The sequence below is a fragment of the Carettochelys insculpta genome, chromosome 4, assembly GCF_033958435.1.
Source record: "Carettochelys insculpta isolate YL-2023 chromosome 4, ASM3395843v1, whole genome shotgun sequence".
Lineage (NCBI taxonomy): Eukaryota > Metazoa > Chordata > Testudines > Carettochelyidae > Carettochelys > Carettochelys insculpta.
This window is the reverse complement of record NC_134140.1, coordinates 18,300,127-18,444,305: the sequence shown is the minus strand read 5'-3', so window position 1 is coordinate 18,444,305 and position 144,179 is coordinate 18,300,127. Positions and strand designations below refer to the sequence as shown.

Below are 144,179 nucleotides of genomic sequence, written 5' to 3'. Positions count from 1 at the left end.
GGTCCGCCGTCTAGCCCTCCGCGGGGCCGGTCGTTCCTCGGCCGAGGGGCTGCCCTGGAGCGATGGTCCCGGAGGGCTCTCCGGGACAACTGAGGCCTTGCCGGCGCTCTCTTCCGGTCCTTCTGATGGGGCAGGTGCAGGACACAGGAGAGGAGTGGGGAAAGAAGAATGGAGACAGGCGTTAGTGTGGGCCCCGAGCCGTGGCCTTTGTCCCCCCTGCCCTGTGCTGCAGGTTCCCCATCCCCGTCCCCGGGAGATGCTGCTGTGATGGATGGGGTTCAGGAGTCCCCCTGCCCTGCACCCCGTCCCCTGGTGGGAGCGACTCTCACTTCACCCCGCAGGGTCTGACAGCAGGAGAGGTTTCTTAGGCCACAGATGGCCACTTTTCTGGCAGGAGTGACAGCACCAGCTGTCGGAAGAGACAGTCCTTCCAACCCGTCGTAGGGAGAAGACCCCAAGGGGGGCCCCTCTGGGATGCAGCTTTCCCCCTCCTCAGGCTGGCTGCCTACCAGCTCTCCCTTCCCCTAGCCTCTACCTGTGGCCCCCGCCCTCGCCCCCCAATTCCAAGCCAGCTCGGCTCCTCCCTCCTCTTTGTTCAGGGCAGAGGTGTCACCTGCCAGCTGTAGCGCCAGGATCCTCCTTTGGCCCTGGGAGCTCTTCGGCTCTTGTGGCTCATATGTAGCCTGAGTCTCCCTTTGGCACTCCCCCCACTCCATCACATGCTGCTGCTGCGGGGTGTCCCACCCACTCCGCCCGGGGGTCCCTCGAGGTTCCGCTCCCCCCTGGCCCGGGGATGGGGCATGGCACTGTCGTGCAGGGTGGTGGGGGGCAGGGGCTGATGGCTGCAGTGCTGTGAGGGCCATGGCCCTGGTGTCCTTGGGGCCATGGCCATGTGAGCGTGTAGGGGGCCCTGGACACATCTCTGTTACCCCCGCCCCTCAAGCCCAGGGGTGTCCACCAGAGAGGGGTACCTACCTGTGGGTCCGCTCCCACGGTCCGGAGATCCCCGGGGGGCGGAGGCCCTGCTGCTGCTCCAGGATGGCAGGAGGAGGATCTGCAGGCTGGATTCTGCGGAGGAGGAGCCCCCCTCCTCCTCCTTCTCCTCCTGCCGCGATGTCCCGGGGATGGCCTCTGGGGGGGGCCCCCGGGGTGCGGGGCTTACCTCCGGGGCGGACTCTGGCTGCAGGGCCTGCTGGGGCTCGTCAGCCGAGGTGTCAAGGGTGGCCGGAGGGGAGGAGGTGTGCCGGGGGCCCAGGATGTCCCTGAGCTCCCTGTAAAAGGGGCAAGTGACGGGGGCGGCCCCAGATCAGCTGGCCGCACCCCGGGCCCAGGCATAACCCTGCCGCAGCTCCTTCACCTTACTCCTCACATGATCAGGAGTGCGGGCAGGGTGACCCCGGGCAGCCAGGCCATCGGCCAGCCGAGCGAACGCATCCGCGTTCCGCCTCTTGCTCCCCATTACCTGGAGCACCTCCTCCTCGCTCCAGAGCCCCAGCAGGTCCCACAGCTCGGCCTCTGTCCAGGAGGGGCCCCACTGCCGCTTCCCAGCCTGGCTGACCCTCTGGCTGGGCTGGCTGCCCTGGCTCCCCTTGGGGGGGGTCCCCTGGGGGCGCTGCCGGCTAGCCATCGCCGCTGGGTGGGTGGCTGAGGGTGCAGCAGGCTGCCCGCGTGTGAGCCTGCACGTTGCCTCAGCTTCCTGCAGAGGTAGGGAGGGGGAGGGGACCTTTAAGGGGCTGCTCCACGCGGCCACCAGTGAGCTGAGGGGCTGGAGAGAGTGTCTCTCAACCCCCCAGCTGATGGCCGCCATGGAGGACCCAGCAATTTCGACATTGCGGGACGCGGATTGTCTACACTGTCCCTACTGCGACGTTGAACGTCGAAGTAGGGCGCTATTCCTATCCCCTCATGGGGTTAGCGACTTCAACGTCTCGCCGCCTAACATCGAAGTTAACTTCGAAATAGCGCCCGACGCGTGTAGCCGCGACGGGCGCTATTTCAAAGTTAGTGCCGCTACTTCGAAGTAGCGTGCACGTGTAGACACAGCTATTATGTCATGAAGTGGCTTATTTCATTTTACAGGAACAATTTTTGAATAGCTTGAACTGTTCCTAGCTGCCCCGTTCTGAGAACATAGGGAGTCTGTCAGTCTGGCATATCTGAAACTTAGTTTGCCAAAAACTCAGGGTCAGTCAATGGGGGATGGAGAAGACGGACAGGGAGGAAATACTCAACCATCTGTTTTCTTGTCCTCTTTTGAAAGGACATATTGACTTTCCCTCCCTTGATTCTTACATGCTGCCTCTACCTGCCCCCCCCACCCTCTAGCTTTCCCCTTCCTTGCTCAGAGGCATGCAGGAGCCTGAAAAACATTTTTGTTCACGCTAAAATTTCTTGCTCGCAACAAGCACTGACATGCATGCACTTGAATTAGACTGAACCAAGGAGGTCACTTGGTATAACTGGGATAGCAAGACCCTGAAACCTTTGATTAAAAAATAGAGACAAGTAGGCAAGCTCCACAAAGCAACAGAGCTGTCCGACTTGGGACCCTGTCAGAAACCACTGATATCCCCTTCTCAGCACCAGTTCTAGTGGCTTTCAGGAAAAATGCCAAAGTCGAGAGAAGGAAAAATAGTTAGGTCTGACCAAGCTGAGTTGCTATGCAAGGAGCTTCTGTGGAGAACACCAGCCTGAAACTAAATAGTCCCAGTCTGGCCAGCAAAAAAAAAAAAAAGTATGTTGGTAATGAACACTAGTTCATGTGTTTGGGAAGGCATTTTCTAATGTAGAGATGAAATCGTGGCCCCACTGAGGTGAACTACAAAGCTCCCATTGATGTCAGTAGGATTTCCTCCTAGAATGTTTTAACAAATGGTGACTAAATAAGCCTGTCTCAGCTTAAGCAGGAAGAGCCGCTAATCTCCTGCCAGTTGGCTTTCCCAGATTTCACCCAGAGCATGATTTGGCCCATAGATCACAATTAGGCCTCATCTATACTACTGCCCTGCCCTCCCCTGTCAATCTAAGATACACAGCTTAACTATACAAACCGCATAGCTGAAGCTACATACTTACCTCTGTGTTTTCTATTTGCAAAGGTTGGTAGCTGATGCTCTCCCATTGACTCCGCCTAATCATCTTGTCCGGGCCGAGTACCGGATTCCATGGGAAAGCACTCGGAGGTTGATTTATCGCATCTGAATAGATATGATAAATTGACCATTGGTCACAGCAATATCCACCCACTCAGGCCCTTAGTTTCAAATACAGTATGTTGCACTTGCAACAAGAAGTGTAAGATAGTATTTCTACAGTACCACCAGGTGGCAGTACTTCAAAACCTTACTGTTATTACTGAAACTACAACTAATAATGATTTACTACTTTGCCATATGAGAGGCAAAGGGACACAGTTCACTACAATGGCACATGTTGAAAATAAACATATTCATCAATCCAAAGTTAACACCACTTTATATTATTAAAAGTATAATCATTTTAAAAATGCCAGTTCACCTGTCAATTTTTAGGCTCTCACATACTATTCTGATGGTAGGAGAATAAATATATAGGTAGACTTTGCATTGTTCTTCTATTAGGCAAAGAAAATCATTTGTTATTTGCACATATGTTTATAGCCTATTTAATTTGCAGATTTTTCACATTGCAATGGTTGGATTTCAAAGGCTGAAGTGGGATGGTTTATTTAAGAAAACACTTGTTTCCACTGTAATTTTTAACTGTGGAAACATTTCTAGTCTCACTGTCCCTTTAAATCTAAGATGACATTGCCCCTTTAAAAGACAAACAGAGATGATGTACCATAAAAGATCAGAGGCATAAAAAGGTGTAAAAAATTTGCAGTGGTCATAGTCTAAGAATGCTGCCACTTTAAGAAAAAAACTGTAGTAAGACAGTTGGAGAAAGATGCAATTCAAAATCGATAGAAGGTCTAAAGTTGGCAGTCCAACCACAGTAACCATGGTGTGATCTGCTACTGAATAACAGCTGAGTCATCCCTGAATTCTTGAACTTCATGAGGGGCAAGAAACCTATAAGACCGTGGTTGGACTTTGTTTTCAGGAAACTGTATGAATGCTTTGTCTAAAGCAGCCAGTAAATGGTGAGCCCAAGGCTAGAGAGGAAGGTTGATCCAAAGATGACAACACTAACTAGGATTTGGCTCATTTTTATGTTCTCACACAGACCTTCTATATGACAATGTGCAGGTCAATGAGTGACTCTGTTTCAATTCCGCAATTGTAAAATGGGCATATGACTGTCTCACCTCACCATGGAAGGAGGGTTAATTGCATTAAAGAGTGCAAGGTTCTCAGATCATACAGTGATAGGATACACAGGACAGTCACAAAGGGATTCAACCCATCGGTCACAAGCAGGTCAAGTTTATTCATGACTGTGGGAAGGGTGAGCACAAGGCCCAGATGCATAGGTTATGTCCCCTTGAGGGCTTAAATGGTGCAAAATCTCTGGGGCTATACCTAATCGCAGGAATAATCGCCACCCTCTAATAGCTGCCCTCTGTCTGTCCGTGAGGTTGCCCCTCTGGCATATACAGCCATGAGTGGGGTGTAACAGAAGACAACCATGAGGATAAATGGTGGTAGCAGGGTTGACCCCACCTCTGTTGACCTATTCCCAGCACAGCCACTGAGGAATATGACTTCTCTACATTTACGTGGGTGCTTCTGGTCTCAAGGTGGTTACAGTCACTGGGGAACACCTTTTCTGCCAAACTCACCATTATCTCAGCAGAAAGTCCGAGAATACTCTGTGCAGAGATGTAACGAGAAGCAACATCTAACCTCGCCCCAGCACAGGGGTCAGCAACCTTTCCAAGACGGAGTACCACAATTTGACCTTTGGACCTCTATGTACCATCTGTGTCATTGATTCTTTTCTAAAGTCACTAATAGTCCTGATTACAGCAGCTTCATTAATAAATAAATAAAAATGCAGAGCTTTACCATTTAGGCAGTGGTTGGCAGCATTAGCTGGTCTTTTGTTAATCCATAGGCAGCATGGCTTTGAGCAAGCTCCCGGCTGCATGGGGGAAGGAGGGGCGGGGCTGAGCTCCTGCCTGGCACGCTGATGAAAATCAGCTACTGGGCCGTTCTTGGCACCTGTACCAGGTGTTGCTGACCCCCTGCCCTAGCAGCTTGTTCTGGGTTTATAAATAGCAGCAGTATGATCAATTGCCTGGCAATCTGTGCAACAGCCTCCACTAAAGACCATGGATACCAACCCTTGCCATGTAAGAGGGACATAATAGTGGCCGTGGTGTAATGGGAATGTGGTCAGGAGATAAAGACCTGTCATCTATAACACTTCTGTGAGTATGACCCTCACAGCAGTCTGTGCGTCACGTGTCAGCCAGTCAAGAGAAAGAAAAGGCTCTGATCTCAGATCTGCTGGAAGAAAATGACTTCATGCTTCAAGAGCCATAAAGAAAGGGTCTTCACATGATGCTAGCTAAAAAGAATCAATATTAGAGCTAGTGTCTCAGTTTGTCAAAGTGGACAGTTGTGCCTCTAATTATTGAGCTGCAGGAAATCCATCTCTGGGCCACATCTGGCTTGGGAGAATTTAAAGCCTCAATAACCTAGATGAGTGGCTATAAAGATGGAGTTCTGTATGAAGAATTGGCAGCACTCTATAATGTTATGCAAAATCAAGTGTTTAAGGGGAAGGAAAAAAAAAGACCTGAAATTCAATATTGTCTTATTGGAGCAGTGCCCATTCTGTAGCTGCTTGCCTCAACTTTTAAAGTTAATATCCACATGTGCCTGGGATGAATCTGTTTCGTTTTGCATGACAGTCTCCTACTACAGAGACACCGATCACGTTTCTGATATTTTTGCCCAGATTTTATCCTCTCTCTTTGCTAGAAGAATCTGCCCCATCAGTACAAACTGACAGTCCTCCTGCACAGCATCAGAGATTTCAGGGCTCGAGTTGCTGAACAGCAATGGGCAAGTTACTGTTCCTTTCCTCCTTCCTCTCCTCCCCACCCCACCCTCCATCCCCCAAAATATCAGCTAAACACAGTCATGAAATCCTCCCGAGCAAAGAGGTTGAACATGAACGTTAGCAAGTGGTAGAAATACTCACACTTGCACAGCAATTGCCCTGGGGATTGTTTGTGGGCTGCATGGGTTTCTTTAGGAAAGTTCTAAATCTCCAGCAAAATGTTGGCATTTGTGCAGTTTTGCTCTTGCTAGCCCTTTCTAAAAGGATGCAAAAATCGATTCACCCTGTCACTGTGTGGCTGGTAGTTCAGATCCAAAATATTGTCTGTTTTATAGCTGCTCCATTCCACTGGAGATACCCTTGGGATACTAAATCTCTGACCTCCTGCCAGCCCTCCTACACAACAGGGAGGGGAATGCAATAACAGAGACAACTGCAGTGGAGTGTTCATCTGCTTAGGGGGCTGGCTCTCTTAGAGAATGACCCCTCTTTAACCTCCTTGTGTGCCTGCCTCTGGAAGCAATCTCGGCGGTTCCAGCTGGGTTGCATGAACTAAAGGGGGAGCTTCTCCTCTAGGAGTACTTAACCTGGATAAACACATCCCTGTTGTTATCTAAGCAGAATCTGCTGTATGTGTTCCCCAGGGACACAGAGGCTACGTCTACACGTGCACGCTACATCGAAGTAGCTAATTTCAAAGTAGAGACATCGAAATAGGCTATTTCGATTAATAGCGTCTACACGTCCTCCAGGGCCAGCAACGTCGATGTTCAACTTCGACATTGCGCAGCCCAACATCGAAATAGGCGCAGCGAGGGAACGTCTACACGCCAAAGTAGCACACATCGAAATAGGGATGCCAGGCACAGCTGCAGACAGGGTCACAGGGCGGACTAGCACTTCCGGGGCAACAGCTAGCCGCTCCCTTAAAGGGCCCCTCCCAGACACACACAGCCTGCACAGCACATGGTCTGAGGAGCCATAGGCACACAGACCCCGGGCGACGCACGCATGGACCCCCAGCAGCAGCAGCAGCCAGAGGTCCACCCAGCCCTCCCGACAGGAGCAGGGCTTGCCCGGCTCCGTGCCATGCGGGAGGCAGCTGAGCACCTCCTTGGTACACCGGAGGAGGAGATGCCCCCAGGGCAGCAGGGCTCAACCCCTAACCCTGCAGCACCCCGCCCCCCACCCCGCCTCACACGCTGGCAGCTGTGGAGCTACCCCACCAGCACCGACTGGTGGGAGCGGCTGGTGCTTGGGGAGTGGGACGACGACCGCTGGCTCAGGAACTTCAGGATGAGCCGGCAGACATTTCTGGAGCTGTGCCAGTGGCTCACCCCCACACTCAGGCACCAGGACACCGCCATGCGGCGTGCCCTCACAGTGCAGAAACGGGTCGGCATCGCTGTCTGGAAGCTGGCCACTCCCGACAGCTACCGCTCCGTGGGGCAGCAGTTTGGTGTCGGCAAGGCCACCGTCGGGGCTGTCTTCATGGAAGTAAGAGAACCCACGGGGGGAGGGCAGGGCAGGGGGGGGGAGGGCAGGGCAGGGCAGGGCAGGGGAGGAGGAGGGGAGGGGAGGCCAGGGCGGGGGAGGGCCACGCACACCCTGCTCACCCCTCATTGGTGCTGTCCCATGTGCTTTCTCTGCAGGTTGTGCGTGCCATCAACGCCATGCTCCTGCACAGGCTCGTGAGGCTGGGGGACCCACATGCCACCATCGCGGCCTTTGCCACCCTGGGCTTCCCCAACTGCTTCGGGGCTCTGGATGGGACTCACATCACCATCCGCGCCCCGCATCACAGTGGAGGACGCTACATGAATCGAAAGGGCTACCATTCTGTCGTCCTCCAGGCCTTGGTGGACAGCCGGGGACGTTTCCAGGACATTTATGTGGGCTGGCCTGGCAGCACCCACGACGCCCAGGTTTTCCGGAACTCGGGCCTGTGCCACCGGCTGGAGGCGGGGACCTACATCCCCCAGCGGGAGATCCCTCTGGGGGACACCACCATGCCCTTCTGCGTCATCGCAGATGCGGCGTACCCCCTCCGGCCGTGGCTCATGCACCCCTACATGGGCCATCTCTCCGCTAGCCAGGAGCGCTTCAACGAGCGCCTGAACCGTGCGCGCCAGGTGGTGGAGCGCTCATTTGGCCGCCTCAAGGGACGCTGGAGATGTCTCCTGACCCGCCTGGATGCGGGCCCCAACAACATCCCCCAGATTGTGGGTGCCTGCTGCGCCCTGCATAATTTGGTGGAGAGCAAGGGGGACACCTTTTTCCAGGGCTGGGCTGCGGAGGCTGGCAGGGCAGACGTCCAGCCACCTGCTGCCCCCAGTCGGCAGGTGGACCTCGAGGGGACCCGGGTCCGGGAGGCCCTGCGGGCCCACTTTGATGAAGAGGCCGCAGGGTGAACTCTGCCCAGGCCCCCTACTGCCCGCCCCTTCCTCCACCACACTCCTGCCCCAACGCCTACACCATGGAGCACCCCACCGCACCCCCCTCCCACTTTTCCTGGACTAATGACAGCATGCACTGGTGGCTGAACTTAAACGTCTTTTTGTTTCAGAACCTTTTTTTTTTAAACTGTAAATATTTGAACCAAAAACAAACTATGTACAAACATGTTGAAAAAAACTAATATGTACAAAAATAAAACAATACAAAGAAACCAGTGTCCTCAATAATAAAAAGAAAACCAGGGAGAATAAAGGGGAGAACTATTTACATGGGGGGGACGGGGCAAACGGGGGGCAACAAATAATAACTGTAAACTATGTACAAGGGGGGGGCCACGTCCCGGGCCCCTCGCCCCTATAGCCTGGCACTGGGCGTTGGCAGCCGGGAGCCCCGCCGCGGTCACAGCCCTGTCTGGGGCTGGGTGGGGGCAGGCCGGACTGGAAGGTAGGACGCCCGGCGAGGCTCAGGTGGCTCCAGGGGTCCCTCGGCGCTCCGGCCCTCGGCGGTGGGTGGCGGGGCGACGGCGGACGGGACGGCGATGGGCGGAGCAGCTGGTGGTGGGGCTGGTGGAGCAGGCAGGGCGGGCGATGCGGCGGCCGGCGCGGCATGGGGGGCCAAGTAGTCCACCAGGCGGTTAAAAGTGTCCATGTAGGCCCCCCATGCCTCCTGGCGCCAGGCCAGCGCCCGCTCCTGCAACTGCAGGTGCTGCTCCGCGACCTCCAGCTGCCGACGGTGGATGGCCAGCAGCTGGGGGTCCGTCGCCATCGGCAGGTGGTAGTGCGGGGTCCCCCGTCTAGCCCGCCACGGGGCCAGTCGGTCCTCAGCCGAGGGGCTGACCTGGAGCGATGGTCCTGGAGGGCTGTCCGGGACGACTGAGGCCTCGCCGGCGCTCTCTTCCGGTCCTTCTGATGGGGCAGGTGCGGGACACAGGAGAGGAGGGGGGGGAAGAAGAATGGAGACAGGCGTTGGTGTGGGCCCCGAGCCGTGGCCTTTGTCCCCCCAGCCCTGTGCTGCAGGTTCCCCATCTCCGTCCCCGGGAGATGCTGCTGTGATGGATGGGGTTCAGGGGTCCCCCTGCCCTGCACCCCGTCCCCTGGTGGGAGCGACTCTCACTTCACCCCGCAGGGTCTGACAGCAGGAGAGATTTCTTAGGCCACAGATGCCCAGTTTCTCCCAGGAGTGACAGCACCAGCTGTCGGAAGAGACAGTCCTTCCAACCCGTCGTAGGGAGAAGACCCCAAGGGGTGCCCCTCTGGGATGCAGCTTTCCCCCTCCTCAGGCTGGCTGCCTTCCAGCTCTCCCTTCCCCTAGCCTCTACCTGTGGCCCCTGCCCTCACCCCCCAATTCCAAGCCAGCTCGGCTCCTCCCTCCTCTTTGTTCAGGGCAGAGGTGTCACCTGCCAGCTGTAGCCCCAGGATCCTCCTTTGCCCCTGGGAGCTATTCGGCTCTTGTTGCTCATATGTAGCCTGAGTCTCCCTTTTGCACTCCCCCCACTCCATCACATGCTGCTGCTGCTGCTGTGGGGTGTCCCACCCCCTCCTCCCGGGGGCCCCTCGAGTTTCCGCTCCCCCCTGCCCCGGGGATGGGGCATGGCACTGTCATGCGGGGTGAGGGGGGGGCAGGGGCTGATGCAGTGCTGTGAGGGCCATGGCCATGTGAGGGGCCCTGGACACATATCTATTACCCCCGCCCCTCAAGCCCAGGGGTGTCCACCAGAGGGGGGTACCTACCTGTTGGTCCACTCCCACGGTCTGGAGATCCCCGGGGGGCGGAGGCCCTGCTGCTGCTCCGGGATGGCAGGAGGAAGATCTGCAGCCCGGATTCTGCAGAGGAGGAGCCCCCCCCCACCCTTCTCCTCCTGCTGCGATGTCCCAGGAGTGGCCTCCGGGGGGGGCCCCCGGGGTGCGGGGCTTGCCTCTGGGGCGGACTCCGGCTGCAGGGCCTGCTGGGGCTCGTCGGCCGAGGTGTCAAGGGTGGCCGGAGGGGAGGAGGTGTGCCGGGGGCCCAGGATGTCCCTGAGCTCCCTGTAAAAGGGGCAAGTGACGGGGGCGGCCCCAGATCGCTGGCCGCATCCCGGGCCCGGGAGTAACCCTGCCGCAGCTCCTTCACCTTACTCCTGACGTGGTCAGGAGTGCGGGCAGGGTGACCCCGGGCAGCCAGGCCGTCGGCCAGCCGAGTGAACGCATCCGCGTTCCACCTCTTGCTCCCCATTACCTGGAGCACCTCCTCCTCGCTCCAGAGCCCCAGCAGGTCCCGCAGCTCGGCCTCCGTCCAGGAGGGGCCCCGCTGCCACTTCCCAGCCTGGCTGCCAGCCCTGTCTCCCCTTGGGGGGGTCCCCTGGGGGCGCTGGGGGGCTGCCGGGCAGCCATCGCAGCTGGGTGGGGGGCTGAGGTAGGTGCAGGCTGGCCGCGTGTGCAGGCTGCTGCCTGCACGATCCCTCAGCTTCCTGCACAGGAAGGGAGGGGGAGGGGACCTTTAAGGGGCCGCTCCATGCGGCCACCAGTGAGCTGAGGGGCTGGAGAGAGCGTCTCTCAACCCCCCAGCTGATGGCCGCCATGGAGGACCCGGCAATTTTGACATTGCGGGACGTGCAATGACTACACGGTCCCTACTTCGACGTTGAACGTCGAAGTAGGGCGCTATTCCTATCCCCTCATGAGGTTAGCGACTTCGACATCTCGCCGCCTAACGTCGAAGTTAACTTCGAAATAGCGCCCGATGCGTGTAGCCGCGACAGGTGCTATTTCGAAGTTAGTGCCGTTACTTCGAAGTAGCGTGCACGTGTAGACGCGGCTAGAGTGGGATTCTGCACTAGTGGAGAAGTTCCAAAGATGAATGTCCCCTTCCTACCCCTTATCTGTCTGCCGGGATATCCGTGCAGCCCTGGGTCACAAAGAAGAGTGAGCCAGGAACTTTACTAAACAGCATATGATTTGAAGCAGGCCCAAAGGTGAAATCTGAAGACAGCCCTCGAGAAGCATTTACCAAAAAATCTAGCTTTGGAAATGTCGAACACAAGCTCAGACACATAAAACTTTTTGTCTTTTCCAACATTTTCAGCACTCACTTAAAATGAAGGTCTCCAAGTACTTTGTAAAGAGGATGTGAAGAATAAAATTGTGTTTCATCTGGACTTTTCTGGCAACCCCATTCATAAATTAGTATACAATTCTTTCAGCATTGATGTCGATTTGTTGCCAGAAGTATTGCAAGAACAAGAACTCAAAATAAAAAATGATTCAAGTGCAAAAGATAATTTTGAAAACTCAGGCTTGGAGGAATTTTGGATAAAATATTTCCCAATATACTTGGAAGTTGGAGAAGCTGTGCTATGTATTATTCTTCCATTTTCGTCTACGTGCCTCTGTGAAAAAAAGCTTTTCAAGTCTGGTTACCTTAAAAACTAAACAAAGAAATCGACTGGATGTCGAAAATTATGTCTGTTGTGCACTTTCATCTTTCAAACCCAGGATTTCCCAACTTGTGAAGAAAATGCAGCATCATCCTTTACATTAAATTAATTTTGTTTCTGCTGTTCTTGATCTTAAATTACATTTTTATTAAATTTTGGGCCAAGAAAAACTTTGTGCTTATTTTAATTTTAAAAAAATTTATATCAAGATTTTGTGTTTATTTTAAATTACAAATTGAATTTTTTGTTCAAAGGGGGTTGGATGAGGGTAAAGAAGAAGTGAGGGGGGGCTGAGGGTTTCTCAAAAAACAAAAGGGTGGCGTGATGCCGAAGAGTTTGGGAACCACTGCTCTATACAGGCACAGAGCAATGCAGAGAGGACAAGGGAGGGGAACCAGGGACAGTGATGCTACCAGTTGTGCTATATTGCTGAGGCTGGAGGAGTAGATGACTATTCAGCCCTACAGACTGGGACTTCCTCACTGCAGCTGGGCAAAGGGTTGGGAACCAGCCGCACTGGCATTTATAAACTTCTACTTCATGTCCAATCAATCCCTCTAGCCAGCAGAATGGAGGGGAACTTGTGGAGCTGTTGGATTTTTTTCGTTATTTTGTCCTGGCCTCAGCACAGAAGAGGAGCACACGTGCCTCTGGTTCCAAGAGGTTGAAAGTCAGAAAGAACTACTGTTTACTTCGGTTTGCCATAGCGTCTGCAGTCCACGGGCCAGCCCAAACTAGCAGTACAATACAAATGCTACTCCCAGCTGTGCATGGACATTCTCACCTGTGTAGGGTGTTCCCGGCTCCTCTAGAAGTATTAGTGTTTGCCTGCCAAATAACTCTTGGATTGGACTATGCCTCCTTTGGGATCACAGAGAGTTTTGTCATCACTGTCAGCGTGAAAAGGTTGAAGCTCAGCAGCGAGAGGAATAAAACAAACCCAAGTTAAGTCCTTGCATGGGTTTCTCTTGCCAAGAACATTGTGATTAAAAATGGAACAGGCACCATAAGAAGAAAGATTCAAAATATTGGGACTTTTCAGCTTGGAAAAAAAGGAGACGGTGGGCTGGTGACAGACATCTAGAAAATCATGACGGGTGTGAAAAAAGTTGCGACAAAGTGAGGTGTGTGGGGATTTCATCTCCCTGGTTCACTGGCATGTATTTCCTGATGCCCTGTAGTTCCCTGAAACTTCCCTAAGTTGCACTAGGCAGCAGTAGAACAGATTGGTAATACGAGCTCACGGGTGACACTTTTGTTCCCTGGGAAATGGGACAAAAGGGAGTAGGTGGAGCTTCCCCCATTTGAATTGGAATGGGGAGCTGGAAGGCAGTTAGCCTGGGCTGGAGGAGAGGAACAAAAGCAGACGGCCAAGGCTCTTCTTTGAGGGCTCCCCTTGGGCCTCCTCTCCCCAGGATGGATTGGACTGTGTTTCTGGCTGCTGTACAGACACCTCTGTAGTACGCTGTGTCTGTCGACTAATAAACCTCCTGTTCTACCTGCTGACTGAGAGTCACTTCAGGCTGTGGATAGGGTGCAGTGCTCGGGGCCCCCAAACCCCATCACAAAAGTGAATAAAGAAAAGTTAATTATTTGTTCCCATAACATAAGAACTAAGAGGTCACCAAATGAAATTAATGGGTAGAAGGTTCAAAACTAAAAAAGGAAGATTTTCTTCATGCAGCACGTGGTAGCCCTGTGGAACTTCTTGGCAGAAGATGTTGTGAAGACCAGGACTTTAACAGGGTTAAAAAAAAACTAGATACATTCATAGAGGTTATGTGCATTAATGGCTATTATTAGGTAGGAATGGTGTCCCTAGCCTCTGTCAGAGGCTGGAAATGGATGACAGGAGAGGGATCAATGACTAGTTATTCTGTTCACTCCCTCTGACATTGGCCACTGTTGGAAGACAGGATATTGGGCTAGATGGACCTTTAGTCTGACCCAGTATGGCCGTTCTTTTGTGGCAATTCCCATGTTGCTTAGGTTGAGGTTGGGCATGTTGCCTGTAAAATTATCAGAGAACATATTTAAGCCTGTAAAATTTATATTTGGAGGGATGGAGAAAAACCATGAGGGTTTCATTCAGATTATAAGATACACAATACATGAAACTATAATATCTTGCACTTCTGTAGTGTCTTCCATCAGAAATAAGAATTCATGACTTTCCATATACACCCACCCCCATCCCACCAGAGAAAATTGGATATTTCCATTTTACAGATGTGCAAAACTAGGATTCAGGGAGCTCCTGACACAGATTACATTGAGACTAGAATGCAGATTTTGACCCAACCCTGTGCTTATGATAGTCACTACAGTTTTGTTGTCTACAAAGAGATATGGCAGTCTTATGAAGACTCTGATCTTGGAGTAAATTTCCCTGGTAAGGAGGGTTGTTCTGAATGAATGAGATTGATTCTCTAGGGTTCAGAAAGACTATTGCCAGCTCTCTCACAGAACCTAGGTGGGAAACCAAAGGACAGGACTAAATAAAGTGAATTACAGGAATTGGCTCTAAAAAGTCAAATATAAAAACTTCGGATGGAGAGAGCTTTCACGGATGCTCAATATTCAGTCAGGGGAAGCTTCACAATGGGGGAGTTTTCAAAGGAAGCAAGACTGATCAGCTGTTAGAATTCTCAGTGGTCATCCAAGATTTTACGATATATATTATCCACTTGTATCATTTTTGCCAAAATCCACATTTATATGCATCCTTGCTAAGCCCATTGACATTTTTGCATCATATTTTTGTAAGTTTCTCTGCTGTGGGCTTATATTAATGTTCTGTTTCTGTTAAGCTCTGTGCTGAGCAACAGTCACTAGGGAGCTTGAACTAAAGCCAATAGAGAGATCACTCAGCTGCACACAGGATTCCTTCTGCTCCAATGCATTGCCCTACTGTAGTAATACATTTCATGCCTGTATACTAACAGAGAGGTAGCCCCGTCACTCTGTATTCTAACAAAACAAAACAACAGTAATGTAGCACTTTAAACACTAACAAAACGATTTATTCAGGAATGAGCTTTCATGGGACAGACCCACTTCATCAGATCAATAGCATTTTCAGTACAGACTGACATCTATAAAATACAGAGAGGTCCAAAAAAAATTGCAATAAAACCTGAGAAATCAAGTACATAGGACTGAAGGAGCGGGTTGGGGGATGTTAAGTGTCTTGCCTGAGATAATTACAAGCAGCAAAGGAAGGACACCAGTCCTTGTAAGTTGAATAGTAACAGAGAGGAAGCATTGAGTCTGTTCTGGTCTGGCTATGGTCTGAAGAAGTGGGTCTGTCCCACGGAAGCTCACCTAATAAACTATTTTGCTAGTCTTTAAAGTGCTACTTGGCTGCTTTTTGTTTCGACAGTCCTTGTAAGTGTGAATTAATTGTTGTCTTTGTTCATGCTAAGTGTTAGTGTGTCGAATTTGAATATGAAATCCAATTCACAAATTTCTCTAGGCAATCTGTTTTTAAAGTCTCTTTGTTGTAAGACGCAAATTCTCAGGTCATTCACAGAATGGCCCACTCCATTGAAATGTTCACCAGCTTATGTGCATTGAGATTCCTGATGTCTGCTCTGTGTCCGTTCATTCTTTGGTGAAGAGTTTGCCTGGTTTGTCCAATGTACATAGCAGAAGGGCGCTGCTGGCACATAAGGGCTTATATAATATTGGTCGAACTGCCCTTGATCTTGTAACTAACGTGGTTAGGTCCAGTGATGGTATCTCCAGAATAAATATGTGGACAAAGCTGGCAGCAGGATTTGTTGCAAGGAAAAGTTCTGGGATTAGTATTACTGTGGTGTAACCTGTGATTGCTAGTGAGAATCTTTCTTCAATTAGGAGGTTGTCTATGGGAGAGCACAGGTCTGTCACCTAGGGCCTTCTGGAGTGTAGCATCTTGATCTAGAATAAGATGTAGGTTTTTAATGATGCATTGCAGGGGTTTGACCTGGGGGTTATAGGTAATGACAAGTGGTATTCTGCCTGCGAGGGTATGTCTGCTCAGCAAAAAAAAACGCTAAGAACTGGGGATTGCATTGTGGAGCTAAAAATAGCAGCCCAGACATTTTTAATTAGCTGGACCCCAGGCCCCCCTTGCTAACAAAGTTTCAGAACCTGAACTCTAGTCTGAGAAGAACGATCTACACCAGAATTCCCTGTAAGCAGAGTGCTTGGGTGGCTGCCCAGGAGAGATTCAGGTGTTGTCCAGCTGGTTAGTACAGTTCCCACATCCAGCAGCATGTGTTTGTGTTGGAGGTGTACATCTGCACATGACTTGGTCCACGTGAAATTGATTCTGCCCATCCATGGCAAATCTTAGCGGGAGCATTAGTCTACACTGTTATTTTTAGTTCCCTAGCACAAGCACAATTCACTTGATCTGGGCACTGAGATGTGCCAGTGTGGGATTTTGGCATTTTCTTGCCATGTAGATGTACCGTTAACGGTAACTTTTGTCATCACCAGTACTGATATCTATGTTTTGTACATTTTTATTCTGCAAGTGCTGAGCAATAAGCAGCTCTTGAAAATCTGGAATTCTCATGTCAAGTTATACAAGAATTCCCCATTGTGGTAAAATACCAACTTTCTCTCTCCTGCTTCTTCTTACGTCTAGCATTACAGTAGCTGAGAGATGCCCACGCTCACACTGGGGACCCACTGTGCTAGGTTTTGTATGTTTGCATAGGAAGAAGGTCCTTGCCCCGAAGAGCTTACAGTGTACTTACACAGGATCAAGCAATATGTTACTATACCCATTTTAATGATGGTGACCTAAGGCAAAAGAAATTAAGTGACTCACCCAAGTCCAGATGGGAAGTCTGTAGCGGAGCCAGCTATGGCCTCCGCATCTTCTGACTTCCATCCAGTGACTACCCTTTCTTTCAGCAGATGTCTGGGACTGAGTAAATGTGCTTTGGGTGTGCAGTGTTGCACCTGTTCATTCCTTTACCTCTCTTATACTTTAAGAAAGGAGAATCGTCATGAGTGGGGCTTTTCATTATGTTTGTAGAACTTTTTCACAAAAAAACTGTTTTCTTATTGCCTGTGAACATTCCAGACAGTGTTGTCTGCATTAATCTTTAACTAGCCTACACACCAAATGGACTGATCAGACAGCTTTTAGAGGAAAGAGGACAGAAAATACAGCCATACGGGAGGAAAAGCATGTAGGCGTTTAGTTTACAAAGCAGTCAAGCAGACCCAGGGGCTATAAATCAAGATGAAGTTAACATGCCTTGGTTTAGCAGTCCCCAAGCACTATTTTAAAAGTACTTTATGATTTAAAGATAATAAAAGTAGTCCACTGGCTGGCATGACAGCAGAACGTTGCTGGAGGGGTTACTTATTAGATCCATTTTGCTAAAGACCCAGTGGTCCTATGAAGTGGGTCTCACCCACCAATGCTCATTGCCTAATAAATAATGTGTTAGTCTTTAAGGTGCTACAGAACTGCTTGTTTTTGGAGAAGCTACAGACTAACACAGCTCCCTTCTGAGCCCTAGTGGTTTGATTGCTGACATCTCTGGGCAAGCAAAGTTTTGGGTATAAGGGCACTTCAAATTGCCCACGACTACGTGGCTTGCCAGCACTTCAAAGTGCAGCACCTCATTGCTATTTCGTGCTCGGGCTGACTACCATGCCCCCTTTGGAGAAGGTGGCTAGTGTAGAGAAGCCACATGAGTAGCTGTGGATGCACTGCTTTGGCATTAACAGTGACCTTCAGAAACCAAGGGAAAGTGTCTTGTGGTATTTCTCAAGCATAAGGAGGACAGCACATCAGTCAGGGCTTACTCTGCCGAAATGGAACGATGGCCTCACTCAGTGCATGTCTATGCTCTCAATCCACAAGAAATAGATTTCTGCTGCCTATAAAAGGGAGTAAAACTTCAGATGCTTTATGTATTTTGGCCCATTGTGCTCCCTCTATTTTTTTCATCCTTTCAGTGACTCAGCAAAGTTTAATTAATAGTAGTTTTTTCACTCCTGTACAGTGCTAACAGGGCCTCCCGCCCCACTCCTCTTCCAAGTGGTCCCTCCGCTTAGCAGCTCTCCCCCATTAGTAGCCCTATGTGGCTTAGTCACCCCATCAGTAAGGCCGTTTAAGTTCAGGCTCAGCAACCTAGTCACAGTCTGGCCTCCATGGCCAAGTCACTCGCGTTCAGGTCTTACTCACTGGGCCACTTTCCCTGTGACCCCAAGCACCTTCTGGGCCTCTGCCTCGGGCCCTGCAGTCTGGCAGGAGTCAGGCTGGACCCTTCTCCACGTTCCCCTTAGCCTGCCCAGCACCACCCCCTCTAGGGTGCTACTTCCCACAGGGAACTGGCCCCACCCCTTCACTAGTCAGGACCCATTTGATTCAGCTTTGCTGGAGCAGCTCCTTATAAGCCAGGCTGCTCCAGCAAGCTGCCCTGTGATTGGCTGCCCCCAGGAACCCTTCACTCGTTGGCTGGTTGAGCTGCATTGGCTCCCTCCAGCCTGCCTTAACCCTTTCCTTGCAGTAGGGGTCAAGTGCCCACTACAAAAGCAGTCACCAACGCTGATGGTGCTGTTATTCTGCTGCTTAGTGGCATGGACAGGTGACTAGAGGCCAAATTCTAGGTGCAAATGGCAAAGCCATGGAGGTAGGAATGGAGAGGCGTTCCTGTGCAACTTTCCCCGAGTCATCCTGCTTGGGTAGTGCAGCTGTAGGTTGACTATCCTGGTATCGTCTGGCAAGAGGCCTTTTTCCCTGTTCTCTGGGACTGGAGCTGTGAGCATAGGTCTTCACCACACCATTACAAAGTAGTTACGTGCACTGCCAGCTAGAGCACCTACTATTTATCTCGAGGCAAGTGGGGGTCAGGACTATGACCACCTGCCAACTCTGCTAGCCATGTTCTCCGAGGGCATATAGCAGCAGGGGGCTTCCAGACCAAGTCACAGGCTTTTGCTTCAGGGAGAACTCACTCTAGTGGTTGGCTTGCTTCCAGGTTGTTGCACGGAGGAAAGGTTACTGTCCACACGCTAAGGCAGCTAGAACAGACCAGGAGGCCGAATTTTGTAGGTGATAAGAACATCTGAAATCATGGCTGGATTATCAGAGAGTCTTGCTCCCATTCAGACACTTCAGTGTTTGGATTCTCAAGTGCCCAGCACCTTGGCACAATAGGAGCTGCTGGGCTCTGCACACTCTTGAGAAAACCCAGCCTTTAGTTAGGTACCTCAGCCGGAGCTGAGCTCTTTTGAAAAGCTGGTCTTGGCTCTGGGTGCTGAGGTCTCAAAGACCTGGCCCCACATGTTCAGCGTCTTTCAAAATTCCATATTTAAAAAAAATGCTTCACTAAAAGCAGCTTTTAAATAAGTCCCTTCCAGTGTTTAATATTACACTAAAAATAATCCTACAATAACAACCTTAAATTCTGCCCTGTGAGTCACAGGACCTTGCAAAAGTGTAAGTAAGGGTGTTTTTAAGGCAGTTACAGTCATAACGGATGAGCATAGGCACGTTTTGTAGAAGGCAATGACATTGCATAAGTGAGGTGAGCTCAATTTCCTAGGTCATTACCTGGAACGTTGTACTGGGGGGGTTATTATAACAACACGCCTGGGTAATCGTTTGCCTGTTGTCCATTAGCTGTATCGTTTTCCCATACTCATGGTGGCCAATTTATGAGCTAGCTACTTTCTCCATAATACATTGCAGGTTTTTTGATTCCCCAGGAAGGCTGTCATCATGAATTCTTTGGTTCTCATACACTGTGCCTCAGTCTCTATTTTTACAACGTGGTCAATCACACTCCCACCTCTTCTGAGCTCTTTTTGAATCTCATCTATGAGCCTGTTCCTTTCTAGGTGTGCTACTAATGATTCTGCAACCATTCTGTCTATGGATCTAACTAAACATGCTGTGAGGACAAGAGAAGCGCATGCCTCAGGTCATGAGCACAACTTGCCTTAGGTACTTCACCTTTAGGCTATATAATTTAAGTATCACACTTCATTTGTGTCATTTTAAGCATTTCAGAGGTTATTTCGTCCTTGCCCAGTCCTTGCTTTTGTACCTTATCACTCCTTTGTGGAGTTCTCTCACACTAAAATTTTCATTCAAAATAATATTCCCACCCCCTGCTGCCCTTCATTGTCTCACACTTATTCTTAATGACTTCTCATTTCCTCCTCCTCTTAACTTCTATTCCCTGATCTTCATTGTTGCTGGCCTTTTTTATGCAGTAGCCAGAATTTTTGGGTTTTCTTTGTTGCAGCTTATGATTCCTAAGCTGTACAACTGGCAGGCTTGTGTGATGTGGCTCCTACGTGATTCCAGTCCTTTTCCTAGTATGTTTCTATTACCCCTGCTGTGTTGGTATCTATTTACTTTACCACCAGCTGTTCTCCAGCTCTCTGTGGTTGTCAATAGCCCTCTGTGCAACTTCCTTACTTTTAAAAATATTTCATTATATCCTCACTATTTAAAGGGGCTTTTTGTTGGTTTTTTGGGGGGGTTCCCCCCACTATCTTGTATGCCTTAGGGCAGGGGTGGAGAACTGGCTTGTGGTCAGGGGCCATTGACCCAGAGACAAAATAGTAGGGGGTTACAGAAGTGAGCATCGGGGCGGGGCGGGGAGAGAAAAAGGCTGTAAGAGGGTGGCGGCAGGAGTAGGCTGGGGGTGGGGGATGTGGGCAAGAGGGATTTGTAGGAGAAGCCTCCATCAGCTCTACTGAACCTGGCAGATAGATGATCCATCCTTTATTATTACTAAGTTATTCTTTTTTTCCTAGAATCACTCTCAACATGCATTTTTTTAGTTCCACGCTGTTATGACTATTCAGATCACTGCAGGCAATGAACAGGCATGTGACTACAGCACTTAATTTCTTCAGGTCCAGTGCCTCTTGTTTCCTTCCTGAATTATAAGCTTTTAAAGACAGAATTGTTTCAGATTGGTATCCATAGATTTATCTTTGATACTTAACTTTTTAACATGTACTTCAAGGTAGTTCAGGTTCTCTGTAATGAAGGTGCAGATAAATAGGGAAGGGTAAGGCTATTATGTCTATATATGCCATATCCCCAGATTTTATAGATTTATTTTTCAATTATTAGCCTAGTCTCACGTGACTATTATATCAGGCTTTGTTTTCACATCATCAATAATAATTCTTTAATTACTGACCTTTTGCTATGAGACTATGGTAATTCCACCCAAAAAGTCACTTTCTTTTACACCTTCAAGATTTTCTTCACGGAGGAAAGTTTGAAGGTATTACACTAATAGTTGCTAGCCTGCAAGTAGTTTACAGCAGCTGCAATTATGTGTCTCATTTTCTATTTCCTTTCTTGTTTGAGATGAATTTATTACTTTAATCAGTCTTTTTCTACAAATAGTAGGTCATCTCCTTTTATCCCAGTATCACTTGTTACTTCCTTACTATTAGGTTGTTGCTGGCTGTTCCTTTTCTCCATAACAGGTTTACCATAACCCCCATCCCCTCACTGCAAAATAATCATCATCATCCAGGGGGAGTGTCTCCTAGCAGCTTTTGTGTATGAGATGTTATTAGTAATTTTTAAATCTATAATTCTCTGCCTTGCCTTAGTGATCCAGCCACAGATTAAAGTGTGTTTTAGTCTTCATTTGTAACATTTTTGTTCTGTTCTTTTGTCCCAGGGAGCATATGAACATTTCACCTCCATAATTACTGCATTAGTTTTCCTACATTATTTGCTGTGACTAAATCTTTGGCACCCATAATCGGTGTTATTTTCTCACAGTAGAAGCATCTCATACCCCTGAAGTCACTCAATCTGGTAACATTCTTCCCTGAAATGTGTCCAGCACAGCTGTTAAGGGCTTACTAACACCTCCTCTTCTACTAATTAGTCTCTTTACCATTTTAACATCTCTTGCTCTCTTCATTTCTTCTGCTTTTTGAGCTGGCACACCACATACTACCAGTCTTGTTTCAGTGAGGAATTAAGGTAGCTAACAGCTTGTTTTTATTTTATTTTACCTAGCATCTTTGGCTGAAGAAGCTTCCCTATTTGTTCATTTTTACATTCTACTAGCAAGTCTCCACCAGGTCATTTTCTTAGTTCTTAATATCTCTCCAGCCTTTCTGTCCTCCAGTGTTGATATCCTTATTACCTTGCCTAGGGATTTGACTATGGTACAAATTTTCACCATTTCCCTTTCTTGACTTCCTATTTGCTTGTCCTTCTGCTAGTTCCAGAGAATCTACTCTTTCCTTTTTTCCCTGTGTATGTTCCATCCTCCTCAGTGCCTAGCCTGCTTTCAGTGTTACATGTTACTAATTCCATCCCCCTTTGCTCTCTCTGCTAGCCTACAACCCCTTCTTTCAATGAAACCATCTTCTCTTCCAGACTTCCCTTTTTATAATTATCACCCAACTTCTTCCTCAGCTGAGTTTGGTCCTCAACTAAGCCTGATGCCTCCAAATGGGTTAATTGACATCTCACACCCACATTAACTCTTTCAGAGCCAGGCTGGGTTTTAAACGCCATCACAGTTATATATTGAGTGTTGAAAGGATAAATAAACTCTTTTAAACGCTCTCTCTCCTCCGCCCTCCACTCCAACGATTTTGGTGGAAACTTTGATCTTGTGGTATAGCTGATGTTCCACAAATGCAAAGGACTAAAAGGACTTTGAAGGACTGGAAATCCATTTGCTGACATCATCAGCACAGCTACCACATTTTGTGCAGCAACATGCACTACATTTATGCAAATTATGTTGCATTAATCTGTATGTTTACATGGAATTTCTTTTTGACCATAAGCTTCAGCTTCTTGACAATATACCCTTCCTCAATCAATGGCAGGGCCATGGAGCTACACATGGTAGGATAGGGGGTTGTGGCTTGAGGGGGGGGCTTAGGGTTCTGACTTGGGGTGCTGGCACTGGGGTGGGGCTGGGGATGAGGGGTTTGGGATGCAGGAGAGGGCTCCAGCCTGGGGCCAAAGAGTTTGGAGTGCAGGAAGGGGCTCAGGGCAGGAAGTGGGAGTGGGGCTATGGGTAGGAGTTAGAGTGTGGGAGTGGGCGCAGGGTTGGGCAGGTGTTTGGCATGTGGGGTGCTTACCATTAGCAGCTCAAGTGTGGTGGTGCACTGGGGCTCAGGCAGGTCCCTGTGTTTCTGCCATGGCCCCACACCACTCCTGGAAGCGGCCTACAGGTCCCTGGCTGTAGCCCCCAGGTGGAGAGGTACAGGGGGAACAGCAGCACATGGGGTCACTTCCTCTCCCCACCCCCAGAGGGGGCAGAGATGTCCTGCAGCCAGTGACTTCCAGGAGTGGCGTGGGAGCATGGCACGCAGACAGCCTGCCGGCGCCCTCTGCCCTGTTGGACTTCTAGTAGCCCAGAGATCGGTTAGGTGGGCCTCGCTGAACCCAGGCTCCTGGGCGGCAGCCCCAGGCCCGCCAATGGGTAGGAGTGTGGGGGACCGAGGGGGTGGTTGCCCCAGGGCCTGGCATTTCAATGGGCCCTGCAGCTCCAGGCCTCTTTAAAGTGCCATGGCTGCACTGCTCCGTCACTTCCTGCAGTTCTGAGGGAGGGCGGCGCCGTGGTCTGAGCAGTGCTAAGGGCTGACTACCCTAGGCCCCATCCCCTCTGGGGGTGCAGAACGGGCCCCGCTCCCACCTGGCCCCAACGCCTGCGGTGGCTGTCGGCCCCACTATGCAGCCCCTACAGCCCCTTTGTTAATGCAGCCCTGGTCCTCCCTCCCTCTCTCGCGCTATTCCTCTGTCCCTGCTGAGCCTGCTCGTGTGGGCTGTCATTTCCTTGTCCTCAGGAGTGCGGTGAGGGGGACAGAGGACCCTGGGCTGGACCCTCTCTCTCTCTCCCCCTCGCGGCTTCTGTTCCTGCCAGCTGGAGTGTCTGTAAACAGGACGTCCCACCTTCCCCAAGCTGTGTGGCTCTGAGGGAGAGGCATAAGCCTGAGTGGGCCACGGCCCACCCACTTATCATCCAGGCCTACACACCCCAGCTTTGCTCCTAGGGCCTGCCCTGCTCAGCCAGTCTGGTGCTCCTGCCAGGGACCTGGTCAGGCGCTTTCCTGCTCTTTCCCCCCAGCACTCCTGCTGGGAGCGTATAAGCCCCAAACCCCTACTCCCTAGCTGGAGCCCTGGAGCATGCCAAGCACCCATGGCCCGATCTCCTCCCCAGCCGGAGTGCTGGGCAGGCAGAGCAGGCCAAGCCCCCACAGCCTGACCCTTTTCCCCCTTGATGGATCTGGGCAAGCTCCACTGCCCCATCCCTGCTCCCCAGAGGGAATGCCCGGCAGATTGGAGGACACCCCTAAGCCCACTCCCCCACTGCAGTGCTGGTGGGGATGCACCTTTCTCCACCCCTCAGGGTGCAAGAGGTGGGAAGAGGTGGCCCTGATGGCTCCTGCCCCTTCCTTACATCATGGCCCACCCACCCTCACTCAGGACGCACCCAAGTCCCAATCTGCCTATGTCGCTGCCCAGGGTAGAGTTCCAGGCAAGCCCTGGAGTCAGGCGTGGGGGAAGAGGAAACGGGCCCATGCACTCTGATGCTGCTGCATAGGACACAAAGAAACATTCCTCCCAGAGTTGTGCAGGTTCTCCAGGGCTGGCAGGAGCATGTAAGAATGGTCAGGCCATGGCCCAGCTAGCCCTGTATTCTCCATGGCTTAGGTGCTTGCACTAGCAGCTGAAGCAGAAGATGGAAAAAACCCTCCTGAGTTCAGTGAGAGAATAACCAACCACCGTGAGTCACCTCCAGTAGTTAACGAGTGGTTTAAGCTGTCAAGAAAGTCAACGTTCCCCTGCGAAGGTCAGCAGACGTGAGCCCAAGTGCTCACAGGGAGTAAGGAAGTGTTTTTGTGACAGTCACTTTTCAAAATGGAATCGCTCTTTACCTCGTCCAAAACAAACAGCAAGCTTAACATTCTGCATTGTCCTGGGCCGAGCAGAGCAATTATTGGCAAGAAATGTGCTCTCAGTGCATAAAGGTCCCATGATTATGTGCTTAGTGGTTTCTGTTGAGGGCTGGTGCGGTTAAACCATTCATGGAAATCTAAATCAAATAATTGTTTCAAAACACAATATATTTCTCTGTCTCAGAAGAAGGGGGACTGAGGTCTGTAGTGGGGGCACAGGTCTTACAGCTCTTATAAACAGGGATGCTGCTGTTTACTTCGAGTGCCCCTTCTCACTGATGTCCCTCTCATTTTATAATATATACTGAGTCACTCTAGAGCAGAGATTCAGAAGTACACAGAGCCACCTTTCCGTGCACTCAGCACCCACCGCCAGGACCAGATTTTCAAAAGACCTCAACTCCCATCTAGGCACTTAAATAAGAGCCATATACCAGAAATGTTCAGCGCTCAGCAGCCCCCCCTTGCAACATTTATGGCTGCTCCAGCCAGGGCTACACGAGAAACTTGACAGTATAGTACTGTTGATCAGGGTGTGATTTTTTTAACATAATTTCCACACCAGAAAAAGCCCCAATGTAACTGCAATGATGCCCTCAAGAAAGCCCTTTACCAGTATAGGTAATTTTGACCAGGGAATCCATAATAAACAATACTGACAAAAGCACTCTTAAGCTACATCTCCACTAGGAGGTGTGCTACAGTAGCACAAAACCCTTCGTAACATAGGCCAGGCCTCCTTTTAACACCTAAATAGGAGCTGAGCAGTTCTGAAAGTCTAGCCCTAACGTTAGGGGTGTACACTTTTGAAACTCAACAAGAGGTCCTGTGACATCTTATAGACTAACATAGTTTGGAGCATAAGCTTTTGTGGGCCCACGAAAGTTTATGCTCCAAAATATCTGTTAGTCTACAAGGTGCCACAGGACTTCTTGTTGATTCTGAAGATACAGACTAACTTGGCTACCTCTCCGATACTTTTGAAAATGTAGCCTTGAGACACCTGTAGAGACTGTGGCCTTCGGTGGACCAGGTTTACTGATCCTGGCTTTGTTTGGCCCTAAATGTTCAAAGATAAGAGTCAGTCACCAACAGGACAAAGGTGGTGGGAGATTAAGCAGGGGGCATAATGCCACCAGTATATCCCCTCTGCATACTTGAGGAATGGATTGTGCTTCTGCAAGGTACCGTGCTTCCATGTCTGTGCTAACAACTGACAAGTGGGCGTTAAGGACCTTATCCAAGACTCTTTGAAATCAAAAGCGTTAGCCCACCTGTGACATGGAACCCCACAGGGGCAGTTGGTCCCCCTTCCCCACCCATAGGCAGTAATGAGGATGAGGTCCAGGGTGTTTTGCCATTAGTCTCAATGAAGCAAGCTTTCCCCATATGTATTTAGGGACACAGGCACAGATAAATGGACAAGCAAGCTTAGCATGTAAGATATTGTTCAGAGGAAAGAACTGAGACTGGGAAGGAGAAGCTGGCAGAAACAGTGCAGTGAATTATTGATCTTCCATCTCTGGGCAGCCCAGGGAGATTTCGTTCCCTGTTACATTAATAGCTGCTCTTGGCTTTGAGAAATTGAAATGTTTAAAGAGGTTGTATCACTTGGAAGATTCGCTGTTTATAATTAAAGAGGAGGCTTTTATGTTCTCAGGACTAGTTTGCTGTGAGACCATCTCATTCGAGGTGGTTTTATTGTGTAACCAGACCCTGCCCGAGCACTTAGGGGTAGGCTAGGAAAATCATTTTTTGCTCCCCTCTCTCCTTCCTGATCTAAAATGGAACCAATCCTTGCCCATAGTGATCCCAGCATTCTCTAAGGGGGGCTTCAGGATCTGGAGACTCATTACTATGGTGCTAGATTGGGATACATCCCAGGCCTAGCCATCTCGTATATACAAACTGCACATAGAAGGGGAAGGTCTTTATGTCCCCAGCAACCTCCTGCTCCGGAAAGGGAGCCCAGCTGCTTATTCCTCTCAGCCCTAGAAATCACCTCACAATATCTCTTTCCAAAGATAACTTTACAAGGGCTTGAAACTCTGTATTTAAAAAGTGAAAGCTTGATATTCACAAATTAGGGACGATGCAGTAAGAGGCAAAGGCCATCTCTGCTGAAGTTAAAGAGAGCTGAATACAGTAATTATTGCTTGTGTTCATTATAGTACTGCCTTAAGGGCCCAGTAGTGATTGAGCTAGTTGCTGTAGAAACCTAAGAGGTACAGTTCATAATCTTTTTTGACAAACACCCAATTTAAGTATTGTGATCTAATGGAATAAAAAGTATTAGAGACAAATTTTGCTCTTACCTACTCTAGTGTAAATTGAGAGTAAGTCTGTGGAGGTAATGGAATCACTCTGGACTTGCAGCATATAATGAAGACTGGAATTTAACTCTTTGCCATCAAATACTGTATGAGGGATAAGAGAAGTGGTTCTCAACCTGTTCAATCTCAACAGGCTGAAACCACAGTGCACCCCGCAAACCTTCCACAGTCCCCTATGCCCAGCACCCCCTGCCTAGAGACCTCTCCACACAGCAGGACTGGGAGCAGAGCCCTGGGCATGGGGACAAGCAACAAGGACCAGGATTCCATTGGGCAAGGCCAGGCAGCCAGGACCCCTGAAGCTGAATTAGGAGAAACGTGCCCAGCACGGGCCAGCAAGCAGGACCTCAGGTGCAGAGTCTCTCCTAACTGGAACCCCACCGACCCCTAATTCTCAGCAAAGTGCCCCCATGGTCTCCTTGCTCAGATCCCCACTGCTCCCCAACCCCATAGGGACTCACCAGCATCCTGCTAGACAGAGCACTCCTTCAGGTTGCCAGATGCTGTCTCACCCTCACTCAGCCTCACCCCTTGCCAGACCACAGTGCCACATTTTGAATATTTTTAGCACACAGATGGTCTGGAGGTGTGTGCTAATGGGGCAGATTGCGAACTGCTGGACTAGGGGAAAGAGAAACTAGAAGCAAAAGCAAAGCTAACTGGATGGAGCGTACCCATAAACCTCTCTACTATGGTCAAATAATCTGAGTTAGTTATATGCATTGTTCCTTGCAATGGTCTGCTCTGCAGATATGGCTAAGGAATCCTTGCAGAAATACCTTATCCTTCAGGAGAATGATTCCAGGAAGGCAATATTTACCTTTGGATGACTCAGCTTGAATGAAGTCTCACATGTTTAAAAGAAATCTGAGGAAAGCTATCCCTCAAATTCCCCCAGAAGTATTTCACTTGCCTCCCATGTTCTGCAACAGATACTGACTGAGGTACCTTTGCAATCCACATACTCAGGGACTGATTCTCCAGAGCACGGCATCTTGTGAAGTCATGCATGTCTGTACAAGGCAATGCTAAATGTGCTGAAGTGGAGGCATATTACAACACGCTGCGATGGTGTAAAAGAGGACACAAGGTACAAGTCATCAGAGAATCTTATTCTAAGAATGCTTTGTCCACAACAGAGTGGAAGCATCATTAGCAACTACAGACCACCGCGGCATATTTGTGTCTTTTGATTTATACAACCGAAACAGAACTGCCGCCTGCCTAGGCTTTCACACAGTCTCCCCACCGCAGCATTTTCTACCCAGCTTCACTGCAGTCTCCTGGGAGAGCAGCCAAAACATGAGAGACAAGAGTTGTTTCAAAGCAGAAGTGCCAGTCTGTGCTATAAATAATGCACAGTAATCTTTTTTGTAGTGGCTAATTTTGTGTCTGAGTTGTAAATAGTGTTATCATTTTTCATTCCTGGCTTCTGTTGTGTTCTCCCCTCACCTCAATCCCCAGAGAATTAAAATGATGGGAACCGGAGGTTTCGAGAGCATTTTTCTCCCAATTCAGCCACTTGCAGAATGCAATCTACATAAATGTTTCTCTTCATGGAAATCTTTAGTATAAGGCAAAAGATTTATATGATGTGAAGAGAAACCAGAGATTATTGGCTTCATCCAATTTAATATCACTAACAATGTAAAGCCTTGTCTACACATGCATTTAAAGCACAAAAAAAACTTTTTCTGTGCAAAACCCAGGGGAGCATCTACACTTGCCAGTGGCTTTTTGCAGTGAAAAGTCAGAGTTTCAGTACAAGCTGGCAACCACCTCCACAAGAGATGCGCAGTTCTTACCGGTGATACTTTTGTGGTGATGTGCATGTGAAGACATGTTTTTCTTGTTTACACAGTACCTAGATGACGACTGAGTATAGGTAAACTGACATACACCCCTCCTCCTGTTAAACCCTGGGGAACTTTCAAACTCCTATTCCTGCTTTCTTGGCAAGTGTTATCTGGCTGCTCCATGGATCAAACAGTCCCCTCCCTGCAGCAGTGCTGGGCTGTTGGAGCTGATCAGTCTGTGAGGAAAAGGCACCCAGGATGCCCTGAAATCACCCACCTACAGACAGACAAGCACACGACCTACCCTCAAAATGGAGAAAGCTGCACTGTTGGGCTCGGTGCTCTCGGTGCACAGCTGTCATTGGTGATGGGTGTGCTACAAATGGGAATGTTATCTGGTGACTGTGGAAGTGAGTGAGAACACAAACCAGAGCTTTTCTTCTGCCAGTTCCCTATCATCAGTGAAACTGACAACACAAAAACTCTGCAAGTGTAGACATGGTCTCTGGTGCCTAAGGAACTTGGCATGGCAGGAGCTGGATGACAGCTTGTTGCAGCTGGTAGGTGGGACTTCATTCACAAAAAGAGTAATTAATCCCATCATTCAAGAAAAGATGAATTAAGCTCTTTTCCGGAATAGATATCTGGACAATAGGAGCCACTGCCCAAAGCACAGGACACTCCCCATGCTAGAGCAGAAGTTAAGAGGTCTCAGGTGTCTTCTCTGGGGTCTCAATGCAAATTGAGGAGGCTGAGTATTGTTTGGATGGAGCTGTGTGTGAGAGAGAGAGGGAACAGAAAGCAAAAACATCATAGACACACACAAGAGAAAACTGCAAGAAAGTCCCAGAGAGTCAGTCAGATATGAACTTTTGGTAAATCCCTGAGAAAAAGCCAAGAGGAAGATTTGAACAAAGAGCTAGCTGGAAAAAGAGGCATGAAACTGTGAACAAAGAAGTTGTCTCCTGTCACTTAATTTCGACTGTGTTCATGAAAGTAGGACTATGTAGATAAACATGAATGCACCAGAGAAATATCTGACTCTATCATCAATTTTCCCTCCTAAACCGATTAACTTCCAAATCCCCAAATCTTGGCCATATGTTTGGGTCAAAAAGGTAACAGTATGAATTCCATCAGAAATGAGTCTGTTGTGGTATGGCTATGGTCTGAAGAAGTGGGTGTGTCCCACAAAAGCTCATCACCTAATACATTACTTTGTTAGTCTTTAAAGTGCTACTTGACTGCTTTTTTGTTTTGATAGTATATAGACAAGCAAGGTTTTCTTTCTGTTACTGGACCAGCTTGATTACTAGAGTTCTGCAGACTTTAAAATAACAGTGATTGAAAACATACAGATGACATTCAGAAATAGCCAGTTATTCGTGCACAACTCTGCTAAGATTCAGGTTTACGCAGGTCTGCTCTTTAAAACAAACAGCAAAGGTGGGAGACTGGTAAAGCTAAGAGCCATGCCAGCACATTAATCTGTTTGCTTTACTAACAAAGGCAGAGGCCTGCTAAAATGATATGCTGGATGGACAAAAAGTGATTACTTCAGGAGTTGAGATGTGCTGTTGAACATTGCAGTTTCATGTGTAAAAGAGCCTGAGAGTGAAAGAAGTAAACAGCTTATGATAAAATCTAACTTGTGGTTCAGTGCATGAATATCAAGCATGCTCCTGGTTCTAAAGCAGAGAAGACACCGCTGTCTCTTTCAGTAAAACAGATACTGAAAGCCTGGCAGATAATAGGTCTAAAAATAAAATCTGACGCAAACTGTACTAAGCGAATTGTATTTATTCGTATGGAGACTGTTTTACGATCCCATGGCATGCTATCGCCTGTCTCCCACCTCATCCTGTTCTCTGACCTTGCCTTAAACATTTGCTTGAGCTCCAAGAATCAGCAGTGCCACCTGGTGAGATGTAACAACTGAGGGGTAGCCATGTTAGTCTGTAATGTCACAAATGCCAGGAAGTGGGGTTTGCCCATGAAAGCTCAGGACCTAATGTATTTGTTAGTCTATATGGTGCCATAGGGCTGCATGTTATTTCTGAAACCCTTTTTCTGTTGATTGTCCACTGAGGGTCACCGATGAGCAACACACACTCCTTTTTGCTCGTCCTCCTTGTGGTTTGAGGGAGAGCATCAACTCACCACCATCCCTTGCTGCAGTGGACATGGAAATAGCAGGATATCAACTGAACTCGAGCCTCCAATTTGCAAAAATGTTGACTGATGAATGGTGTTGGGGGCGCTGGTCTGGATTACCACGGAAAAGAATGACAAAAAGGGCGTGAACATGGTCAAAATGAGTCTATATACAATGCCTACTGATCTTTGAGGAATAATTTTTGGTGTCTATTGTAAGCAGACCTGAGCTCAGAAAGCCATAAAGGCACTGCTTGGTGTAAACTGTGTGTATTCCTGCTCCTTGATAATGTTTTCCAACCGCATTCCCTATACCACATTGTAACTTCTCCTTCTCCATTCTCCATTTAGCACATTCAGGCATTTAGCTTCCTTATTCAAGATGCTGTATGTGAAATTAAACAGTTTTTCAGGGCCCTTAACTCCACCCATAAGTTAACCCATAACTCCACTCTTTCACCAGTCATAGTCCACATCCTCCTAGAACTGCCTCCCAACATGAAATGCAGAATGAGTCCAACTTTGCAGGAGGAGTCCATATTTAAGACTTCACATGGCAGCAGCCTATTGAATGACAAATGAAGCAGTGCACTGTTAAATGCTGTTCCCCTTGGATGCGTTACTATTTTCAGATGCTTTCAAGGATGCAAACAGCTATTGTTGCACTGATAGTAAATATGAGATTGAAATCTTCCCAAATTTGCAGCAAAGTTCACTCTGTTGAGCTCCAGTGAGCAAGACCAAGCATGATTTTCATGCTGCAATTTCTGGTACATGCAAGAGTTTGCTGGAGATGCACTTTTTTCTAATGGTTGGGAGTACTGGGAAATTGTGGGCACACCATGGTAACGCAAGACAGAGTGGGTGAAAGATCTCCTGCCTGGAGCAGTAATTTTTATGTCAGATTCTGGAAAGGAGGGAAAATATCTATTCTTATTGTGCCCACACCAATTAATTTGTGATGTTCAGCAAAGTGAACCTAGGTAACCACAGCTGTCAGTGTGTTGCTTCTCTCTCCAGAGATTCTCCTCCTGGTTTTACAGAGAAAGGAAAAATGGTCTGGTGATTAGGATGCTAGCTGGACACCTGGTTCGTAATTCCTGATCTACCCATATCCATGTAAAACCTGGGCAACATACAATTGTCATTTGAAGGCATTTGAACAATATCACCAACGTTGCCTCAGGAGAATCCTAAATATCTCTTGGGAGGATAGGCACACGAACACTAGAGTCCTGGAAGAGTTGAACATGACCAGCATTGAAGCCCTTATCATTCATCAACAACTTTGTTGGCCTGGTCACGTGGTTCAAATGTCTGATCAGCGCCTTCCTAAACAGATTCTGTTTTCCAAGTTGGAGGAAGGATGGAGGAGCACTGGGCACCAGCAGAAGTAATATAAGGACATACTAAAGGCACACATGAAGCATAGAATCATAGAATGCTAGGACTGGAAGGGACCTTGAGCGATCATCAAGTCCAGCCCCTTGCCCTCACAGCACGACCAAGTACTGTCTAGACCATCCCATTTATCTAACCTGTTCTTAAATATCTCCAGAGATGGAGATTCCACAACCTCCCTAGACAATTTATTCCACTGTTTGACCATTCTGACAGTTAGGAAATTTTTCCTAATGTCCAACCTAAACCTCCTTTGCTGCGGTTTAAGCTCATTGCCTCTTGTTTTATCCTCAGAGGCCAAGAAGAGGAAGTTTTCTCCCTCCTCCTTGTGACACCCTTTTAGATACTTAAAAACCGCTATCATGTCCCCCCTTAATATTCTTTTTTCAAACTAAACAAGCCCAATTCTTTCAGCCTTTCTTCATAAGTCATGTTCTCTAGACCTTTGATCATTCTTGTTGCTCTTTTCTGGACCCTTTCCAATTTCTCCACATCTTTCTTGAACTGCGGTGCCCAGAACTGGACACAGTACTCCAACTGAGGCCTAACCAGCACAAAGTAGAGCGGAAGAATGACTTCTCGTGTCTTGTTCACAACACACCTGTTAATGTATCCCAGAATCATGTTTGGGTTTTTTTGCAACAAATTCACACTGTTGACTCATTTAACTTGTGGCCCACTATAACTCCTAGATCCTTTTCTGCCATACTCCTTCCTACACAGTCGCTTCCCATTCTGTATGTGTGACACTGATTGGTCCTTCCTAAGTGGAGCACTTTGCATTTGTCTTTATTAAACTTCATCCTGTGTACTTCAGACCATTTCTCCAATTTGTCCAGGTCATTTTGAATTTTGACCCTATCCTCCAAAGCAGTTGCAACCCCTCCTAGCTTGGTATCATCTTTAAACTTAATAAGCATACTGTCTATGCCAATATCTAAACCATTGATGAAGATATTGAACAGAACTGGTTTCAATGCAGACTGCTGCAGAATCCCACTTGTTATATCTTTCCAGCAGGACTGAGAACCATTAATACTCTCTGAGTATGGTTATCCAGCAAGTTTTGCATCCACCTTAAAGTAGCCCCATCTAAGTTGTATATTGATAAGACTATCATGTGAGACCGTATCAAATGCCTTACTAAAATCTAGGTATACCACATCCACTGCTTCTCCCTCATCCACAAGGCTCATTATCCTATCAAAGAAAGCTATCAGATTGGTTTGACATGATTTGTTCTTTGCAAACCCATGGTGGTTGTTCCCTTATCACCTTACCACCTTCCAAGTGTTTGCAGAGGATTTCCTTAATTACTTGTGCCATTATCTTTCCTGGCACAGAAGTTAACCTGACTGGTCTATAGTATCCTGCATTGTTCTTATTCCCCTTTGTATAGATGGACACTATATTTGCCTTTTCCAGTCTTCTGGAATCTCTCCTGTCTCCCATGATTTTCCAAATATGATAGCTAATGGCTCAGATACCTCCTTCATCAGCTCCTTGAGTATTCTAGGATGCATTTCATCAGCCCCTGGTGACTTGTAGACATGTAACTTTCCTAAGTGATATTTAACTTGTTCTTTTTTTATTTTATATTCTAAACCTACCCCATCCCACTAGCATTCACTATGTTGGGCATTCCTTCTTCAGACTTCTCAGTGAAGACTGAAACATAGAAGTCATTAAGCATCTCTCCCATTTCCAAGTTTCCCATTACTGTTTCTCCCTCCTCACTGATCAATGAGCCTACCCTATCCTTGGTCTTCCTCTTGCTTTTAATGTATTTATAAAAAGTCTTCTTGTTTCCCTTTATGCCCGTAGCTAATTTGAGCTCATTTTGTGCCTTTGCTTTTCTAATCTTGCCCCTGCATTCCTGTGTTGTTTGCCTATATTCATACTTCATAATTTATCCTAGTTTCCATTTTTTATATGATTCCTTTTTCATTTTGAGATCATTCAAGATCTCCTGGTTAAGCCAAGGTGGTCTTTCGCCATATTTTCTATCTTTCCTACACAGAGGAATAGCTTGCTTTTGGGCTCTTAATAATGTCCCTTTGAAAAACTGCCAACTCTCCTTCGTCGTTTTTCCCCTCAGTCTTACTTCCCATGGGACCCTACCTACCAGCTCTCTGAGTTTACCAAAATCCGCCTTCCTGAAATCCATTGTCTCTATTTTACTGTTCTCACTCCTACCCTTCCTTAAAATTGTGAACTCTATGATTTCATGATCACTTTCACCCAAGCTGCCTTCCACCTTCAGATTCTCAATCAGTTTCTCCCTATTTGTTAAAATTAAATCTAGGACAGCTTCCCCCGGTAAGTTTTTCAACCTTGTGAAATAAAAAGTTGTCTCCAGTGCAGTCCAAGAACTTATTGGATAGTCTGTGTGTCGGTATGTTAGTTTTCCAAAATATACCTGGAGAGTTGAAGTCCCCCATCACCACCAAATCCTGGGCTCTGGATGATTTTGTTAGCTGTTTAAAAAAAGTTTAATCCACCTCTTCCACGTGGGTAGGTGGCCTGTAGTAGACTCCTAGCAGGACATCACCCTTGTTTTTTACCCCTTTTAGCTTAATCCAGAGGCTCTTAACACGTTTCCTATGTCCATCTCTACCAAACTCCAAGTGTGTACATTTTTAATATACAAGGCAACACCTTCTCCCTTTTTCCCCTGTCTGTCCTTCCTGAGCAGTCTGTACCCTTCCATACCAACATTCCAATCATGTGTATTATCCCACCAAGTTTCTGTGACACCAACGTCATAGTTGTATTTACTTATTAGCACTTCCAGTTCTTCCTGCTTATTAGCCATATGTCTTGTATTTGTTTATAGGCATCTAAGATATTGATTTGATCTTGCCTCACAGTTTTGCCCTGACCCTCCTTTTTCTCTGCCATTATAGCCCGTGCTCCCTCCCATTTCTGACCCATCTCCCAGGTGTCCATCTTCTCTACTTACCTGTGGGCTTTGCTCCGCCTGCCCCATCGAATCTAGTTTAAAGCCCTCCTCACTAGGTTAGCCAGTCTGTGTCCAAATAGGGTCAGTATGAAAAAGTGCAGCATTGGTGTCAACACTTGGGAAACCTGGCCCAGGACCATCCCTAGTGGAGAGTGGTAATCCATAGGAGGTGGCTCAGTTTGAGATCCCATCGCAGTGCAGATGAGGAGAGGTGGAGAAGAAGAAAAGAGCAGCAAAAACTGCCCTGCACCCCTCCAACAGCTACCCACACCTGCCTTTTCTGTGATCTGCAGCTGCAGAATTGGGCTGATCAGCCAGCAACGGATTCACAAATAGGAGAGTGAGATGAAGACTCAAGTGACCACCACGAAGACCAAAGGCATCCTCTGAAGCTTAGGCAAGATGCTTAGGGGCTGATTTACAAATGTATTTAAATGCCTAAACATACTGTCTACTGGGATGTATAAAGGTGCATGAGCAACTCAGACACCTAACTCACTCTTTTAACTCACTTTTGCTGCAGGATAGATGTACCCTTTGCCTCCATTCCCTATTTGTAAGATGTGGGTAAAAAAACAGCTCTAGATGCAGTAAAGGTTGTGAGATGCTCAGATGTGGGGGTAATAGGGACCATAGACGTTTGTTCCATAAACTCTCTCTCCAATTCTTTAAAGCTCTCTCCTCCCAAGCTACATTTTTCTACCGTTCATAGTACCATTCTAAATGTTACTGCCAGCAAACTATTCCCCCGTTTTCATCTGAAGACCAGGCCTGGCTGGTTGCTTGCTGTGCTTACACTTTCTTCCACTCATTAACCATCAATAGATTTTTTTTCCAAATGTGATTCATTAGTGCGAAGCCTGCTCTTTCACTGGAAAATACTGAGATTCACACAGATAAAGAAGAAAATCATGTGGTTTCCCAAGCTGTCTTCCTCATCACTCACTGCAGAAAGGAGTCTGTCTCTCCAGATGACCAGTGCTTTTAACTTTCATTGGTGTCAAGGCTGGTATTCCCATTGAAATTAACGGCAAATTTGCCCCTAATTTCAATGGAGAATACAGACACACATAGAAAACTCCTATAGTTTTGACCTAATTCAGGGTTTGCAACGTGCAGCTTCAGAACCGCATTTTAAGGAATTCTTTGTGGCTACCAACACTATAATTGCAAAGTTAAAAAAAAAAAGGCTCCTGATTATTTTTTGATAAACAGTGAATGTCTAAAAGCCCAACAATGAACAACTCATAGCTAAATAGTAAACAATATGTGATCCAGAAAGGTTTAATAACTTCCCCTTTAATATGTGCAGAGCATTGTGGGATATGATAGCGTATTTGTGTTTTGATCATGTTGCTAATAAAGTCTTGATTTTGAAAAGGAAAAGGAAGCTTACAGCATTTTAAGAAAGAAAATTGAAATTGAATTAATTAAATTTCATTAATTAAAAAAGCAAACAATTCTGGGAGGTATTAACAGCAGAGTTATAAGTAATGCATGAGAAAATTCTTCTGCTCTACTCTGCACTGATTATGCCTCAACTGAACTATTGTATCCAGTTTTGGGCACCACATTTCAGGAAAGAAAGCCTAGAGAAGAGCAACAAAAATGATTAAAGGCCTAGAAAATGTGGCCTATGAGATTGAAAAAAATATGGTTTGTTTAGTCTGGACAAGAGAAGACAGACGGGACATGATAACATTTTTCATCTACATAAAGGTTGTTCCCAAGAGGGAGAAAATTTGTTCTCTTTAATCTCTGAGAATAGAAAAAGAAGCAATGGGCTTAAATTGCAGAAGTTCCTCAAAGACATAAAATGTCTCACAGTAATTTAAATTCAAACCAGAGCAGTGATGAGCAACCAAGGCTAGTGAGTGGGCTGCATGAGTGGCCCGCCTTCATTTCAGTGAGCTGCAACATTATGGTAACCAAGATGATCCCCGTGATACAATTCTTTTGCTAACTCTGCTTACATACCTAGAATTTGCCGGAAGTGCCGACTGAGCCGTAACACTGCTTTGGTTGAATGCAGAGGGTGCCTATGGCTCTCACAGTCAATGTTGTGTGCAGTCAGCATGCACCTCACTTCACACGTCCTTCCTTTACAGGCATGTCACTTTAGTAAAAGCGGTAAGAAAAAATCCTATGTGGACAGAAGCCAGTGGAATCAAGCAAGCCTGTGCTTGGATGTAACAGGGTCCCCTGCTGGTGTAGCACAAGGCCTTTGCCTGATCATCTCCAAGGCTCTGGGGCTAGGATCTGACTAGCTCTGACCACAGTGCTGTGAGTCCCTGGGTTAGACTTGTGGACAGTCTTCGGCCACTGGGTCTGGACCTTGCCCAGGTCTAAGTTCAGCTTGCACTCAGAGCTGTCCAGAGTCCTGCTGGCCTCCCACACAGTATAGAGATCTACCTGGGTTGAGCTCCTGAACGGAACTGCCAGGCCTAAGCTTAGCAGCTTATTTTATACCAGGCTGCTGGTCTTGACTGGCTGACGCAGAGACCTCCTACAAAGAGGATCTCTCTTCTGCTCCTCTTGCGGGGATGGGGTATGCCAAGGCCTCTGGCCTCCATCAGGGCCTAGTCCACCCCAACACAATGGGCAACAGTAAACAAAACATCTCAGGGGCCACACACGGAACCCTGACAGGCTTTATGTGGCCCCTGGGCTGCAGATTGCCCCGCACTGCACTAGAGTGAAAGACTTACATTTTCTACATAAGTTAACAACACTTATCCATAAGTACAAACACTTTTTTTCTTCATTAACAGACAGTACTTGTTTTTGCAGTGTTCCAAATCAATAAAAAGGCACATTAAGCACTGTAATCCAGCTCATCTTTTATTATTATAGACAAAGAGGCATACATATAACATAATGGCCACTAACCATCACAGCAGTGAACTTGCAATGAACTCTGTATGGGGAGCATCCACTCATTGTTCACCCTGCTTTGAGCTCATGGTGCGCTGCGTGTGTGAAATTCAAGTGCTATCGACAACTTTCTAAACGTGACACACAACATACCAAACAAACATGTTTGCTTATAGGACTTTCCAGACTCTTAAAGTCGTTGTGACAGTAGTGAGCATTCAAAATATTGACACAAAGCCATAAATACTATGTTCCCCTGACACCACCCCCAAAAGGTGAGGCAGTGCTAGAAAATCCATAGGTTCTATGGTGCATATAGGGTGAAATTAACCCCCTGTGCAAGATTAAGCACAAGGCCACTTAAGTCCAATTCCAAGTGGGAGTAAAATGACGCACTGACCGTGTGCCTCTCTTCGCACAGGGGTGGGTTTCACCCAATGTATTCTGCCTGTTGAAAAACAGGCGATCTATGACAGAGATATCAGAAGTTACTTGTGTGTCGGGGTGGAGTGCTTTAGAGCATAGTGTGCTGAGACTAGGAATAGTTTTGTACTTTATAACGTGGTCCTGCAGCCTTATTACACACAAAATTCCTCCTGACTTCATTGGAAGGGATCTGCACTGGAGGACTGCATAGGAGAGCTCAGTAAATACTGGCACCCAATGATGTGCACAGGTAGGATCTCTAGATTGCCACAAGGTAAGGTCTGGTTCACACCTGCAATGAAGAGCTTTTCTCTGGAGAACATGACGTCTTATTCTAAAGTCTCCATTCAGGTAAAACTTCTCGTGAAGTCACATTGTGAAATTCACCCCCTGCAGAAAGCCAGGTCAACCTTTATGTGCTTACATCCCACCTGAGCTGCACAGCTCAAGGAGGATTTAAATGATGCGCAGATCTACAGCTGTCTCTTCTCATGGGACTGAATGTCATCCAAACTGACTTAGGATTGTAGGATCAGGCCCAGGAAAGCCACAGCACTGAAGATCCTCCACCACTGACAGTGAGTTCAGAAGCTGTGAGTCATTTCTGCTTACTGGTTGCTGTAAACGACAGCTTCTGGACATGTTCCACAAGAAGGATGTTGGTGTTTGGTGGCAGGGTCTCTGATGAGTCAGGTATCACCCTGGAAATGATTTACAGAATGCCTCCTGCCAGCTGTCAGGACTTAGGCCCAGCGTGGTTTTATAATTACAGACCTGCATGTGTTGTTCATGTAAGGGCTCATCCTCCAGCCTTGCCAAAACGTTTAGCAGTTCAGACACCTCTTATAATTCCAGAGTAACCCCGAAATGGATCAGTCTTTCTTCCTCATCTCAGTTTGCATGTAATTTGTATGTAGGTCACCATGACAACACGTTTCAAAGCTAATTGTTTCATTAAGGAAAAGGGTAGGAGCCCCACCGTTCCAGAGCAGCCCAACAGTAACCTGTCAGTCACTTCTGGAAAGGTGCTATTGAATTCAATAGGAATTAAACAATAAGAATGAACTGATATTACTCTGAAAACTTGTATCATGTCTCACAGAGAACACTGCCCTTTCTACAGGACCTGTAAACCAGTCTATAGCATTCTGTTGTCAGGAGAGTATTTTCTATTAATTCTACAGGGTGCTTTTAGAACCCTAGAGAAAGTTTACTGTTTTCTATAGACCTTGCCACAGGAGGTTTGCCTGGCAAACAAAAGGAGGGTGAAAGAATTGAAAAGGAATCATATTTCACTTGGGAGGTTTTAAGGAGTAACATGGTCAGCTACTGCAAGCTGGTGTATGTCTCCTGAGAAGTCCTGAGTACACTCGTTTTCCACTGATTGCTGTGAGGAGCTGAAGATTTGTACAGTAAACTCTTTCATATCTGGCAGCCCCAGGACCGAGACGTTGCTGGATATGCAAATATTCCAGTTAAGAGAAAGCAGTTGGGAAGAGGCACAGGCAGGGGTCAGTGGCCCTCCCCCAGTAACATGATTCAACCCCCTCTCCCCCGCCACTCTAACACTGGCTTCTGCTCAACCACTGCCCCTATCTTGATGGTGGGGACAGCATGGAGTCACTTGAAGATGACGACGGAAGGCTCGCCACGCCTGTGAGGAGCCACTGTGGGTAGCAGACACGGGTTGGGAGAGCGGAAGAGCTGCTGGCTGCACACACAGGCAGCACAGAAGGACTCAGGGCAGGCGCTGAGTGGGCCAGTCCCAAGGGGTGGGGCATTGCTCGCAGGCTCTGTAACTCACAAACTCCAGCCATGACACAGCTACTCCATGCTCCCACCCAGTGGCTGCTGCCCAGAGCTACTCAGCTGTGAGTGTAGGTTATCTGAGTTATTCAAACACCAGATAAAAAAGAGTTTACTGTAGTAGGATCACCAGGCAGGAAACAGTCAACACCTCGCTGCAGTAGACCCTGGGCATGAAATTCATGCTCATTCAGAAGGCCTACTCGAAGGCTATGCATCATTTAAGTGACACTTAAGGCCCCTGAAATCCTATTTTGAACAATTAAGTGATGCATAGGCATTGTGTAGAAGAGCCTCTGCCAAAACCATCTGAAGGTCAGTTAGAAAGGTTCGATCCAGCACATGGTTTGCTGAATAAAGGACATTTCTTCAGAAAGTTTTGGTAGGTACATCCTGTTAAGCTGCCATGCAGCATTCATGTGATTACTAATATTGATGATTACTGTCCCCTTCTCTTCACCCAGTAAACTCCACCCCATCCCAAAAATATAAAACCAAAACCCAACATCAGCTCTGCTTTATGGCTCTGAAGAAGTTAGTGGCACAAGAGACAAATAACTGTGCATAACATACTAGATACTGATACAACTGATGTATTTATATGACTGATAAGTGCTTGACAAACACTGCAGAACGGTAAATGTTAACCCTTATGGTCTAGATAAATGACTTTTTATGGATAACTCTTTAGCTGAGCATCACTGCAGAATAAGCTGCTTTTGGATGCATCAGGCCATATTTTGACATTGGATACACCCATCATGAATCATCAGTAAAATCAATAGAAATACCTTGGAGACTCATCCCCATTTGGCATGAACTGGCATAGTTCTTGAGTGGCCCTATGCCAATCTACATCTACAGAACACCTGGCTGGAGTAGCCAATGGAAAAACTTGACATGAAATTTCAGAACAATGCAATCTCTTGTTACATAAATCCTACCTGTACTACTCTGGCACTGTTTCTTCTTTGACATTTCATCATGTGTGACAAGAGATACCACAATGATCAATGATATCAAAGCAAAAAAGATCTAAGTCAGCTGAATCTGTTCAGATAAAACATTGTTTTCCTTACAGTGTGACATATGCTTACAACCTGTACCAAATAAATCTGTCCGTAGTTTATTCAATAGCATTTTAAAAATGAATAATGTCCATTGGCTGCATCCCAGGGCTCATTTCAGTGCATTGCAGGAAAGCAATCACATAGGCCTCTCTTTTCTGCTCTCAGCAGGAGGGTTTCTGTCTGCAAAAGAACATTAAATCAGGGAATTTAATAGCTCACTTTAAAGGAATACATAATTGATTAGCTCTAATCCCTCAGCACTGCTGTAGTCAAGGTGCCTTGTGAAATGAGAAATCATGGTAATTATAGTTGGTTTATATGGAGACTTACCTGGCAAACGGGTACCTAATGAGCATGTCCAGAACTGAGGAGTACAGACTGAATTACACAGAAAATATTTGGTGTTTTCACTTTCACAGCTAAACTCAAAGGGTTAGACCATAGGAATTGATTGATGTTTTCTTTTGTAAATGTTGGGCAAAAGTCCACCGAGTTACACTCTTCATTGCATCCACTTAACCGGAGGACATTAGCTACTGAGGTACCTAGAGCTGTATAATTTAATAGAACCAGGTACTGTGCTAAGGATCCAATTCTGCTCTCAGTTACATGCATGTCTGGCCATGGGGAGGGGAGCTTGGCAGCTTCAGTCCCATTGGCCACACCAGTGGCAGCTTGGGGCTTTAGTAGAAGTGGGGTGGAAGTCCCAAGTCCCAGCAGATGCCTCCCATGGGGGCTGAAGCCCCAAGCCCAGAAGGTGCACCCTGGCTCTTGAAGGTCTGAAGATTGTCATATGCAGCTGGGAGTAAGTTTGGCCTTCCCTGAGCTGAGTAGATTTCATCCTTCCTTAGCACAAGGGAACGACCTCTCAAGGTCCCTTGCAACCTTAGAGTCTACGATTATGATGTGAAAAGTAAGTGCTGTTCTTACCCTTCTCCTCTATCTCCTTCCCCCTACGCAGGTCAGAGGCAGAACCAATTGCTGTAATTCTCTGACCTGTGTAACACAGGAAATCAGACTAGATGGTCATAATGATCCCCTCTGGCCTTAAAATCTGCTAATCTCTGCTTGTTCCCAATACATTTGCATAATGCAGTCCTATATGCTGAAATGAAATGAGTTAACAAAAGATGTTGTCAGTGTTATGCAATCAAGGCTGGTTGATACATCGAGTCTAAGTCTCATTTCAAAGGTAATACCTACCCGTGTGTCTAGATTGTATGCAGTCTTCTTTAAATCCTGCAGGGCCCTCTGCATGAATTCAAATGCATGGCAGTCCACACAGGGGCGACCTGGGGAAGGATGAAGTAGAAAGCATGTCACTGAAATGCCATGGAACTGATATCCTGGCAATTCCAAGGGAAAATACGATCTCATATCTGAGAAAATTGCACCTGGCAAAGTGAATGTGCCTGGGCTGCCTGCACACAAGGCCCAGCATGCATGAACAGGATGGGGTTGAGCCTAGGCAAAAGTATTCGCCTGTATGTGCAAATCCCCTGTTCACACATCATGCAAAAGTGCATGCATGGTTTTGCACGCCTACACGTTTTGAATCTAGGACCATACTATTGAAAAACCTGATCTTGGAAAGTAGTGAGTGCCTTCAACTCCTGTTCACATCCCTGGGGAGAAGGAGCTCAACCCCTTATAGGAAAGGAGTCATCTCCCTGCAGGACTCGACGCTATGGAGACATTTGTCATAAGTCCAAAAATAATATGGAACAGTTGTTTGTTCAGAAGAGCTCCTATGTGTTGTGGCAAGGGAAAATGCCCAATGTGGGTTTTCATCCTTTTACCTGATGCTCTGTTTTCGTTCAAACAGGAGTACAATGCGCCTTACCATCTGTCGAGCTGGTGCCCGTGGCTGTGTGTGCCTTCTGGTGGAAGGGGAAGCAGAATTAGGGGCTAACTGCTATTCTGGGGAATGAACCATGCTCTTGTGCAGACTGCGCACCCACAGAGCCAGCACTGGGCATAAGCAAACTGAGCAATTGCTTAGGGGTATGAGCAGCTCCAGGGAATACCCTGTTAATTATTAATGTGTGTTGGGTGGACCAAAAATATCCCTGCTTTGGCCACCAGGGGTTAGTATAACTGCCCTGAGGCAGACTCCAATCTGGGACCTCTGGAGCTTAAGGGAGGCGCCTCTACAGCTTGAGCTAAAGGCCAGGTGGCGCGCAGCTTAGGCTGTAGAGGACACTTAATTCTTTCTCTGTGAAGTGGTCTAGGCTTCACTACATGGGATGGCTAACTGCAACTAGGTGTGTGGGTTACACTAGCACAGGTACTGCCCATCCAATACCCATCTAGGTCTTGGTCGCCTGTGCTTCAACAGTGAATGACAAAAGCCTGCCCTCTGAGGGAAATGCATTGTATAAAATGGCAACCTCTGGATAAAGAGAAACAGGAAGTTTGCAAAATATGATAATAACAGAGAAAGGGGACCAGGTCCTGGCCCCTCTACAGCCCCTTTGTGCTGCTCTGACAATGCAAAGCTGTCAGAAAGCTGCCTTAGCCATACAGCTGATGAGAACCTTGGGGAGTGGGGGTCCCTGAGTGGTGTAAGGCTGGTGTAGCTGTCAGTCACGTGTGGCCTGCCAATGTAGGGGACAGATCAAAAGTAGGATGAGGAGAAGGATGTAGCCAAAGCACTTCTGTGCTGTGTCATTTCTCGGAGGCATGGCCATCCTTGGGGGCCATTGCCCACCAGGAGAAGTTCTGGCAGCTTGGAGACTTCTCTGACTTACACCAGAAGGCAAACAAGTGCCTTGGTTGTGTGGATGAGATGAGTAAGCCCATCTTACAATGTTACCCACTAATCCCTGCATCTGTAAAAGCTTGGAACTGGGGTGACTATGATAGCTGGAAACTGCCCATCCCCCACCCCCATCCTGGACCCAGGCAGACACTTTTATGACAACTTTGCAAGAGTGACTTAGTCCTTTTCTTTCTTCTCTCTTCTCATTAGGAGGGATATCACTGTGTCTGAAGCACCTCTGATTATTTAGTGTCTTCTGTAGTGTTCCAAAACTTCCATGATGGCCTTTCTTAAACCCACTGGGAATTTATAACCCTGACTATGGCAATACAAATATTTTTCTAAATTAACACATTTCATCGCCTGTGGTTTATAGTTGTATTTTCATTGATTAATGTGGATGATTGTGATGAGAATTAACTGTTCTCATTATAGTATCTCTGTACATATGTAGACATCAGTCTAGAGCAAGACTAAGATGAGACAGAAACCACCCTCAGTCTTTTAACTTTTCCTCCAAGATATTTTTCTAACCCTCCACTGTTGCTGTATGATACGAACTCAAATGTTAAACTCTTTCTCAATCCCTCCCGCAGAAAACAACTACTTGCGTTTGAAACTTGCTAGGCATGCAGGGCCATTCTGACTCATTGGCAAAATAAGCTGCATAGGGCATCATTGGGTCTTTATGTCCACCTACTCACCTCTTCCTATCCCTGCTCTCTTGCTCTGCTTCCTCCAGAGAGGATCTAGTTACATTAAAAGTGAAAACACCACCATAGCTCTTAGCAGAACATTGAACCTGTGAAAGAGCCATTCAAGTGGTACTGAAGCCATTAAAGAGGCATTTGCCAACCCCAGGTATACACTGTCAATATCTGAACTTACTGAGTCAATGGGACCTGAGTTTAAAATTTGCTTTAAAAACATTAGTGTGTTGCTGAAGAGTATAAAATCACTTCTCTTACAAAAACCCATAATTCCCACCTCCTCTCACCACCCTCCATCCTGCCACTGGGCCTAGGGACACCAGTTTAATAGTAAATCCTAAGAACATCCCTCCAGGCATGGACATTACTGCAGTAAGAATCATTCCCCTATACATTTCAAGCATGGTTTTAACAGCAAAGACACCTGTCTCTAGGGCTAGGTTGACAGGTGGAGAGGGGCTGGCTATGAGCCAACTTTCAAAGTAACTCAGACATGGAATGGCTTAAACAAATGGGTTTTTTAAAAAGGATTTGTGATGTAATCATTTGAACTTCTGAGCACCAAATGAGAACCAGAAAAAAGAGCTGCCTCCATCTTTTTATCCGTGAACATATCCTTAGCTTGGCATTGCAGCCGACTTTCTTAAACTGCTGCATGTCTTTCGTAAGAGTGTCTTGTGGTGACCTGGTGTGGTAAGAAGTCCTGTGGCACCTTCTAGACTAGCAAATATTTTGGAGCATAACCTTTCGTGGGCAAAGACCCGCTTCATCACATCTTTGCCCACGAAAGCTTATGCTCCAAAATATCTGTTAGTCTGTAAGGTGCCACAGGACTTCTTCTTGTTTTTGAAGATGCAGACTATCATGGCTACCTCTCTCGTATGATAAGGAAATCTGAAGTTATGGCCACTAAAACATTTACAACACCAGAACATGGTGGTGCAAAAACAAAAGTAGGAAATGCTCATCTCAGAGACACCTGTCTCTGTCTGCATAAGGAAGTTACACTGAAATCTGCAGTCAAAGACTGACTATGCCCCTTGCAAAAACATCACTGAGCAAGGCTGTAACTCATGGGCATCAGTTTGCAGAACCTCAGTATTTCTCATGGATGACTGGGAGGGAGACAGGTCTGATTCCCAAAGAATGCGTGCTAGGGTAAGGCTGAAATTCACCTGTGCAGAGGGTCAGCTCAAGGTTTACATACCATTTAATCCCCACAGTTACACCTGGAATGTGGAACATCAGCCTCGTGCGGCCCTTCTGCACACAGGTAAATTTCATCCGAAGCAAACAAACTAGTGCAGGGCTGTTTTAATTGTGTTTAATGATTTGTAGGATGCACTTAGGCATCTTGCAGTATAGCCAGACTGCTGACCTCTAAGTCACACAAGAGCACAGTACAATATTCTGAATCTGCTATTCAATCGTTGCTGAGGCGGGACCAGAGGGGCAGGGAGGGGGAGATCGAACAAGTTTGTGACTTAGCAGAATGAGAACATTCAAGATTCTATTATGATTCAATTAAAATGGATCCTATCCACATGGAAATTGTAAAGAGCCTTCCTTGTGTTACTGCCATCCTCTTAGTAAATGACCGGAAGTGAAATAATTACAGAGGTCTAATCTACTTTGTCACACGTGCAATTTATTCACTCTGCATTTTATGCAACTTGGGATGTGAAACTAGACGTCTGGCTCCCGTTTTCAAGCTCTGTTGCACCAGCACAAGGTTGTGTTATAAATACAACAGGGGGAAGTTTACAGCTAAAATAAAACAATTCCCACTGATATTTAAAAGAAAACTATTCTAAAACCATTGATGTTGTGTAATGTTTGCACAGTCCTTTGCAGATGTTGAGCCGAAGTACTAGGCACTGACTATTCACTTCTGATTACTCTTCATAATCAGCTAGGTCCTGCCCTTTGCTTCAAAACTGGACAGGGCATCCAGAGCCTCCCGCTCCAAATAGCATGGCAGGTTATAGCATGAGAAGATCTCGTAAGAGCAAGAGAAGTCAAGCAGGCAAGGCCAGTAAATTCACTAGCTCATGCACCACTTGCCCAAGAGGCTGTCGTCCGTCAGCTAAGGAGTGCCTGGTATTTGCCAGAGAACTCTTACATGTACAGCAGTCGGCAGCACACATTAGCAAGAAGCTACAAGGTGTTCCTGCTCATAGCAATAGCAAAGTGCACTCCATCTTCCACCTCCCTGGCCTGCCCTGCAGCATGCTGTCTTGGCAGGATTCCCACGCTGCAGGAACTATTTGCCAGCGTCCTTGTTCTCACTTGCAGCAGAAAAGGGGTGCAGATGCTTTCTTGCATTGAACTTACAAGGCCTCCCTTTCCTTTCCCCTCCATCCTTTTTTGACAAAACTTAATCGCAGGGCCCATACTAATTTTACACCTTCACCGTCACACCCCTCACATGGGGGTTCTTTAAGGGTCAGAACTCTCTCTAGGCCTATTCAACATCCACATCCTATCCAACATCCTATTCAACTGGTCAGAGCGCATGGACTTAGGTGCTAACAATACGCAGTTGACACATAGCTTAACAACTGTACATCCCATACTGCCAGTCCACTACTATCAAAATTGGGCAACATCAGCAGACAGCTATAGCACAGCTGTTTGGGGACAGAATTTAAGGGAATGGGCCAAACAAAGTGCCCTGAATAATTTCCAGCCACGATGCAGTATCTTTTGGTTAAAAGTACTTGTGCTGTCACGCTCCATATCTTTATGGAAATATGCTTATGAATATGACATAACTGGAATGTGCTTTATGCAAAATACTTCATGTAACATTTCTTTAGAAAAGCTATTATCTGCAGAGGATGTAAATGCTATTTATGTACATATATTGTTCCCCTCTTTGGAGTTAGAAATAGGAAGTATAAACCTGTTATACTAAACTAGACAAACTAAATGAGGCCATTAAGGGGACCTCAGAAATGTAATGGCTCATGGAAAAGGACAATGATCTATGAATGGGTTTGTCTGTCCTATGAACAAGCCAGTAGGAGGGGCTCAGAGTCCCCAGAAGGACATGTGTTTAGGTCACCCGGTGCTGGGACCCATCTTGGATATTGTACTTTTCTACTGAAGGTGAGAAAAGTTTCAACTGAACACAAAGGATTCCCTGCTTGGGGCAAAATCTATATAAAGGCAGGAAACGAGGACTGATGCCAGATGCCAAGACACCTCTGCTTAACTGCTGGAAACATCTAAGGCTGAATGTGGGTGGGGGGAGGTTCGGGGGAGGAACAGACCCATGCTAGGAGGCTTTCCAGCTTGTGACAAAAGATTATTAGAACTAACTTCTGTTAGGGTAAGAAACTGCATGTGTCAATTTTCTTAGAGCGTTAGGCTTACCTGGCATGTTTTGTTTTATTTTGCTTAGTAACTTACTTTGATCAGTCTGCTATCTCTTATGACCACTTATATCCTACTTTTTATACTTAATAAAATCATTTTTGTTTATTAATAAATCAAATGTAAGTAATTATTACAGTGGTTGGGGGGACAGCTGTGGATATATCTCTTTCGTTAATAAAGGAAATTAAGTATTTTATGAGCTTGTGCCGTATAAAGAGTATACAGAGCAAGACACATTAGCTGGAGGTCCGGTCCTTTTGGGGCCATGAACCTGGGTGTTGTGTTAAGTCTCTGACTGAGCCTCTCCCAGAGCTGAGCTGATCTCAGTGTCTGTATTACTCTGCTGTGGGCTGTGACACACAACTCTGTACCATTGCTGGAAGAGACTGGAGGGTCTGGGTCAGCAGCACAGAGTGGGTGGAGCACACCAGAGATCAGGTAATTGGGCTCAGTGGTATCACAGTACATCAAGTGACAGCCTTAAGGGTATCTCTGTGACTGAACCCCTGAGAATACTCACCAATAATTCCCTCACTGGCATTAAGTTCTCACACAGCAGCATCTATCACTCTCCCATTTATAGCTGTCCTGACAGACGATGATGTCCCTCCGTTTGATGCACCTTCCTCACCTCCCAGCTAGAGGGGGCAATGCTGTCTATCTGGGAAAATGTCACAAGCCTTCAGGAAACACCAGCCAGAACCTATGCAAGCAGTACATCTCCTCAGCAGCACTAGCAACAGCAGCACCTCAGACCTGTCCTCTACTCACTCCACTAGTCTCCTCCCAGTCCATATTAAGTCAAAGCCAAGGCCTCATTCTGAATCTTCAAACTGCTCAACAGCCTGGGCCAAGGCATCTAAAGCTCATGGTTGAGCAGCATGGCTGACAGAACTCTACCATGCAGGAAGAGATCATCTGGAGGAGCTGGAGCTTTCTCCAGGGCCGTCCCACAATGGGAACGAACTGCCCCAAGAAAAAAGAAAACCACCATAAAAAGTCACTACTTTCCATTCAACGTGCAAAGCACAACATCTTTCCCCTAGTTTCGCTAATATAAATACATAGCACACAGCACATATCATTTAATTAACCCCCCAACACACACATGTACACACACACAAACACTCGCAAACAATTTTCTCTCTGGTGAAAGTATGGATCACACATGACAGATAAAAGTCCAGTCAATTAATGCACAGCTGGAAGGTGCTCAGATACCACAGTGACGAGGGCAACAGAAGAGTCTGAACAGAATAAGAAAAAAACAGAATTTAACAATCTCTCTCTAAGAAAGACAAGAACAGAAAAGAAAGGGACATGACCTTCTAGTCCTGCATAGGTACCAAACAGCAGCTATTATCCCAGAAAAGTGAAATGCACTGACAAAATAGAGTTTTGAATTCAAAGCTTGGTGGCACAAGAATGGATAGAAATGGTGGTGGTAAAATCTAACATTGACATAACTGTGGGGACTAGTTTTATGTATGCAGTCACCTTCCACTCTTTTTCAACTCTGAGAGCTGCCTGATATTTGTATAATTTTAGGGGGTGGACATTCTGTGTTTATGTAGCACTTTAATTGCCAGAACACTTTACAATATACTGTTTTCACAAAACATCCTCACGTGACCTCTGTTACTATTATCCTCCTCTGCTTACTCTGGGAGAAACTGAACCAGTGACTGGCCCAAGGCCACAAAGGCAATCAGTGCTAACGTTAGGATTAGAATTTGGGAAATCCTGGCTCCTGGGTCTGTACTCAGACCGCTACCTCACATTTTAATATTTTGCTCCCAAATGCAGCAAGGCAATTCCAGAATTCCACATGCATTTCAGGGATCAACGTTGTGGATCAAATTCCTTTGTATAAATCCACCAGGGATACATCAAAGATGAAACCATCCGATACGTCTTGTTCCAACCAAATAACAGAAGACAAAAAACATGCCAGCAACACTCTAGCAGAACTAAGCAACAGTTTGCCTATAATAGTATCGAGACCTGTAAGGACTTCATATATATAGCCACACATATAAAGTATCTCGTTGCAGCCGTCTGGAAGCAAACAAAAATGATCTCAGAATACACAGGTGTAAAATAATGTTAGAGAAACATTTAGTATGACACTTGTTTTAAAACAAATGCTAATGAAATAATAACAATGCACAAATTTCATTTACTTTCCTGGTGCGTTACAAAGCAGTTTGCTTGCATTTCCGAGCATAATTCAGCAGGGCTGCCTACCCATGGAGTTTATGAAATGTGTGCATTCCCTGGATTACGTGAGCGATGTGAACAATGCAGAAGTCTGCTTCTGCGGCTGAGCCACCATAGCATGGCAGGGGTACATACTTTCTGCTGGAATGACACTCCCAGATTCTTGACTGGCCCCGACCAGCTTCACACTCAGTAGGCCAACCACTGACATTAACGGGATTGCCAGCCACAACGCTCTCCAGACAGAAGGAGATGCCATTACTATCATCAAGAATTAACACGTCCTTCCCAGCCTGAAACAAGAAGAAATAGCAAAGGTCAGTTGTTCGCTCCCAGCACGCTCAGCAGCTGTGAAATGACAGCCTTAGTACACATGCACACACGCACACCCCATTGCACACACAGGCCATGCTCTAGGAAAGGGAACTCACCCAAACTACTAAATTGCTAAGTGCCTGATCTTCCTCTGTCTTTTCTGACAGACCCTTGGAAATGGCAGTAGCCAGCAGCTAAGGGAACTGCTCTAGCCATACTGAGCATGCGCCCCCTACATTCCCCTATTCACTGATTAGGGTCGTTGCCATAGAGATTCACTATAGCAACATCTCAGAAGAGCTGCCAAGGACAGGGAAAGATTTAAAGGGGCAGCGACAGGACGCATGGTAGCAGCTTTGTTTGTTAATTGCCTCTGTTCTTGGACGGTCACTTACTTTCCAGAGCAGACATTGGTACACCTCAGCAACTGCTGCAACCATGAAATATAACATGGTTGTTTATGAATATTTGCACTGCTGCCTCGTTTCCAAAATGTGGCTGTGCTGAAATGTGCAGCTCCTAACTCTTGCTTAACTGCAGGAGATTTACAGGAGGATTTCAGCTGGAGCAGAATCAGGCACCTGGAGTCACGCTCTTCCTCTTTGTGGTACAGACTCTGCTGTGTGTCTTGTGACAGACAGGGCACATCATGGGTGTTTAACAAGACCGCACCCGCCCCAGGCCAGTGAAAGTAAATGGGAGCCAACCAGGTGAATCATACCATCCAACCATTTTCCGTGGGTGAGACACAGAATCACAGAAGGTCACGTATGGCCCAAGCCCATATGAGATAAACACCCTGAGTTCTGGGGGAGTTCATAATCCAAAGCCAATGCTGAGTTTCTATGAATGGACCTGGAGAGGGTGTACAACCATCAACAATGCTGCCTTGTGGTGAGGCAGTAGTTGGCAGGTTGGTTCTGTCTCGAAGTGTAGTCCTGTCTAGACCAGTCCTGTCCTTCATTACCTCCAAGCCAAGGGTTTCCAGTCCTCCCTTTTAGTACAGGGGCTTTGAGGGTTGGAACCTTGAACAATCGCTGTCTTTTCCAGCTGGTTTCTCACCAGGGGTGAAGGCTATTGTGTATTGTCCTCATGGAGTGGGTAGGGAAGGCCAGGCCCACCCTCTCCTCTGGACTGCAGGGCCCAACATCTTGTGGCACTAAAGGTGCACTCCTAGATCTCTTCCTACCCGTCTCCTTTACTCCTTCCCAGAGTACATCTCTCCATTCAAGTCTCTTGCCCTCTCAGGACCTCAGAAACCTCCTTCTCCTCTGTGTGTTTGCACAGATCTTGCTCTCAGTAGTCCTGGGCAGTAATTTCCCCTCCAAGCAGTCATTTGCTGCCCTCCACTGCCTGCATCTGTACTGCTCTGCCCCTTTTCACAGCCCTGCCTCCAGCCTGTGCAGGCTTTGGGGCTGCCTGGGCCCAGAGCTGTTTCTTAACCCCTTGGTCTCCAATGTGGGGGGTTTGTACACCCCGTCAGGGGATCTAGCCATAGAATGACTCAAAGAACCCAGAGCTGAACTCAGGACTGGTTAAGATCTTGACCCAAAGCTGGCTGAAGGCAACCGCTAACAAGATAGAGGTAAAAAAACAAAAAGCAGTCAAGTAGCACTTTAAAGACTAGCAAAATAGTTTATTCGGTGAGCTTTCGTGGGACAGACCCACTTCTTCAGACCATAGCCAGACCAGAACAGATTCAATATTTAAGGCACAGAGGACCAAAAACAGTAAGCGAGGAGGACAAATCGGAAAAAGATAATCAAGGTGAGCAAATCAGAGAGTGGAGGGGTGGGTGAAGGTCAAGAATTAGGTTGAGCCAAGTATGCAGACGAGCCACTTCTTGACTTTCCCCCCACCCCTCCACTCTCTGATTTGCTCACCTTGATTATCTTTTTCTGATTTGTCCTCCTCGCTTACTGGTTTTGGTTCTCTGTGCCTTAAATATTGAGTCTGTTCTGGTCTGGCTATGGTCTGAAGAAGTGGGTCTGTCCCACGAAAGCTCACCTAATAAACTATTTTACTAGTCTTTAAAGTGCTACTTGACTGCTTTTTGTTTTGATAGTGTATAGACTAGCATGGCTTCCTCTCTTTTAAGATAGAGGTAATGCTTGTTGGGACCGAGAAACACTTTGAAAAGCAGGTAGCCAGATGCAGGAGCCACTGGTTAGGGACACAAAGCCACAGCTCACCACATTTTAAGAGTTCTTTTAGGCTGATACTCCAGATTGTGACTGTGAAGAAAGTATTCTGCCACCTCCAGCTGCTTAGGAGACTGCATCCACCTGGACAACGACCACATAACGTACTTGGGTTTGAAAGCACCCATGTTGAGAAAATGGCAGTTGGGAAAGAATTAACCACCTCAGCAACACAAACTGCTACCAGCACCTGCACGCTGCTCGCTCCTTTGGCTTCCTCCAAAATTACAAACTCAGTGTCTGTCTTCACAGTCCGGACTGGGACACCTTTGAAGTAATACAGCAGAGCTGCTGCACTGCAATGCAAGGGCCCAGCACTGCAATTCAAGCAGTGCTGAGGGCTGACTTCCCTAGGGACTGGCCCGGCTGGCCTTGGCTCCAACCCTTTCAGGGGCATGGAGCCTGGTTCCCCCTCCCACCTTGCCCCACGGCCAGTGGTAGCTGTCGGCCCTGCTCCCTGCCAGTCACAGTCTTACCACTTTAGTAAAATGTACATGTCCACTCAGACCCTGCATGACTTGTACTTCCTAAGCTGCCTCACCGGGAAAGCAGAGGGGCCAAAGAACGCAAGGTGGGGCTTCTGATTATCAGAAGGTGGGGAGAAACTAGTCCATGGTCTTGGCAGGTAATCTCACATCCTGCCAGTGGCCCATCTCTGCAGTGATGTGAGTAACACCATATGGTTTCAGGTGGCCTGCAAAATACTGTTGTTGTTGTTGTTGTTTTTAAATTGGAACCTTAAGAATATTATTTCCACGTAAAATATTACCATTGGTGTGTGTCCAGAAACAGTGCTCCGGCCATTTGAATACTCAGGCAACTGGGCTGACTTCAGCTTTGTTCTAACATGGTTTGAGCTTTCATTCAGGGACATGTCCTGGTTCCCACCTTGGCAAGTGTCACGGGCCCCTGGCAACAGTTCTGCTGCACAAGCTGGAAGCAGGATTTGTTGGTGCTACACACTACAGGTGTGCTCTCTGCATGGCAAGGCTCTAACTCCGCAGGATTTCCTTCTGCAGCAATGCACACAACGTGCTTGGAGGTGGATCTAAATGGATCCCTTATGCCCTTCTCGCCTACAGAAGAAGATGGCATGGTGGCTATTCTAGCCATGAAGCAGCCTGAGGGAGGTGTTACTCCACTCCTTGCCTCCACATTACTCCTCAGTCACATGCAGGGAATGGATATGCCTCTGTACAGCTCTGTCACAAGGCTGTCAGCTATTCTCAATGGTTTCCTTCACATCTTCTACTTTTTTTTCTCTCTCTAGCTCTTTGCCTTATTCTTCATTCCTGACTGCTGCTAAAAGACTTATGTCTGGACTGCAGATAACTCTAAGGCTATCCCGAGATGCTGACTGGGGACAGGTTTTTCTTTGTTTCCCTGGGGCACCCAAGTGAGTACCCCATTTCTGTTTCTAGCCCTAGAGACCCAGACGTCATTATTGTTGTGCTCCTGTCCCTACCTGCCTACTGCAAAGATCGAGCAGTTATAGAAGGGAAACGGGTTCAGAACAGTTTGTGCCCTCTGGAAAACATATTAAAATGGACATCATCTTCTACTCTTCCAAAAACTAACAGACTCTATATAACTTTCTGGTGAACTCTGCTACAACCTAGTATATTAACGAAAGGAACAGTGTGACTCCAAGGGTGGTATAACAGTACCAATGTTCTCTGTGTATAGAATATCGCTGAATGCCAGGGAGAATGGAACTGTGAAGTTCTGATTTTCTGCCAGTTTCCATTTGGCGTTATTTAAAATGAGAGTGGACAAAGCACTCATATACCCTGCAGGGGGTATTCCTGCAGCGGATGGATTAGATAACCAGAGTGAAGCTGGGCACAAACTACCAAATCTTATTGATTTTTCCAGGTTGTTACACCACACTCACAACTCTATCAGGTATCTGCATTCCTTTCAAACTATAAATGACACAAACTGAGTAGAACCTGTCAAATGTGGATCCCTTTCAGATCCCTTCCTCAGGGAGAAAATTAAATGTGAGTTGTTCTATGGTTTTTGGGTGTGTGTGTATGTGAGGGAGAGTATTTCAGGTGAAATGCTCATAGGTTGTGGGTGTTTTTAAGGTGTGGGCTAAGGAATATACTTTTCATTTGGACAAAAAGTGGTATGGGTTGTAGCTACTATAGGAATGAGTTCTACAGCCTGCACAGATGAGCAATGTAGTATTCAGTGTGGGTAGATAGAAGAGATTTTGGCCCATTATGATCCTCAGGGATGAGAGTCATTATATGTATTGTTATGTATATAATAGATATTATGAATGAGTGTTTAAAGTATATGAGAATGTTTCTTTTCAATCTGCTGGTTGCTAAAATAAAGCAAAATTAATATTTTGCACTTTTCATTTAAGGACTTTGCAAAGGTGGCTCACTGGGCCCACCAAAAGGCGTGGAACTGGGGCAAATGCACAGGGGCCTAGCACTTCAAAGGGCGCCCAGAGCTCCCAGCAACCTGGGAGTCCTGGATGCCTTTGAAATGCTGTGGGAGTGTCGCTCAGCTGTTCTGCATGGCTTCTGAGCAGGCCCTCTCAGACAATGACAGAGGCCTAAGCCACTTTGTTTGTGGCCACACTAGCCCCTCCTTTCAGAGGTGCTATGGTAGTGTGGCACTTTGGGATATGCTAATAAGGTGCCTCCATGAATATGCAGTGCCTCATTAGCATAATGGCAGCTGCACATGCTCTGAAACTGCCGGTTTCGAAATGCAGCCACCCATATAGACAGAGGCCTTTCGAAATGGACCCATGAATCTCAAAGCCCCTTATTCCCAAAACCAGATGGGAGTAAGGAGCTTTTGAAATCAGGGGGTCGTTTTGAAAGATCCCTGGCTACACAGGTGGCTGCGTTTCAAAACCAGCAGTTTCAAAGTGCACGTGGCTGTCATTATGCTAATGAGGGGCTGCATAGTCATGGCAGCACCTCATTAGCATATCCCAAAGTGCTACACTACCATAGCACCTCCAAAAGGAGGGGCTAGTGCGGCCACAGCTTTTGAATTTAGAAGCCCCAACCTCATCCCAGGTTCCCTGATGTATCTAACATCTCCTCCACCAAAAGAAAATATGAAAACAAACACCTGAGACATTTATTTAACAGTTAAGTTGTTAAACCAATAGCATGTTTGTTAAAAATGTAACTTTACTTGTGAGTTTCCACTGCAAGCAAAACTCTTTGCTTTAAGAATGTTTTTCTGGCTTTGTTGTGTGCAAACTCATTTATAATTGAAGAAAAATCTAATTTATGTGCAACATCATTGTAAATGTTTATTATTGCAAGCCCATTCAAATACTCTGGTCCTATTGTAGCATGATGATAGTTCTTTACTTGTTTTAACATGTTGACTGTGCATTCAATGCCACTGATGCAGGGAAACTGACGAAAGTACATAATGCAATTGTGATATTAGGAAATATAGTCGACCGGCCGAGACTGAATATTTCCTGAAGTAGTTCTTTTGGCTTGAAGTCCAATTTAAAGTTTGTGGAATGTATACCTTCAGGAAGATGATCAGGTCATGGAGATCTCTTGAAATTTCATTGTTGTACCTTTCTTGAAACTGTTCAACCACTGAATGTAGATCTTCATCACTTAGTTCTCTGAAGTCCAAAAGGAATTGAAAAACAGTACAAATCTGTCGCAGTGACTCAAATCGACCTGTAAGACCAGATTTGATGGTGTCAATAATAACAACAACAACATAAATTGACTTGATAGTGCCTTTCTGCATCAGATTGATGGAAAACTCAGATGACATGTCAATTCCCTGTGCTACTGATTTAGACCCAGAAAGAATTGCATCCCGTTGATCCCAAATCTTTTGATTATCTTTAAGAAGTCATTCAGTGTTTTCTCTCTCAATATCTAATGTAGCATTGTGTGCTTCTATTGAAAGATTTATGTTCGTGAATCATTTTTAGCAGCTTCATCCACATGGATGACATTAAAATGCATTCCAATTTGGATGTATACCTCTGAATTGATTTAAGCTCAGTGTGAGCCTGTGCTGTGAGAGTGAGAGTCAAGCTCACTTAAAGCCTTTCTCGCAGAGTCCACATTCTGTGCAACTGCTTTAATGACATCAAATCGTGTTGACCATTTCATTATTAACATGCCATGAAGGGAAACAGGCAGATGCTGCTTCAGAATTTCCCAGTTTCAAGGTCTGCTACTGAAGAGATTGGAGAATTGCTGGATTGTTCTAAAAAGTATTATTGCTTCCTTCCATGATTCTGTGCAATCAGTGCCAACAAGATTTAGTGTGTGGTTGCCACAACTGGAGAAAATACAGTTTGCATTGTGCTCAGGAAGAACTGATTGTACTCCGTGGTTCTTCCCAACCATGAGGATCCATTGTCATCAGCTTGGCCAATGCTGACTTGAAAATGTAATTTGAAGCTTTCCAGAATTTTTAATTCATGAACAGTGATTTCTTTTCTGTTCTTTTTGTGAAACTATCAGACAAACTTGTATGTACTTCTCAATGAATATTATATAATAATCATTTGGGGGCGTATTTTAGTACAGCCCTTATAGCCTTATTTCAAAGTCTTAAATTCCTCTAATAACTGGTGCATCATTATGAATATGAACATGGGCAATTGCCAGATTAGATATAAAGTTTATTAAACAACTAAAAATGCAAGTTTGTCATCACAGAAAAAGCCTTTAAAGGTGAATGTAAAACTGGACAAAGGGGTAGCTTACAACTGAGCCTGATATGTTTATTGTATATGACGACCTTTTTGTCTCCTGAGGTCTGGGCCAAATGGCCTTCCTGCTGCCCCCACCTGCCTCGTAGCGCCTTCTTCTGAGGGCGGGGAGGGGATTGCTCTGCACAGAGCTAAGGGCTGACTGCACTGTGCCCCACTCCTTCTGCCCAAGGCTCTGCCCTTTCTGGGGGCATGGAGCCAGCCACTCCCCTACACACATTGCCCCCAGGCCTGAAGTGGCTGTCAGCCTCACTGTGGTTATTTATGATTGTTCCCAATTTACAGGGGGATGACATGGAACACAGAGTTCAAGCATCTTGCCCAAGGTAGCAGAGTAAACCAAATCTTTCTAATTCCCAGGGCAAAATTCTTTGGTGGTGTAAATTAGCATAGTACCAGTTAAATCAGTGCAGCTGGGCTGGGCTAATTTACAGCACCAATGGATTGCTCTGAACTACAGGCTGTGTAGCTTACTGCCTTAAAATAATGGAAGTTTTAATTATTATTCTATGTTATTTTTTCAAAACCAGTTAAATATTTGTAGACAGCAGCAATCACTTTCCACTAAGAGAGCATCCAGAACACAGCATTGTGCAACCACATCCAATAAAACTGAACAACAGTTATTATGTTCATCATAAATTCATGTTCTTACTGTGCCCAGGGATCAAGGCATCATCTCTCTACTTACCAGCAAAGATGATTGAATTCCAAGCCATGCACTAGAGACCATTTGGTGTCTAAAGAAAGAAGCAGTGAATTCCCAAATGGCTGTCCAACCAGGTTTGCAAGGAGTTTAATCTTCCCTTTGTATACAGATGGAAGAAGATTCTATACTTAATAGGAATTGTCTCACAAAAGACAAGAGCATATTCAGCCAGCAAAAGAATTAAAGGCACCAAACATCTTTCTGGGAAGATGTTTAGTGAGGCATGATCTCTAAGAGCACTGTCAAATATACCATTGATATAGTTCCCTTAATATCAGAGGTGCTAACAGAATTAAGTCAGTGCCAAGAGTGGTTTAATCAAGTGGAGGCTGCTGGCAGGGCATTCTCCACAATCAGCCCTTGACTAGGGACTCAGAATCCTTTCACTATATCCTACCCAGCTCCACTGGCTGCTAGAGCTGCTTCAAGGCCTCTCTGCCTCCTCAGTTTCTGTCTGAGTGGCAGAGGGTTTGGGCAGTTATAGCTGAGGAGTGATTTGTTGGCATTGTTCATGCCAGCTTGTTAATGCTCATTTATATCACTGGTTTTGAATTTTGTAGATGGGCCAAGAGGTGATTGCATTGAATTTCATCTTGTTGATTTCAGGTCAATTGTCTAGATTGTCAAGGCAGATTTGAATTCTAAATCTGCCCTCCAAAGTGCTTCCAATCCCTCCCAGCCTGTTGTCATCTGCATTTTTAATAAGCATACTCTCCACTCCACCATCCCAGCCATTAATGAAAATACTGAGTAGTACAGAACCAGACCAGATGCCTGCAGGACCCATGAGATATGTTTATTTGCATCTCAGTAGATCTCAGCAGTCAAATACTGTTGGCCACTTTGCTTCTTCTAAGAGCAAGGGGACCAGTCAGTTTGGGAGAAGGGCCAAAAAATCAAGTAGCCCAGGGGGTGTCTTATTCATGTATCCCACCAGATACTGGTTCAGCCTTGCTCTGTGCCTGGAAATATATTGTTCAGTGTCTTTTCCAAACATGAAGTCACAGGCTTAGTGGGGGAAAGCATCACCAGTTGTGTCAGCATGTATAATGAACTCCTCCTCATTGGTACTATGACATTCAGAACTTTCCTTCCTTTGACACCCACAAGACACCCACAAGAATCAAAACCACAAGGGTACTACAAAATCTTTCTGACCTTCAGGGACTAGAAAGATTAATACTGTGCACAGTATCTCAGTGCAACACAGGAAAAGGGAGGTGTTTATCCACAGGAGGGTACAGTAGTAACAAAATGAAGAGAAAGTTCCCCTTGTTGACGAACTGATCAGTGACAAATTATGCCTTGGATCACCAGGTGTGATGGAGGAAAGGATCAAGTCAGAAAAACACTTTTGCAGCCATACAAGAAGTGGTCCTCAATCTATTTACTACTGTGAGCCACATAGGTGATTCTCTGTGTTATGTAGGTGGCATCCATACGATATATATATTATCGGTATGGCTTTGAGGATGTCACATAAGTCTCAGCTGTGCACTGATTGGGTTCCAAGTAGCCTACAGACTGTGGCTTGAGAACCACTGATGAAGATACAACAGTGGCAGGCATATTAAAAATGTATATTTGATTAACAATTTATAGTTTTCTCTTTTCCATGGTACAAGAAAGGTCATTGGAAGTTTACTGTGGAATGAAGCTCTGATTTAGGTTCTTGGTTTCAAGCAAGAAAAAGGTCCAACAGACCAAATCATGGCTTTCTAGTCTATACTTTGGGCTTGCACAGGACTTGTGTAGCTACAGCAGAGCCTAGCCACTGCTTGCTGGAAACTGATCAAATTCCCACTGGAGACTGGGCTGTTGTAGTATGTGTGTACATGCTCCCGCTTCTGAAAAGCCAGAGTTAGCAACAGCTGGAGGCAATATCCAATGTTGGACCTGCTGTGGACAGGCTTAAATTTCATTTACTGCTGATAATTTTTCAAAGAGCTTTTGTAATCATTGGCACCGTTGGGGTCTTGCCTGTGGAAACTTGAGCAAACAATTATTTTCCTTCCTTCCTTCCTTCCTTCCTTGGGGAAACAGGTCTGTAAAAATTCTTCTGACTTGTTTGTTTAGTCCAAGACAAGTTAGAAATTCTTGTGTTCTGAGAACCCTTTTTCCCTAGGGGGGCTACTTTTGTTAATTTCAATTTTTAAGAAGGGAAAGCTTTTCCAGATCAACTATTCTGCAGCTGACAGCAAGAGCCCAACATGAGCCTGAGCTGAGGAAGATGCAACAGCTTTCTTTCATAGTCTACATGTTCATTCTGACACGTTTCAGCTTCAAATCATCTGAATTCGTATCTTCTGAGCTTTGCTTGGACAAATTACCATGATGCAGAATATAGCTGCAAACCAAAATGATTAAAATGCTGTTTGGTCTTACATGACACATGAGACAAGCCATGTTCTAACAGCATCATGCTACAGTCACTGAAAACACGGTCAAAACATTGTTCAGTTCCAGCTATAGTGAAAGACTGAGTTATTTGTTAGCTGCGTTGGATGCCGCAGCATGGAAACTATTCACAACATATGCAGGACCTTATAGCCAAGAAAGAGCCTTTTTTGACAGGATTAAAAGCCTTGTGGATATGGGGGCAGAAGTATATGAGGTGTGTTTGACTTTAGTAAGGCTTTTGATGCTGTCTCATACAATATTCTCATAAACTATGTAAATGCCACCAAGGAAGAGCTACTATAAGGTGGATGCATAACTACTCTCTGCCAGAACCATCCTGTCCATAGGACAGTTTGGGGTGGCTGACCCAGGCCATGTGCTTTGGGGACCCCAGTGCAGTCCCCCAAGCATTGAGCAGTGGGAAGCAAAGTGACCCATCAGCCTGTTCCACTCCAAGACCATGTCCCAGCCCAGCCAGGTTACTCCACTTCACTGCTTCATGTTTCCTTTTTTCTACGGGCCAGTAAGAAATTTCAGATTTATTATGTGGATAACTTGAGGGCTTGTCATTTTACACAGTGGGAAAAAAAAAGCAACCAACCCTCCAAACTTAAAGGTATTCAAATTTACTTTTACCTGTCTTTTACCCAACAAAAGCCTTATGTCTAAAAACTCAAACTTTCCAAACTGATCAAAAATTTCAAGAACTTTAGCAAGCTTTTCAGAGCACATGGACAGGAGAGATAACGTTACCTGTTCAGTTCACTCCCTCTGGGGCACCTGGTATTAGGCACTGTCAGCAGACAGGCTACTCGGCTAGATGGACCTTTGGTCTGACCCAGTATGACCGTTCTTATGTCAGAATATACAGTCTTGACGTATAAATGTAGTCCAAAATGTTCTGTTAAATTTCCTGTATCGCTTTCAGTACTGCACTTTAACACATACTAGAGATTCTTATAACTAAAATGGGAACTTGAGTTTTCTGTGTTTCTTCTAGCTCAGAGTCAAAACAAGAGCCAAATTCCTGTGATGCATCCATTAACACTTTATGGATATGGGAGAGAGTTAAAAACAACAGCAGGTTACTGCTTCACAGTTACTGTATGATTGCAGTGGCCCCAAAGGCATAACACATGGCCAAACACTTCATGGAACTGAGGAATAAAACACAGGATACAGCATAAAAGTAACATTCCACCTCATATTCTATTTTATAGACTGAAAATATGACATTAAAAATAACATGAATTATAATGCTTAGACATCAAATGATCATTAGTAGAGTACAGCTTTGGCTGCAATAGCCTTTACGAGTACAGAGACAATTAGTGTAATGTACAAGCAAGAACATGAACACACACAGACACACACACAAAACATTCAGGTCCTTAAAAGAACTTTAATGCAGGCGTCTCTTGAAATGCACATCCCACTAGCCCTACAGAACAGCTAGTCTGCACTTGTGTTAGTTAATTTTGTAACTAATAAAAAGAGCAGCTGTATAAAGAGTTTTCAGCAGTTCCATTTTCAGACTTTATTGACAAAGCAGTAAGAGTGTAACAGGGTTTTACCACCAACTGGCTACTTAACGGAGACTCAAAGGGAGCGGTATTATGTGGCTTGAGTCAAAGAGCAGCCTGCACTCAAGGCTCATGCTGGCCCATGGACATGGTGGAAGGTTTTCAGCAAGTTCCTTGTGCTCAGTCAAAATCAGAAAGTGACATCAGGAAATACTGGGAAATATTGGACCAGTTGCAGGAAACAATTGGACCAGTTGCAGGGAACAATTCTTTGCCTGGGGATCCTGTTTATATCTGCTCCCCAGGTCAGAATAAAGAATAGTTTTAAGATAACATTTTTATTGTGGAATGTTTCCTTCTCCCACTATGGCTGCCTAGGTTTGATCACTAGTAAAGACTTACGAAAGGGGACTGGTTTCGTAAAGAAATGAAATGTTTCCAGACCTGCTTCTCTTCATGATCCCGGAAACCTGGAATTCCTCTGACCTGGTCTGATACAGACATGTCTTCTCCCCCCTGCAACCTTCCTCAGGTCACTTTTTAGAACTCAATTCTTTCATAAGACCTCTGAGGCCTATCTATCAGTGTAGACACTTCTGTCAACAGAGAGGGCTTCTGCTTCCCCGGGAAGCCCTCTCTGCAGAGCTTCCAGTCAGCCGTTCTGTCAACAGAGGGCAGGGCAGTCTGGTTGATCTCTGTCAACAGAGCGGGTTGCTCTGTTGATCTGCTTTTGTGTGTAGATGCACTTGTCAACAGACGTTTTGTTGACATAACTCTGTGGAAGGATGTTACTGTAGACAGATGTTTCTAGTGTAGATGTAGCCCATATGTTTACAGCACCCCAAAGTGTACTGGGCACTTTCAGTGCAAATAACACAACAGCTCTGCCTCATCAAGCTCCCAATTGTATAGCTGCACTGTGAGGGGTTAACATGCAGTTCAGGGAAGGGATGGGGAGGGACAAATCTTACAGTAGAAAGATCATATGCATGCCTTGATGGGGTTCTGTTAAATGCATAAAAATGGGGCAGGGGCTGGAGGTTAGTTGTTTGGGGAGTTTTAGATTAATTAGTATTCTTCTTGTGGGAGGCCTGGCAGCAGGAGTGGGTTATAAGGAGGGACTGAAAGAGAAGAAACTCATTAAACAAACTAAATAAGCTTGCGTCTAGTGATGGTTTTGGAGCGGTGGGGGCATTATTTTGGGGCCAGGAAAGATTTCTTTCAGGAGGGGTCTAACAGGCCATTTCACCTTGAATCGTCTCTAATAACTACTTATGTTCAACTAGCTGTTCCATCTTGTATTTAGCTGTGAAACCTTGAGTACCTGTCCCAGACCTGAAGGAGAGTTCTGTGTAGCTTGAAAGCTTTTCTCTTTCACTTACAGAAGTTTGTCCAGTAAAAGATATTACCAAACCTACCGGCTGTGGCTACGCTGCTCCATTCTTTCAGAAGGCGTATGTAAATGAAGCTGATCAGAAATGCAAATGAGGCAGGGATTTAAATATCTCATGCCTCATTTGCTTACTCACATGGGATCTCAATCCTGAAGGAGTGATTTTGAAAGCCAAAACAGCAGGTGGGGGGTGGTTCATTTGAAAGGAAACCCCACTTTTGAAAGCACCCACTTTGTCTCTACATCTTGCCTCTTTAAATCTGCGTAATTCAGTTATTTCTAATACGTTCATTTCCTCCTTTTTTCATATTGACAACAGGTGCATAGGTTTGCAGAGGGCAAAGAAAACAAGAGCTCTGTAGCACACAAGTACTGATCCCGTGAAGAACTTAGAAGACATTTTTGCTGTGTACAAAAGTTGACATGTTCAATAGTGTGTTACTTTGCGACACCACTAACTAGTTCAGTGACATCATCTGAGTGCCATGTACCTCACAGATTTCTCTTTTCCATAGCATAATTTCTCATAGAAAAGCTACACTGTGCAGTGATAGTGAATGAAAATTTGTCTCCTCTTTCCCTCCATTTACACCGAACTTTTAACTTAGCCTGTTGTCAAGATCTCATTCAAAAGGAAACCAGGTACCTTTAGATATTGGGTTACCTGTTTTTCTCGTAGTTTAGTTCTCCTTTTCCCTGTGTACACAACATGCATTTAGATTGGTAAAGCAATGGTTATCTCTGCAAATGGTGGCACACAGTGAGAGCATTTATTGGGTAGTGACATTGTATGATTTAATTCAGAAATACCTATATTTTCTCCAACCAAGTTCACAGCTTCCCAGTACATCCAGGAGTTCTGTTTAGGGCCAAATTCAGTCCAGATGTAAGTAAGTGTTGCACCATTGAAATCCACAGAGTTACAGATGTGTTGCATGGTCCAAATTTGCATTATAAACAAGCAAAATGGATGGCAGCTACCATTTAATTGGGAGCTGGAGCCTGCAGAGACTATAGATCCCAGCATGCAATGCCCTTTCTTGATCTTATCAATCAGTCATGCCACAACAGTAGCACCTTCAGACTGGAGAAGTCAAACTTCCAGCTACTCTGTAGAACTCCTCAGGTCACATTTGTCTGGTGAGTTACACTTAGCCAAACCTGATTTAATCAAAGGAAATAGGTTTCCCCACCCTCAACCATAAGCAACAGATTTAGTAAGTGGAGCCCTTTGTGGCAATTCAAAGAGAAAACAAATGTATAAAAAACAAGCATAGGACAGACCACCCCACCCCACCATCGCATTGAGAAACGCCCCATCTGATTTCCTTACCACACTGGGCTTACATACTTACAATATGTACTCCCTATAGTTGTCCATATTACATACAGCAGCATTTTTAAAATCAGCTGAATAGGCGACACGCCTTGGCTGTTCTCCAGGGTTCAGTTCAGGTTGTCTACAGTCACACAGTCACACAGAGTTCTCTTTTCCACTTGAAGAAGCAGCGTTTCTGTCTTCAATGGCAGGCCGGGGAGAGGAAAAAGCTACATCAAAAATGAGTGTCAGAATTCTAAAACTAATTAGCTCCTAACAAAAAGTCTGCTTTATTTTTGTCACAAGAGATACCAGTTTGGTTCTACATCATGAAGCTCAAGAAAAATAACCAGACATACTATTTAGTTTTAGGTGGTAATTAGGCCTTTGGCCATTAAATTAGTATAATAGTATGGCACGACTTCCTGTGATGAGCTGTAAAATATAGGAACCTGGTTTTATTGATTCAATTTCACATTATAAATACTAAAGTACCTGAGAAGTTTTAAAAGATTATTGTATATTTTTGAGTGTTACAGCAGGGTGAGAGGAAGAGTATGAAGATACGAAGATGTTTTTGTATAAATATTACAGAACCAGAGAGGCAGATTTGGGGAAGGTGAAGATTTTTATGTATCCAAGAAGCAGCATGTGGGACAACTTTAAAATCTCAATTTTGCTTTTGTTTCAGAGGAGAATCAGCAAATGAAAAGGATTAGGAGCCGATATGGGCAAAGAGCTGAATTGTCAGTGACCATTTCCAGCTGATGGGTGAAGTATGCTCTTGTGGGCAAAGATTTTCCTGCCCATTACTCTTGTGTGTCCTTCTCCCCTGTTCCTTCCAACCCATCCCAGTCCAGTCTCTTCCTCACCCCTGCTCCTTCTTCCAGTCCAAGTCTCCACTCCTCAAGCTTCTCATCTCAGTCCCATCTGTTTGCCCAGAAAGTCCTCAGCTCCCAATCCCAGAATCCTGCACTCCCTGCCCAGTCTTTCCTCCTCTCCATACCCAGTCCCAGTCTCTTCCTCCTTCGCTCCAGTCTCCTGGTACAACCATTCTCAGTTTGCCTGTCCTGATTCCTCCTCCTATCTCTCTCCCAACTCCAGTCTCCTTGCCCAGCCAGTGGCCACCCCCACAACACACTTGAGCCCCAGCTCCCAGTTTCAGTCTCCTTGCCTTCTTCCTGTCCAGTCCTCCTCTCCCATACATCTGTTTCCCAGTCCTGGCTTCCCCATTAGCCTAATCCCCGCATCACAGGCCTGGCTGTAAGGGAATGAAGTGTGCTCAGCAAGGACAGAATCTATGGCGATTTTAGCTGTTAAAATCAAAGATGTCTGTGCTGAGCATGTGTGAACTGTGATTTTCAAAGACTACTAAAGTGGCCAGATTTGGACTGGTTTTCACTGACTTCACTGAATTTCCCATATTAGAGTGGCAGACAGCAGGAGAGCTGAAATTAGAACCAATGTATCCAGGGTAGCTACCTTTTTCTGTAACCGATAAACACTTTTTCCCTATATTAATCTTTTGCTGGTTGTTAAATCATTAAAACACAATTATATGGTATCTAATTCAGGGTATCCCTAATATTGAGCCACTCTGTTATTCTGAGTATGAAAGGCTAATCGGACTTTTGCTTATCACCTGCAAACATTCAGTCATCTATAAATATCACCTACCCATTACTCATAAATGGCTGAATATGATAACCATGCAAATGGTTTCTGAGCTAAGTCTCAAGGCTGCTTATCAACTTTTATATTTCTAATTAACATTTACAAACTGAGTCCTAGTTAATGTTTTTATTTTCATGTGCATCTCTAATCTGATATTTGCATATGCTAATTAACGAGGGAATAGTTTAGAAGGAATAAATAACAAAGAGAGTGCTCGGTAGCCTTTATTCAGCATGATCATAAAACTGGCTATGCACAAAATTAAAATATCCCAAAAATTATACCTAAAGCTTAGATATGGGCCCCCATTGCTAAATTAGAATGTAGATTGTGAATCTATCAAAACTCAGGCCTTTTCAGATCTGAGGTTTTAATTAGGTCTGGTTGGGATTAAAACACACTACAAACTTTGGATCTGGACCCAGGTTCAGATTCTGAACTTACTCAAATGTTCATGTCTGTTTGGAACTTGGTTTTTGATTTCTACATCTTATATGCAAACAGTCCCTGAACTCCCAGCCTTTTTCAATAATGATAACACATCCAACATCTCATGGCTAACTTTACAACATGCCCATCAGAATTTTGAAGAAATGACTATCTGTTTTGTCAATATTTAATGCATATAAACATAACTCATCAATGTTGAGTTCATTGCAAAGCCTCCATCAAGCTCAGCTGGTAATATAAGAGTATATGATCAATTCTCACAGTATTATTTGTTGGGGGGAACTTTAGATTGGGGAGGGTTTAAAAATCAGCAAAGAAGATGGGGGCTCAATTCCTTTCAATGAGAGTTGAGCATCTAGTTCCTGATGAGCTTTGGAAAATCCCACCCTACAACAAAAGAGGGTGAAACAAGTCATTCAGGAATTCTTAGATGGTATGCGTTTTCATCAGAAAATGTCATAAAAATGGCAATACTATATCAGATGAATGGTCCTTTTAGCCTAATATTCTTTGCTCATGTGGAAGCTGTTCCAATCCTTAAAATATATCTGGGAGGCAGCACTAAAATCCAGCCTGCCCTAGAGAAAGGGATGTGTATGTATGTGTCTGACCTGCTTGATTACTGGCAGAGAACAATGAGTGTACATGCACATATACAGTACATTAAGTTATCAAGCTAACAAGCTGCAGCTTAATGAGCACACTAATGAACAGAACTTGCACCCCAGGAATCCTTCCTGATTGTTCCAGCAGAGGCAATGGACTTTGGGCAACAGAAGGGGAACAAAAAGGCATTTTATTTATCCTTCCCTTAGGGAGCAAAGGGAGCAGCACCTTTCAGTTCTGTGAATGTGGGGTTCCCGAGCTCAGAGTGCTGGAGATGTTGGTAATTTGTGAATGTGAAAATTGCTTGGGCAAAGATTGTAATCTGCTAACCTTAAACTGTGGTCTCTAGAAAGACTGCTTTGTTTTGTTTTATTTATAACCCTACCTGTCCCTTCTTCTCTTGCTTAGTATGACCTAACTCTTGTTCTTGGTTAGCAAACTTACTCTCGTTTTATTACAAAATTATCTCAGTGCCAGGTATTAAAGCAAAGTTAGAATCTTCCGCTCACCTAACAGGCTGATTTACGTTTTGTCTTTTTGGAGACAGTGAACCTAATAATTTCTGTGACCATCCAGCAAGAAGTAACGGGCACTATGAGGAGATGACTCTGGCAAAGACAGGAACTGAGGTTCCCTGATCATTATCTGCAAAGCAAGGTTTTGATTGGCAGAGGCTTAAGGAGTTTGCTGGAAAGGCTGACAGAGTGATGTGTTGGAGAGCTGAGTCACATCTAGCAGCAGCAAAGCTCTAACTCTTGCAAAGACAGAGCATAGTGGCTCATGGATCTGAGTGCGACATCACAATATCAACAAGGGTTTCAATGGCTTATGGGATGGCAGCAATAAGAACTAGATTAAGACAGCCAAAAACATTATACAAAATGTGACAAACATGCATAACATACCAACACAACCAGATATATGATATGTAAACCACCAAATCATACCACTAAATGTTTAGCTCAACATGAACTCAGGCTAGAATGAACTAGTGAGAGAAGAGAGCTGAAGAGCTCCAATAACCCAGTAGACTAACAGACATTTTGGAGCATAAGCTTTCATGGGCAAAGACCCTCTCCACCAGATGCATGAGTGGGGAATGGGGAGCGGTTTCCAGAGGAGTATGTGAAGAGTGGGGTCCCAGTAAGAGGAAGGGTCAGAGCTGACAAGGTCTATTCAGCAAGGTGGAAATGGCCCATTATCCATGGGCCATTTCCACCTTGCCGAATAGACCTGCTCAGCTCTGGCCCTCCCTTTTACCGGGACCCCACTCTTTAAATACCCCTCTGAAACTCCCCCCCCCCCCGCACTCATGCGTCTGATGAAGCGGGTCTTTGCCCACGAAAGCTTACGCTACAAAATATCTGTTAGTCTATAAGGTGCCACAGGACGTCTTGTTGTTCTCGAAGATACAGACTAACATGGTTATCTCTCTGATACTTATAACCCAGTAGCAATCTCCTGAGTCATCCAGTCTTCAACAACTATTAAATGCTTTAATGTTTTTTTTTAAATATATAGAGAGAATTCCCAGATATTAGACTAGTATGTGGATGGGAACAGAAGGAAAAAGGCCAGTGAGTTCAGGTTCCCAGGAGCTAAGTGTTCACTATGGGGAAGTGCTGTTTGCAAGTGGTTGGCACACATGGCAGGATGGTGTGCTGGGGTAGGGATTTGTCAATATTGGCTACTGGCTGTGGAACACTATTGAGCTGATATCAGTGACTGGTGAAAGAGGGTGCTCGTAGAGACATGACTATGGTCTGGTTAAGGAAGGAGATAAATCGGTGGGGAATTTCCCCTGGGCACTCTGGAATTTCTGCTCACTGTGGACACCAGGAAACCTACATGGGCATACGGCTCAATGAGAAAAACTAGGCACTGAGGAAGCTCTGTGTGGCAGTACATACAATCTTGCAGAGATGTATGATCAAAATGAAAAGTGGCTCTGGGACTCAGTACTGGGCATACACTAGCACTGCCCCACCAGGCCCACGCTCCAAAAGGACCAATGACAACTACGTGGGGGCCCACAAATATGTTTGGTGCTGGGCCCACAAAAGGGGGCTCTGGCAGTGGCCATGACTGTAACACTGTAGAACCCATAACAGAAACTGCTGAAAATCTTTGCTCACGATAGAGGGTTTTGAAGCACTCCTAAGAAATCTCTGCAAAACAACTGAGTCTGAAACTCATTCAGCAGGTCAGATCTACTTTTTATTCCTCTTTCAGAAATCTGAGTATCAGGGAATAATCAACAGATGCTGAATGCACTGTTTGCTGAAGAGATTCAGCTGTATTGTAACAGAGGGAAAGACGTACTAGCACATTTTGACATGATATTAAATATGTAGTTTTGGCTTCAGTGAGGCTGAGCAGCTGTATTCATTAAGCAAATTTATTCATGGAGCAGTCTGATATACATTTGACTTGTATTCTTATAAACAAACCAGCTTAATAACTACACCTGCTGTGCACCAATTTGGTCCTGCTGAAACACAATTTTCAACAGCAAATCTGCAGTGTATCTTCATCCCTGCAATATCCTTTTTATTTAAACATTATGACTCAGCTGTCAAAGAGTCCTCAGACCAATCTTTAAAAATGCCAGTGTGTTTGTGCTTCTAAACCTGTAAAATACGTTTGCTTATATACACCAGACATCACGCTATATAATGTTCAAATTTTTAGAGCCACATAAGATGAGATTTGTTTTCTTTTGAAAATTTGCATGAATAGAAAACACAGCAAACAGAAATTTCACTATGGTATATAGCAACACTGCGCTACAGTTTAGAACAGAACATGAACAAGCTTCTAGTTTGTTTAAGGTGCAACCCTAAGTGGAGTGAATTGCAATAGTGCAATATTGAGGTGACAAAGGCAAAGGTTACAGTAGCAAGGTTTGCCTCTGAAAGGAACAGTCTCAACATCCTAGTTAGACAAAGACAGAAAAACCCCTTCCCAGACACTGCTACTGTTTAACAGCAGTTGCAGGCAACAGTATGCACAGATTGCAAGCTCTAGTGACAACAGACAGACATACTCTCAGCAAGAGGAGAAGTTTTGATCCTTGGCTTTTCCCCAGCTTGCGAGCATCACTTTAGTCTTACCCAGAATAAGCATCAGCCAACCACCTTTTATGCTAGTCCCAACCAGCTACAAGATCAATGGCTGACAGTACAGGCTGAGTTGGGTGTCATCAAAATACTGAAAGCTGTTCACACTGAACCTGCTCACAAATCCTCTCAATAGTCTTATATGTTGGATGAGGGGGAGTTGGGGAACTTGTGCTATTATCCTGAGCAATGAACAGATATTGCCCATCACCACCCCTTAAGAACAGATATTGCCTAGACATAATTGATCCATTTTATCCACTTATAAGCAAAATAACTTTGTCACATAAAAAAAAATGCCTCCTTACCCGTGTGTCTAGATTATACGCAGTCTTCTTTAAATCCTGCAGGGCCCTCTGCATGAATTCAAATGCATGGCAGTCCACACAAGGGCGACCTAGGGATGAGATTTAGTACAGAGACATTCCTAAATGACATGAAATAGTAGTCAAAGGGTATGACTGAGACTGACTGAATCAGAGAGCAATAAACAAGGGAGCGACAGGAACAGCCACTATGGCTGTGGCTACACTAGCACCCCCCTTTCAAAAGAGGAAGCTAATGAGCCACTTTGGCAGATTCTGATGAGGCACTGCCATGCATATGCAACATCTCATTAGCATAATGTTGGCGGCATGCGTTTTGAAAGTGCCTCTTTCGAAACACACGCCTCTGGTGTAGACAGGAGCCTTTCGAAAAGATCCCCCAGATTTTAAAAGCCCCTTCTTCCCAAAACCAAATGGGAAGAAGGGGCTTTCGAAATCCAGGGGTCCTTTTGAAAGGCCTCCATCTACACCGGCAGCGTGCACTTCGAAAGCAGCACTTTCAAAATGTGTGCCGCTGCCATTATGCTAATGAGGTGCTGCATATGCATGGCAGCACCTCATTAGCATCTGCCAAAGTGGCTCATTAGCATCCCCCTTTCATAGAGGGGGTGCTAGTGTAGCCATGACCTAACAGTACTGGATAGCTAGCGTAGAAAAGCAAAGAATGCTGTGCTTTGAAAGTCTGGGAAACAAATCAGCCTAAGCAGGTTTTTATACCATGCCCATTATCCTTGTATCTGATAGCTCCCTAAAAAGAATTCATCATAAAAAATAAAGTCAAGGGGTCTAATTTTCATCTCTTCTGCCTGAGGTAGTTAAGATTACATTTTAGTTAATTCATTCATTTGTTAAGATTATTTTTCCTGCTTTCTAGGTTCTCTCTTTCTTCTTCTTTTATTAATTATTTACTATTCATACTGAGGAGGTTCCTGGTATACCCAGTCAAAGACCAGGACCTCATTGTGCTAGGTGCTCTTCAAACTATTGCCATGCTTCCCTGTCTTCCCTTCCAACTTCCCCCTTTTTTGGTACTGGTTTAGTTAACACACTGGTGGGATGGCCAAATTGAAGCAGTAAGTTTTTGCTAAGAAAGTGATAAGAAAGATGGTCCATCTAATTTCCTCCATTAAAGACCTTCAAAGCCTTGGACCTGTAAAAGCTACAGCATTAAATTTACATTACACTCAGGCAGGGTTATGAGAGAAACTGCATGCAGGGCAGTACGTACTTTCAGCTGGGATTGTTGTTCCTGTTGCTTGGTCAGCTTTAATGGGCTCCATCATGAGCAGCACAATTACCAAAATTAAAGGAACCATGAAGACCAGTCTTCCTTGAAAGCAAGGTGTCAGCATCCTACTAATTAGTGCTTCCTCCTTTATTAATGGTAATAAAAAAATAGTGAGAATTATCAAGTTCTACGAAATAAACCTGTTTTGTCTGTAATGTTCATGATAGTTACATATCTGACTGTCCTAGAGGGTAGATTCCTCGCTTTAACTACAGAGCAGATCCAACATAGACTGACAGAGCAAAGTTCCCTTCCCCTTTCCATCCCATCCCACCCAGCTCGTATCTCACCCTTGATGTTTGATGTTGTTACTCAACCGATCTGACACAAGCTCAAACCAGCAGGGGTTAGTTGACTGCTAACCCCTGGGAACTTAACCCTGTCACCTTGGGGCAGCTTCACTACCCTGCTGATCTGCATTTAAACGAAGAGATAAAAGTGCTCTTACATGCTCATTTTTAGTGTACCATCTTTTCACATCTATCTGCAAGACTAAAACTAATTTTATAATCGACAATGGCAATTACTTGTTACCAAGTATGATCATCCTCCATGGGCATTGTGGATCCTCAGGCGGCTGATAAGGCCTGTCTTTGAACCTTACAGTAAGAACTGATGTTTCCAGGTACAGCAGGAGGCTGCTGATTACAACTGGAAGCCAGTCCCTCCTTTTGCCTGTGTCTCCTCAGCTTCTTTGTGGGCTAGGTCGAAATGCAGGGGACCATCTTCTATTAGTTCTCTCCAATTTGAGCGATCCTGGGAAATTGTCTCCCAAGTGTCAATGTCAATATTGTACTTTTTAAAATTATCCTTCAGCAAGTCCTTATAATGCTTCCATTGTCTTTCTATGTTTTGGTACCCTTCTTTCAGCTGAAAGACGAGGACCTGCTTTGGAAGGTGATCGTCTGGCATTTAGACAATATAACCAGTCCAGCAAAGTTGCTGACAAATGATCATTGCCTCAATACTGATAGTCTTTGCCTCTTCCAGAAGACTAATACTGGTGAGTCTGTCTTCCCATTAGATTTCCAAGATCTTGCAGAGGCAGCATTAGTGATGTCTCTCAAGGACTTTCAAGTGATGTCTGTAGGTTGTCCAGGTTTCAGACCCATGCAACAATGTGGGAAAACAGTGGCTTGATGAACAAGGAACTTGGTGGCTGTTCGAATGTTGTGATTTTCAAAAGCCCTGTGCCTTAAATAAGCAAAGGCTGCATTGGCACAGCTCTGATGGGGTTGGATTTCTGCATCAATATCTACATTAAATGAGAAATGACTTTTAAGATAGAGAAAATGATCGATATTCTCCAGTACCATTGATTTTATTAGATGGAGTGTGTGGTACCTCTCTTGGAGAGGGCTGATTGAGTAGCTCAGTCTTCTTGATCTTGAGCGCGAGACCAAGCCATGTGAAGCATCCACAAACATGTTCAGGATAGTATGAAGATCTTTCCCAGAGTGGGCAAAAACTGCATTGTCATCAGCATTCTGAAATTCCACAAAAGATGTGGTAGAAATCTTACTTTTAGCTTTCAGCCTGGTGAGCCTGAACAGCTTTCCAGCCATTCTATAAACAATTTCAATGCCAGCTGGGAGCTTCCCAGCAATTAGATAAAGAATAACAGCAATGAAAACTGCAAACATGGCTAGGGTGATGATGCAGCCCTGCTTGACTCCTGTTTGTATTTTGAATCATTTTATAATTATTTTACAAGTGAACAAATCACAGAAGCTGGTTTCACGCAGCTTCCTTTATGTAGAAGAGGCTTTTCTTAATCCCCAACCCATTGAGCCATAAGCAAAGTCACTGGTTCCAATGAACACAAAACCAGCAGTTTGTTCCTTGACATGATGGTCAGTGCATGGCCAGAAGTGTTGGACAGCTTGGCCCCAGGTTGCCTCATCTGAAGCCTGGGAAGACTGTCAGCACTCGTATGCAGCATTTCATCTTGTTCCAAGCAGGTAAATTGTTGAGCTCAAGATGGAGCATTGTCATGGATGGTGGGGATCATTGGCAGGGGAGTGGTTGCCCTCCCAAACAGCCTCACCTGGCCCTGCCCACTGGCTCTCCAGAGCTTCGGAGCCAGGACAGGCTGGAGCCACACTGCCTGCTTGGTGCCTGGAGCTCTGGGGCAGGCTGGAGCCATGCCACCTACTGTCTTTCTGAAGCTCTGGGGACAAGGGAAGCTGGGAGAGCTACTTTGGGCCAGGGAGGGGTAAAGGCCAGCAGCCACACAGAGTGGGGACTGGGAAGGGGTCAGCAGTGGCCAAAATGAGGCAGAGCTGGGCTCTGGTGGGGGTGGAAGGAAAGGGGCTGGGGGGAGGGGCTTGCCTCCCCAAGCCATGGGGTCCACCCACCACCCTTGAGCATTGTATCCTGGGACCAGTAGCTGTACGCTTAAGCACAGGCAAAGAAAGAGAGAGATGGAATAAATTCAAGCAGTAACAAGACTAAAATAAAATCCGTATACAGAAAGTGCAGATTCACATTAGCAGAGCACAGGAATGCAAGAGGATGAGTTGTCTAATTTTTAAATATTAACAGTGAGCAGAAGAGTGTGGCATAAGAATGCTGAATCCTTGTGCTCGGAATGGGATGCTGGAATATGGCATTATACAGTGCAGTCTACATTCCCCAGTCGGAAGAGGTGGTTTTCCTTGTAGTGCAACAGAAACATATAGAAATAAATCTGCTGTTTAGACAGCTCCAGGGCCATTTTGCAAACTCTGGCAATAGAGGTGAATCTGCAGATTCTGCAGGAACACCCACTTGCATGTGCAAATTGGCCACTGGGCCAGTAAAGGAGTACTGGTATGTGCAATCCTTTGTGCCCCATGCACAACCCCCCAGTTATAAGTAAGTTTACAATGGCGAGCTGTAGTGGTGCTGAAGCCCACATCAGCTTGGAGAGGGTTAAAAGCAGGCAGAGGAAGCCTGAGAAAATCTGGCCAATCAGGACAAGGAGCAGCACCTAATCAAGGCCAGCCTAGATCTATAAAAGTCTGCAGCGCTCACTCACCCTGACCAGCAAGGGAGAAAGTCCTGGGTCCCAACAGGGGAGGGAATGAGTGGCACCTTGGATAAGCCAGTATTGGGCAGGCTCAGGGGAGCTGGAGAGAAGCTCCAACCTGATAACCTGCGAAGCTGTGGGCCTTGTTACAAAGGCTGAAAAAGTGCTGGGGTCATGGGGAAATGGTATAGGGAGGGAGAACAGTAAAGAGGAGTGAAGGAGGGCAGGGCATGGCTGCTGCCAAGGGGTCCCTGGGGTGGGACCCAGAGTAGTGGATGGGCCTGGGTCTGCCATCCCCTTGCATTGCACCTTGTCAAACTGGAGTGAGGCGTTTACAGACTAGAGCTTGTGCCTGAGGCAAGTATCTAGACTTCAGGGTTGCAGCTGACCACTGTGCTGAGGATCGCAGATTGCCCTGGGAAGTGAGGAGAATGGAGTGGTGGGCACTGCCAGAGGGCAGAGTCCTGAAGCAGACACCATGGATCAAGGGAGCCATGCAAATCTAGAGCTGGAGGGTAGAGACAAGAGAGTGGAATGAGAGCAACACACCAACCAAGAGACAGCACATTCAACCCGGCAAACCTAATTCCTGGTGGGCCCGTCAGGGGGTGTCGCAGGACTGAGTCAGCCCTACCACCCAGACATACACATTTTGCAGCCACAAACTCAGGGGGCCGGCTTCAGGGAAAAAGGAGACACGGTGGGAATGTACTGATTCCATTTGCCTCTCTTGCAGCTTTGTTTATAACATGAAACTGAGTATGCATGTTAACAGCGCAAAAATGGGGGTTTTAATCAATAGTTATCCATGAGAAAACAACTCCTGGGAAACCCAAGTGCTTGCAATAAGCTACCGCAAAAGCAGAGATCCGCCAGAAATAGCAAATTAGGAAACTGCCATTGCCATGTAACATGCCTGTAGCTGCACAGAAGCATCATGAACAACAGGCTCATTCTTAATCTGCTCATGCTGGAGCTTCAGCACCCGTGAGGCAAATGAAGCAGGCGCTCAGCTAAACTTTTTCAGGGCACATGAGACATGTTCACCCCTGTCCCAGCTCAGTTTTTTAATGAGCCTCCCTCTAACAGAAATATTCCCACAGGGCATCAGTTGTCTCACACCACAACCTAAGACTTTTGGTATTTTTAACAGAAGCAGATGTCTGTGCAGCATAATCAGAAATGCTTCCACCCACGGTCTGCCTCTGCATTTGGAACCACCAGTGGATAAAAATCTGAGCATGGCCTATTTGGAGTTTCATGAAACTAAGTCACCCCATCCCAGAAATAATACAAGTACCTGATCGCTTTTGTCTGTGTGATGGTCTCTTTGACATGGCCGCTGCAAACTGCTAACAGAACAAATGAAGCATCTCTGAGCATGTGCACTGCTGCTTTTTAACCTCCCCTGAAAGAGGTTATTACTATGGTGAAGGATCTGCCATGGCAACAGTGGAGAGCACTGCAGTAGAGAGGCAAGATTTAAAAAGGCTCTGGCTCAGTTTTTCATGGGACATTTCTGTTTAGAGTTAAGATTAGCTTCTGCAGTGGCTACACCTCCCCACACAAGAGAGTTTATCTGGCATGGGCAGTTAAAGGATCTGTAATCTCCCAAACCTGATTCTCAGAAGTTTCTGCAGATTTGCAATCACTACCACTGAATGTGAAGAGGCAGAAGAATCAGCAAGACAGGAGGCATTAAACATATCAGCGTAAGAACTTTATCCCTGCCTCAGAGCCAGCACCTTTGCTTCCCTCTAATATCCGTGTAAGGCAAATGAATAGAAGAACAGCCACACTGAGTCAGACCAAAGATCCATCTAGCCTGGCACCCTGTCTTCTGACAGTGGCCAGTGCCAGGTGCCCCAGAGGGAATGAACATAACAGGTAAACAAGTGATCAGTTGTCTGGTGCTCATGCCCAGCTTCTGGCAAATGGTGATGCATTGTTAGATTTAGAACACTTACTTGCAGAATGTATCATAGTGCTAGAAATCTGTGGATTAAACACTTTTGTCAGATAAAAAATTAAAACTTCCTGGATATCACCTTTGCTCTTCGTGCACCTTTGCCCCATCCTGAATCACCCACATCATCATGTGGCAAGACTGGCAGTCCCTGTTTCAAAAGGACGGGCATAGCAGAGGTGAGGGTCAGAACTGGGAACACTATGAAGGGAACCCCTGTCGCTTTTCTTGGGTTTGGCAAATTCAGTAGGGACCCAAGCCTGTGAGGAGCTAAGTGCTCCCAGCTCCCACTAAGGATGCTCAGCAGCAGGTAAGATCAGGCCTATCACTCCTTTCTGTCATGAGCAAAAGTTCATGTGTTCACAACCAAAGTGCTGACTGATGTTTTTTTGTTAACAATTGTGTTGAGATTGTAAACCATTGAGGGCAAGGATTGCTTTAAAATGAGAAGAGATTATTAATACTCATAGTAACCCACCCTATGCATTGTAAAGCAAGGGAAAAGAAGATCATTTGGAACAGAACACACATTACAACTAGTAAAATGGAGCATAAATTTGCCTGTGTGCAGATTATGGGATCTGGCTAGATAAGATATTTAATACGTCAATGACTCACACAGCTACCTCTTTATTTCAGGACCATTCTTCCATCCAACCCCATACGACCAGTCTGACACAACTTGTGTGTGTCCAGCCATCATCTTAAACTCAGCATGGCCAAAACTCAGCTTTTGATCTTCCCTCCCAAGCACTTCCATCTCCTCACTTCCCTTATCACAGGAAACTACATCAGCCTCCTTCCTGTTACTCAGGCCCATTAATCATGTGTCACCAGTGACTTGACCCTGTACCTACATATCTAGGCTGTGGGCAAGTCACATCATGATTTTCTGTGTAAAGTTTCAGAACTCTGGTCTTGTCCATCTGTGCTGCTGCTCCTCTCATGCAGGCCCTTAACATTTCATGCCTCAGCTACTAGAATCACCTTCTCTGGGGCTTTGAGAGCTCCAGCCCTCTTTGGTTCAAATTAACTCATAACATGTCTACTAGGATCACCTAAAGGGCATTGCTGCATTGGCTGGGAATCAAACCCAGGTCAACTGCTTGGAAGGCAGCTATGCTCATCACTATACCACCCATGCTCACATTGCACTAGGCAAACCAATAAGAAAATCAACAAGAAAAGGAAACCATCAAAGTTTTAAGCTTGCTTGCTGGAATGTGTGGACCATGCTGGCAGGTCTGACTGAAGATCTTCAGGACATCAGCGACACCTGAAAGACCGCTGTCATCAATGAGGAACTGAAGAGGCTCCAAGTTGACATGGCTGCTCTGCAAGAGACACGTCTCACAGATTCGGGGGATCTCTAAAAAGGATCACCTACCTGTTCATTGCTCTGACCACTCCTTCTCTGAACCCCTTGACTGGCTCCCCATTTTTACAGCATCTTTGCTCACCACTAAGGGCCCTTTACCGTTTGGCTCCATTCAGCCCACCTGACATCTAGTGTTCTATCACCAGGGAGACCTTTGCTTCTACCCTCACTTCACCAGTTCTGACAGCATCTATCCCATCTCCCTCAGGCACTTTGTCTCTCACACAATGCCCTTAGAAAAGCTACCATTATTCCCTCCCATCAAATCCCTCTGACGTTTTCCTCTGCCAGGACATCTCGAAACTACTGCTCTCTGACAGCGACTTGGGAGATGGCTGGCTGGAACTACTGATTTTCATGCAAATGGGCTCATTACATGGGTATCTCGCCCTTTCACACTCTTCTCCTCATTCTGTGACCCCATGTCATAATCCCAGAGTGACAATGCGGTGACTTAATTTTCATTTGCTGGGACCACACACACGGCACCAGGAGGAAGGCTCTCATCTACACAGGCAGTGTGCGTTCCAAAAGTGGCACTTTTGAATCGCGCACGGCCGTCATTATGCTAATGAGGCACTGCATATTCATGTCACTGCCTCATTAGCATCTTCCAGACTGCCTCATTAACAAAGGGTCTGACAGCATCAGCAGTGCCCCCTCCCTCGCACTCATCGGCTGTGGCAGGGGGAAATGGAGCAATGTGGCCCTGGCTCGCTCTGCTCCCCCAGCTCCTGGCACCTCGCTCAGGGAAAGAGTGGGACCATCCCCTGCACTCACTGGTAGGAAGCAGACTAACACAACCATGAGCTGGGGAAGTGGAACAAGCAAGGGCGGTGATTCTCTGCTTCCCCTTGCTGATGCTTTCCAGGGGGCCTGATCCTTGCTGCCAGTGCCAGACCGCTGGCCCCACCTTGCTAGTCCCCTGGGCTGTATTGTTCAAGGGAGTGGGCATAGGTCCTTGAGCAAATTTTCTTCCATGTTTTCCATGCAAAAGACCTGCATTTTCCACCCCAGGACCACCCATCCAGAATGGGCAATGTGATCACAGCTAGTGCTTAGCAAACTTTTTCCTCTGAAACTTTTTTCAGCCAAAAATGAAGATTTGGTGATATTAAAACATTTCACCAATTTGCAATGACGTTGCCAAATTTATGACTAAAAACCCAGAAATAATTCAGAAAAAGATAAAATTGTTTCAATTTCTAAGTTAAAGGAAATTTCTCAAGATTTTTTAATTTAAGGGGAAAAAAAGCATCTTTTAAAAACAGTCAGAACTAAAACAAAATGTTTTGTTCATCCTGAAACTTTTTTTTCTGACTTTAGTTCACTAAGAATTCTGGAAAGTTTCAATATCATGTTGATCCAAACAGTATTCATTCAGTATTATGAAATTGCCAGTGAAAAAAATCTATTACTCACATAGCTTTATTCATTTATTATTATTATTATTATACTTAGGATCCTTAGCTTTGGACTGGACAGACACTGAGTCTAGCGCACAACCAGGAAATTGAAAACCCATGTACTAGCTAGAGTTCCATCCCTGCCAGTGTGTGTTGGAGGACACAGTACATTTCACTTTTATTTAGGCAGGGCAAACTTAAGTCCTCTCAGTTGTACAAAGCTGTAGTCCTAATGGAATAGCTTTCTGTTTCCCAGATGTTTTTCTAACCTGCTCTGCATAGACATCTCTGGGTTTTTTTACCCCGGAGAAAAATCTCATCTCCTTAGAAGGGAGATTACTTTTAACTAGCTTTCCAACTGCTCCTAGAAAATTGCCTCAGGATAAAAAGGAAAAGGGGTGTGGGGGGTTAAAAGCTCTTATTTTTCAAAGTGCATATCCTTGCTGTGCCTGTGCTAATGGAACACTTGTGATATGCTAATTTTGCTGTCACAGTACTGCCGCCCTTGAGGAGTTACAGCACAATCCAATACTGCTCTGAGTCACGGAAGGCAAACTGTGTTCACACTCAGATCATGCGGTTTTTCATATTGTCAGATTTTTTTAAAAAGTGCAAGTTGAAGTGAGAACTTTTAAAGATTCAAAATAGGAAAAGAGAACTGGAAAAGAGAAGGCTGAGAAGGGACATGATAACAGCTTTCAGCTGCGTAAAAATTTGTTACAGGGAGGAGGGAGAAAAATTATTCTCTTTAACCTCTGATAGTAGGAGAAGAAGTAATGGGCTTAAACTACTACAAGGGAGATTTAGGTTGGACATCAGGAAAAACTTCCTATTTGTCAGGGTGGTTAAGTACTGGAATAAGTTGCTTAGGGAGGTTGTGAAATTTCCATCAATGGAGATTTTAAAGAAAAGATAGAAGTACCATACAGCAGATATTGGCACTAGGACTGATAGCGGAAAAAGCTCGATGAAAGAACAAGAACGTATACACTTGCTTCGTTGATTTTCAAAAGGCATTTGACAGTATAGATCAGAAAGTGACTTGGAAGGTGTTGGAGTCATACAGAGTAGACAGCAGACTGATATGGTTGTTGAAGGATGTCAATGACAATGTGGAGGCAGGGGTGAGAACATGTGGGGAGTTAGGAAGTTGGTTTAAAACAAGTAGAGGTACAAGAAAAGGAGATCCAATATCGCCAAGTATCTTCATCGCACATCTGGAGAGAGCGATGGGCAAGATCAAAGAAGAGGTAGAAGAGGTATCTGTGCATGGGAAAAGAATTAACAACTTGAGGTTCTCAGCTGATATATTTGTCATTGAGGAAGATGAGGAGAAGCTAGAGAAAATGGTGCAGGTGTTAAACGAAAAAGGGAAGCAGTACAGACTGATTATGAACATCGATAAAACAAAAACAATGGTATTTGGAGCTAAGGAAATAGGAAGATCAGTGTCAATGGTATTGAACTAGAAAATGTGGAGAAGTTCACATATCTGGGGAGCAACATAACATATGATCTAGACTAAGAAGGAAAGAGTGACTAGAATAGCGAAAGCAAGAGTGAGTTTGAAGACGATGGATAAGATCTGGAAAAGCAAAGCGATTAGCTTAAGAATGAAGCTGAGCATCTTGAAAACATGCGTATTCAGCAGCATGTTGTATGGATGTGAGACGGGTGATAACGAAAGATTTGAAAAGAAGAATATTGGCATTCAAAAGGAGCTGTTATAGAAAAATTCTGAGGATAGGATAGATGCAGAAGGTCACTAATGAGGAATTATATAGAAAGATACAGCTGAAAGAGAACCTGCTGCAGAAGATTATAAAATGGAAGCTACGACTATTTGGGCATATTTGCAGAATGAAAGACGAATGAAAAATCAAGACCCTGGTATTCGGAATAATGGATGGTTCGAATAGGAGAGGCAGACCCCACAGAGAATGGATCGATGATGTAGTAGATTGCTGTGGAGCTAGTCTACAGAAACTGAGCCACTCTGCACTGGACAGGGAAAGATGGAAGGAAATAGTGAGAGAGGCATCAGACACCAATGGGTGATAAGCACACGGTTATTGATGATGATGATGAAGTCAAACAAACTTCTGGCAGGAACAGTCTAGAATGGTGCTTGGTCCTGGCATGAGTGCAGGGGACTGGACTTGATGACTTCTCAAGGTTCCTTACAGTTCTATGAATCTATGAGGAGAAAAAAAAACCCCTCCAAGTCCCAAGGGATTTATGGTAGCTTTATAACATAATTCAAGTAAAAGGTTTTTAAGTAACAATAAGAAGAAAAGTTGTTTAGCACAGACAAAATCACATCTGATACAGTATCTGAAAAACACACATTGCATATGACAGATAAATTAGCGTGTGCTACTGCTCGCTCTGCAGTTAAAGTTGAATTCCAGCTTCCATTATAACCCCCCACTTAACCTCTTCAATTGTTAGTGGCTTTTGCAAACAAATGCATTTGAAGCTGTAATTTTCCATACTTAGTCTCATCGCAAAAATGAATCATGGAGGGGTGGGGAGAGATACTTTGAGGAGAATTTGTGCAGTTTGTATAAAAACTAAATACATGCACTTGTCCTCACTTTTTCCCATAGGTGCTAACTCTGTGATTGCTCCAGGGCTCGAGCACCTGCAGAAAAAAATTAGCTGGTGCTTGAAGCCCACTGGTGACCAACTCTCCCCTCTCTGGTGCCTCCTGCCCACTGGCTGCCCCACTGATTATCTCCCCCATCCTTCCCAATACCTACCACCCACCATAATCAGTTGCTTTGCGGTGTGCAGGAGGCTTAGAGAGGAAGCGGGAGGAGCAGGGAAGGGACATATTTATGGGAGGGGACAGAAAGTGGTGGAGAGGAGGCAGCGAGGGGACTTGGGGATCAGGTGGGGGTGGGATGTTGAGCATGCTTCCAGGAGGCAGCCAGTGCCTATGCTTATTCCAGGCAAAAATATTGACCCTGAATCGTTCAAAGTTGGCTCACACTTGTGTTTAATTTAAAGCAGGGTTGTTTTTTAGCTATAGTACAAGCCACCAATGGCCACTAAACCATCCCTACCAATATGGAACACACACAGCTGTTTAGGGCACCATGAAATTTGGCGAACCAAATTGCCCCAAGTTTCACGGTGCCCTAGGCAGCTGCGTGCAGCTCAGGCAGCTAGCCCTGTTCCCATACAGGCTGCATTTAGCAGGCCTGTCCCTAGGGACCCAGAACAACACCCCTGACTCTGCCCCTGCTCCAACCCCGTTCTGTCCCTGCTGCATTCCAGCTCTACCCACTCCTGCCTCACTCCATCCCTTCCCTTAAGCTTCCCATCCCTGCTCCCATTCCATCACCTCTCCCAAGCCCTTCCCCTTAGTAATGCAGCTCAGGGGATTATCAGGAGACGACTAAATTTTCACTTTTTCCTAAAAGTGCAGTCAGGGAACCAGGTGGCTGAAAAGTTTGGTAACAACATGAAAAATCTTTCACCTCAAGGTTAGTGGTTTAAACCTGTCTCAGAATAGCAGTGACTTGCACTCAGCATCTCAGTAGACAGGTGCACTTCTGGATGTGGTCTCCTCAGCCCCCAGAAGATATCTTGGCATTAGAAAAAGTTCAGAAAAGGGCAACAACGATTAGTGGGGTAAGGAACGGCTGCTATATAAGGAGAGATTAGTAAAACGGGGACTTTTCAGCTTGGAAAAGAGATGAGTAAGGCAGGATTAAGACAGAGGTCTTTAAATCATGATTGGTGTGGAAAAAAATAAAGAAGAGTGATTTACTCCTTCCATGATGTGAGAACTACGGAGTCATCAAATGAAATTAATAGGCAGCGGGCTTAAAACAAACAAAAGGAAGCACTTCACACAATGCACAGCCAGCTCCTTGCCAGAGGATGTTGTGAAATCAGACTATCAGGACTCAAAAAAGCACTAGATAAATTTATGGAGAATAGGTCTGTCAAAGACTATTAGCAGACCCACCGACAGGGAGGGCAAAGTGGGCTGTTGCCCTAAGGCCTGCATGTCAAAGGGGCCCAAAGTGCCAGCCGCTGCCACTGCTGAAGTAGCAGCAGTGGTGGCTGGAACTCGGGGGCCCTTTGAAATGCTGTGGAGCACTGTGCTGCTGCTCCGCATGAGGCTCTGAGGGAGTGGGGCTGGAGGGTGGCACTGGGGCTGACTGCTGTAAGCCCCTCCCCTTCTACTCTTTACTCACCCACTCTGCCCTGGGGCCCGCAGCAGCTGTCAGCACCGCTGCCTATTAGGGAGAGGTTTTAAATTGCCTGGGGGTAACAGGTGGGGCATGTGTGGAAGGGGAGCATATGGGCCAGGGGAACACACAGTAACCCCTGCCTCCCTGCCAGGGAGGGGCTGCCCACTGGCCTGCTAGGAGGATTTGACGACTGACACTGACCCTAAAGTAAGTAAAGTTTGAGACCCCGGGGCAGTTTGTGCATAATTTTGTGCTGCAAATGGTTTTGAAGTAAAAGATAAAGGAAAACAGAATTCCTGTTCACCGTGGGCCAGCTCATTAAAGATCAAAACTGGACTGGACTGAACTGAACATGACTCTGGATCCATGAAGGCATTAAATTAGCCAGCGACACATAGACCATTTCCAAATGGGAGTGTTTTAATAGCACAGCGAGGGAAGAAGGGAGGGGAGAGAACATATTGAAGTACCCTCTGTCCCTTTTCTTTCAAGCTGGCTTTAAAATCTCCCAGTGGAAACATTTCCTCTGTTTCTAGAGACCAGGTGTTCAGCAAGAGATGGGAAACAGAGCGAGCAACATGCAAGCAGCTTTGAAACCTGCTCATGCTGGCACAGTGAAATTTGTATTAGCTCATACTAAGGATGACCGCAACTAGAGAAACAAGACACTTCATGAAGTAACTCTTATCTTGCCTCTTCCCCCAACCTATTAGTGTGTGCAAAAAAAGGAATGGGGCTTTGTGACGGGGTCACTTACCCCTCAGGAGCTGCTCCTCTTGGCCGGGTGTGATCTTGCCTTTTTTTCTTTTCATGGTGTGCTTTGTCAGCTGTTGCCCTTGTCAGGGGTGTCTTCAGTGACTCAGCCCTCTGGCCAAGTCACACGCAGTCAAATGCTGTGGCTTTTGTAATGTCAGCTTTCCAGGGTAAGAGGTCCAACGCGGCCTGTTTCTGTGCCCATGGTAATGTCTGCAGCCCTCTCTGGGCTCAGTTCTCAGCCCCTTCTAGGCTAACATTAAATCCATCCCTGCCCTGTGATAGAACAGTCCTGCCCTTTGCTTCAGCCTCAAAACAAATCTTAACTGCTCCTCCAGTAAGGGGGAGCCCCAGTCTGCCCACTATTCCTCATCCCAAACTAGGGAGCCTATAAATAGCAGCCATGCACTGCTTCCTGTAACAGCTGCTGCTGCTATTCCCTCAGCTGCTTCGATGTAGCCTCTTCCTCACCACCCTTACCTGAGGGCTGAAGTTTTTTCTCATGGAGTGATAGTGGTTCTCCATTGAGCTCCAACAAAGAGTAACTTTCTGGTTCCTCTGGTCCCAGCCAGCAACTGATCTGTTCAGCCCCTTCAGACTTGGATGGAAGGGAACAAGCAAGAAGTGAGCAGGGATAAGAGATGTGCAGGGAAGGGTACGGAGGAGCGGAGGAAGACAGTGGGAAGGGGGCAGCAGCTGTGCAAAGGTGCTACTATATCCCCAAGGGAAAGCTTCACCCACTGCCCCTGCCTGGAATTGGATTTGATATTTTGTGGGAACCCAGCAGACAACATGAAGGACAAAGTGCCTGTGTTCATGGTGGCCCGTGTGGATGACTGGAGCTCTCCATAGGAGAACAGGAGTGAGCCAACTTTTTATGTTGGGCCCCACTTTTCATCCCTGCAGTTAGCAGGGCCCTCCAACCCGTATAAAGTCATTCAAACGGATGGAAATTTTTGATTATGTTCATATGAAAAAAACCCTTCTGGTGTGTGTAAGAAACTAAGCATGTAGCATGTAAAAACTTTATTAATCGGTATGTAAATGTGAATACACATATATGCAATAACATATTTCAACACTGGTAATGAGATGGATGAGCCCAAGATCCAGCAGCCAATTGTGCAGTGCCTCCTTACGAAATTTCACTCACACCCCGAGACCCGCCATCCACTTTGCGCTCCCCTGCTTTCCTACTTTCCTAAGGGTTGCTGACTTCATGCCCAGAACACATCCCACGTACTGCCTACCGCTGTAGCTGTGAACTAACCATCTGTACATCTTTCAAGAGCATAGAAAGCCATTAAACAGATACAGTCATGCACGAAAATTCAACTGCCATATTCATACTATTTTATTATTATATACCTCTGAATGAAAGATTCCTCCTCCCTTCCCTGCTCTTGGGGAAGTCACCAGCACCCAGTCTAGTTACCAAAGATGAGCAGTAGATAAAAAATTCAGCACGAGTCTCACAGATCAATAACGTAACTGAGGCTTTTCAAATATTTTGCTTACAATGTCTAGATTAATTAACAAGCAATAAAGGAAAAGTTTTTCCTGAAGTTGCCTTGGTAGACTAATAGCAAGCTAAAATGTAATCTTTCTTAAGAGGCACTTCTATCTTGTGCCAAAAGCCAAACAAATAACATGCAAATCTGTGAACCAACTGCAATAAACTGAAAAAAATTACAGGCCGGAATTCCATGGAAAAGCATTCCATTCCCACATTTCTTTTAAATGGCAATAAACAGCCAAATTCACATTAGTCATCACCTACAGGCCTTAGTCAGCATGATTATGCCAGTCTTCCTGGCATCTATGTAGACTAGGGAGTAAAGTTGAGTTGCTCATTGTTAGTGTTTCCATAATATGAGAGAAAAGGAATAGCAGACAACATGCTGCCACCTTTTGGTCACAGAGAGAAAGCCGTGCTAATTTATGTACTGAGAGGTAGGTAGGCATCCTTCAGTCTGCATAGACTATGGATCGCGCCTTTTATAGTTTCAATTGAGGACTTCATTTACAGCATCTACTGTGACTATGAAGACCCACACGAGAGTGACAGTCCTTGCTGCATCTCTTGCAGATGTGGTGGGTGTCTGGCAAGTCCTTAGTGTGCTTTCTGTGCGATCGCTTCTCCTCTGCTAGCTGTCTGATCTTCATCTCGCCCTTCTGAAGGCCCTTGTGTAACCCCTGCCTCCATCTGCTGCGGTCGTCTGCTAGTTCTTCCCAGTTGTCCAGCTCGATGTCTACCTCTCTGAGGTCTCTCTTGCAGACATCTTTGTAGTGCAACTGGGGGCGTCCGGGAGGTCTTTTGCCAGAGGCTAGCTCACCATACAGGATGTCTTTTGGAATCCCTCCATCATTCATCCTGTGGATGTGGCCAAGCCAGCGGAGCCGACGCTGCCTGAGGAGAGTGTGCATGGTTGGGATTCCAGCTTGCTCGAGGACGGCGGTGTTGGTCACTCTGTCCTTCCATGATATTCCAAGGATGCGCCTGAGGCAGCGCAAGTGGAAGACGTTCAGCCTCTTTTCCTGGTGGGCATACAGGGTCCAAGTCTCGCTGCCATAAAGGAGGGTGCTGAGGATGCAGGCTCTGTAGACTTGCATTTTGGTGTGAGTGTACAGCTTGTTGTTATTCCACACTCTCTTGCTGAGTCTGGACAGAGTTGTGGACGCTTTTCCGATCCTATTTAGCTCAGTGTCCAACGACAGGGTGTCAGTGATGGTGGACCCGAGGTACACGAACTCATAGACGACCTCTAATGTATAGTTGTCAAAAAAAAGCAGTCAAGTAGCACTTTAAACACTAACAAAATAATTTATTAGGTGAGCTTTCTTGGAACAGACCCACTTCTTCAGATCATAGCCATACCAGAACAGACTCAATATTTAAGGCACAGAGAACCAAAAATAGTAACCAAGGTTGACAAATCAGAAAAAAATTATCAAGGTGAGCAAATCAGAGAGTAGAGGGGCAGAAGGCGAAGGGGGGAGTCAAGAATTAGATTAAGCCAAGTATGCAAAAGAGCCCCTATAATGACCCAGAAAATTCACATCCCAGTTCAAACCATGTGTTAATATGTCGAATTTGAATACAAAAGAGAGTTCAGCTGCCTCTCTTTCCAAAGTAGTGTGAAAATTCCTCTTCAGTAAGATGCAAACTTGTAAGTCATTAACAGAATGGCCCACTCCATTAAAATGCTGGCTAACAGATTTGTGGACCAGGAGTGTTTTTATGTCTGTTTTGTGCCCATTTACTCTCTGTCAAAGAGAGTTTGAAGTCTGTCCAATATACAAAGCATGTGGGCATTGTTGGCACATGATGGCATACATGATGTTAGCTGAGGAACATGAGAATGTGCCCGTGATTCTGTGAATAACCTGGTTAGGTCCAGTGATGGTATCTCCAGAATAGATATGTGAACAAAGCTGGCAGTGGGCTTTGTTGCAAGGAAAAGTTCCAGGACTGGAGTTCCTGAGGTACAGACTATGGTTGTGGGTGAGAATCCTCATAAGGTTGGGAGGCTGTCTGTAGGAGAGAACAGGCCTGTCACCTAGGGCATTTTGGTCACAGTTATAGAAGCAGGTATTGCCCGGAAAGTTTTCTTTAGTGGAAATTAAAAGAAAGATGTGTGCCTGTTTCCACAGTGAAACATTCTGAAACTTCACAGGATGGCAAAAAGCATTCCTTCACATCCTAACAACTCTACTCAAAATTATCACAAATGTTTCATAGACTGCTAAACAACCTGTAGGGCCATTGGGTGATCGAGATACTAAAGGAGCACTCAAGGATGATAAGGCCATTGCAGAGAAACTAAATGGTTTCTTTGCATCAGTCTTTGTGGCTGAGGATGTGAGGGACATTCCCAAACCTGAACAATTCTTTTCAGGTAACAAACCTGATGAACTGTCTCAAATTGAGCTGTCATTAGAAGAGGTATTGGAAATGATAAACTAAACAGTAATAAGTCAACAGGGCCAGATGGTATTCACCCAAGAGTTCTGAAGGATCTCAAAAGTGAAATTGCAGAACTTCTAATTGTAGTTTGTAACCTGTCATTTAAATCAGTGTCTGTTCCAGACGACTAGAGGATAGCTAATGTGACGTCAGTCTTTAAAAAGGGTTCCAGAAGTGATCCTGGCAACTACAGGCCAGTCAGTCTGACTTCATTACAGGGCAAACTGGTTGAAACTCTAGTAAAGAACAGAATCGTCAGACACATTGATTAACGTAATTTGTTGGGCAAGAGTCAACATGGCTTTTGCAAAGGGAAGTTGTGCCTCCCCAATCTCTTAGAATTTTTTGAAAGGGTCAACAAGCAAGTGCACAGGGGGATCCTGTGGATGTAGTATACTTAGATTTTCAGAAAGCCTTTGACAAGGTCCCTCACCAAAGGCTCTTAAGCAAAGTTAACTGTTATGGGATCAGAGGGAAGGGTCCTCTCTTGGATTGGTAACTGGTTAAAAGATCGTAAACAAAGGGTAAGAATAAATGGTCAGTTTTCAGAATGGAAAGAGGTAAATAGTGGTGTCCCCCAGGGGTCTGTGCTGGGACAAGTCCTATTCAATGTATTTATAAATGATCTAGAAAAAAGGATAAACAGTGAGGTGGCAAAATTTGCAGATGACACAAAACTACTCCAAATAGTTAAGTACCAAGCATACTGTGAAGAGCTATAAAAGAATCTTAATAAATTGGGTGACTGGGCAACAAAATAGCAGATGAAATTCAGTGTTGATAAATGCAAAGTAATGCACTTTGGAAAATATAATCCCAAGTATACATATAAAATGATGGGGTCTGCCTTAGCTGTTACCACTCAAGAAAGAGATCTTGGAGTCATTCTGGATAGTTCTCTGAAGACATCCACTCAGTGTGCAGCAGCTGTCAAAAAAGTTAAAAAAATGTTGGGAATCATTAAGAAAGGAATAGATAATAAGTCCAAAAATTTCATATTACCTTTACATAAATCCATGGTACATCCACATCTGGAATACTGTGTACAGATGTGGTCACACCATCTCAAAAAAGATATACTGGAATTGGAAAAGGTTCAGAAAAGAGCAACAAAATGATTAGGGGTATGGAGCATCTGCCACGTGAGGTGAGATTAATAAGACTGGGACTTTTTAGCTTGGAAAAAAGACAGTTAAGGGGGGATATGATACAAGTATATAAAATCATGACTGGCGTGGAGAAAATAATTAGGGAATTGTTATTACTCCTTTTCACTACACAAGAACTAGGGGTCACCAAATGAAATTAATAGGCAGCAGGTTTAAAACAAACAATAGGAAATATTTATTCACACGACGCACAGTTAACCTGTGGAACTCCTTGCCAGAGAATGTTATGAAGACCAAGACTATAGTAGAGTTTAAAAAAGAACTAGATAAATTCATGGGGGATAGGTCCATCAATGGCTATTAGCCAGGATGTGCAGGGACGGTGTCCCTAGCCTCTGTTTGCAAGACTCTGAAAATGGGCGACAGGGAATTGATCACTTGATGATTACCTGTTCTGTTCATTCCCTCGGGGGCACCTGGCATTGGCCACTGTCGGAAGACAGGATACTGTGTTTGATGGACCTATGGTCTGACCCAGTATGGCTGTTCTTATGGTTATTTGATCATTGGGTGATACTTGAGAAATGCTTTTCTGTACATTAACAATCTATTTACTATGAACCTTGTCCCTACATTAAGTATTGCATAGGACACCATGAGGACACAAATACATGAAACTTTAAAAAAATCAAAACAAAAAAATCCCTTATTGCAATGATGTTGTACAAAAAAATAACTGATAGAATGGAAGGGCAAAGGTTCTCCTGCAACAATAGTACAGAAAAAAATGTTACCATATGTGATAACTTTTTAAAAATTATAGCAAATACAGACTTCAGAATGCTTTGGCGAGAGCAGCTCATCACGTAACAGAAGAGGCTGAACCCTTCGATTACTTTTGCTGTAGAGATTGATGAATAATGAATTTTGTGGTTCACTAATAATTCTGAATAAAATTGGGGAGAAATAGTTTCCAGATGAACTTTGGAAAAAGAGAAATTAAAAAAAAAATTGTTTTGGGTTGAATAAGATGTTTTGTTTAACCTTAAGAAAAAATGTTTCATTTTAATTTTGAGGCTACATGCAAACATAATCCTGGGATGTATAAGTGGGAGTGTTGGAAGCAAAGCGTAAGAAGTAATTCTAAGACACTGCTCAGCACTGATGAAGCCTTAGCTGGACTACTGTATCCAATTCTGTCCCCCACACTTCAGGAAAGATGTGGGCAAATACGAGCAAGTCCAGAGGAGAGCAACAAGAAATATTAAAGGTCAAGAAAATGTGACCTGTGAGGACAGACTGAAAAAAATGGGTTTGTTTAGTCTGCAGAGCAGAAGACTTAGGAAGCACATGACAACTAACATGCTAAATTGTTCTCCCTAAGCACCGCAGAAAGAATGAAAAGCAATGAGCTTAAATTGCAGCAATAGGTTTAGATTAGACATAAAGAAAAAATTACTGGCTAGGTCTACACGAGCCCCTTCCTTTCAGAAGGGGCCTGTTAATGAGTGGATTCGAAATATGATAATGAGGAGCTTCCATGAATATGCATCACCTCATTAGCATAATGGCAGCCACAGCAATTCAAAATGTGGCTTTCGAATTGTGCACTGCCTGTGGAGACGGAGACCTTCCAAAAGGACTCCCCAGTTTTCGAAAGCCCCTTCTTCCTATCTGGTGTTAGGAAGAAGGTGCTTTCGAAAACTGGGGGGGTCCTTTCAGAAGGTCCCTGTCTCCATGGGCAGCACGCTATTCAAAGGCCGCACTTTTGAATCACCGCAGCTACCATTATGCTAATGAGGCACTGCATATTTATGGCATCACCTCATTAGCATCTTTCGAACCCGCTCATTAACATGCCCCTTCTGAAAGGAAGGGGCTCGTGTAGACACAGAAACTATGTGGACAGATAAACATTTGAAGAAATGTCTTAAGAGAGGTTGTAGAATCTCTGTCACTGGAGGTTTTTAAGAACAGGTCAGAAAAACACCTGTCAAGGAGATATGTGTATATATATGTATATATATATATATACATATTTCACCTATGAAAATTTTCTTCAAAAAACTATTGTCAGACCAAACAAAAAACAAACAGCAGCATATATAGCAAAAACAAATTAAGTAATTTAATCAGGTATCATGGCAATGAAGAAGTAACATTGTGTCTGGTTTTGATACCAGAAAGTATATAATATTAAAAAAAAGTGTTAGATGTTCACAGCACACCTGCGAGTTGTTCAGGGAATGTAGTTTGGGAAACACTGGTCTTCTAGATAATGTTTACTCCTGTGTCAGTGCAACAGACCTACTGTGGTCCCTTCCAGTCCAATGTGTCTCATACTTGCAACTTGCTATTTCTCTGCTATAAGCTATACTTGCAACTTGCTATTTCTCTGCTATAATCTGAGAAACCCACTGGCAAAATATATCTCACATCTGGTGGCCAGTCAGCCTACAGGATGATAACTTAGTATTGCTATTAGTTAGCAGAAATGTCAGAGGTCTTCTGCTACAGAGGCAAAAGTTCCTACCCTGCTGATGGCCCATGCTGGGGTCTGTAAGTTTCCATAGGATGGATTTTTTTCCACTTTGCTGTTTTGCAAACCTAAGAAATCACAAACAAAACATTGTGTGCAGTGTTGTTGTAACCATGTTTGTCCCAGGATATGAGAGAGAGCGAAGTTAAGTGAGATATCTTTTATTGAACCAACTTCTGCTGGTGAGAGAGAAGATTTCAAGCTACACAGTATCCAGAGGAAGATTTCTATGTAAGCATTTCTGCTACACTCTCTAATCTAGCAAAATGCTGTATGCTTTATAAGTAAAATTTAAGATTGCTTCTAACTCTTGGCTGTCACTCAGTATCAAGCAGGTTGTCTTCATATCACCCTCCTATTTGTGAGTCCGTTGATGGCTGAACAGCCCAATTCTGGAGCTGCTGATTGTATTACAGAAGGGGCAGATGTTGGAAGTTGTGGTAGAGGTGTGTGACAGTTTTTGACGCTCTCTTCTTCTTCTCCACCTCCCTCATCAGCACCGTGGCGGGACCTCTCAGATTGTGCCACCCCCGCATGGATTACCTTTCTCCACTGTGGATGGTTTTGGGCAAGGTTCTCCCAAGTGTCATCACCTATGCTTCACTTTTTCGTGTGTGCCTTCAGCATGTTCTTATATCGCTTCCCTGGCCCCCAGAGCTAATCTGTCCTTCCTCCAACTCGAAGAAAAGAATCTGTTTTGGAAGGCACTGATCAGACATCCGAACCACATGGCTAGTCCAACAAAGTTGTTGCTGAATGATCATGGCTTCAATGCTGGTCATGTTTGCTTCTTCCAGGACGCTTGTGTTCGTGTGTCTATCCTCCCAAGAGATATTTAGGATTCTCCTGAGGCAGCATTGATGATACTGTTTAAGTGCCTTCAAATGACATTTGTATGTTGTCCAGGTTTCACAAGCATCCAGTAGTGCTGGAACAACCATTGCATGGTACACAAGGAGCTTTGCCTTGGGATAGATGTCCCAGTTCTTGAAAACCCTTTGCCTCAGGCAGGCGACAGCAGATCTTGCACAGCTCAGACAATGCTGGACTTCCACATCAATGCTGACTTTAGCAGAATGATGACTTCTTAGGTATTGGAAGTGCTCCATATTTTGCAGAAGTTCTCCATTGACTTCAGTAAAAGGTACCTGAGATTGTCTCATCAGCAAGGGTTGGTCGAGCACCTTGGTCCTTTTGATGTTCAGTGTGAGGCCGAGATTCTCATACGCTTCAACAAAGGCACTTAAGATGATCTGAAGGGCTGTGGTTAAAAAAGCAGCAACCATGTTGTCATCCACATACTGGAGTTCCATGATCAATGTCATGGAGGTCTTGATTTTAGCCTTCAGTCTCCTGAGATTGAAAAGCTTCCCCTTCATTCTACACACAATCTTCACACCATCTGGAAGCTTGCCATCAATGAGGTGAAGGGTCACGGTGATGAAGATGCACAACAATGATGGGGCGATGACACAGTCTTGTTTGACTCATGTTTTGACCTCAAAAGAATCACTTTGGGATCTGTCATTGCTCAATACTGTGGCAGTCACATTGTCATGAATCAGCCTCAAGATGCTAATAAATTTTTTGGGGCAGCTGATCTTTGGGAGGATGGTCTACAGGGCACTCTGATTGACTGAGCCAAATGCTTTGGTCAATTCTAACTAGACGTGATTAGAGAATATGTGGCCATTTTCACTGCTCTCCACACAAATCCCACCGCCTAGCAGACTGTCATTTTTCTCTGTGGGAATCTGTCTCACAGCAGTGGGAGAAAAAAGCATTTAATATAATAGAAATATGTGAGTGTGGGAGCACACAAAAGTAATAAAGAGAATCAGTCACATGGAAAATAATCTGGAAAAAAAACATTTAACTTTCTTCTTAACTAGCTAGATTTCAAGTTGACAAAGCCACTTAAAATAATAGAATTGCTTTAATTTCAGACATGCTGCTCACTTGCCTTTGTCTTCTCTATCATCTATTTTAAGCTAAAAGGTCCGTTCCCAAAGCAATGTCTGAATCCTGGCTGGGACACTCCAGCCCAATGCACCTTCATAGTTGGGAATTTACCAGCAGTGATAAAGACAGAGTAACATTTCTTATCAGTGTCAAAGGGCCTTTCCTGGTAGGGGAAATGACAAGCTTTATCACAGCTGACCTAAGAGGTAATCTTTATGAGTGACTTTAGTGATTGACTTTAGGGAAAAGATAAAAGGGGCATCTCCTGCCACCAGATAATCTGTTTTTGGCTCTCATGCAATGGTTTGCCTTACCGATTTCCATAATGTTATAGCAGAGTTTCACGACAGGTCTAGCGGTCTTCTTTCTTAAATGAATGATCCTTCATTATAAAAACAGATAAGAAGGGGCAGTGTGTGTGTATGTTAATTCTACTAGGATGAAAGGAGTAGACTACCAAAAATGTGGAAAGATCTGCCAAAAGATCACTCATAGCAGCCATGGCATGTGTTACTACTAGACTGGATTTGTAGGGGAAATTCAGGCCTTGGAGGATATGGAACTGCTTTTTCTCTCTCTTCTTCTCTTCAGCCAAAACAGTTCAGCCATATCCAAGAAATATAAGTTGTTTTGCCCATATTAAGTTCTGGTGACCTTTTCTTTGAAAGGCTCGTGCACCTCCACACTTTGACGCAGGGACTTGAAATTTGGCAGGTGGATTGGCCTTTCATTCAGGGATGTGCTTTTCCACCCCCAAGTATAGCTGCCCAAATGTGGCCAAGTTATATATATTTGGGAAAATATAAAATACAGTTTGTGCATGCTTAGCTGACACTTCTTACCCCAGGTATACATTACACAGTTAGGGTGGCAGCTCATGTCATCTTAGTTGGGCACTCTTACATTTGTTTCCAACTGATGTAAACTCCTCGTTATACTGACATAGAAATACCACCTCCCTGAGTGGCATAGAATTATATAGGTTGATGTAGTGTGAGTGTAGAAACCCCTTTCTATGAGTGTCCCATCCTTTATTTTTTAAGATCTGGGAGTGGTTGGAGGGGATGGATCACTTGATGGTTGCCTGCTCTCTCTATTCTCTCTGAAAAATATGGCACTGACCACTGTTAGATTGGTTGTTGGGCTAGATGGACTTTACCTATATTGCTGTACTTATGTTGTATCAACACTGACTGTCCTCCAACAGCTGTTCCACAATTCCCCACACTGATCATTCTGGTCACCATTGTGTACCCCACTCTCCAGGTGCCAGGGAGAGCAGACATCACCACTGTCCCTTTAAAGCTCCACAAAATTTTAAAATTCCCTTTGCTGATTGCCTGGCTTGGTGCACACACCTAGCAACTCTCCAGTGCTCAGTACAATTGTCCAATACAGTATAATTTTTTGCACTAATCTTTTCACAAAATAAAATGCTATTATTTGGAACAGAATTAATCTTTATTAGCTCACAGCATCTACTGCGAAGGGCTCAGCAATTCTGAAAGCACCCAACTCATACGATCTCATAGCAACTTATAGGATCATTCTGTAGCAAAATTAACAGCTGCATTAACAGTATCCTAGACTTATATGTATAGCAGTCACCATGTGATTCCAACAAGACCACAAAAGAGCAGGGCCAGAAAGAGCACACTACAACAACACTCACTACTTCAGTGTCTCCCTGAGCTACATAGTGCCACACTAAGCTCTTATAACAGCTCTGGTATTTAGCTGCTCAAATTCAGCAGACTGCTGCTCCACCTCTACCCTGTTGGAAACTTCTCCTTCCCAGCTTTACATTTATTATGCAGGATACAGCAAGCAGTTATAACGGTTGGGATGTTTTTCTCTCTGAGGTCCAATCATATGAGTGAACAATGGTGACTCTTCAGGTAATTAAAAACACATTCAACTGTGATTGTACACCACTTGAGCTGGTAACTGAATTATGCCTTAGCATGGCTGAAGTGGCTGGTGTATTACTTCATGAGCAAGGGGTAGGCTGATCTGAAATGTCACTGTTGGAATTTCAACATTCTCCCTAGTAACCTGCCATTTCCTTCAGGACAGAAAATCCCTGATTGTAGCTTTGTGAACAAATCCTGTGTCCTTAAAGATGCAAATAACATGCACCTTTCCTGACCAGCCCACACTGAAGTCAATGAAGCTTCCCCAGTGATCCACCAATGCTTGCATAACCAATGAAAAGTATCCCTTTCTGTTGATGGACTCAGTGGAAAGGTGGTATGGTACCATAATAGGCACATGTGTGCTGTTTGTCACTACACTGCTGTTCAGGAACTCCACATTTGCAAATCCACTCACTCTGTCTTGCACATTGCCCAGAGTAGCAGACCTGCATAACAGGAGGTGGATAATGTCCCTGAACTCTTGCATCACTATAGCCCTGAAAATGGATTTCCAGATTCTGGCACTGCAAATTTCATGTGTAATCTCCACTGGCAGTGCAGCTCTTTTTGGTGTCCCCACTCTGGAGCAGGGGTGTGCAAAGTTGCAGGCAAGCCCTTTCAGGGGTCAGTGAAATTTTGTAAGGCGTGAGAGGGCGCAGCATGATTGGCTGCTGGATCTCAGGCTTTTCCATCTCATTAAAAATGCTGAAATATGTTACTGTTTTCATGTACTTATATACCCATTGATAAAGTTTTTACATTCTACATACTTCTTATTTTCTTACACATTTTGAAAGGGTTGTTTGTTTGTTTTTTCATATGAACATCAGCAAAATTTCTGTCTGTTTGGATTACATTAGACAGATGGGGGGACCCTGCTAAACGGAGGAACAAAAAGTGGGGACTGGCATAAAAATTTGCTCATTCCTGCTCTGGAGGATGGAGGCAAGCTCAGTGCATGAATCCAGGACTGTGCCCTCTGCAAGTTTTGCAGCCACTGCTTGTCATCCTAACATGATTCCACCAGTCAGTGTTTATTGACTGGGCCTACAACAACTGGCACTCCACCTTTTGCAGTTGCTCCTGGTACGCCATCAACAACCTCGGCTCACTCTTGGAGTGTAAGAGGTAAGCCCAACCTGGTAGGTCAGGAAGCTCAGTGGCACACCTGGGAGAACCCATCATACCACATGCAAAATATACTGGAAGGTCAGAATAGACCATGCTGATGGAAGAGGTGCGCTACATACTTTTTTTCACAGACAGTCAAATGCAGACTGCAAAGTTAGAAAGAGAACTCACAAAACAGCTTCTTTGTGAAGCAAGATTAATAAAACTGACTTTTCAGCTTGGAAAAGCGATGACTGATGGGATATAATAGAGGCCTATAAAATCATGACTTGTAGGGAAAGTAAAGAAGGTGTTATTTCCTTCTTATCACACAAGAATTAGGGTCCCCCAATGAAATTAATAGGCAGGAGATTTAAAAGCAATAAAAGGAAGTATTTCTTCACACAACACACAGTCAACTTGCAAAACAAAAAGCAGTCAAGTAGCACTTTAAAGACTAGCAAAATAGTTTATAGGTGAACTTTCGTGGGACAGACCCACTTCTTCAGACCATAGCCAGACCAGAACAGACACAATATTTAAGGCACAGAGAACCAAAAACAGTAAGCAAGGAGGACAAATCAGTAAAAGATAATCAAGGTGAGCAAATCAGAGAGTGGAGGGGTGGGGGGAAGGTCAAGAATTAGATTGAGCCAAGTACTCCTTGTCACAGTAATTTGTGAAGACCAAGGCTATATCAGGTTTAGAAAAAAAAAAAAACCTTCAGTAAAATCTGTCTTAACTGGCATTCTATCATCCAGAACCCTCACATAACCAGCATTTTAACCCTAAGTAAATTTTAGTTAAATTTTCCATGCATACAGTATAGTGAAAGTAAATACAAATAAATATAAGAAATAAAATATAAATTTACAGTACACAGTACTACTGTTGATGATAAATAAAGTACTCTGCATACATATTTGCTTGTTTCGTTATATCTAATCTTGTTTTTCTTTAGTGTTATGCATTGCTAGGTATACCTCTCTATTATCCAGAATATTTGTATATCCAGCAACCTCCCAGTGCCAGGGCTTCTAGGTATGAAAAAGTTTACTGTTGATAAGTTCAGGGCAGATAGGTCCATCAATAGCTATTAGCCACGATGGGCAGGGATGATGGCCCTAGCCTCTGTTTGCCAGAGGTTGGGACTTGGCAATGGGTGATTGGATCTCTTAATGATTACTTATGATGTTCATTCCTGGTGGTGCACCTGACACTAGCTGCTGTTGGAAGACAGGATACTGGACTAGATGGACCTTTGGTCTGACCACGCATTCTCATTCTTTTGTTAAACCTGACTATGCAGCATCTCTCAGACTTATCCTTTAAAATCAGAATTTATTGTGGTATATCACTTTAAAATATGTATTATACAGGAGTTTCTCTGTATACTTTCATACAATTATCAAGAAATCCTGTTATTTGAACTCATTTCAGAAATGATTAAAGACAAAAGAAAAAGTGACTGTCTATTATGCTTATTTGTACAATCCATTTATGGAGCTCCTTTTGCTTCCCTATGTACTTCATACAGCGCATACAAATCAATATTGCACATGCAGAATTTTAGATGTTTTGAGGCACACAGTCTTAAAGATATTAACAAATAGCAAATTCTACCACAGCAGAAAAAACAGAACTAGGTTTGTGCCTAGCGCTTCCCATACTAATCAGTTCAGCTCCCACAGAGAAGCGGATTGTGAACTCCCTTTACTGGCAGGCAGTTGTAAGGAGCATGGTTTTCCCAAAAGCCCTACATGTGGCAGGTTCAGCAAGTGCGTTCTGTTTCCATACATCTCAGAAAGGTCCCTCCATTTTAATTGTTTACTGCTATACTAAAATAGGCCTTTAAAGCTGTATTTATAAGGCCCTGAATCTGCAGTGACTTAATTGTGGGTTTATGAGTGTTCCCTGTAAGCTGTGTGTTCCTGCAGTCACTCTGCAGCAATTCAAATGCTGCCCAGCTGATTCACAGAGTGGCCACAAGGAGGGTTTCTATTTCTACTGGTGGTGCATATTCACATGTCTCAGTGCACATAAATGTTATTCCATCCTTGGATAGAAAAAAATCCACAAAGGGGCAGAAAAGATTCGAGGGAGCTTTCCTTATCATTACTCAGATGTGGAAAGTGAGACACCCTCACAGCACAGGAAGTTAAGAATGTTTGTTTTGGTACGAAAGAGGCCTGTTTCCTAACTTCTCCTGCTTGTGGTGTGTACTGGGAGATGTCTTCCTCCTCTCTTCAACACCCCCTACTACACTCTTTGGGGAGATGATGAAAAAGGCCATCAACTTCGCCTGTGTCAACCCCCGGCATTGCAAGTGGATTTCATCACCTGTCCATTAAGTAGTCAGCCGGATTTCTTGTTTGGGAGGGAAGGTGAGAGCAGGAGCAGAGAGAGGACCAAAGGAGAGGCAGTTGCCCAGCTGGCACAGTAGTGGGTACAGATCAGAGTACGGAGCTCACCCTGAAGGGAAGTGGGGCAGAGGCTGCAGTCAGGTGAAGAATCAATTATGTTTATACATGTTTCCCGACCGGCTCAGCACACACCAGGCTGCCAGCGGGTCGGAAAAAAACCGTCCAGGGGGCACGGCTCCCTCAGCCACAGGTGCTGCAGAGCCTGTGCCTGGGGTGAGCACAGGGCTCGGGCTCTGGCAGGACCAGCTGTGCAGAGTGCCGGGCCTGGGGCTGGAAGCGGGAGGAGGGCGGACAAGGAGACGAGAGGTGAAGGCGTGAGGGTTGAGGGAACGGGGCGTAGGCTGCTGCTCCGCCTGGCTGTGGGGCTCGCCCAAGTCGCGTTCCCCTCTGACCCCTTCCTTGGCCTTCAATCAAAGGGGCGCTGGGGACCCAATCAGCCAGCCGAGAGGGCTAGCGAGCCAACCTGCGAGGCTTTCAGCGACGAGGAGGCACCATATTGCAGTACGGAAAACAGGCGCCATTTTGCATCACGGACCATGCGCTCCAGAGCTCGGTGTTCCTCGCCAGATGGGCGCCGCCATTTTCGATTACGGAATTTCTTGCGCCACATGGTGGAGGTTCGCCGTCAGGGCGCCGCCATTTTGGGTTACGAACGAAGCGGCGACCCACATGGGGTCCTTGCCCTCCCTTCGTATAGGTGTCTTCATAAAATGCCTGCTGAAAAGCCCTCTTTTTTCTCCCCGCTCTCAAGATGGCGTCGATGCGGGAAAGCGACACTGGCCTGTGGCTGCACAACAAGCTGGGCTCCACGGACGAGCTGTGGGCGCCGCCGAGCATCGCCTCGCTGCTCACGGCCTCAGTGATCGACAATATCCGTCTCTGCTTCCACGGCCTTTCCTCAGGCGTCAAGCTCAAACTGCTCCTGGGGATACTGCACCTGCCCCGCCGGGCGGTGGATGAGGTGAGAGCGGAGCAGGGGCTGCCCGGGAACCGGGAGGGCGGGGGCCGGGCCTAGCGCGCGAGCCCCGCCGCGGGGAGGGGGGTTTGAGGTGCCCGGGCCAACTGCCACGGCAGGCGGAGGCTGGGCGAGCCCGGCGGAGAGGGCGCTAAACGGCCCTGTGTGGCGGCGGTACCCGCCCCCTCGTCGTGAAATGGTGTTTGAGGAGCCGCGCGTTGAGGCTTGCCCCCGCCGGACACACCCCCGGGCGAGGGAGAGGTGGCAGTACTGCCCCGGGCTGCTCCTCAGTAACGGCTCACGGGACAGGTGTCGGTACTGCCCCCATGGGCTGCTCCTGCTCCTCCCTGGGGTGTTAAATTTAGTAACGTCCCGCCGGACGGGTGTCACTACTGCCGCCTATGGGCTGCTCCTGTTCCCCCAACCGGCATTACACTTATGAAGGCCCGTGGGGACATGTATATAAAAGGGGGTGTCAGTACTGTGCCTGCCACACACCGCCATGCAGTGCTCCTGGTACCCCCAGGGTTTCACGTAGTAGCAGCTTGGTGGACACACCCCCAGACAGGAGAGGGGTATCAGTAATAGCCCATGGGGTGCATAAGTGGATGGGGAGCCTCAGGACTGATGGGTGACCTTGATCAAGTACCGTCCAACCTCTGTGCCTCCATTTGCTCATCTGTAAATTGGGGCTGTTAGTACTGGCCTTTGGATAAGAGTTTTGATGAAAATACTACTATTACTCCAGCATGGCACGCATGTGAGTGCTATGCATTCAGTCTTAAAAACTCCCTTTGTTTCCTTCTTGTCTGAAATATGTTTGGGGGGCAGTCAGGAATAGGAAAGGGTGAGATAAATTTCGCCATGTACAACTGCAAGTGCTATTGACTTCTGTTTTGAGGATTTGTATGTCTCAGTCAGCACTTGTGCTTGAAGCTAGGCAGGGGGACAAATTATAGAAGGCACTGGTTTACAACCTGTGGTTCACCTCTCTTCCCTCAGACCTGCTGTCTGCACAGAAGCTGAATCTAAGACTTGGTTTACAGCTTAAACTTTTTTCAGAGCTGTGAAAATGACACCCTTTGGAGGCATAGTTAAGGTGACTTAAGCCCCCTATAAGCATCACTAGGTTGATGGAAGAATTTTTTCCAAAACTAGCTCTTGCATCTCGGAGGGTGTGGATTTACCCCATTGATGGAGAGCCCGCTTTCATTGCTGTCAACTACAGAAACAGCATGGAAACTCTTCCAGTTGTACCTCCCAGTATCATTCATGGAATTTGTCCCTCCCATCTATTGGTACCCTTATTTCTGTGCTGCTGCTGACAGTGGTGCTACCTTCACAGCTCTATGGCTGGAGAGCAGCAATTGCTGGCCAGTAATAGTTGCCCTTCTGCACTGCTGTTGGTGGTGACACTGCCTTCAGACCTGGATAGCCAGACAGCAGTGGCTGCTGGTTGATGCGTTCACGTTGTTTGCGGCACAGGGAGACTTTTATTTTTCATTATGTTTCCCATCCCAAATGCAATACCCAGTCCCTTTTATCCCACAATAACCTCCCTCTCTTTATCCTGCTTCCATTATGAGAACAACAAGAAGTCTTGTGGCACCTTATAGACTAACAGATATTTTGGAGCATAAGCTTTCGTGGGCAAAGACCCACTTCATCAGATGCATGAGTCATGCATGCTTCCATTTTGTCAGCACACCCTGCAGGACCAGCAGGATCCCAGTTTCTTCATGCCCTCCCTGAGAACCTCTGATGCCCTTCATGCCTCCCAGTTTGTCCACCATTCATTTACTGCAGCTGTGTTTCTGTAGCACTAGTCATGTCAACATAGTCTTAACGTTAGGCCAGAGAGGACAGTAGCAAGTGTTTTACATGAAGAGGGGAAGAACTGTGGTTTCTTTGAGTAGAAGGATGTTGAAGTTCAAACATCTAGGGGCTAGGCAATCAGAGTTGGCATTTGTAACTGGAGGTAGGAGGATGTTAACAGTCAGAGGGAGCTGTTTTGAAGCAGTATTGAGTTGAAAGTCAGGAAGCTGCTGATGTATGGGGAAATAGTTTGACAATGGAAGGTCTTTCTGGAGCATACGTTTCCCTAACTTGAGTCTTGAAGACTCTACAGTTTCTTACTTCACACTGTTCAGTTTCCTGACAACATCAATGCATGTAGTGTACAGGTTCAGATTGATTCTCACCTTTACCCAGTAGATGCGCCCTTTGCATGAGACTCCTGTTTACGGATGCATTGTCAGATAAAATATGTTTGCTGCTGCGTTGTGACAGTAGTATTCTAGACAGGGTGTGGGGAAAAGGTAGATACAGCGAAAGCCTCTTTTCTGGCACTTTGCCCGTCGGCAAGCTCAATAAACTGGCATTTCCGACCTGCACAAAAATTGTGCTTTATAGTGTGGTTGGTGCATGGCCGGCAGGGGGGTGGATATGGGAGGGGCTGTGCGGCATGCTCTGAGAGGCAATTTGGGCTCTGGGAGGGAGTTTGGAATGGGAGTTGTGTGGGAGGGGCTTGAGGCACTGGATGAAGGGTGCTCATCTCTGGCTAGTTCCCCACAAGTGGCTTCCCATCTCTGCTGCTGCTGGCAGAGCCATGGCCAGGTGGCTCTGCAGGCATGCTTCCTCCATTCCCGGAGTGCAGAGTCCATGGCTCCCAGCCCATTTATCAGGAATCGCAGTCAATGGGAGCTGCGCAGAGGCAGGGCCTGCAGATGGAGGCATCATACTGGTTTGCAGCAGAGTGGTCTGGCTGTGCTTCCAGCAGGAGCAGCAGGGACAGGGAGCTGTTTGGGGGAAGGTCACTGGAGGTGAGCGTCTGCCCCCCATGTGGCACACCAAGACCTTCCTACGCCCCAAACTCCTGCTGGACCCAAGCCCGTTCCCAGAGCCTGTGCCATGGAGCTCCTCCCACACCCCTGCCTGCACACACATCCTGCACTCCAGCCCCTGCTCACCCTTAGTTAACTGGCATTTTGAATTTACTGGCAAATCCTCCTCATCCCCCACAATGTTACTGTAAAGTGGGCACACTGTACCCAGTGGTTAGGGCACACTGTACCCAGGAGTAATTACAATAAAATGTCCTAAAACAGGTTTATGCACAAGCATCATGCGTTTTAACCAACTGGTTTCTGAGACATATGACTCAGAGTGACTCTTGTAGGTTTTCTGTGAAGTCATTCACCTTGTTATATGTTGCTGCAGTCCACTTTAAAAACGGCGCTTTCTTAGTATGCCTACTTCCTGTGTATCTTTGAGACATACTGTAACTGCTTGCCAAGTGCCTGTCCCAGCTCTAGGAGTCTCTCTTACATTAAAAATTTAATTATATAATACAAACAAAATAAATCACGAGTAACAGAGAAAGCCATGCTAGTCTATATACTATCAAAACAAAAAAGCAGTAAAGTAGCACTTTATAAAGACTAACAATTTATTAGGTGAGCTTTCAAGGGACAGATCCGCTTCTTCAGACCATAGCCATACCAGAACAGACTCAATATCTGTTCTGGTATGGCTATGGTCTGAAGAAGTGGGTCTGTCCCACAAAAGCTCACCTAATAAATTATTTTCTTAGTCTTTAAAGTGCTATTTTACTGCTTTTTTGTTTTAAAACAAATCACTGTCCCCCAAACCAGGAAATAGGAACAGCTCACCCCAGTCACATGTGATCCCTCCATATCAAGACCTCAGCTTTCATTGCGCCTGATCTAGCATAAAAGTCACAGAAAGATTTGGTTTAAAAAAATGGGACTTTATGAAGGTTACCATATTAGCAGCGTTTTGGACCAAAAGGAACAAATTGAAAGATTTGGTGCTCTTTGTGGAGAGTATTTCACTGGTTCTTGCCTTAAAATGAAGGGGTTGGAACTGAAGTGGTACTGTAAAATAATCCGTTTAAATGTTGCAAAGTCATCCATAGAGGGACTGTGTGAGATCCTTATTACTAAAATACTATTTTAAAATTAATCAAACTTTAACTAGACTTGGCAGGTCACTTCATTAAATTTTGACTTTTTTTAGTCTTATAGACTCATTAAAACTATTGAAGCATGTGCTAGTTTCTGTTCTACCTTATGTATTGTCAGAACAGCTAGCTAAGTTCTGAATATCAAAACTTGTAGTACTGTTACTGACAGAGGCAGAAGACAGCTGGCTTTTTCAGATCCTAGATGGAGTTTGTGGAGAACAGCTACAAGTATTATTGTTTGCCTTATAAACTGAGCAAGCTTGAGAGAGAGTTGCACAATGTAATGTTTAGTCCTTTTTCAGAGTACTTGTGATCTGTTAAAACTGGTAGGCTAAGTGATTTTTTTCCCCTCCATTCCCACCCCCTTTAAAGCTAAACAGAAATCATTATGTAGGTTATTTCAGTTGAAGATAAAAAATTGTGTAGTCAGAGCCATACATTTTTTTTGCGTAAGTTTTATGTTGGTAATAAAGTAAACTGCTCGAACCAAGCTGTTAACCAAAGGGAATTTTAGTGGAGTTCGTTGCAAAGGAGCAATTGTTACGTCAGATGTGCATTGTTTTATAATGAACTTGGTAGATTAAACATTGATATCTAGGAACTCCTATCAAACAGTGTTTATCATACTTGTTATAGGATTACTTTAAAACAAATAACAGCTGCTATTTATCATATAACCCTATAAACTGTCTTTTATCCAGAACAAATTCATTTTTATGTATAGTATAGAACTGAGCACAATGTCTTGATTAACAACAAATAGTAGTAATAATTATGTTAATACAGTAAAGTTGTGCCTGAGTGAATGAATACTCTTAATTTATATTCAGGCAGACTTTTGACACAACTGACCTGGGAAAATGACTTTGATTGACTGTGTTAGGGCTTTGTTGGTGTACTCCATATTTTTCTTTATTCCTCATGTACGCTGATCAGGAGTTAGGACTCAGTTCACAGCTGGTGGCTGAAAATGTTATGAAGTTGGAAACCATGTGGTATCAGCTTTGTAGCTCTGAATAGTGTGGACCTTATTGGACATCAAATTATTGTGCTCTGTGTATGGTGGGTTGAGTATAGGTTTGTTTGTTTGTTTTTTAAGAGATGGTGTCTGTCTTAGCGAGCAATTGGTGAAGAGTAGTGGTGGTCAGCAGTGGAAGAGGATAATTTGGAAACCACTTCTGGGCCCAAACCTGTGACTACAGTGAATTTTGGGATTAATAGAAGACATGGTATTACTTGGTTTAAGAAGGCTTTTTGATGGTCACTTGTCTGTTCGTAATCCTTAAGCCTCTCTGGAAAGTATCAAGTCTAAAAATATAGCCAGTGAAAGTGATTCACAAACCTGTCTTGGCTGTTTGAGCCTTTTGCTTAAGTCTTCTGTTCTGTTTTTCTAATATTTTGCAACTTCCTTGATACCTTTCATTTAGGAGCTCCAAGTGTTTTACAAGTATTAATGAATTAATCCTTCGAGTACTCCTATTGGGTAGGTAATTAACCTACATTTTTCTTACTGCACCATAAACCCATTACTACTTGTTTGTCCTCACTGACTAATGAAAATAATTGGTGCCTGTCTTCTTAACATACCTGTTTGTAAACAGTTATGAAATGGTTCTTCATACTGCTTTTCTGTAAGCTGACCATAGCAGTTCCCCTAACCATATCCTAATGAGCAAAACGTTAGGGAAAAATGCATTTTCTTCTGAAATCTTTCCAGTTATCAGAGCTTTGAAATGATATCTAAAGCTCAATGCAGTTCTGAGTTCAGGGGAATAATTATCCTTATTGAGTTTGCACAATATGCTCCTGTTCACATGACGTGTAGTTGCATGTGCGTTTTTTGATTCAGGATTGCATTTACTGTTTTATAGCTATAGATGGTTTGGGCAGTGTGGTATTGTGCTACACCAGTGTGTGTACTCACACATAGACTAGCATAACTACGCGGAAAGGTGCAAAATTGAAGCTCTGTCCCCTCACACACATCCACCAGCATGGGTGAAGAGCTAGCTGCTCTCTGTACACTGGAAATTGTGGTATAAAGTACAGGTGGTCCCCAATTTATGAGCACATCGACTTACGGCCATTCATACTTACGACCGACTTCCAGCTCACCCTACCCCCCATGTGTCCCAGCTCACCTCCCATAACGGGGGGCTCTAGCCCCTCCAACCCTAACCCGGCTCCAACCCCTGTGCGGCCCCAGTTCACACCTCCCTGTGCAGCTGGCTCAGCACACAGGGTTCCAACCCGCTCTCCCCCAAGCACCCTGCTCTGGTGCACCCCGTTCAACCCTTCCTCTGCCTGGCTCAACTCCCCAGCGGCCCCAGCTCACCCTCCATGCCTGCGGCTCCGACTTCAACCTGTGCCCCTGGTGGGCACCCATGTCCTCCTCCAGCCAGCCACCCCTGGTGCCCCCCCGTTCAACCCCCACACCCAGCTCAACCCTCCCTCACATGGCCCCAGCTCACCCCTACCCCTGAGCTTGGGGCTCCAGCTCTCAGCTGCCACCAGCATGAGCAGGGGCTCTCTTCCCCCCTGCCAGCTCAACCCACCCCTGCCCCAGTTCACCCCCCCATTAAATCCCCCCCGGCACACTCTGAGCTGTCAGTCACCAGCATGCACGGGGCTCCAGCTGTCAGCCACTGCAGGCACATGAGGCTCTACCCCCTCTCCAGCTAACCCCCTGCCCCGGTTCACCCTGTTCAACCCCTCTCGATCACCCATGGTCCCAGCTCACACTCCCCCTGCCCCGTCCCAGGGCCCCAACCCAAGCCCTTGTCAATTTACACAAAATTCAAGGCACGCGAGGGCCTTGTGGAACTCAACCCTTGCATACCTTGAGGGATTACAGTGTAAGGGTGTTTTTGACTTACAACCAAATCGAGTTATGACCAGGTGTTTGGAACGTAACCCATTTGTAAGGCAAGGACTATCTGTACCAGCACAAAAGAGTAAGGGGGTATATTATGTCACCTTAGTTCCATGAGCTGCATGTAAAACAGCCACTCTGTCTTAACTTGTCAGAATTTACATTTCCCTGGCCCCCACTTATGTTTTCTGACAAAGTTGTTAATTGAAACTGATTTTTATATCCATCTTGGCCATTTTTCCTTTTTATCAAATGTGAACTGTATTTTAATTCTTTGCCACTAGAGCATTTGTGATCCTTTTGACTTCTGCAGATTATTAATATACTCACCACTCCATTCTTCAGGTTAGTGAAAATGCTAATTAAAAATAGACCTTTGACTCCTATTCACCACTGTCTTTTTAATGGATACTAAACCATTAAAAAGATTTGAGGTGTTTCAGCGAATAGTGAAACCACTTTATAAGTCTATTTAATCCACATTGCATGAGTGATAGAAGTGGAAAGCAAATGAACAGGAACTGCTTGGATGAAGTCCTTCTGGAATGCTTGTCTGGTTTTCTTGTCTACAGCCAATAATTTGTCCTTTCCCTACAGCTCCCAAATGCTATGATTATTTTAATGTGATCATAGCTTTTTGTTACAAGTGAAAATGAGTTTGGGTTTTTTTCATGTTAGTCTTTTTAGAGATGTTCGTCCAAGTCAGTGGTCTGCAACCTGTGACTATGGAGCCGCATGCAGCTCTCTAAGGATTTCTTTGTGGCTCCCAATCCTATAATTGCAAAGTGTGTTTAAAACAAAAAAGCCTCCTGATTATTTTCAATAAATGGTAAACATCTAAAAGCCCAGAATGAACAACTAGTATCTAAATGGCAAATGATGTGATCTTGAAACTTTGGATAACTCCCCCTAGCGTCCTCCAGAGACCAAGAAGGTTTGGGAGTGTAAGTCAGGAACACAGTGGTGCAAACACATATGTAAAATGTGAGGAAATAGAATATGTAAAACGTTTGTGAACGTTCTCCAGTAAACCTGTACTACATTACAAATTGTGTGTGCGTTGTTCTTAAGATAGTGGTTACAAAAAGTATGGTTTGACACTATTTAGTGACGTTGTTCACATGCATTGTGGGCTCTTGAATTATTATTATTATTTATTATTATTATTATTATTATTATATTTTTTTTTTAACCGAATTGGAAAAATGGCTCTTGTTGTTCTTGGTTGCCGACCCCTGGTCAGAATTAAAGCCTTGCCATATTTTTGGCTGTCTGTACAAAATATAACTAGCTCCTCATTTCCGTGAGCTCTAATTTCATTTATTTTTAAAAGTATTTTTGCTAAACATTGATGTTTCAGGCAAGACTAAAAGGGCAACAAACTATGGTGGACCTGATCCTGAAGTCTGTGCTTAGCAAGACTTACTGGCATCAGTGAGAAACTTGCCTGAGTAAGGATTTCAAGACTGGGTCCATGATGAAATTAATATCTTAGAGGCTATGTCTACACTTGCCCCCTTCTTCAAAGGAAGCATGGTAATGAAGGTGATGGGAGATTACTAATGATGTGCTGTGATGCATATGCAGCACTTCATGAGGCAAATTCACCCCCACAGCAACTTTGAAGTGTTAAACTTTGAAGAGCCCTTAGCTACACGGCATGCCGACACTTTGAGTTTGACACTTCAAAGTTGCTGTGGGAGGAATTTGCCTAACGAAGTGCTGCATGTGCATTGCAGCACTTCATTAGTAATCTCCCGTCACTCTGACTACCAAACCCCCCTGCAAGTGCAGACATAGCCCATGTGTAGTTCTGCTTTGAAAAGTGAAGGTAAAAATGGCGTGGGAAATTCTATGTGCCTCTGACTTGCATATCAGGTATGCTCAGTTTGAAAATAATACATATTTTCTGACTGCCAGACCTGTAAACTTAACCTGAGATCACAGAATCCATTGGAGGATTTTTCTGATGTAAAACGAGGGAAGAGAGATTGAGGATGGATATAAAGGAGGGTATTAAAAATGCTTGACAGTATATTGAAGGCAGCCTGAAGAAAAAGCACTGACAGAATAGTGGAATGAGGAGACAAAAGAAGTTGATATTGGGGAAGTTTATGGAAAAAATTACCACCAGTTCAGCTGAACCAGTGTTAAAACTCTCGGGAATCCTAATACAGACAGCTTAGTCACATTCTGCAATCCTTACTGTATTACCCTAACCCACGGAAAGCATCACTGACTGTTCTGTGCTCACATTTAGAGTCACTGAAAATCCTTGTTAAAGTTTTCACTTTAGATTGGAGAGGTAAAAGCAGTCCTTTATCCTGAGAAGTACTCTTCCCTCCTGTTCTCTACTTTGTTTCTTTTTCAAAATGTTTTGGAAGTAGTTTCTGGTGGAAGGTGAAGCCTAGTGTGGCCATCTTGCACTCATTTCTATGGTGTACTCTATTTATTAATTTATTTATTTTGCAGTGCTTAATTGGTGCCAGGACAAAGGTCTGTTGTAAATTAATAAGAGGAAGGAAAAACAGTGTCAAGAATAAAGATCTCTTCTTGATTTGTCTCACCCTGTTTGGGCACCTGCAGTGTAAATTGTGCCATATGTACCACTATATGAGGTCACAATGGGATATGGAAAGGGCCACCTCTCAGTGTTCGTGTTTGCTTTCCTTGCGCTTGGTCTAAAAACCGTTAGTGTTAGGCCTGTGTATTGTCAATATCGTTAATAGTGGTCACATGGTTCGTTTACTCTGTTGTTTCTCTTGTGCTCTGTTAAGCACATGCTACCTAAAGCTGTATCTTAGCTCTGCAAAAGACTCTAGAGAGAGTTTAAAAAAAAGTCCATTTTTAACATTCAAGTAATACTTTAAAACAATTTTTAAAATGAGTTTTCAACTCTTAGGGTCTGTGATACCTGTGAATGAAGTGTAATAATAAAAATAAATTTCAGTATGTAATTTCAGTGAGATGATCGTATTTGCTTTATTTATTTGTATTTATTTGTGCTTCCAACTAATAGATTTTTGATTAGTATCCAAAATAAAGTTACTGTAATAAAACTTCCCCCGGTACGATCTTGGGACTTCTTCCCTCTTTCTCCAGTTGAATCCCCTAAAATAAGATTTTTAAAAAACAAAACAAAAAAACACCTTTGCTATGTATTCTGTAGTAAAAAATTATGACCCTGGATGTGTAACTTACAAATCTTGTTTAACTCTATTAGAGCACAATAATTTATATGGGCTCTGCACTGGAAGTAAATGTTATGCATGTTTGTGCTGGCTTATGAAAATATTTCCACATAGGAAGTAACCTTCTTAGAATTCTTTCCAATTTGTTGATTTTTTTTTTCTCTTTTTTGTTAGATGAAAGGTGCACTGACTGAAATTATCCAGCTCGCTACCTTGGATTCAGACCCCTGGGTCTTAATGGTAGCTGATATTTTAAAATCCTTTCCAGATACGGGCTCCCTTAACCTTGATCTTGAAGAACAGAATCCCAATGTTCAAGATATTTTAGGAGAACTTAGGGAAAAAGGTAAGCAGGTTTTGTTCATGTAAAATTATACTACATATTTGATGTTTTTATAATATAATCAATCTGGTTGAAAGTCAGGCCAAGATTGCACCCTGTATGTTCCATGGCCTAATAGGAAGAAATAAATATTGCTCTAATCCAGCAGCTCTTGCCGCAGGAAGTGTTCCGTGTGAGGCAGTGGGACTGAGTGAAATAAAACTGATGACCCATTTAATAAATATTACTTTTTGGTATGAACTTCTACAAGATCATAAATTAAACATTTATTTTATTCACGTCTTGCATTTTTGTACAAATCTTCAATGGGCTTCCTCTTGTCTGTTTTTGGTTTTGGTTTTGTTTTTTTTTTTTTTTCATTTTTGAACAATCAATTAACTGAAAACTGCCTATTAAGAGAGACACTCAGTGTGTATGTTCATAGTTACCATGGTATGATATGCTGCTGTCTCTTGAAGCCCCAATCCCAAAGCGGTGCATTTTATATGGGTAGATGCCTCTGTAGAGCCTCATTAAAGATGTGGGTGTAAATCTGTAAGACAACTCTTGTGCTATATAGATGGGCTGCGACTACTCTAGAAGTTCTTAAGAAGTGTCTCACTGGTGCAGCATCGGTGATGATAGTGGCAATGAGAGCATTGATGTAGTCTAGACTGAGGCGGTTAAAATGCTTGAGCAATGTATATGCTATTACTCTCATAGTTACTGCTTCCAGAAATGCTGTACCAATGTTACAGCAACAACAAGAACTATCCCAATATTGGGAAGTGTAGAGGAGCCACCAAATGTAATGGGCAGAAGTGGTTATAGGAGCCAAGAAGTAGCAGTAATAGGAAAAACTCCTTGGAAAGAGTACTGCGTAGTGATTTGAAAACAGAAATGATCATTTGCTTGTAGAAATCTTTACCTCTTGGTATTGTGTGATCTACCCAGATAGTGGATTTTTATTTTTTTAATGTAGTGTCTGAGAATGAATCTTCAGATGTTTTTTTCCAGGTTACTGAAGTATGTACAATACTTTCAAAATAACTTTATGCTTTATTAGAGAAATGTAATGTGGCTCTCTTTAAAAATAACCTTTTCTGTTTCATTAAATCCCAGTGAAGGGTTACTAACAACATCATAGCTAGAGTCATCAGGTTTCTGGAATGCTGATTTTGAGCAAAAACAAAAGTCTCCCTTAGTGCCCGAATAAGTATTTTGCAGTTAAAAATTAGCTGTACAAACTATAGAAAATGTGTCTTGTAATTATCTGTGCAAGAGGTCCTTTTATCCATATATGTTATGTTAACTCTCTACACAGTAAGTGAATGTGAAACATCGGCTATGTTGCCATTGGAATGCCAGTACTTAAACAAAAATGCCTTGACAACACTAGCTGGGCCACTTACTCCCCCAGTGAAACACTTCCAGCTGAAAAGAAAACCCAAAAGTGCCACTCTTCGAGCAGAACTCTTGCAGAAATGTAAGTAGCCAGTCCATTAATGGATCAGATGTAGTTACAAACAGGATTGTAAAAGAGGCATAGAATTCAGTTTTATTTTTCACTACAGGAACGCATATCATATCTCTTCCTCTTAAAATATGTGCTGATTGGTCTTCCACAATACATAGTAAGGTGCAGAAGATCAGGACTAAGTCCATTCAAACCATTGTGGTTGTCACCATATTAATATGCTAGTCTTGTTTTTGTAGTCTTAAATGCTGTTCAGATTTGAAGGTACAGGAAAAGCTCTAATTGTTTTTCCTAAAGTAATGCGCTCTAGGGATTCATCAGAGAGTGCATTGGTAAGAGCCCCAAGCATCTTAGCCACAAAAATGAAATTGGAACCTATCTGAGCTTTGTTTTGCTATATGTTTTTACAACAGGGAGCAGGGGCAGCCAGTGCATGTTTTCCTTTGCTCTGTGTGCCTACCGTGACTGAAAGCAAAGAGGATTTTCATTGACAGCCATTCTTTGAGTGAGCTTAAAATATTGTGGTGTACACTGCACTTTGCTATAACAGCTTGTCTTACCTGTGACTTGATTAGTCAGTTAAATTTGAATTAAAACATCAACATGAGGAGCTAAGCATTTTGAATGAAGCTTTGTTCACCTTTTTAATATTAACTTGCCCCCTCAAGTAGATTGTCTGTCTATCTTATGTTAGTTTGCTTACTTCTGTAACTTAAAAGGATTGTGTAACAGATAACGCAGTCTTTGGGAAAAAATAGATTGACTTGCCACACGCTGATGACCTGCGTTAATTAAAGATTGTTTCCCATCTTGCACTAGATTAGGCTCTAATAGAATGTTATGTAGAATGTGCAGTAGTTTCCATTTCAAATGCAGGTTTTGAAATAACTAAAGCCTTTCTCTTTTTAGCATCAGAAACTGCACAACAGCTCAAGAAGACTGCAGGAGTGCCTTTCCACGCCAAAGGGAGGGGGCTGGTCAAAAAAATAGATACAACAAGTATGACTCATTTTGTACTACCGCTAGAATAATTTGTCTGTTCAGCTCATATGTAGGTAAAATAATATTTATAATAAATAAATCTGCAATTTTTTTAAGTGGGATTTCAGAGGGAACGGCAGTGAACCTCCATGGGAACATGAAAAATAACTGCTGCTTTTGTGAAGTAATCTTAAATTGACTTTCACGTGTGAGGAGAAAATATTATGCCCATAATATGGGATAATTATTCCAGGTGAAATAGTTTAAAATTCCTGCTTGGAACTATATTTCTCACATTTGTAGATAAGATTATATATAAAAATAGTATATTTTCTTGTCATTGTTAAGGTACAAAACTATCAAACTTAATTACCAAGAATATAAGCAGTTTGCACATTAGAAAGGAAAATGCAGATAAAGTCTATCAAACACCGACATGGACAAATATAAAGAGTGCCTAATTCTTACTAAGGGTAATAATCGAGAACAGTTGCTTTTGACATGTAAATAGCTATAAATGTACCGTTTTATTGATGTGTTGTCATGCCTTCAGTGTTTTAGGGTAGCAGGAGCACTAACTACTACAGTTAAAAATTGCATGTAAGATTTCCATTTCAACGGGATAGACTACAAAATGTCAGTGCTCAATTCCAAGCATTTGTTGTAATTTCTGAACTGCTTGAATTTTCTTTGTTGCTTTGTAGTTGAAAAAAATTAAGGCCAGATATAGCACTATTAAAAATGTTAGTTCCTGAGGCTTTTCCTTCAGGGTTTTATTTAAACGTACTACCCTGGCCAGGAAAACTTGTCCCAACTCTTGACTGGCATTTAAATCCATGTATGCATTCATGGGGATTGAACCTGAGACTTCAGGATCTAAAAGTGCAAGCCTCTAGTGTTTAAGCTAAAAAGTCAGCTGTATTAGCTCAAGTCTAGAGTAGAAAAACCCCTATCTGTAGTATCTTCTGTACCAGAGGACACAGAGCCACAGTTCAGTCGGTTTTGAAGTCCTGTGGTGTGGTAGAAGGCTATATGACTGCTAAATTATCATCCTAAGCCATTTGGTCTTGCTGTGTGTGCAGGAGCTCTCACCTTGGGGAGCCCTCATCTGTCTGATTTTCTGATTCTGACCTCTCTTGCACCGAGTTCCCTGCTTCCTCTGTCAGATTGAGAAGTCTTAGTAACCTCAGAGATGTCAGTGCTCCTGGGGATGCCAGCAGGATTGTGTTGTAGGTCACTTAAGAGCTTCACAAAGATACGTGTTGCATTTAATCCACACATGACACTTCTTGGGGATACCACCTAGAGTTCTTCTGTGCCTGCTGTGGGTCAGTTCCACAGCTTCACCAGCATCTGGCAACACAATCACTGATTCCCAGGCCTCTGCAGGCATTGCTGTCTTTACAGGTTAACAGTAGGAACACTGTAACCCCAAGTTCTCCACGTGTCCCTGTAGAGTACCCATCCTCTGATTACTGGACATTCACAGAATTCCCAGAGCATCTGCTCCTGAAAGAACAGTACGTCTGAACTTACCAGTTATGCTTTAGATTACAGCACTGTTCAACATCCAGCATTTAGATATGTTTACAGTAAAAAATTATATTTATTTAATGAAGAACAGATCCAAGTGTTAGCCAGGAGAAATGTTGGAAACAAAGGGTTACATATTAAGTTCATAACATGCATTTTGAACATATACTTGATTTTTTTGGCCACGGGATGTCTAATTTAAACCTAGTTTGTGCCCAAGTCTACCAAGCATGTTTCTGGCTGTGATATTTTTTTCCATAAAATGTGCACAGTCAGTTTACTTCCTACGTGAAGGATGCAGAGTGAGTGCCTCTTTTTAAAGTTATTGTCCAGACATCCATGATCTTCCCTTGTAAACTGGATTCCCTCCTGCTGGGTTAGTTCTTCCTGCAAGTTCCTTCCTACTCTTGGAGATTTTACAATTCCTTCTTTATTATTAAGCTCATCCATTTTGAACGAGTGTCCAGTTTGCATATAGTCAGACAAATAGCTATTGCCTGAAAGAAACTTCTTTATCATCCAGTGATGACCAGCTCCAGTTCACAAACCTTAAACATAATTTTCAATATATATATACACATGACTCCTTATGTATTATCTGTGTATACTATGATTGATTATGATCACTAGTGTTCTGTAGTGCCATTGGCAAATTAACACTTCTGGGAAATGCGAGACCATGCTCCTACCTGGGTGACCCTGTGTGCATAGTGTGTTCAAGATAACACTGACAGGGATGGAGCTTGCACTTCAAAATGACATCCCCCATCCAGTGTTAGACAAAAGCAGATGTGGTTTTTGTCTCAGTACTGGATGGGGGACAAACAAGTCAAAAAGAGGACTGTCTGGTACAAAACCAAATGAGTAGTCTCTTACACATATGGGTAGATTGCAAGGTGAAGAGGGCTGCTTCACATTGAGGATGCATCCGGAGAAGGAGCCCAGCAGCCAGAACAGCTGTTGGAGTACAGAGATGTATCCTGTTCCTGCAGCTACTCCTGCTTGTCTGCAGCTTCCAGAAGTGCAAGTTAAACTGTGACATTTTTCAAGAAGTGGAGTGACGATGTAGACTCTGTTGCAGAAGGTTACTCAGACAGATTATCAATGCCAAATACAGCTAGCTACTTTTGGCTTAGTTACTTTCAACACCTTCTCAACAGTTATAAAATATTAGAGACAAACATCTATTCTCTTCTGTGTAACTTGAGGCACACCACACCCGCTTAGCTCTTCAGGAATGTCTGTGCAGCTGGAAGCAGTTTCAGCCAATGCAGTTTCTCCATCTCCTCTTGTACCTTCAATACGTGTTTTCTGGAAGTATACTTATTTGTGCTCTTACCTGCCTTTTCTCAATCAGGCAGTTGGAAGGCAGTGAGGCTGCTTCCTCACGCTGTGACTAGACTTTAGGGAACAGTCTGCAAAAGATATGCAAATTGCACACTGCAATTTGCACATCTTTTGGGAGAGGCTTTTCTGACATTTGGCCAGTCCACATGAGGTCAAATTTCAGAAAAACGCCCTCTGTCAAGACATCCCTTACACCTCGTTCCATGAGGAAGATGGGAATGTCGACAGAACGCCCCCCAACGGGCAGATTTCTTCCAAGAGATCTGCAGTCTGGATGTATGCTCTGTCAACAAAACTTCTGTTGACGGAAGTTTTGTTAACAGACTTAACAGACGCCTGCAGTCTAGACATAGCCTAAGGCTATTAGCACCTGTTGCTAGGCAAATGTAGAGACATGTCTGCCCAAATGCTCTCACAAGAAAAGAGAGGGCAATGGAACAGATACCTGCATAACACACAAGAACCTTGAGAACATCTAAACAGCTGTTCAGAATCATGCTTGGATCTCTGAGAGGAGAGAGGAAAGAGGAGAAGCATTGGAATGCAATTATAGCTACCCCATCATCAGGGTCTGCAGGAAAATTAACATCAAAGGCAGCTGGACAATTAAAATGAAAGATCTGGGTGGACACCATCCTTTGGACAGGATAATCAATGAGCAAGCAAAATTGTTGGGCACACGAACAGAGAGAGAGCCATGCTAGTCTATATACTATCAAAACAAAAAAGCAGTCCAGTAGCACTTTAAAGACTAATAAAATAATTATTAGGTGATGATCTTTCGTGGGACAGACCCACTTCTTCAGATCATAGCCATACCAGAACAGACTCAATATTTAAGGCACAGAGAACCAAAAATAGTAATCAGGGTTGACAAATCAGAAAAATATTATCAAGGCAAGCAAATCAGAGAGTAGAGGCGAAGAAGCGGGGTGTGAGTCAAGAATTAGGTTAAGCCAAGTAAGCAAAAGAGCCCCAGTAATGACCTAAAAAATTCCCATCCCGGTTCAAACCACGAGTTAGTGTCGAATTTGAATATAAAAGAGAGGCTGTGGCACCCTTGTGTGTCTGCATTATGATTTAGACTTTAATTACATGATTACATGCTGTTTTCCCCATTTCATTCAGGGAATATGTAATTATTCCATGTTTCTTCTATCTTCCACATTCAGTGTGTGTCCTCTATACCTCTTATGCAGTGCTACCAGCACCCTCTGCTACTACCCACCCTCATCACCTGCTGCCTTACCCCTTGGACTCTTCCCATCCTCTGGCTCCTGCAGTCCCGTGTATATCTGAGCCAGAGATATGCAATTAACATGGAAAACTTTGTCTGAAAAGAAAAAAAGCAGGCAAAGTTTATCAACAACTGAAAACTGCTTATATCAAGGAAAATCTCAGGCAATCTTAACTATGAAGTGCTACCAGTTGTGCCAATAATACACCCTGAAAAAACAGCCTTTAGCAGTAAGCAGAGCTTGATGTAGTTTGGTAGCAATATGTGGTTTTAAATAGACTGCTGTATTTAAATTTTTGTGCATGAGCAAATATTTGCATTCACCTAACTGTGTAATAATAGTGGCTCATCTTTAACCATTTGAGTCACAAACTGTTATCTGGTGAACTCCTTTTAGTAACATTTGTACAGGCTAAAATAAACCTCTGAGGTGCATGTGATGTGTATCTACAGTCATTTCCATCCAGTTAAGTTTTAAAGCTACAATACAAAAAATTAGACATCTCCAGGAGACCAGATCTCCTCATTCTTTTCAACTAAATGGCAGTTCATTACAACTGATGTTTCCAATAATTCCCCCCCAACAGCCCCGCTCAAAGGAATACCAAAACAAGTTCCATTCAGGAGTCCCACAGCACCTAGTGTATTCAGCCCTGCTGGAAACAGAACCCCTATTCCTCCTTCAAGAACACCTCTGCGCAAAGAAAGAGGAGTAAAGGTAGGTAATAGCTTTTTTTTTTAAATACTTTTGCATTTCCCATCATCTCTAGCCTCTGATCAAAAGAACTATATTTTTCATTAGTGTCCAAATTATAAATAAATAAGCTACAAATAAAGTACTACTCTTAAAAAGGAAAAGTGAAATGCACAACTATGAAATGTGGAATTAACTGTCTAGGTTGCAATACTGCTGAAAAGGATCTGAATCACAAATGGAATATAAGCTGACAAAGTAATGTGGTTGCAAAAGAGGCTAATATTCTAGGGTGTAGTAACAGGTTGTATGGAAGACAGAGGATGTAATTGTCTTCCTGTGCATGACATGCATGAGTGTTCAGCTGCAGTACTGTGTTCACTTCTTGATGTCACACTATAGGGAAGATATGGTTAAATTGGGGAGAGTCTAGAGGAGAACAACAAACATAATAAAAGGTTTTAGAACCTGATTGGTGTGGAAGGTAGTGGGTTGGGGGAGGGGAGAAATCTGCTAAAAATTTGAAATATATTGAGGGCTGCTTTAAGGAAGACTGATTAATTGTTCCCCATGTCACCTGAAGGAAGAACAAGAAGTAATGGGCTTAAGCTTAAGGGAGACTTACATATTAGGAAGAAACTTCTAACTGTAAGGATAATTTATCTGTGAAATACTTGTCCAAGGAAGCTGTGGAATTGAAGATTTTTAAGAACAGGTTGGACAAGTACCCTTCAGGGATGATTTATTTGGTCTTGCCTTGGCATGGGGACGAGACGCAAGGTCCATTTCAGATTCTGTGAATTACCTTTTGTAAGGTATTTAATTTAAATACTCTTTTTTTGATAGCTGTTAGATATCTCGGAATTGGATATGGTTGGTGCTGGTCGTGAAGCAAAGAGAAGAAGAAAGACTTTAGGTTGGTACAGCATGATACCTGTAGTGTACATAGATCTTAATAACTGGATTGTCTTGAAAACAAGATACAGATATAAACTATCAATTTCATATTCTTAAACACCATTCTTCATTACAATTAACATAAAACTCAGATGGGTTTAAACTTGAGGGGATATTCCTCCCTTTGAAAAAATGTTTAGTAACTGCATATCTGTTCTTGGAGATGTCTTGCTCATGTCCAGTCCAAAGCAGGTGTCCACCTTTAGAAAGTTCTTTCCTTGGTTGTCTGTCACCCCTTTTATTCCTTATTGTTGACTAACTCTCAGAGGGGCAAGTAAAGGGCTGTAATGTACATAAGCACCACAGTTATAGCAGGTTAGTAACCATTTTTTTTTTTCTTCAAGTGCTTCCATTCCAATGCATGAAACTCCCACACTACTGCTCTGGTGGAGGGTTTGGAGATTATAGGCATGCTGATTGTTAATACTGCTTGGCTGAAACCTGCATCATCTCTAGCCTGCTGGGTGGTGGTGTAATAGTGAACTGATGATCAGACTGCCACACGGTAGATGTCCTGTGTAGGAACTGAAGTTACAAATACCACTAAAGATTCTTGAGTCCTTGTAGCATGTGCTACCAGAGCAGGAGAAGCAGAGAACTTTGTTAGGTAATAGTATGTGTAATTACAAGATCAGTCTCAGCCCAGAGAACTTGAAGGTTTCAAAATGATCTAGTCTTTCCTATATAGAAAGCTAGTGCATGCTGCAATCCGGCGTGTAGAGTCTTGGTTCCTCCCTGTTGATCTGTGGCTTCAGATAGACCAGTGGGAAGATTTTCCTGGTTACTATGAAATTGAGACCACATTTGGAAGGAAGGCTAGCTGTGGCTGCCATTGAACCATGTCCTTGAAGAAGACCATATAAGGTGGTTCTGAAATAAGGGCTCATGATCCTTCTGGCAGAAATAATGACCGCCAGAAAGACCACCTTCCAGGATAGCGAGAGCAGAGATCGTTTTAGGCGGTTCAAATGGGGCTCCATTTAGCCTTTCTGACACCACACTGAGGTCCCAGAGAGGGAGTGGCTTCTATATCTGGAGGCATAATGTCTCCAGACCCTTAACAAAATGACTACAAATAGAGTTTGAAAGAAGAGAATAGCCATTCATCCATGTGTGAAAAGCTAAGATTGCAGGTAACTGGACCTTAATAGATGAGTGGGTTAGACCTTGCTATAATGAAGTGATGTAAAACGTTAAGGTGGTGTTGATTGTAGTGATGAAACACACTTCTGCATAGACCAGATCAAGAATAATTTCCACTTTGTCAGATAAGTGGGTCTATTGTAGGGCTTTCTGCTCCCTAAAACACCTGACAGCCAGCTCAGAAATGTTAGTCTGTAGGGTTCTGTCACAGAAATTGCAGGCCATAAGATGAAGACACTAAACTTTCATATGACCTAGATGGCCAGGATTCTGGGAGACCAGATATGGAGACAGGGGCAGGCATATTGGCATTTTGACTCAAAGACCTAGCAGGGTGTTGAACCAGTGCTAACATAGCTAACACAGGACTATCAGATGCATCATGTTCCATCTGACTGTCAGCAAGACTTTTTGGATGAGAGGGAATGCATAGAAGTGATGGTCCCTCCAAGGGAGGAGAAAAGTGTCTGCAAGTAACCCAGAAAGGAGCAGAACTGAAGGCCTTTCTTGTTTTGCTGCATCGCAAACAGATCTATCTGGGGAGTCTCCCACTTCTGAAAGGTGCCTTTCATGATCTCAGGACCAGTAGACCACTTGGGTAGGAAAAGGATCTGCTGAGGTGATCTACTGGCTTGTTCTGTGCCCTGGAAGATAGGAGGCTTTGAGTGGATCAAGTGGGCTATGCAGAATTCCCACAAGCAAAGATGAGGAGCACAGTCCACCCTGCTTGTTTACGTAAGAACCAGCATGCAGGTGCACTTCAAATGGTGTTGGAAAACCTGACGGGTTAGACCAAGGTTTCCCAGCCTGTGGGTCAGGACCCCAAAAGGGTAGCTGGCTGGGCTGGGCAGCCCCACAGGTGGCTATTAAGAAGCTGTTCACACTTGTGAAGTGGTTCTCACCTTCTTAATTGGATAAACAGCAGTCAGGCAGTGAAGCCAATCAATTACATTGAGAACCATTTCAGCTGCAGGGCTGAGAAGCACATATGTAAGGAGCAGTGCCCAGCTCGAATAAGGTGAGAGCCTGGGTCTGAAGTTGGGAGGAGAGCAGAGCTGATCATCTCCCTGGTTTCCAGCCTCTGCAGGAGGTGGGGTCCCCCCAGCTGGGTTCCCACATCTGGCGCTGCTGGCTGGAGCTCCACGCTGCTGGCTGGAGCTCCACGCTCCAGTTGGCTTCCAGCCACGGGAGGTCCCTGTGACTCCTAGCCCCTGAGTGTGTCTCCTCTAGATCCCTCCAGCCTGAGTGTGACTCCTCTAGCCGCCCACAGCCCTTGAGTGTGACTCCTAGTCCCTGAGTGAGACACCATTGGCCCCCTGCAGCCCTGAGTGTCTCCTAGCTTCTGAGTGTGACTCCACTAGCCCCCTCCAGACCCTGAGTTTGACTCCCCTAGACTCTGATTGTGGGGTTTAAGCTGGGGGGAGCAGTTTGGGGAGGCATGTCTTTCTACCACCACAGTTCTGATTAACTGTAGTAAATAGTGTTATTTTATTAACATATTTCCCCTTTTCTATGAAATAACTATTACAGATATATAAACGTGAAGGGGCACAATTTTATATTCTTGCCTCAGGTGCAAAATTAGCTAGTTACGGCACTCAACCTCCTGTCCCCCACCCCCAGTTTTGAATTGCCTTGGGTCACCAAGTCTTCCTGAATTGTCAAAGTGGGTGCCTGCCTGGAAAAGGTTGGAAACTGCTGGGCAAACTACCGTGAGCTTCTGACATTGAAGTGTAGTGAGGCTCTGAGTGCTAAGGGTCCCCAAATGAGCTCCCCCATCCCAACACTGATGCATCTGTGATGAGAGATGTTGATGATTAGGGTCTGGAATGGGACTCCAGCACATACTGCATGCCCGCAGGCCTAAGAATCAAAGGAAGGAGACAGTCACTGATGTGGGAAGTGTGGTCACCACAAGTATGACATGATAGAAGTGGTTTGAGCTGTAGTTTCACATGCTGCACTGCATAGATGCACCATGCCATACAGCTCAGGAGATTTAGTCAGTTTCTCGCTGTGGTGATGGGGTGATTTCTGAGGCTTTCTGAGAGCACACTGAGTTCGTGGACCTGGGTTTTGTGCAGAAAGGCTCTAGCTTGGGTTGAGTTGAGATCAACCTGATGAATTTAAACCATCGAGAGATTAGACTGCTGTGTATTAACACCCCCAACTCCAGGAAGGCTGACTGTATAGGTTAAACCACTATGGTCGGGCAACATCTGTCATCCAGCATGATTTTAGTTAGCCAAATGTTCACTTATCAGGGATGTGGCCAAGTTTTACAGCCACCAGTCCTGGCTCTCAGTGTTCTGTGCTGTTGTTTAGCTATAGTTTACCCCTAAATATCTTCTAAGAGCCCAATAAACAGTGGAAGTCTTGTTACGCTGCTAGTCAATACTGACCTCCTGTAGTTTGGCATCAATCAGGTCCTGAGGGTGCCGGATTAGAGGTTCAACCTGTATTATACATTTGTCTATACCTGGACCTTGCTCTGACATCTGATTAGCCAGCTGTCGAGGTAAGGTTAGACCTGAATATCCAGCCTCTTCAGGATCACTTCAATAACTCAACACCCAAGTGGCCTCTGACAAGCTAACTGAGAGCTCAGTAAATTGGAAGTGTATACGGTTCGCAATGTACCTGAGGAATTTTCTGTCCCTGAATGATTGAAATATGAAATTAAGCATCTTTAAAATTGAGGGTGATGTACCAGTTTCCTGAATCCAGGGAAGGGATGATAAAGGCCCCTTGTGCTGGAAATTGCTCATGAGACAGGTTCTTACAGAGAGATGGGCCTGGGGTAGAAAGGATGGGAAGCACTGAATTGAAGGCTTTATCCCAGTGCTCTTGTGCATACCACCAGTGTTCCCTCTAGTCTTTTCCATCCCTATGTAGCATACATTTTTTGTGTGCAAAGTATGTGCCACCAGTAGAAACAAAAAACCGAAGTGTGGACACTCTGCTAATCCACTGGGGGACATTTGAATCTCTTCTGAGTGGCTGCGCAAACACACAGCTTACAGGGAACACTGCATAGAATCTAGTGATCAGAGATACTAGGGTCTTATGCCTGATAGAAGTGGGATAACTAGTCCACAAAAACTGGGAAATCAGATCCACACATTGTCCTTGTATGTTGCTCCCAAGAGTCTCCTCAAAAGGTCTGCCACCCCATTGATTGTCAGGGCAGAGGGGAGAGAAATGGAAGCAGACAAGGATTGGGGTACAGGTCTTTTATCGTAACCTGCTGCTCCTCTTACTGTGGTCCTGTCACCACTGTGGCTGGGCAAAGCGAACAGCTGGTTGGAGCTATTAGTGTGCCCAAGAAGGGGTTGATATTAGTAATCCTAAGGACTTCAGGGTGGCCCTTGAGACCTTCAGGCAGTGCATTTTGGCATCTGTTTGCTCTGAGAAGAGAGAAGTGCTCTCAAAAGGGAGGGCCTATAAAGTCTATTACATCTCCTAGGATAGGAGGGAGCTAGAATGGGAGGTCACTAATGGGCATAGGTTTGTGGCAAGATGCACAAGTGTTAAACCCTGGAAACTGAGCCCCCTCCCAGTGCTAATGGGGGAGGTACTGGTAAACTAGTCTACTTAAATAACTAAAACTTAAACACTACGAATAACTGTGCAAACAGAAGAACCAAGTCCACTGAGCGGTGTACTTGCAGGAGAATGTACGAATGAGCTGAAGTTCCAGCAACAATCACTGATGGTAAGAAGAAACAGGGGGTAGTAGATTGCCAGGGCCCTTTTATAGCTGTGCTATGAGCATGCAACTCCATAGGGTGCTGGAGTGAACCTGGTGGAAACCACTGAGGGGAAAAATCTTTCCTGCAGTTGCGCTTGGCATTAGCACGCACCCTACTTTGGAATGGACAGGAGCAAGCACTCAAAGAATTAAGTTAGCCATGTTTGTTTCTGAATTCCACTAATAAATTGCAGCGTTCCCTGGAAATACATTGAGAGAGTGAACTAACCATCTGTGTCCTAGTGAACATGCAAACATCCTGACAAAGATAAATGTGACATTATTTTCCTTTTGTGTTGTGGTTAGAAAAAATTACACAATTTTTGTGTATTCTATACTTTTACCTGTTAAATGTGTTGAATAGGTGTACTGTGTTTCTCTGAAGCTGACCTATTCTTTCTGATTTCACTAAGGTACCCACATCTTAGTGATATAAATTTCATGGTTGATTTAAGCTGTATTGTGAAATCACTTGGGAGTTTTATATGAGAAATGTTTGGTTTGGTTTGGCTTTTAATACCAGTATTGTAACACATGTTATCAAAGTATATTTTATCAGAATGTGTTTTAATTTCACAGATCACTCTAAAATCTAGTTCAGGAATTAGGAAAACTAATTCCTTCTTTTCTACCCAATAGATACAGAAGTGGTGGAAAAACAAGCCAAAGAGGAAACAGTAGTAGAAAATGCAACTCCAGATTATGCTGCTGGCCTTGTATCTACCCAGGTAGGACTTTAAATTGCAGTGAAATACAAAATTGTGCTGCATATTTTATTCTAAAGACTAGTTCTATATCATCTTTAAAGCTTGCCTCTAAGTGAATAATTATTTCATAAGCATCAGAAGGGTAGCTATGTTAGTCTGTATCAGCAAAAACAATGAAAAGCCCTGGAGCACCTTATAGACTAGCAGATTTTTTGGAGCATAAACTTTCATGGGCAAAGACTTGCTTTGTCACACGCTGCTTTGCCCATGAAAAATTTTGTATAATTCCACAAAATATTGTTTGGTGTATTTTGCTAACACCTAGCAATGAAGAATGATCACTTAAATGTGCTCTAGGCAAATGAGTGAACGCTTCTTTGATATATGTAATTTAGGGTCGGTCTCCTCTTCTGGGGGCAGAAGGATATGTGCAGAGTTTGTGGCTATAGAAAGCTGGATTATCATTGCAAGATGTTAATTCCATAGTAACTGAATGACTGCCAATATCTCTGGAGGTTTCTGGTGTCCGAGGACTTATCTGCAGAGGGGAGTTATGCCAGTAAAGGGTAGGCTGTGAATTCAAACTGCAGTATTTACACCAGTATGACTGCTTGTGTGCATACTCTTATATCAGAAGAAGAGTGCGTTTTCCAGTTTAGTTTATATTGCGTTGGAAACTTAAGATAAGGCGCTCTTTAAAATAAAGAATAAATGTGTCCACGCGGTGCATTAATGATATAGTAGTTAAATATATTAGTTATGTAGTCACCCATGTTGAAAAGTTCTTTAGCACTCTCTTTTTGGCACTTGCTTATGGAGAAAATGGATGACACAGTTGACGTGTGTAAAAAGGTCAGAATTTCCATGCAGTCATGTCCATATATGGCTGCAAACCTCTAAAACCATTTACACCATTTACTGTTTTACAGAAACTTGGCCCTCTGAACAATGAGTCTGCACTACCTTCTACAAGCTATTTGCCTGCAACCCCCAGTGTGGTTCCATCTTCCTCTTATATCCCAAACTCTGAAGTGCAACCAGGTAAAATAATCACTTTTGCTACTGACCTTTCTATTAATCCATTTATTCTCATATGTGGTTTTTGCTGCCCTTCAAATGAAGGACACATCAACCCCCTGTGGTATAAATAGTCCCATTGACTTCAACAGGACAACTTGTGTAAGAGTTGCAAAAGGCCTGTGGATTTTCAGTGACAAAAGATGCATCGCTTATAGTATTTTCAAAAGAAAATTCTTACTTTAAAAGTAGCTATGAAATTGCTTTTAACTGTAGATCTGACAAAGGCTAAGATGCTCTTTATCCTTGGTCAGTGGTTCATTTGCTTTGTCTTTTTAGGCAATCTGATGGTAAGCCATTAGAAATGTGTTCTGATCCAAAGTTTGCCTTGTGGCTCTGGGTGTGAAAGAGTGTGACACTTTCTCGAGTGTTAAACAACTGTATAATTTAATAAAGGTTTATTGCTTGAACACATTGCAGTCTACCACAGCCTTTCTCTCTGCCCTCTCACCTTTTCTCCTTTGCAATTTTTTGAAAGTCTATTAGGCACAATTGATTGTTGAAATATTTTAAAAATCAAACTATACTCAACAATAGGGAAGGGTTCAAATAAGTGCACCATGAGCTGTAAGATCAAAAGGATTGAACCTCCCACCCGCTCCACACGCACAGTTCTTTTTCCTCCTCTGTCCCCCAGTCTGTGTATTTTAATAGAGTAGGTCTGTGGTATATCTAATGCACCTAAATAATGATTCTCTAACAAAGCACTTTGAGAGAAATTCACTGTGAACAAAGAACTGACATTTCAACTATATTCAGCATTCTTTACTCTTCTACATATATAGATTGCTATCCTAGCAGTGTTTTCAGTGCAGGAAATTTAGTACAGTGATCACTGCTGACAATCCCATGTAGAATGTACGCCAGCTTGGCTCAGAAACAGAGCTCTAAACCTTTCGGAATCCCTGTATAAATCTCTCGGTGGCTGCAACTTGGCAGCTCTGAAAAGTACATGGCCTGAAGCATCAGCAGAGTCAGCAGCTAGTTTTATTTTCTGGTGTATAAGCGTTGCATCTATCTGCAGAAAAAGCATCATGTGAAGCTCAAAGTCTTGCTCATTACGCTTGATGTTTCCTTCCGAACTGTTCCTTCTGGAATGTGAGTGAAACCTGTACTTTATAGCCAGGGAGTGTAATGTGATCTTGTTTAATTATACTTTATCTAATGAACACCAGATGTTTTGATTTACTATCATTTGAACTTGCATAGATCTCTCTCTTTCAAGAATCTTTAAGATTATCAGCTAGATATTTTCTGTTTTACAGGTGGGGAAAATGACATACAGAGATGGTGACTTGTTTGAGATCACATGAGTTAATACCAGAGCCAGGGATAGAATTAAGAGATCCTAATTCCCAATACTGTGCTTTCATTGGCAGAAAAGACTACCTTTCACATGCTTTAATTAATACAAACCTCTCTCACCTAATCTTAATAGAGTAAACATAAACGCCTGCCAAAGGTCATGTTTTTCAGGGCCCATGTCCATTAGCTTTAGTGAGTTACATGTTCCTGGAGTTTTTAACAATAGAGCCTTATATTTAAATGAATACAGTATGATTCACTTTATATCTAAGGTTAGTAACTTCTTCCCACAAACCAGATAAACCCTTGCACAGAGCATGTACCAGCACAGCCTTCTTCCTCTGGGAAACTTTGGATATTAAGTCTTGGCAACCCCCCAAGGGACCCACATAAGGGCCCCCCTCATTTCCCTACTAGCTTGTTAATAAACTCCCTAACAGGTATTGCAAGAAAGCACCTGCTTAACTTACTCCATGCACTCCCATTAAGGTATAGTGATCAGGCCCAACTTACTCCTGGTTACCCTGCTCCCCTGAGCCAGTTGTTGGAATGAAGGGAGTAGCAGGCCAACACTTCTAGGAGTGGAGAAGTGTGCGGAACTCTTCCTTGCCATCACTTGTTTAACTCAGAGTCGCAACACGCCATGTGAGTGGCAACGATTTGGCACCAGTTACACTCTTTTATCCATCTTAGTACGTAAATTCACACGTTTTGTATGTTAACTCCTAGATAATGACTATTAATAGGCAAGTGATGAATATTACTTCACCTGCCCCATTTACTGTTTACAGGATTTTCAGTTAGCTCAGCACTCTTCTACCTTACATACTTCCTGAGTCAGCAGGGTACAGAGGGTACAGAAGATGTGACCCTGAAAGCTTTCTTACAGAGCGAGTGAGAACTAAACAAGAATATACAAAGCGATATTGTTAACAAAAGATGTGCTCGTCAAGTTGCAGTCTTCAAATTACAGTTTTGATACAGCTAGAAGCTTTTCTGTTTGTCTGTGCAGGCCTTTAGAAAGAAGGAAAACAGATCTATAAATCAGCAAGGAAAAAGCCTGCCCTGGCCAGGGCCCTCAACCCCACTGTATCCTGTATCATTTCCAGATACCTATTAACTCTTGCATATCCCAACACACTTTAGCTATTAACAGCAACCATTTGATTAACCCCTCCCACCTATGCTCCAGTTGATCTAAAAATTCTTGGGAAAACCTTAGATTTATAATGTTTTCTTTTTGCCCTTTTCCCTCTGATTTTTGTGGTGACCTCTTAAAAGTATGGAGTAAAAACTCCAAAATGTGTAAAGCTTACTTTATTCAGTACAAATTTCAGTGCTAAGGATAGTGCAATGCAGGTTTGCCATGTGGAAGTCCCCTATTTCCCATTCTTGCTAAAGCGAGTGCAGCGGAAGGGGAGAGAGAACGTATTTTTTTCAAACATTATAAGTAAGTGGCTCAATCATCACTAAAATGTGGTTCTCTAGGATTCTTGTCTGTCTATATCTAGATACTTTTAAAGTGCCCTTGACATCCTAGACCTTTGTCCAGTTGTGGGATGTGGCTTTTTTAATTGTTACTTTTGTTCATGCAGCTGGATCTGTGCGAGAGGCCTTGCAGACTAATAGGCAACCTGAAGAGCCTGCAGCTCCAAATACTACTCCTCTTCCTGCTCAGTTTAAACAGCGAACGCCCATGTATAACAGTAACTCCAATCCAGCTGCAGCTACACCTACCTCACCCCTAACACCTACTACACCTCCTGCCGTTTCCCCTGCAGTACAACCTCCACAAGTAGCCCCGCAAACTCCACAGCAGCCACCACCCAAGAAGAGCCTTTCTCTGACGGTAAGTAAGAGTGTATTTATAAATGAAAAGCAGTTTTCAGTTAGGATCACAAATATTTACCATTAGTGTGTTAATACTTGATGGTTTCGCAGATGCTAGGTTTGGGCATTTATGAGGCTGTGGAGAGTGCATCTTTTTACCAAGAAAATAGAAGTGCTCTGCTATCTACTTAATGTTATTGGATGTTTTCATGCGTCTTGTGATTTCTGTCTATGCAAACATAATGGTTCAGTAAGGCTGCTTGCTTTCCTTGGTCTTCACGTAATCCTGTCCCAACTAATTGTGCTTTGTAACAATAAGCTATCCTGTTGAGGGTGTTAGTCACATATCAAGACAGATGGGGTGAGTTTCCACCATGACGGCTGTTCATGTTTGGCTGACAAGGGCTCATAAACTGACACAGGTGGTGGTGACTCTACAGTGGAAGGAGAATGGAACCAATTGTTCTAAAACGAAAGTTTTGAATGATCAAATGCAGGAAATATCAGACACAATCACTGGGCTGCATCTCTTCTCTGTTGCTGATTAAGGTTGTGATCCTGTTAACTGTAACGTGCATGTCTGAAGTTAAGTACATAAGTAGTCCCAAGTCATAGAGTTCAAGGCTCGAAGGGACCATGTGTGATATCCTGTAGGTCACAGCCCGCCAACACTATCCAACACCTGCATACTAAACCCAACAACCAAGTTTAGACTGAAGTATTGCAGCCTACAAGGAGACTAAACTGTTATGTGCCACGGGCAGAATGTGTGGGACTGTGGTGTAACAGTACCCAAGGCCCCTGTCGTGGAAGGAATACGACGTAAGTAAGAGAGACCCAGATAATCCTGGCAAGTGACCCATGTTATGTGCCCTTCCTGCTTCCAAACGTGTGAGGAAAATTCCGCCTCAGCCCCACATATGGTAATCTGTTAGAAGAACTGGCCAGCTAAGCACGTGAGAGGGAAAATGTGTGGGGCAAAGCACAGGCCAACCCCATCCAGTGTCCCACCTCCAGCTCTGGCCCTCTCTCATGCTTCAGAGGTAGGAGATCAACCAAAAGAGACTCCGTTGGGGAGTGGCGAGCTGGAATTCCTTCCAGAATCCTGCAGGTGACTAGCTGAAGAGCTTTTGGTCTTCAGTGTTAAGTATATGTATCTATAGTTTAACAGTGAGGGACCTGAGAGAGGGTTGTGTGAACTTTTGTTTTCTTTTCAGTGATTTCCGTATATGTAAGTCTCTTAAAAATCTTTCATGGGAACTGTCCCAGCAGCAGCCCAGGGCCTGCCAGTCTGGGTGGGAAGAATCTGTAATGTCACAAAGGGATGAAAGAAGCAGATGCTCCTGAATATCCTCATTTTTTTTTTTTTAAACAATAAAATTTTAACACTTTATTCTTGCTGCTTCTGCCTGCACACAAGTCAGCAAAGTGGGTGCTTTTCCCTCTGTAAATAAAAGTTCTTCACTAAAAAAAACTTTTTACAGGCAAAGCAGCTGAAGTTGGAAACCTAAAATATGCTGGTGCAGTCCACAAGGAAAATGGATTTGAGGGGTCACTGGGAGGCCTGTGCTTTGTCACAAAAAAGTGATGCTGCATTAAAACTGTGAGAATGGGACTTGTAATGTGAACTCTTTTGCATCCTCAACAGTGTGAGCCATTACGTTCCTGTTATGAAAAAGAATGAGTGGATTTATTTTCTGTGAGAATAAAGATAAGCATGTAGCCTGCATCTTATCTTTGGGTGCTCGAATGTAACCTAAGCTATATTCTACAGTAGCGGTTTCTCGACTGAAAAAAGTATATATATTTGCTTTCATATGTTTCAGAGGGAGCAAATGTATGCTGCACAGGAAATGTTCAAGACTGCAAACAAAGTTACCAGGCCAGAAAAGGCGCTTATCCTTGGGTTCATGGCGGGATCCAGAGGCATGTATTGCAACTAGCGCTATTTTGAGAACCAGTAGATGCTATGAAATATGGTCTAGCACCACAAAATATCAAGAGGTGATACCTGAGTGATAATCTGGGCACAGCTGAAATGTAAAAATTGGGAGGAGCAGAGAGAGTGAGCGTTTGAATGTATGGGGTGTCTCACATCACACTCCCGCAATACCTGAACTATGTCATGCATGAATGGCTTGTGTGGCATGACTGGGTAAGCATGCCAGCTGAAGTCGAAAACATCTTGAGTCCTGGTTGGAGGGGTGCTGACATCTGACTACCGTGACAAACTGAATTTTTGTGGAGCTACAAAATGTGCCCCTCAGGACATGCTTATACTTGAATAAACAACCATAATACCATTGCTTGTCATGGATCTTGAGGGGCCCAACCCTACAGATGAGACTAGCCCACACTCTATTCAGGGGATAGGCTTTGCCCTCTGTCCTGAAGCCCCGTGAGCACAGGTGGTGTCAGACCAGGATGAGGAGGACGCTACAGAGTACAGAGCCTCTTCACCAATTCTTTAGTGTTTTAAATGAGTCAAGACTCGAGTCCTTCAGGTCCTCAAACGCTGTGATGAATCTCAGGGGTCGTTTCTACATATGGAGAGAGAGACGCTAATGAGGCACAGATGCAAATTCCCCATGTGTCATTAGCATAATGTCACGTGATTTGGAGTCCGGAAGACCGTTCTTCTGGACTCCAAAATGCTGTGTAGAATCGTGGGCCTGGGGGGGAGGGGTTGGGGCTTCCGGAAGGATTTTTGGGAAGGGGCCTCTGGAAGAAGGACTTCCTTTTTTGCACCCACCCCTGTGTGCTCCAGACTCCAAATCACATGACGTTATGCTAATGAGGCATGTGCACCCGCGCCTCATTAGCATCTTTTGCTCCGTGTATTAGCATGCCACGTCCAAAGGAAGTGGCGTGTGTAGAAGCAGCCAGGGATTGCAAAGTATGCAGGGCTTTGAAGGCCAAAATTGAGCACCACAGATAGTACCCAGAGGGTAATTAAGTACTACTGCAGTTCTTGAGAACTGATGCAATGGTCCTTGAGCTAACTTCCGCTAATGTACCAGCTGCAATGTCTGTTTTAATACATGAGGGGCTCATCATGATAGTGACCGAGTGTTCTGAGGTGTAGCTTATGCAAAATGCATTACAGTAATCCTGAGTTGAGGCATGAAATACTACATTGAGGCCTGGATTGGAAAAGTCTTGTGCTCCTTGCCAGGTAGAGGGGAGAAAAGGTGCTCTTGGCCCTACGTAGCTCCTGGGATTCCAGGAGCACGAGGCTCCTACCAGGCTCAGGATGTACAAAGCTATAACAAATGTTTCCTAAGAGAACCAGTAACAACAAACTGCACAGCAAACCAGGTTTAGGATCAGCCAGCTCCTGTAGAGTCTGTCGGAGTTACGAACTGGCATTCCTGGGTAGAGCACCTCCAAACTAAGCATGATAGGCAATTTTTACAGTGCTGGAGTTATCGTATGTCTACAATAGGATGCAAACTACTTGGAGAGGTATATTCTGTAGTGGCACCTGTCCTTTTACATTGAAGTTGGTTAAGTAGATGACCATATTTCTTAGCACCTATCTGTATTATCTGCAGTTTATGGCATAAGTGTAACACATAATATTATTCCTAATGGTGGGACTGCAGTGTTGGTTTGAGGGAGGTTTTCACTGAAGCAGCGGTCATCCCATTTTCTAAAATAAAATAAATCTGTTAAGACTTGCAGCAAACCATGTTAGGACTATAATAACTTAATTTTCTAACGCTCAAAGCCAAACTGGCATTAAGATCTCAAAGATCTCTTCTTCAGAATTGCAGATCGTTACCTGCAGAAATCGGAATGACACTTGGGCACCCCCATGCCAGTTACCTTGCCATGTTCTTAGTTTGGTCCTGGGGGTTCAGTTCCCTTTGTCATACTGTGTGAACTCCGGGTGGGAGCTGTGAAAGCACGTGGCTTCCTGCTTTGTTCCAGGTGCTAGTGATCATGTAGCTCGTCAAGTTTTTGGTTCTCTTTAGTCCCAGCAGAGCCAAAGCTTCTCCTTACCCTTAAATTTTGCGAACAGGCTGTGTTGAATAGGGTCTTAACTTGCAGGTTTTTTTGTTCTAATTCTTGTCTTCACAGAGAATCCTTGCCAAGAGCAGGGTGACATCATTCAGATTAAACTTAGTGAGCATACAGAAGTTTTACCAAAAGCTGACGGCACTGGGAGTACCACCATGTTAGTTGACACGGTCTTTGAAATGAACTATGCTACGGGCCAGTGGACCAGACTCAAGAAGTACAAACCTATAACAAATGTTTCCTAAGAGAGTTGGTGAGGACAAACTGCGGACCAAAACAAGACTAGACTCAGCCAGCTCCTGTAGAATGCATCAGTTGTACAAAATGGCATTCATGTGTAGGTTTCTTATTCACTTCCAGAACACCAGTTATGGCTACCCAAGCGAACTGAGCTAAGTGAATGTAGTGTGAAGAGGCTGTCACACTGACAGATTTTTTTTTTTTTTTTTTTTTTTTTTTTTTTTGGAGGAAGACTATGATGATGCGGAAAAGTTCTGTGATTTAGGAGGCCAAAAACTGAGAACACAGCTGAAAACTTGCTTTTCACTTTGAGAGCAGTTCAATTCCAAATGCTGGAAAAAGGAGATTTACAGAATCGCAATTTTCCACTAAGGATGGGCACAGATTTTATTGCAGAAATATTACTTTGACAACAGGGGTTCCATTTGCATCCGGACACTCGTTGCACTGCAAGTATTTGCAGTCATTCCTGAAATTTGAAAGCAGTAAATGTAACTGCTGTGAGTGAGAGCTTCTAATGACGCTTGCTGTGTTATTAGCTAGTCTTTTCCAGGTCCTACAGTGAGTTTTGAGAAGCTTTGTTAAACTTACTGTATTGCAACTCTTAATGCCCAGCACAAGTTAATCTGTAGAAATGGGTGTGTGGGGGGACAGAATATCTTACCCTTTAATGCAGCAAAATTAATTTATTTTAGCATCAAATTTAATATTGCCAAAAAAAAATTCATACCATGTGAGGTGTAAGGTGGAGATTAAGCTCTAGTTCTTATACAGCAAGTCACCTGGGTAACAGACCTTTCTCCTGGAGGGAAGGAAGTTTGTGTTGTGCTTGTACCCCTGTCAAGAACAGTCGAGTGTTACTGCACTCTTAAGAGTGGCCCTTCCAGCTAGAAGTGAGTTACTGTCAAAGATGAGTGTGAAAGGACAGGAAGACTCTGTCTCCATGGCAAATTCTCCCCACCAGTTGTTTGTGTTTCTTTTCAGTGCAATTTTGAATAAGCGGTCACTGGGCACTTGGGCACCAAGGCCTAGGCTACACAGTTTTTGTACCAGTACAACAGTTGGGTTTGACTTTCTTTAAAACTGGTAAGTTACAGCAGTATTGTGAATGCAGTTACACCAGTGTAAAGGGGTCTGTTATGCTAGTCTATCTTATTCCCTTTCCCATACAGGAATAGCTGTACCTACATGTGTACATACCAGTAGAGTGGTCCCACTTTAAATGAACTGGTACACTTAAGGCAGTACATCTTGTTTGGAGACTTGGCCCTAAGTGGTGGCTTCAGAATTTGGCCTTTAATGGAGGCATGTGTTAAATGTCCAGTTTCTTTCAGCTAATCTCACACGTGGGGTTCTACTTGCCTAGGAAGGAAGTACAAAGATAAATCACATAGCATTGTTAGAGCCTGAGATGGGGCCTTGTGATGACTCAGGGTTGGCCTTTTAAAAGAAAAAAAAAAGTTAATCTATGGCTTCTAGGCCAGCACAAGACTCTTCTTCTAAGATAAAAGTAAATCTTCACCAGTTGATATGTGTGTGCCAACGTGGCCTAGAGATACATTCAATAGATTTGGTTTTATATTGGGCATTTTTATTTTCAGATTATTGAACTATATGCCCATCAGAACTGAGTGCATTACTGAGGAAATGTATTTACAACCTTTTATTGTAATCTGATCAAAATTGTCTGTTAGCGCCAAGAAAATTAAGATCCAGGATATCCTACATTAACTGTCTGGTTGAGGTCTCCTGTTGGAACTTCCATCATCATTAAGGAGTTGGGTGGATGTATTAGTGAGAAAATGGGATTCCTCAGCATGACTGTCACTCTGGAACATTCTTTTCTGTAGTCAGGTGGACTGCTAGCCAAATCAGCAAATCAAATCAGCCAAACAAGCAGTGGGGACAAGATAAGATGAGTGGAGGGGTTTTGTTTTTAGAATGAATTTCTGTAGGGTGCTTTCACAGTGGTGTTAACTACTTGGATTTAAGCCAGTCAAAGTGAAGGGCTAAAGTCAGAACCTGAAAGAAGTATTTGTCTTTTTAAAAGTGTGTAAGGAATACATTGCATTCCTTTCCATCTTGTTTGCTTTCTGGTTTTAAAAAAGTCCTTATGATACCTAATTTTCTGTAACCTAAGCCAGTGTGACACCTCTGTCCAACTGCTACTACTTCAACACCCTTTGTCTTCTGTTTAATACAGGGATGTTATTTTTTTTAATAAGAAACTATTTGTAGAGGACTGGCCACCTTAGGGGAAGTAGATTTGCATCCCCAGCTGCTGGTTCAAACCTCAGCCCCATTTGGTAGTGATCAGAAGCTGCTATCTGATGGCTCTTCAGTTTACCTGAGCTGAATTGGGGTTCTCAATCCAGTGTCCAGTGGACAAATGTCCATATCCCCAAAATGCAGCTATCAGCAGCAAGGAAAAGAGCTGAGTGGTTGAGATGGCCCTTCTCTCTAAGTACTGCCTCCAGAACTCAGTTGAAACATTAGAATGAAGAGGGAACCTTATACTGCTGCTTCCTGCTCTTCCTGACTGTGTGGCTGGACAGACTTGAATCTCCAGGCCTGTTCATCTACGATTAGTCCTCTGCACTAAGCCAATTGTATTTTAAATAGAAACAGACTATTTTAAATTCATTATCACTAGAACTGAGACCATTAAATATTGCTAAAATAATTAGCAACCTTATTTTTAAATACAAAAGCTGCTTTCTCTTGGCTGGATCCAACTCTGAGGATTGTAACTTTCTTTCAACCAGCTTTCTGTATCTAGCATCCTTTTTAGAAACATGAAAATTAAAGGAAAGTAGCCATTTAAATGTTTTTAGAATCACTTCACTGCTGTGAAACTAAACTCACCGCAGAGCTCTGTCATCGCTTAGAAACACTGAACCAGTGCTTTGATAAGAGTACAGCTAGTTCCAGGCAGTTCAGGAAACAGCAAGCAAGCACTTGAATTGCTGTATATTACTTATTGGCCGTGTCTGCACGTGCCCCAAACTTTGAAATGGCCACGCAAATGGCCATTTCAAAGTTTACTAATGAAGCGCTGAAATGCATATTCAGCACTTCATTAGCATGCGGGCTGCCGCGGCACTTCAAAATTGACGCGCCTCGCCGCTCGTCCCGACGGGGCTCCTTTTCGAAAGGACCCCACCTACTTCGAAGTCCTCTTATTCCCCCATGGGACTTCGAAGTAGTCGGGGTCCATTCAAAAAGGAGCCCCGTCGGGACGAGCGGCACGGTGGCGAGGTGCGTCAATTTCGAAGTGCCGTGGCAGCCCGCATGCTAATGAAGTGCTGAATATGCATTTCAGCGCTTCATTAGTAAACTTCGAAATGGCCATTTGCGTGGCCATTTCGAAGTTTGGGGCACGTGTAGACGTAGCCATTCTTTCCTTTACACAGCAAGTCTGACTCATTGAGCTTGATAATGTGTCTTAACTTTTCAGTCATTTAGATGCTAGGTGGATTTTGTACATGAGGCGCAGAGCAAAGCTAAACAAAAAACAAGTTAACTTTAGAAGGATGTGCTGAACTAACCAGGTGTGGGAAGTACCACCGTGCTCGGGGCCCACATGCACAAAATCCTTTTTAAAATTCCCTTTACTGTAGCCCAACATTCAGCGCCCTAGTCTGGGCGCCAGAACTTCGTGTGTATTATGGGTCAGCTCCAGTAAACAGGCATTCTGCATGTGGGGTATAAGTGAGGGGCCACTCAATTTTTTTTTCTGTAATTTAAGTTAGGATTCTGTGGTGACAGAGGATAGAAACAGTTCACATGGCTCCTTTCCCATCCTTACCTTTCATCTCCCCTCGGATGGAGTGAGGAAACAGCTTTTCCTGCCAGAGAGTTCTCTAGCATTCCCATTCACCCACCCAACCCCCATTGGCAACTGCCCAGTTCTTCTAGTGACTGACTCTAGTTCTGGATCAGTGGCCTAATCAGTTGGTATCTGTAGTTTTGCTATTAACCTCTCAGTCAAATGAAACATGATGCTGGATGCGATGGGGGAAAATCTTCTTTTGAGTAATTAATAAAAAAAGCCCATGTGAAGTTGCTCATTGCCCTCAGTGAACCACATTGAAGTGCAGGCCGCTTAAATGGAAAAAAGAAACGTGATGCTTTGACATTAGAGCTTGAGGCTGGCTCACACTCTCATAGCAAGACCTGACTAGACAAAAAGACTGAAAATGTTAAACCAGAGCCCGTTGGGAATCTGGTGCCTTTAACGAGAAATGTCATTTTGTAAAATGTTACAGCTATAGCATAGCCCATATGTTTTCTATTGTTTTTTGTACAGTTGTAAATTCAAGATCTTCTGTCTGCAGGTACGTATTTTCAGTGTACTACAGTATGTATAATAAAAATTTAGATTTTCTAAAGAATCTCCTCAGGTGGGTTTTTACAGTCTGTACTGGTATATTTTTACATTGACCCACAGGCTCAATTTTAATTCGCTGCTCTCTTTGTACAGCTCGCTGCAGCGTAGCTCTTTCAGCATCTTCCAAATGAGTTGGGTGTTTGCTCCCTGAGTTGATTAGCAGAGATGTGGTTGTACTCAGTCTGCATTCTTAACCTCAGCTGTGATTGGTTCAGTTGGCAGTGTTACCATTTCATGTTCTAAATGATCCAGCTTTCGGCTTCCTTTTTAACAATTTGAGTTCTTCAGTCTGCACCACACACTTTGTCTTGACTGACAGTGGATGAGGTGGGAACCCCTCTCACCCATTAGGTTTCCTGCCATTGTTACCTGGATGTGGTAAGCAATCATGGGTTTGTATGGGTGTGTAACTTTCAACCACCTACCTCCATCCCTCCCAATAACCCAAATCCAAAATAACAATGCACACCGCAGAGTTAAAACTGTTTCACAGCTGTTTAAATGATGGTTCCTGACAATTGCTTTATCTAATCTCCCACTCCCTTTTTTATTTTTAACCATCTCCCCATTAGGGAGCTTGTAGATCTAAGAGGCCTGCTGTCATGCCTGCAATTGATTTATCAGACAGTATTTGAATACTAATTGAAACATTCCTGACTATGTGCTGCCATGGTGTGGTCACTTTAGCAGGTGCAGTATTTTTTTTACACAGCTTTAAATCCCAAAATCCCATCTCTTCTCTAAATCCCCTTGCGAAGGGGGCCAGAACAACAGCAGAGATTGCCTAGACCAGGTAAAACAGCAATGCAAACTTTCCCATGCTCAACTCACCTCATCCCTGACCTGGAAGCATCACAGTATCACCAACCCCAAGCATTCAAAAAAGTGTCAGGCCCCATTCATTCTTGACTGGTTTAAAAATGTGCAGGATTATTGCTACCTACATTTTAATTGTTGAGCTGTGGAAGGGAGTGGGGTGGCCCCACTTTCAACCTTTTCACCACAAAGAAGCCTTGAAGGGCTCTTTGTTTTAAGCAGAAACTGGAGTATCACATGACTCCTGCAGCTGAGACCAATTTATTGCAAAACTCTCAGTAACATTGAGAGTTGGTGCCACTGGCCCCTTGCTGTGTGATGCAAGAAGGTATTTCCATGGTAGTATTGCGCTCATGCAGTCCTTTTGGACCCACCCAAGACTTTGGACAAGGTTGGCAGGCGTGGTGGTGGTTTTGGAAGTTAATTCCTGGACTATGAGGAGAGCCTGATTCCAAGCAGGCCACTCAAAAGCCTTTGGATGACTCAGTGCTGATCTCACCTAGATTTGAAACATTGAACTACCCCCAGAGGTACCCAGCCATCAAATTTCAAATTTTGTATCTGAACTAATTATTGTTCTTGTGTTTAGTGACTGAGCTGCAGGGGTTCCTGAATTCTAGCCCTGGCTGTGGAACGGGCAAATCGCTTGTCGTCTCTGTTCTACTTTCCCAATCTCTAAAATAGGGAAAACTCCTGCTGGGGCTGTGATGAGAATTAACAAGAGGTTTGTGAAGTGCTCCGTGAGTCTAACGCAGTGAGTGGGCTGGTTCAGGTCTTGTGTTAGTGCTCTACCAATGCTGTCTCCTTTTTTTCCCCAGACCTTTCTGTAGATGACTGGCTGAGATTGCTGAGACACAATCTCCTTTCAGCTGCTGGCCTGCCATGTGGAGCCACAGGACAGCTATGTCTGATCAGGCAAATTTGTCATAATCACCACGCCTTCCCCGCACTCAGAGCATGTGCAGCCTTTTGAGGCATAACTTTGTCTTCCTGCAGTCTTGCAATGGCCTGCCTGCGAGGGGAGTGAGGGCTTGATTCCTCCCATAAAGCAATAATCAGAACACAGAAGTCACAAGCAGTCCTGGGGCACTTTAGAAACTAACAAGTTTGAGGATATCAGCTTGTGTGGGCAAAACCCACTTTTTACCCATGAAAACTCATGCCCTAAAAAGTTTTAGTCTGTAAGGTGCCACAAAACTGCATGTTGTTTGTGAGGCTACAGATTAACATGGCTACCACTACAACATGGGAGTGTTTACCTTGTACATCGTAAGGGGCAGACTCAGGCCAGAGGCCTTTGTGGATTACAGTTGACCTTCTAAATTGTGCTGAAAATACGCCCTGGCTCAGCTGTGAGGACGGGCCCCAGGCAGTGCAAAAGAAGTTGCCTTTGGCTCAAGGCAGTGTTAGTGAGTACACAAATAAATCATGCAGTTGCCCAAGTGCCTTGTGCTCCAGAGGCAGGGGCTTGCCAGCAGCTGCCCTCCCCCCCTGCCCCCCGCTGCAAAAAAATGTAATAGGAAAGATTTAGAAACTGGCTTAGTCAGGTCAACTGTCTGGATGCACTTGAAACACGTTCATACCACTTGCCAGTTATATGGAACAAACCCAAAAGCGCTGCACTGGGTGATCCAGGCAATCTCTTTGGGGGCAGCTTTTACTACTGCATACCAAGTGTCAAATGCCTTTAGCTCACCAGTCACTCCAGGCCAAGGCTGCAGTTTGAAAATTACCCTATTGCAGTTCTTTGAGCAAAAATATATCTGAGGTGTTTGGTTTTTTTTAAAGCCTCCTTTTTTTGTGGGGGGACTTCCATAGCAAGAAAGATTGGCTATATATAAACAAGCAAGCTGTTCTGCACGCACACCCTCTTCCAGGAAAAGACTGAGCACAAGGGAATCAAAATGGGTTTAGGGGGGCATTTCCTTTTCTACCCTTGTTTATGCTGCTTGTGGCAGAAAAGCCAGGGAGCTTTGCAGCTCACATTCCCCAGGATCACAGTGCAACTGCTGGCTGAGTCAGCGTTCCTCTTGTGGTTTACTTTTATTCCTTTTACCCACTTTGACCTTGGGAAAATACTTTAAATATGATTGCCTATTGAGTTAACTGACAGAATTATAGGGCTGGAAGGGACCTCAGGAGGTCATCTAGTCCAGCCCCCTGCTTCAAGCAGGATCAACCCCTAAGTTATCCCAGCCAGGACCTTGTCAAGCCAGCACTTAAAAACCTCAAGGGATGGAGAATCCACCACCTTTCTAGACAATGCATTCCATTGTTTTTCTTAATATCTAACCTACACCTCTCCCTCTTCAACTTCAGACCATTATTCCTTGTTCTGCCATCTGACACCACTGAGAACAGTTTCTCACTCTCCTCTTCAGAGCTCCCCTTCAGTAAGTTGAAGGCTGCTATTAAATCACCCCTAAGTCTTCTCTTCTGTAAACTAAACATGCCTAAATCCCTCAGCCTATCCTCATAGGTCTTGTGCTCCAGCCCCTTAATTGTTTGTTTTATTTTTGCCCTCCACTGCACCTGCTCCAGCAAATCCACATCCTTTTTATACTGGGGGGTCCGAAACTGGACACAATATTCCAGTGCTGAACAGAGGGGAATAACTGCTTCCCTAGATCTGCTCAAAATGCTCCTCCTAATGCACCCCAGTACGCCGTTAGCTTTCTTGGCTACAAGGGCGCACTGTTTACTCATATCCAGCCTTTCATCCACCATAACCCCTAGGTCCCTTTCCATGGTACTGCTGCTGAGCCAGTCGGTTCCCAGCCTGTAACAGTGTTTGGGATTCTTCCACACCATGTGCAGGACTCTACACCCCTCCTTGTTGAACTACATCAGCTTTCTTTTGGCCCAGTCCTCCAATTTATCCAGGTCACTCTGAATTCTTTCTCTACCCTCCAATGTATCTACCCCTCCCCCTAGTTTTGTGTCATTTGCAAACTTGCTGGGGGTGCAAGCCAGTCCCTCATCCAGGTCATTAATAAAGATGTTGAATAACACCGGCTGCAGAACTGAGCCTCGTGGCACTCCACTTGAAACCGACCACCATCCAGATATTGAGCCATTGATGCTGCTAATCATAACTAGGTGGTGACAGCACTGATCACTGTTGAGGATAGTGTGTCTGCTTAATCAATTGTTAAAAATTTAGGTTTGTTTGATTGATGGGCCCTATGGGTATTCACTATGGGTACATGTGGCCAAGACCAGAAATTCTTCAATAACAATGTCTGGTGGTCTGGGCCTGTACTTTGTGTTCCCAAGAGCGGGTTCCTTTCCTATTGCTCACATCTGAACCATACACTTTTTCCTGTTCTGCAGTGTTCTGCTCTTTGAATCTGTAAGCAGTTTGTAGTTTGGACTGTTTTAGTTTTTAACTAAAAAGATGTGCTGTAATTATTTTGTCTTTTGCTAGTTCATATTTTTATTTTTTTTTTTCAAGTCATCAGGGCCCAATGAAATGCTTCCTAAAATACTAAGGGGCTGACTGAGGAGATAGCTGAGCCACTAGCTATTCTCTTTTAAAAGTCAAGGAAGACAGGAGAGATTCTAGCAGACTAGAAAAGGGCAAATACAGTACCTATGTATAAAAAGAGAAAGAAAGACAACCCAGGAACTATAGACCAGTCAGCTTAACTTCTGCACAAGGAAAGGTAATGGAGCAAATAATTAAAGACTCAATCTGCAAACTTCTACTATAATAAGGTGATAAGTAATAGGATCAATTTGTCAAAATCAAATTGTGTCAATCCAACTAGATTGCTTTCTTTGACAGAGTAACAAGCCTTGTAGCTGAAGGGCAGCTGTAGATATGGTACATCTATCTGTACTATAATAAGACTTGGTACATTCTTGCATGACTTTCTCATTAACTATACGTACATATCACACAGAACTGGAAGGAACCTTGAGGTGTCATTGAGTCCAGTCTGCTGCACTCACAGCAGGACCTATCACCAGTTCTGACATCTAGATAGATAGATAATCTAAATAAATTTTAAATCTAACCTGCCCCAGAATCTTGAAAGGCCCCACAAGGACTGAACTCCAGAATCCTGGGTTTACTAGGCCAATGGTCTAGGGAAAAACCACCTAGATGTCCCTACTATGAGATGGGTGCCTAACTGGTTGGATAATGGTTCACAATCACGCTGGAATGAACCATGATGGGCGTGATGAATGGAGTTCCACAGGGATCAGGTCTGGGTCTGACTTTGTTCCCTGTTGTCATCACTGATATACATAATGGCATAGTTTATATCGCTTATAAGGTTTCCTGATATTATCAGGCTAGGGAAGGCGCAAGTGCTTTGGATGAGAGGATTAACATGCAAAATGATCTGGTGAAACTAGAGAGAGACAGTCTGAGGTAAATAGTAATAGAGAGAAAGCATGACTGCTTTTTTGTTCTGAGGTAAATAGGGTGAACTTCAATAAGAACAAAGTGTTCCACCTTGGAAGGAACAATCAGTTGCACACATACACAATGGGAAGTGACTCTGGAAAGGAGTACTGAGGAAAGGGAGCTGAAGGTCACAGCTGACCACAAGCTAAGCATGAGACATGTGACACTGTTGCAAAAAAGCAACCATCATTCTGGGATGAAACAGCAGCAGTGGGGCACTTTAAAGAAGCTTACTGCTCTTTTTGTTTTGTTAGAATAGGGACTGACATGGTTCCCTCTCTGTCACTAGTCATCATTCTGGGATGTCTGCACAGGTGACTTGTAAGTGAGAAATAAGAAGAAATTTTGCTCTGCTCTGTGCTGATTAGGCCTCAATGGCTACACTGTGGCTGGTTCTGGGAGTCTCAGTGAAGAAAGGTTGCGGACAAAATGGAAAAGTCCAATGGG

The 144,179-nt window shown here is 44.5% G+C and overlaps 2 protein-coding genes, 1 long non-coding RNA gene and 1 pseudogene across 3 annotated transcripts; 1 reads left to right on the top strand and 3 right to left on the bottom strand.

The window, feature by feature from the left end:
• Window positions 1-28,609: 28,609 nt before the first annotated feature.
• LOC142012944 (U5 spliceosomal RNA) lies at window positions 28,610-28,731 on the bottom strand (annotated as a pseudogene).
• A 14,078-nt stretch (window positions 28,732-42,809) lies between these two features.
• LOC142011960 (uncharacterized) lies at window positions 42,810-51,200 on the bottom strand. The gene is made up of 3 exons (XR_012645228.1): window positions 51,110-51,200; window positions 50,814-50,971; window positions 42,810-42,898 (listed from the first exon to the last, which is right to left on the bottom strand). It is a non-coding gene; the product is annotated as an uncharacterized LOC142011960 (long non-coding RNA).
• A 14,169-nt stretch (window positions 51,201-65,369) lies between these two features.
• Window positions 65,370-101,233, bottom strand: NICOL1 (NELL2 interacting cell ontogeny regulator 1). Its single transcript, XM_074992335.1, has 4 exons — window positions 100,946-101,233; window positions 72,676-72,820; window positions 71,430-71,518; window positions 65,370-65,472 (listed from the first exon to the last, which is right to left on the bottom strand). Exons 1-4 carry the CDS (start codon window positions 101,090-101,092, stop codon window positions 65,401-65,403), a joined length of 453 nt encoding a protein of 150 aa, XP_074848436.1. The 5' UTR covers window positions 101,093-101,233; the 3' UTR covers window positions 65,370-65,400.
• NELFA (negative elongation factor complex member A) lies at window positions 101,100-137,168 on the top strand. The gene is made up of 11 exons (XM_074992334.1): window positions 101,100-101,443; window positions 111,660-111,831; window positions 113,132-113,293; window positions 114,194-114,283; window positions 118,970-119,100; window positions 119,923-119,992; window positions 125,567-125,655; window positions 126,564-126,675; window positions 129,612-129,865; window positions 131,673-131,772; window positions 133,930-137,168. Exons 1-11 carry the CDS (start codon window positions 101,234-101,236, stop codon window positions 134,112-134,114), a joined length of 1,575 nt encoding a protein of 524 aa, XP_074848435.1. The 5' UTR covers window positions 101,100-101,233; the 3' UTR covers window positions 134,115-137,168.
• Window positions 137,169-144,179: the final 7,011 nt, after the last annotated feature.

Excerpts from the sequence above, each read along its gene's own strand:
- NICOL1 (XM_074992335.1), bottom strand. The coding sequence starts at position 101,092 with ATGTGGCGCAAGAAATTCCGTAATCGAAAATGGCGGCGCCCATCTGGC. Across the intron at positions 72,821-100,945 it reads CGTCGCTGAAAGCCTCGCAG|GAGGAAGCACTAATTAGTAG; the intron begins GTTGGCTCGCTA and ends CCATTAATAAAG. Across the intron at positions 65,473-71,429 it reads CGTATAATCTAGACACACGG|ACAGAAACGCTGCTTCTTCA; the intron begins GTAAGGAGGCAT and ends CTGCCATTGAAG.
- NELFA (XM_074992334.1), top strand. The coding sequence starts at position 101,234 with ATGGCGTCGATGCGGGAAAGCGACACTGGCCTGTGGCTGCACAACAAG. Across the intron at positions 119,993-125,566 it reads GAGAAGAAGAAAGACTTTAG|ATACAGAAGTGGTGGAAAAA; the intron begins GTTGGTACAGCA and ends TCTACCCAATAG. Across the intron at positions 131,773-133,929 it reads GTTCATGGCGGGATCCAGAG|AGAATCCTTGCCAAGAGCAG; the intron begins GCATGTATTGCA and ends TTGTCTTCACAG.